Consider the following 138,384-nt stretch of genomic DNA (forward strand, 5'->3'; position numbering starts at 1 on the left):
TCTCTGTCTGTTTGATTTTTCTGATATGGAGACAGAGAAGAGACGGGAAAGTGTGTGTTCATTTGAGATGGGGGAGAGAGAGTGGCAGAGAGTAAAAGAAGTGGGGTTAAGATGGGGAGAGAATGTTCCCCAAAGAATGGAAACAAGAGGAGAACATGCTTTCCCAAGGGAGTGGAATGGAAAGGGTTCCTATGCTACTGTCACCTCTAAAATACTCTCCTCTCAAATGTTTCCAAAATAGAAAATTCCCAGAAGATCTGGGGGAAGGATGGAGACTGGACCATCCATCCCACAGTCACTGCATGGCACATTGGGCCAGCACAGTGCTGAGCCCAGGGCAGAGCATGGGAAGGATGCTCCATGACCTGGGGGAGTGAGGAGTGAGCTTCCTCCACAGCACACACCAGACAGCAAGCCCTCAGCATCTGCACTGCTTCCACTCTGACTTCCAGCCTTATTCCTCATATTCTGGGCTGCAACATCTGGCTAGGACATGTCTGTACAACAGGAGAGGGTTCTCCCCACCAGGTACTGACCCACCCCAGTGCACAAGACAATCTGCCAATGAGGCCAAGGCGAGTTCCATCCCTCCACCCTTGGCCTCTTGACACGGATGTATCCCAGAGGGAAGAAGGTCCTTGTGTACCTTGTCCCATCTGAAGTGTGTTTTGGTTTCTGTGGTCACCAGCATGTCTTTTAGTGGCATGGACAACACTGACCAGGAGCTTCATTCCCCCCTCACCCAGCTAGAGCTCAGAGGCCTTTTTCCCATGACAAAATCGAAACAACACCAACAGGCCACAGAATAAGCAACAGGGAGACGTGGAGAGCATGACCTGCCCTTCCAAAAGGAATCATTCCTTGCAGCCTCTGAACTGTCCTGGCACCCTCTCTCACATAGTCTGGATGCTCCAAAACACCCAGTGATCCTCCAGGATGTTAAAGCATTAAATGCCTGTTTTTTTGCCGTTTTGGCTTTGGTATGGGAAAAACATAGGCAGCCAGGTTTATATGGCCAGAAGCACCACAAGGGTTAATCAGAGGGAAGCAGAGTCGGATACAGATGAGTCTTGATGAGACCAGATTCCCAGGGCACCATGAGGAAAGTCAGCAAACCCCACCAAGCTCTCTATTTATGGATCCCTACTCCTCTGCATGGCCCCTTTCTTCCTCCTCTTTGCTTCCCTCTTTTTACTCCCTGCCCTGAGTTGCAAGGCACAGGACCCCGTCCCATCCCCAAGCCCCCTCCATGCCATCATTTGCATTTTCACCAGCCTTGATTAATGCCAGAGCCTGTTTATAGAGTTACAATCTCCAAATTAGGTTGCCGAAGGCATCCCGGACCAGCCCTGGAAAAATCTCGGTGGCTGAAAGGAGCCATAACTAAGCCTCAAGCAGACGTCTTTATTCAGCTGTAATTGACGTTTAACAGACGTCTGTAACTTCGTCTGGACTTATAAAAAACCCCGAAAAAAAGTTCTCCCCTCTCTTTATGTTCCCCCCTTTTATCCAGCAGTCAAAAGTGTAAGAGCCCACCACACCGGCCCCACTCGGTCAGTGTGCAGCAGGGGCCGTGACAATAGTGGGGCTGAGACAAAGCCACAGCCCACGCTGCACACACTGGCGCCTTGTATGTCTATTTACCTCCTAGAGTGGTTTATGCTAATTTATTGGCGAGCAGCGACCACTCCTGCATACTGATGTGCCGCCACTTCTCTCTGAGCGGGGGCCCTCGTCTGCAGGGAGGCCTGTGGGGGGACCCCCTTCCCCCACAAAAGGATGCTGCAATGCTCAAGGTGTGCTCCCAAACCATCCAAGCTCCCATGCTGATCCCATGGTGGCTCTTTGTTTTGGTTTCCCTTGGACGCAGGGTGCTGATGCTGTCCCTTTGCACAGGCACTGGAACCAAGCAGGCAAACCCAACCCACAGCCACAGGAGCTAAGGGCAGGGGAAGAAATGCTAGAGATAGCTGTGGAGACAAATGGATTTTCATATAAATATATCTCCGTGGTGTTCTGCTGACATGTGTGAGTATGGAAGGGTGCTCACAAGTCAGGAAGACACTAGAAATCAGGATAAAATTATTTTCTTCTTTCCTGAGTGCTTACATTGTGTACTATTCTTTGCTGCACAATGGTTTATTTCATCACTGGGACATGAATTCTCAGATCAGGTTTTACCTGCTAGTTCTTGAAGGCAATTTTTCCTTTCTTCCTCAGGAAGACGTGGTGCTGCTCAGCCCTGGCCATAGAAAAGCCCTTATGGTCTCCTGCAGATGATCAGACCATCAGGAGGACAGTCAAATCTCTCTGCAGACCACATCCTTCCCAAACAAGGCTTTTATAGAGCATTTCCAGTGTAGAGGCTACCCAGAGTTACAAAGTAAATTGGTTTTAGTGGTTCAGGATTCCCCAGAGAAAAGTGAAGCCATATGGGATGCTCCTGCTCTCATTCACAAAGCACCTTCCAGCACCTGCCAAGCACAATCCAAGGCAAAGCCAAGGCTTGGAAGCAAAGCCAGCAGACAAAATGGAGACAAAAGGAATAAAGTCAGGAGCAATTAATTCTGATGCTGTGGATTTGCTGTGTGTAGCATATGGAGCTCCTAAAAACCTGGTCAGTGCCACGACAGTGAGAAATTCGGGGGCAGTCAAAAATGGGTCTTCATGTCCATGGTGTGAGCATTGGGTCATTGTATTGCAGATGGTGAAGTCAATGAGTCAGAGAGCTTATCCAAGAGGAATAGAGGCCATTTGCAGGTTTAACCAAGCAATGGGCCAAGAAGCTCTAAGATATATGTCAAAAGTCATTCAGCCTCCCCCGGAGAGGATGAAGGGAGTTGTGCTCCAGCCCCCACCCAGCTCTCTCACTGCTCATTCACACAGGTGATTCTTGGCTGCAGAGCAAGGCAGGAGACCTGTCTGTGCAGTGGAGAGCATGACTCATGGCTGGCAGAGACACACACAAAGAGTGAGAAATCTGGCCTGAAGTACCAGAGGACTGCTAAGGTCCCAAAGCTGAGAGCTTGCCCATGCCAGAATGGCCAACAGCCAGGAAAAAGGGTAACAGAATTAGGTAGGACTGTGTGAGAGCCTCAAAAGTCAGCAGACCTTGCCTGTGCTTTGCTGGCTCAAGCCTAGAGAGATTTGAGCATATCCTCCAGAAGCTGCTGGCTGGGAGGGATCTATTTGGGATGGGTGCCCTCTGCCAAGAACGGGAAAGAGCCCCTGCCACCCTTGCTGCCCGTGGCAAACACAAACTGATAGAGCACCTGCTCCCATAACTCCATAACTCCACCTTCCTCCAGAATGCCAAACATAGGACCTCTGTCCTGGAATACAGGAGAAAGTCATCATGCCTCTGATGTGACTCAGGACACCCTCCAGGTCCTGGGAAAGCCATCCCATTGCCCATGGCACTGGAGGCGGCCTTGACATCAGCACTGGTGCTGCCCCTTCAGCCATCGAGGGACCTCCACAAACTGGACAAGAGCTCACTGGGCCAGAGAGGCCAATCTGTCAGCTGCTTTGTGCTGCTAAAGATCCAGAAAGGGGCTGTATCACAGCCATGGATCCAGCATTTTGTTTTTTAAACCGGGAGGCTCAGGGTTTCTTTCCTTTTTGTGCTGCTGAAAGCAGCAGTAACTTTTACATCCCCTCTGGCATCTTTCCCTGGGGCTTTCTGCACCAGCTGGGCACAGGGCATGGCCTGAGGAGAGGGAGCAGCTCGTGATGCTGTGCCAGAGCGGTTTATCTTTTCCCTGGAAAAGGAAACAGCCTCTCTTCATGTCTCTTCCACACTCCTGCACGTCAGTGGAATGAACCCTGGTCACCTCTATCAGGATATTGAGGGCTTGCAGGAGTCTGGGGTCAAGCAAGACTTCCTGGGCTGAGGCAGGAGTGAGTGGGTTTCTCCAGGCTTCCTACAGCCGTGGAGAGGGAGATTTCCTGCACAGGGCTGCTCACAAAGAGCCTGAGCTGCCGTGCATCAGTAACACCGGGATGCCTTTGCTCGGGGCTGCTGAGGGAGGCTCGGCAGCAGCACCAGAGAGTCACTGGAGGGGTACACGAAGGGCTGAGAGCCTCCTTCCTCTCCCCACTGTGCCTGAGCGAGGGCAGGCAGGGCGGGCAGGGCTCTGAGAGGTGCCAGCCCCGGCCCTGGCAGCCCGCAGTCCTGCCTGCACCGCTGCCTTGCAGGAGAGGAGAGATGCGAGCACCATGTCTTAGGCGAGGGCACCTCATGCTGGCAGCTTCAGAAATAGCCTGGAAGCCTTTGTCTCAGTGCTTTCCCTTCTTTCTCCCAGGGTCACACGGCTGGTGCTGACAGGATAAGACGGTGCTCCGGAGCAGAGTGACGCTGTAGGGACTAAAAAAGCATCCCAAAACGGGAGATTATCCTCCCATTTCCTCTGTCACAAGTTCCCCTGTAATACCATGCCCAGAGCCACCCCTGCATGAGGCCAAGCCAGGTTTTTCTCAGACACCAGCCCCAAGCATCCTCCACATCCATGTCCCCACGGTCCCACTGTGCCCAAAACCACCAGGACTTGGGGGCTGTGGGGTGGCTGCCCAGATAGGGACAGCCCCACGTGTGGTAGCAAACCCCAGACATTTAGGGCTCTGTGCCTGACCCCAATGCCCCAATCTCCCCTCCAGCAGCTTCTGCATTTTCCCTTTCCTCCCAGGGCAAGCTGCCTCAGCAGGAGCATCCCTGGGCCTCGCTGGCGAGCTGTTATTTGCCAGGCAGAGGTGGGTGAGAAAAGAAACACCCTCCCTAAAAAAACCAAGATGTCTGGTGTGAATATCCTGATCCTGCTAACCCGAGGGCCCGGCTGGAGCCGGCCGCGTGCAAGCAGCAGCCCCGGGTCTCGCTTAGCAACAGGGCACGGAGCAGCCCGCGGCTGGCAGGCAGAAAAAAGGGTCTTTTCTTGTCGCTGAAAGATTCATCGTTGGGCTGAAAGTGGCCCCTCCCCTCTTTCAAATACTTGTCAGCAGGGAGAATACAGCTTAGATACTGGGCTGATCAGATCATGGCTAATCTGTTATTCCTGGCCGGGAAAACTGCCGGAAGACTTTCAAACAACTTCACTGGGAGCGTGTGCGGCGGGAGGGAGCGGGCAGGAGGTGCCGAGCCCCTGGCAGCCCCAGGCCGGCATCCTGAGGGCATCCCCTGCTCCTGAGGTGTGCAGGGAGGGCAGCACTGGTTCCACACCCCGTGCTGACCGATCATCCTCAGTGCCATGCTCAGGGGTGGCAGAGGGGAAGGGGTCAGTGCTGAGCAGTAGAAGATGGGCTGGCCAAAATGTCCCTGTGGTGAGAACAGGCTGTCCTGGTTGCATGGCTTTTTCTCCCAAATGAGGTGGTTTGAAAATGTTTGTCACTGTTGAAGGACTTTGGTCACTCATGTGTGGGAGCCTCATTGCCACAGAGAGTACCAAGGAAAAGATGGCCAGCTCAGAGAAAGGTGCTTTCCTCCCTCTGGGCTTGCAGAAATTTCACATGATAGCCCAGATTCTGCTCCTCTACATGGGGTACATCAAAGAGATGCAATATCCTACAATATCTCTTACGTGTCCTGCTATGGCTAGCACTAGGGCCAGTGTGGGTGGCTAGCCCAGGGAACAGTGGCAATGCACCCTCACTGCCAGAAACCCACTTCTCGCTACAAAATCAGGATAGGTGGACCTACTTTAACCACTGCCACTGCACACACAGGTAAAATCTGATCCCCAGGCCTGGCACATGCTGCTCTGCCTCTCCCCAGATGCTCTGCATGCCCAGACATCTTGGTCATGCACCTTGCCCTGCTCCCTGGCTTTCCTCCTGCTGCCTTGTTCACTGCATTCCACTGTCAGCTTGGCTTTAGCCCTAAATCTTTCTCTTCCAGGCTCAGCAGTAGCCCAGGTTATTGTCCAGCACATACCATGAAGATGGACCTTAGGTGGGACAGCTCTGTGATAGAGAGGAAAACTACCCTGAAGTGGCCCAAACTGATGGCAGCCTGTAGGAGGGGGATGGATGCCCAGTGAGCCTGGGGACTGGCCATCACCTCAGCAAGCTCCTCTTAGTCAGGAATAATTAATTACCTTCTCAAGGATCTTAGCTTCAGCCCTTCCCTGCTCATGCCCCAGCCCAGGAGAGGAGGGAGGAGGAGACGGCAGCGAAGAGGGTAGAGAATTAATTGGACATTGTGTTGGGAATCGCCTCCTGGTTGCTGTCAATCTTGGGAGTGAACAGCCTCTTGTCTCACTCAATAGGAACTTTATATGCTCCTTTAATCCTTCAGTCTGTATTGTCAGAGCTTCCCCCCTCCTCCTGTCTCTCCTTCCCACCACAGGACTTTTGATGACCCCAGCTGTCTGAGGCAATACAAAGAAGCCCCTTAACTAACACCCTGTGATCTATACAGGCAATAAAGAGGGTCCCCTTGACAAGGATTTGCGGGCAGAATATATGCAAATGCTGGGAGGTGAGTGGGTGGGGAGGTGTGCTGGGGAAACCGCAGTGCAGAGGGCAAGGCTCCTGGCCCTGGGGATGCCGTGGCCCAGGAGGGCATGTGGCACAGGTGAGGGGTGGCCAGAGATAGCCAGGGCTGCCTGGGGCTGCTGGGCCATTGCACGCCCTGCCACGGGGTAAAGTAACCAGGAGAGCCCTGTTCATCGGGGCTGCAAGGCCAAGGCATCCATGGGCACATAAATGGGGGGCTCCTGGCCCATGCCCCCCTGTGCTTTGCTCCTTGACGGCCACCTCCCAAAGTCAGGAGGCCGTGCTCCTTCCCACATTAGCACATGAATGGGGTTAGGGGTGGGGGGGAGGTGTGAAGGGGGGCAAGCCCCCACTGTCCACTCAAGCAAACAATTTGGCTAGCAAATTGACATAATTACAAGGGACAGAGAGAAAAGAAAGGCGAGCCCCCTCCCCTGCGCTCCAGAGGGCCCGACCCCTGCCGAGTTACTTAGACCCTTTGTGCGACTCAATGCTAGGTACTGATGAGGGGACGTATGCCCTTTTCAAGGGCCCTAAGCGACCGGCTGCCCTAATCTGATTACAATTTACAGCGCTCCTTCAGAGGGGCTGGAGCGCGGCTTACGAGGCCGGGCCTGGACACGCCGGCCCAAAGGTGGCTGGGTGTGCATGGCACAGGTAACACCACGGCCAACAGTGTGTGAACATCAGCAGCAGCACCTGCAGCGTGGCTTTCAGTGTGCCACCTGTGCAAGGTCAAAAAGGCTGAGGGCATGGCTGTGGGGATGTGTGGCTCTGTACACGTGGGCAGGCCGGGCCTGGACATGCCGCTCGAGCTAGCCCAAAGGTGGCTGGGTGTGTGTGGCACAGGTAGCACCAGGGCCAACAGTGTGTGGGCATCAGCAGCAGCACCTGCAGCGTGGCTTTCGGTGTGCCAGCTCTGCAAGCAAGGTCAAAAAGGCTGAGGGCATGGCTGTGGGGATGTGTGGCTTTGTACACATGGGCAGGCCGGGCCTGGACATGCTGGCCCAAAGGTGGCTGGGTGTGTGTGGCACAGGTGGGACGATGTGCACGGTGGCACCACAGCAAACAGCATGTAAGCATCACCTGCAGCGTGCCTTTCAGTGTGCCACCTGTGCAAGGTGAAGGAGGGCGTGGGGATGTGTGGCTTTGTACATGTGGGCACGCCGCCAGCAGCAGATACGCAGCGGCCAGTGGCTGGGGTGTGCAATGAGCCCATTTCAGCCCAAATCTGAGGTGGACTCCATGTAGGTGCACCCGTGCACACCAGCACACACATGGGCACAGCTGTAGGAAGCAGGCAAACCCCCTTGTCCCAGGCAGATCCACAGATGGGGCCCCTCTCCACCAAGAGTGGGGGACAGCAGAGGTGAGCAAGGCCTTCTGCCAAAATCTCTGCAGCAGCTTGCAGGAGCAGGAGTGCGAGCAAAGCCCACCACCTGCCTATTAAAAGAGGGATTAAACTATGCTGTTCCTTCCCCCACCTCCTCCCTTCTCTCTCTAACATCATCCCCTTGGGGAAACCACCACCTTTACATGAGATTTTCCCTTTTTTTTAACCTCTTTTCTGCTCCATGCCACAGAGATCCCAGGGGATTAGCAGCCAGGCTGGGCCTTCCAGCCTCCTTGAAGGCAGGTTGTTTCAGCCACCCCCCCTCCCCATGGGAACCTGCCCCAGGACAACTTTGGTCAATGGCTCCGGTGCTTCCCAGCCAATTTGTACCACCTAATCCCCGCGAGTATCTCCAGCCCCTTTCTCACATGTTCTCCCGCCTGCTGGAGCAGCCCAATCCTCTGCTCCCCACGCTCCCCCGTTGAGAAACCCTCCGTCCACCGCTGGGGCCGCGGCCGCACTTCAAACACGGCAGCCCGCTCCCGGCATTGTTTGCCAGGGAATTAAAGCTGCACGGCCAGCCCCAGCGAGTGATTTAGGCACTGAGACCAGACTGAGCCCCGCCAGAGCACAGGCAATAAAACGCTTCGCTGCCCAGCAGCCCCGGCAATTTAGGGGTCTTCCCACGAGGAGGAGGCACAGCACAGAGGGCCGGGGAATTGGGTCAGGGCTGCTTCTTCCAGCATGTGCACATGGGACAGGACCATCTCTCAGGGCTCACAGAGCTGTCATCAGAGATGTGGGTTGGCCACCTTGCTGAAGCAATGAGGGTCACCCAGTCTTTGCCATTACATGGACCCTGGTGAGCTGCTGCGAGGAAAGACCAGAGGCCATGAAGGTTGGACACACGGATTATCTGGGACACAGATAATGGTGAACTTAAATGGTGTGGGATGAAGGGACACCAGTCCAGTCACACAGGAGGAAATGCAGTGCCCAAAAGGTCTGCTTCTGCTTTTAGATTTTGCAGACTTGTGGGGAAAAGTTTTGGACTCCCTTTCTGAAATGACGTTGTCTGTGGTGCCTGTCAGTAAACATCCCTGAGGTGGTTTCTGATGCACTCTCTGGATGAAGCTGTGAGCAGAAAATGGCTGTTACATCCCTTTCCCAGTGCAGAGAAGCTGGGACGAGATCTCCCTCCTTCAGCAGATCCCAGCACAGGGAAAACACTTGCCCTACATTTTCCCATCCCTGTCTTAGAGAAAGGATGCAGCTCAATGTACGCTTCAGCCTCTGCAGGGATCATTCTCCAGAGACCATTTCTAACCCCTGTCAGACCTGCCTTTGCCATCATAAAAGAAATATACAATACACCACTTGCTGGCAAGCAGGCTGGAGCTCCAGCTGGCCCAGCTACGATCTTTCTGAATTTCTCCTCAGCCAACCAGCCCTCTCCCTGCATGCCACACTGCTGCCGTGCTGGAAACCAATGCTGTGGAGGATTTTAGGCCTTTTATTACTCTTCTTTTTTCAATGGTGAGGTTGTTTCAGGCCAAATGGAGGCAATGTGTGTACAGGAGAGAGCGTCTCCGTGCCTGGCTGTCCCCGTCCCCGCCATGGCAGGGGAACACAGTGTTTCGGCACCTCCTCCTCTGTCACAATGTTTTTCAGCTCCACCAAGCAAAGTGTCCAATTAGAGCAGAGCCTCTTGCTTCCATCTTTGCCGACATTTAATTAACATGCTGCTGCTGGCAGCCGCTGACAAATTCCAGAAACATGTGTTGTAAAGGGTTTTTGTCTTTACCCAGCATGGAAAATGAGGGTGTCATATCCCAAGGGGATGTGAATAGCTACTTTTGACTCCCCCCCTCAGGTGTAAGAATTACAGCTAGATGCAGTGAAGAGACCTATCAGCCCTCCTACCTCCTTTCCCCCCTCCCTTTTCCTTTCCTACTCCTCATATTATATCACCCTGGAAAACATGCAGGATTTTAGGCCTGGTTTTCATCCCTGTGTCCTCCAACTCTGGCTGAAGCCTGATGGTCCAGCTAAGAGATGGGGGCTGTCTTCTTCCCATCAGAATAGCACCAGACAGTGGAAAGAGCCATCTGATGACACTGAAAGAAATGGATGAAGCCAAAAAGGAGGAAAGGGTGCTGCCAGCCTGTGCTGTACATGCAAACAAGGTTCCCAAGGAACTGATGGAGGCCTCAGTAGGGCAGTTCAAGGGAAGGTGATGGCAGAGGCCATCGTGTAGAAGTGTAGCTGGACTCACAATGGCCCTCACCCCCACGTGGATGGCAGGATGAGTAAAGGCTCAGCTGCATCCCGTCCTCAAAAAGAACCAGCCCAGCCTGTGCTTCCCACCGTGGGTGCTGTCATCTCAGGTGCCAGCTCCCAAACCAAGTATCTCCCCAGACTGCATTATCTAATACATTGTCTAATACACCCCGCGTGTGCTGCCACTGTTCATGCCTCCACTTTGTCCCCAGGGCACCAGGAGTGTCCCAGCGCCTCTGCTTTACCCCGGGCAGCCAAGAGCCCTCCTGGCAGCTGCTGTGCCGCACATCCCACCCCTCTCGGCCGCTGACACACGGCAGCACAGGCCTGGAAAGAAGAACACGACTTTATTATATCCACAGCAGCTCGTTACAAAGGCGGCAGAGCAGGGCAGAGCCCCGCGGTCACGGGGCACGGACGATCCCTCGGCGCGGCAGCGGGGCGCGGTGCTGCGGCGGGGAAGGCGGGCGGGCGGCCGGGCGCGGCTCAGGGCGAGGCGGGCTTGTCGGGGTTGTGCATGTGGTACACGTCGCTCTCCTCGTCCTCCGGCACCTGCGGCAGAGCCCCCTGAGCCCCCCGGGCCGGGCCGCGGGCCGACAGCGCCATCTCGTGCCCCCCGCCCCGCTCCCGCTCCCGGCCCGCTCACCTCCCAGTAAATGCCATCCTCGAAGCAGTTCTCGGCCGCGGCGTCCCCCCAGATGGGCAGCTTCAGGATGCCCCCTGAGAGGAGGAGGGCAGGCCGGTGGGCACGGGGGGATGCGGGATGCTCCACCCAAGGGGGCAAACGCAGCCCTGGCACTGCGCTCGGTGCCGTCCCCCCAGGATGGATCCGGCACATGGATCCGGCCGCTGTTTCAGCATCCTCCCCTCTCCGCGCTGCCCTCCGGCTTACCCACGATGGCTCCCCCAGCGAATGCCATCAGCAGAGACACCACAATGCCGGCTGCCTGGAAGCCTCCCTGGATGCTGGGTGTCCGCGTCTGGTACACGCCCGTGAAGTCAAACGCCTTGATGAACCTGCCGAGGGCAGAAATGGTGATGATTGCCCCTGGCAGGAGGAATTCCCCGGCTCCGGAAGAACCATGGTGCCTTGCTCTTTTTGGAGCTCTTCCCTGGCCCCATCCCTCTTCTGCAGTGGACCAATGACCAAAACACCGCTCACTTCTTTCTCTGACCCCTGGCAAAGCTTTACCAAGGAGGAGCCCAAAATACAAACAACCTCTTTGTAATTCAGACTTTTAGCCTTACCTGACCCCACAAAACAATGCAGGGGAGAGGGAGAAGCACTTCCCTCCCCACTGTGGCCCAGAATAATGCCAAACAGCGGGACTGTGGCTCACTTTATGAGGCCACCAAGAGTCAGCTGCATAAGATGAGGCTACAATTCAGTAAGCCCAACACAGTCAGCACAACCCATGTTTTTGAGGGATAACTCTGGGCAACTCTGAGCTACTAACAAAGGCTGTTATTTGCTCCCTGCTCCCAGCCCACAGAGCTTCAGGTAAAATTTGTTCTCAGGGAAGATTTTCAAGCCATCTTACCCTTCCTTTCCGTACACATCTTCCGTGGCTGCAGCTGCTGTGATGGCCCCCACAATGCCCCCAATAAGGCCTGGCATGGCATGGAGGTTGTGGATGCCACATGTGTCCTGAATGTGCAACCTAGACTCCAAAAAAGGCTGAGGGGGAGGGAAGTAGAGAGAGATCAGGGAACTGAGTGTGGCCCTGGAAAGGATTAGTTTCTTCCATGGAGGATTGGGATAAGCAGAGAAAGAGGAGAGATATTGTGTCCCATTAAAGAGCTAAAGGCTTGTAGACAAAGATGTGAGCCAAGCTCAAGATAAACTAACAACATATCCTCCAAACACGCTCCTGTTGGGAGTCTGAAACTTCCTGAGCATTTTGGGCCAGTAAAAGGAGACAGAAGTGCATCTCACAAGGGATTCTGGAAAGCAGGAACTGTCAAAGGGAAGTGAATCCATTTCTGGTCTCCTCAGCAGGAGCAGGGCTGCAGGCCCCTCGAGCAGCACTCACCGTGAAGTAGACATAGCCCAGCGTGGACACGATGCCAGAGATGGAGCCAACAATGAGGGAGCCATATGGGGTCAGCATCATCTCGGCGCTGGTGCCCACGGCCACGCCGCCGGCCAGCGTGGCGTTCTGGATGTGCACCTGCAGGGGCAACCACTCTGCCTTGGCATCTCAGGGACATTGCTATTGCTCAGGGATGGTGCAAATGGCAAAGCGGGAGAATCAGCTCTGAAAATGTTTCCAGAGGAAATATCAGGGCCCATTTTCCTACTTGGCGGTGAAAAACAAGAAAAGAACAGGCAGCTTCTGTCTGTAGCACAGGTGCACAGAGACTCCCACTCCCCGTACCACACACGTTCTTTGCATCCACAGATATGGGTGGGGAGTTGTGATGAGATGGAAATTGTCTCACCCGTGTGTCATGCAAGCTCTGCTGTCACAGAGACATGTCACCCACACATCCAACACGTACAAATCAGCCCCCTGATTGCTCACGAGCTGCTGCGCAGGCCTTGTTTGATGGGGAGCGCTGCCAAAAAGGGCTCTGCAACGTGTCCAAGAGCAGGTCCAGTCCCTGCTGTGACTTGGGAGGGCATCACCCCACACTTCAAGCCCTGCAGGACCCATTCCCACTTTCTTATTCAATATAGCCTCAGAGTTTCTGCCTGGATGCTGGTTTCACCATCATCCCCAGAAACCCTGTGTCTGTTCAGCAAAACACAAGTGCCAGTAGTTTCCTAGACCCTTGATCAACCTCATTATATGTCCCTGGGGCAGTGCAGGGCTCTGTGCTCCCATCTTACCATGTCAAGCTTGCCCTTCTTTTGCAGCATGCTGGAGAAGGCCATGGTGGTGAGGACACAGGCAGCCAGCGAGCAGTACGTGTTAATGGCAGACCTGTGCTGGGCATCCCCGTGGTCAGAAATGGCTGAGTTAAAACTGGGCCAGTACATCCACAGGTACAGGGTACCTGGTGGGATGGGGCAGATGGGATGAGGAAGAGAAAGGGAAAAGAGAGAATACAGGGATTGAAAACAAAACTCTTCTGCACGGGGGGAAATTACATCCCATAGTCCTGCTTCCTCAGATCCATGCCCCACATGATGAGACCAGCATCAGGAAAGGCTGGCAGAGAAAGGGAACCAAAATGCTTCCTTATTTTCCCAGGCACTGTCTCAGCCCAGCCACTGATGAAGGGAGCTGAGTAACTCTGAAATGTGAAAGATCTCTGGGATACAGAGCTCCTCAACTCCATATCCTGGTTTCATTTTTTCCCAGAGACACAGAAGGAACCAGCCCTGTGCAGCCCAGTGCTCCCCATGCAGCAGCAGCCCAGGATGAGGGCTGGCTCACCGATCATAGCAAAGAGGTCAGAGTGGTACACGGAGCCCTGCTTGTCCTTGCTCTGCTCCAGGTTGGGTCTGTACAGGATCCGTGTCACCGTGAGGCCAAAGTAGGCTCCGAAGGTGTGAATGGTCATGGAGCCACCTGCATCCTTTACCTGCAGCCATGGGAAAACAGAGGTTTGCCTCTGCAATCACCACTTGTTCTGGAGCTGAGGCCTGATCTGCATCATGCCCAGCTTGTCTGTGCACCTGACAGAGGACCCAGTGCTCCTGAATTGTCAGGCTTATGTGTAAAACCCCAGAAGATCTCCCTTGCCAGGGAAGTACAGCCCACTGCCCCTTTCCTTCACAATCTGCCTACTTTTGCTGCCTGGATTCTTGCATTTTTAATGCTCATGAAGGCAGTGGCTTGGTGGGGCCATAGTAAAGGGAGACAGTTTGGAGAGGGGCAGGGAGGGAGGAGCAGAACAAAGCAGATACTACCTAAAGCCTTACATGAAGAAGGTTGAGGAGGATGTACTCATTCACTGAAAAGAGTGTGACTTGAAACAAAGTCATGACAAGGAGCTGTATGGGGCTGGTTTTGCCCAGGATGGCCCCAAAGGCGATGCACACAGAGCCCACGCAGAAATCAGCATTGATCAGGCTGGAAAAAGGGAAGGAAAATTGTGGTTTAATAAGGAAAAACTTCTCTGTAAATCACTCTTACCCACCCCCAGCTCTAGAGATCCCACCTGAGGAAAAAGAAGTGATTAGGAGACATCCCTAGATTTCCCACTGACCTTCCTCCCATCCTCACACCCCCACATTATTCAGGTAATGTGGATGATACGTGTTCCCAGCACTGACATACAGGTGCTGCCAACTGCTTGGCTCTCATTCCAGCTCTTCCACTGGCCAGGCCAGAGGTGCCATCCCAGAGCCCAACTCCTCCTTACTTCTCCACTCCAATGAGGATCTTCCCATCCTTGAAAGAGTGGAACCAGCCTTGCATCAGGAGAGCCCACTGGATCCCAAAGGCAGCAAGGAGGAAATTGAAACCCACAGCTCCGAATCCATAGCGCTTGAGGAAGGTCATGAGGAAGCCAAAGCCCACAAAGATCATCACATGGACATCCTGGAAAGCTGTGCAGAGGGAAGGGAGTGTCAGCTCTGCCAGGACAGCAGGGCTGCAAGTGCCCCGTGCATTTGGTCTTGAAAAGAAACTAATTACATTAGTAGCAGTAGGGGGGAAATTCAAGAGAAAATGTGTGTTTGCCTCATGTCCCCATGTTTCTAAGTCTGAAAATGGCTCAGCTTTTAGAAATTGGCTTTTGGTTAAAAGGCTCGGCCTTTAAAGTAAATGTTTACTAAAAGCTGTGTGCAAAAGAAGACCTGAGAGTAATGGAGTGTACAAAGGAAAACGTTTTTCTATTCAGATTGTTTTTTCTCCTTTTGTGAAAAACTCAAAACCATCACGTGAAATGAACAGTAAAGTTTTGTTAAAACACGTAAATGGCCATTTTGGGTAGGTCCATTCAGTGCAGGGTCCTGGTGATGGCTCAGAGCAAGGAGAGCACAAGAACGAGGAAAGTTTACAAATACATTTTTAAATGCTTTGGAAATCAGCGGCAAAATACCCTTGAGAGCAGAACCCCACCGTGTGAGATTTTTAGTGCTCAAACCAGAGAGACCCAGTTCTTCCCACTAATGGTCAGAGCTGCTCACCTGAGCCCCTCAGATGCCCTTCCCCCGGGGGAAACCAGATCTGTGTGAGCCTCTTGAAAGACCTTCTTGGTGCAGTAAACCTGCTGTACTTTTTAATGCTGCACCTTTCTATCAGATAAGCATTCCTTTGCAATTAAGTGAGCTGAAACGCTTGCATACTTACAAATTGAACCATGCAAACCCTAACACTGCAGGCCACTCAGCCAATGGAAAGAACAGGAGACCCAAGGCTGGGATCCCCCTTGGGAGACTTCTGCCAGCAAAACCATGCTACAGAGCAGATAAATACAGCACTGAGGGAGCTAAACCAGAATATTCTGCATTTTGCAGTGCAGAAATCATTATAGCCACTACATCCAGCAAAGTCTGTGCACTCAGAGAGGGTGTAAGCTCAGGGCAAAGGAAATTCTGGGGCTGCAAGTCTGCTCTACCCTAAAACTGTGCTGAAATCCATCAGCTCCTGGTGCATTTCCACAGGGCTTGTGTCTGCTACTTCCCCTGAAGCCTGGTGAAGAGTTGTGTGAAGTGCAGCTCTGCAGAAGCTGGGAGTTTTGTCCTTTTGTGCTTTAGAAGACCTTGCAACTTAAGGATGAGCAACTTAAGGATGGACAGGCTTACGCCATGTAGTGCCATGCTAATCTGATTGCTTTTAAAAGATGTCCCCCCTATGAAATCACTCTTTAAATAGGAAGGAGACGAGATCTGCAGCTGGCACTGTTCAGCAGAGGTCACTTCCAAAGCACTTCTCCACATGTCCTAAGAACCAATCTTAGTTACTGTGGTTTTACCACACAATCCCATAGACCTTCCCTCTGCAGCTGTATTTGTTTCCTCTCTCTCTTTTCAGTGTAAGCAGCACAATACACAGCTAGATTTATCTGCTGCCATTTGCATCATACATTCATCCTCTCATCCTAAAAGCAGAAATACACAGGTCAGAGTTAAAGCTGTGGACTGCGTGCCTTCCCAAAACCCAGAGGATCCCATTGTGTGTTAGACCCTGTATGAACTCAGGAGGAAGAGCAGATCTTTCTTTAAACCACACCCAATCTAAGACCTTTTTCTAACCCTTGCCTTTGTTTTCTCTTAGTAAGAATAACATTGTTATCATTCAGAGGCAATACAGGCATTGCCATGCCCTACAGATTTTGTAAGCCTGCTTTTGTGGCAGGACAATAGCCATAACTATCAAGAATAAGTGTTTGGGTTTTGGGAATGCTCTTGGGGACAAACAAATCTCATTTCTTTTCCTCTAGAGAGCAGATGAGTCACTGATTACAAAATATCCATGTGCAATCCAAAATGAGAAGGAATTGTCTCACTGACTGGACCTGGCAATGGGCACCATTGACACAACCACATATTGGCTTCCTGAAACCAGGGCAGCTTCCCTCTGCCTGCCTTCCCAATCTTTGCTGGCTTGAAGGACCTGTTCATTTGTCACTCATCCCTCTGCCACTGCAGACATGTGCTGGGGACAGCAGTGGTCACAGATATGTTGGTGCAAATGATCTTCGGGTGATCAACCACCACAGTCTTCTGAGCAGCACTGGATGGACACAAGGATTAAAATTCCAGGGCTTGGCCACCTTGTCATGTTTGTCCATCTTTGCAGAGAGAGAAAATTTCTGATTAGATAAGGGAGAAAGAACAGCTGTGCTTTTGGGCACGTGAGCTCTTCCTCAGGCCTGAAACAGAAACGTAATTCAAAGCTAAACTGAGCAGCTGCCCTTAGCTTGATTTAGTTGTGTTGAATCCATCTTGCCATTTGAGGGGGAATATTTGGCACTGCAGAGCAGGAGTGGGATATGAGGACAGAAGAGATGTCACTTCCTTATCTCCTACACACTCTTTCCTGATGTCCTCCCAGCACACCAGCGACAAGAGCAGCCCTCAGGCACTGCTGCTGCTTCACACCAACCTGTGTGGGGCTGGTCCCAAGGGCAGATGCCCAGGGAGAGCCCAGGGCAGCCACGACCGTACATGAACCTGGAGGCTGACTGAGCAGCGGGTTTCTGTAAGCAAATCCTTCTCTCCACTAGCTAATCCTCAGCAGCCACAGGTTGCTATAGTTCCTTTGATTTAGCAGGTGTTTTTAATGGAAATGTTCTAAATAGATGCATGACTCAGGCCTGTTGCTTCCTTGGAAACAATTGCCTACAGAAGCACCATGTTCTGAAAAGCTCACAAAGATGACCAGCCCTGGAGATCAAAGCCACCCAGAGGCACTGGCTGGCCAGAAGAGCTTTAACCTTCTGAATAATTTCTGTGTCACTGTGATGCAGAACCCAAGAACCCTGAGAACCTGGCAGCTCAGGAGGACTCTGGCACTGAAATACCAGTAGCTAAAGGGTAATTCACAAGTGAGGGGGTGGACAGAGGAAGAGGAGGAAGATGTCACAGGATCTCGACAGCCGTTCCTCTGTGTGCACAGAAAGGCTTGCTCTGATCCAAAGCTGAGGGAGGGGGCAGAGAGCTGAAACTTGCAGAGTGTTGGGAACACGTCAGCCCTATTCCTGGAGAAAAGACGTCACAGTACCCTGCTGACAGAGCCCCAGGGCACCAGAGGGCCATGAGGCTTTTCTCTGGCTCTTTGGTGAACCCCAAGCCAGCCTCGAGGCAAGAGCACAACCTGTTAGCAATTGGTGGAGACAGCACCTCTGACAGGCTCTGCCACAGCACAGGATAGGATGGATGGGACAGAACGGGATGGGTGGGATGGGATGGGATGGGATGGGATGGGATGGGATGGTGGGATGGGATGGGATGGGATGGGATGGGATGGGATGGGATGGGGAGCAGCCAGCACAAGGATTAGGCTCCCAGAATACTCACAGGGGTATCGGAAGTAGAAGTCGTTCTCCATGTCACTGGTCAGGTTCATGCCCTGTTTCTCCTCCTCCCAGTGCGCATCAGCTTCAGCGCCGAAGCGCACGAAGACCCCGAAGAGGACAATCATGGCCAGCTCCCAGAGCAGGCACACCAGCGGCAGCCGCCAGCGCATGTTGGTGTTCTTGGCCATGCCCTGGCGCTCCCTGTCCCTGTGCAGGGGCTCCCGGGGCTGAGCGAGCCGCGGCCCCCGCGCCACCCAGGGCCGGGCACATATATAGGTCAGGGAGGGCGAGGTGGGGCCCAGGGAGGTGCCTCCGGCAGGATCACGTTTCAGAGCACTGGAGCTTCAGCAGGGTTGTTCCTCTAACCCACCTTCCTCCCTGGGAGGAGGGACAGCCTCAGCACCTTTCCTCTGAGCTGCTCCGAGCACCTCTGAGCCCTGCCTCCTCGGGGACCAGCAGAGGTGGAGGCCAGTGTGACTCAGAGTGTCCAGCCCCCTGCTCTGCCCAGTCCCACACCCCTTCCCTGCCCCTGCCAGGAGCACCTTCATCCCACTGTCCCCTCCCTCCCAGCTCTGGGTGCTCCCCTCACCCCCTCCCCAGCTCTGAGATCCCCTTCCCCAGCTGGCACTGTGGGTGAAGGCACTGCCCTTTGCTCCAGCTCTTGGCTTTTGGAAAAGCAGCTGAGGTACAGAACAGGAAGAAGAGGAAGGTGCAGGCTTCAAACCAGGTACTGAGATCCTCCATGAATGCAGAGACACGTGATGGCCCTGCCAAGGCTGTAAGGATGTTCAAGTGACACGTGTTCCATCATTTCCCAAAGTGATTTACCCAGAGCATCCTCCTGGCAAGGCAAACTGAGCTGGGGCTGCAGAACCAGGGCAGTACTGTGAGATGGTGCTGGAGGCCTAAACAGCCCCTCCTCTGGTATGGTTTTCCTTTAATTAACAAACATAAGCACAAAAGTCCATTTTTCCTACTGTTTTGAATTATGTGCTCTTTCCCCAAAGAGCCAGGCACGTCCTTCAAACGGATCCCAGCTCCTTCCTCTGCCTGCAGATCCCTGGTTTGCCTGTCAGTCTTCCAGAGATGAAAGACTGCAGCCCAGGCAAGCTGCCCAAATTTGCTGATGGCATCTAATTGTGGCCCGCAGGCTGAGCAAGCAGCACTGATTTTGGTGTTGATTAGGCAATAATTTGAGTTTATTATTTTTTCTTGTGTGCTTTTCTTCTCAAAATGACAGATGGCAGAAAAATGCTGTGGATGGTCTTGAAGAGACTGACGGCCACACAAAATCATCCTCCAACCTCATTTGAACCCATGCAGGCAGCAGGATAGAGACAGTGCTGAAAAAAGAGAGAAGCCCATCTGCCTTAGCCCTCACCCTGCACGAGCAGAGCTCCATGTGACTGGGGTCACTTTCTGGGGACACCTAAAGCAAAGGGATTTTGCTGTTGTCTGAAGGACGAGCTCCCCCTCGAGCAATGCTGCTCAGGGTGTGGTTTTGGGTCTCCCATTACACAGGGTGTTTGCAGGGCTGTGCACACCAGGATACAAAGGATCTCCAGCTAGAAGGAAGCTGAAATCCCCAGACAATACTCGATCTCTAATTGCTGGAACACTGTTGACAGTTGCCTGTTCTGGTGCCAGCTACGTGGTAGGACTGGTATTGTGCCCTGCCCTAGAGCAGCCTTTAGACACCTCAAAAAGGCAGCACAGAGGAGCATTTTAAAACAAAAGGGAACTTGCTTAGGGATTGTAGCCACCAGCAGCTATACTTTGTGATTGCTCTAGCAAAAGAGTAACTGCAGAGCTTTTCTAATCTATGCCATCACTGAAATGGCAGGGTTTCCAGAAAAGCAGCTTGCAAAGCCCTTGTGCAGACCCCAGAGGCAGTAGTTTTGTCCCACTTGCTGTCCCTAGCCCCTCTTCCCACGTGTGGAGGCCAGGAACAAAGGCTAATGGCTTTTCTGCTGGCCTGATAGTCTCACCTTGCTGCACTGCCCCTCCTTATCAACCTGCAGATCAGCACTTTGTCACTGCAGCCCCATCAGGGCTGGCATGCTCCACTGGCTGTCCGTGTGTTGAGAGCCCATTAAAGGACCAGCTTCTCTCCAGGCTCCTTTCCAGGGCCAGGATAGCACTGGGAAGGCTGAGGGGGTTGTGCCAACACACGTGTCTGCAGCAGTGCTGGCAGGGCACATCCTGTGATGGGTTAGACCACCACTGTACCCACCCTACAAGGCTGGTAGGACACACAGGGCAGGTGTCACCATGCCTCAGTCACAAATATCAGGGTGCTTAAATGTCCTGTAGGAAACTTCAGGCTGGTGTCATCTTGCTCCACCACAGAATTTCACCCATCATGTCCAGCACCCATAAGAGCTGCAAAGCTTCTCCAGAAAATCTCTGGGATGATGCTGGGGGAGAAGGAACATTTGTCTTTCTGCTCAAGAGATGTGGGACCAGGTCTGGCAGTGTCCAGATCTCAGTTACCTTGGGTGAGGGTTGTTCAGTACTGGTCCCAGCTGGGTCTCTCCCAGTTTCTCACTCTTATGAGCACTAAATATGTTTGAAAGATGTAGAGACAAAATCTAAAGCACAGAAATCCCTCCCTCTTGCCTGGAGGCCTTGGGGCAGCTTCACCCTGGATGGGAGGGAATGGGTGCGCCCCAGAATCAGTGCTGAAAGCAGCCACTACCAGTAGCCTTTGGGCACATGAGGTGGAGAAGGCACTGGAAAATGAGGATTTGGGGAGTCCTGGAAGCCTTGATGTAGCACAAGTGAGACTCTGGGCATTGCCCAATATCAAAGGTGACTTGTTGCTTGTGCAGGTTCTTGAGGAGTGACCTGAAAGCAAAGCATCTGAGTCAATACAAAACAAAACTTTTTTCCAGGCTGGCTTAGCAGAAAGGCAAACAAACTTTCCACCAGGGCAGGACAGAGTGGTGCTATGAGGGGAGATCAAACAGTTCACTTAGGTCTGGGCTTTCTCATCATTTTTTTTCAGCCCCCACCATTAAGTATCCCTTGGAGATAAATGTTGGGAACAGGACAAAATAAAGCAAGACTTTTTTAAGCTAAATAAGAAAATTTATCTGGATCAAAGTGACAACCACACATGAGCCAAATTCACAAATTATTTTTCTTGCGCCCTCTCCTTCCTCCCAAGAAACAGCATTTACCAGCAAGTAAATGATTGTCCAGAAAGCACCCAAGGACTGTTTGAGAGGGAAGTCGGTGTCCTTGTGGCGCAGGCAGAGAGGGCAAATGTCTGTGAAAGCAGCACGAACATGGGACAGCACAAGAAGCAGGGGTGTGAGCAACTCTGGCTGTCACACTGGGAAACAGAGTCACCTGGGCTCAGCCAACACCTCTGCTGGCCTATCCACCTCTGCTGGATAGGCTTGCAGAGCAAATCCACTGAGGTGGGCAGGAAAGGAGAAGGGGTTTGAGTAGCTAGCAGCAGTTCCTGTGTTGGAAGCTGTCAGGCTTTCCTGGGAAACTGCCCTTTGCCCTGGGTTTGTTTCGGGTCCAGGGGGACTGTGATAAGGCAGGTTTTGGTCACACTCTGCTAAGTGTCCTCAGCAGACTGCTGGGACAGATGCCAGTGGCTGGACAACAGCAGTGACATGGTGTGGCTGGCTTCTTCTCAGGGCTCAAACAGCAGAGAGATGTCAAGAGATGCCAGCCCTGGCCAGGAGAAGGGAGCCCACATCCCCGAGGCTGCAGGCTGCCCTCTGCACTTTCCCAGGGACACCTGGTGTCCTTCTCTTGCTCTTGGTGGCAGGTTACTCCTGCCCAGCCGAGTGCATCCGCTCCTGGTTCCAGCTCATTAAACCCACTTGTGTTCACAATCACCACAGAGCCAAACGGGCCCTTTCGTGCCCCTTGCCTTTGTTGCTCTCTAAATACCACTGGTTCTGGTGACACTGGTTTGGGCTGGGCTGTTCAGGCTCTGGAGGCGATGGTGGAGCAGACACTGGTTTGGGGATGCTCTGTGGGGATTCCTCTGCTGTTACCCACTGTGACCACTGACACCACGGGGACAGACACGCTTCAAGCCCTGCAGGGAGGGGCTGCTCCTGGGCAAGGCAGCTGATGGCAGCCCAGGGTCTTTGTCCTCCGCCAGCATCCTGTCCAGGTGCCCTGACCCTACAACTTTGCATAGAATCGTCAAGGTTGGAAGAGGCCTTTCCAATCAAGTCTAGCCATCAAAAGAGCATTATCACTGTAACCCCTAAACCACGTCACCCAGCGCCACATTCAGATGCCTCCTGGACACCTCCAGGGATGGTGACTCCACCACTTCCCTGCCCAATCTGTTTCAATGCCTGACCACCCGAACAGTAATTATTTTTTTTTAATATATAATCTGAATTTGAATCTGAATTTTACCCGAACGAGCCCTGGGCTGTCCCAGGGAGGCTCGGGAAGGAGGATGCCGCGTCGGCAGCACCCTCCGGGCAGGCTCTGCCAGCGCTGTCCCCGTCCCTGCTGCCCGTGGGCGGTGGCGGGGATGGGGAGGTGCCGGTCCGCGGGCAGCCGCGGTCCTCTAGCGGCACCGGAGGAGCCTGCCGGGTGCGGGGCGGGCAGGGCCAGGTCGGAGTCGCTGCTCAGCCCCGGGTCCCGCTCGGGGACCCCGCTGTGCCCGGCGAGCACCGCCGCCCTGCCCTGCTGACGTCACACCGCACGCTAAGTGACGTCACACCGCACACTGAGTGACGTCACCGCGACGCGCGCCCCGCCGGCTTTAAATTTTAAACCGGTGGCGGCGCCCAATCGGTTCGGTCTTCGCGCTGGCCACGCCCTCTCCGTCACTGCCTCCCGCCAATGGGATGGCAGCGCTCTCCGCGCGGCTGGCCAATCAGCAGCGGGCAGCCCTCCGGCCGCCCCACTGCTCCGCCCTCCCGCTCCCCGTTCTCCGCCAATGGGAGAGGGAGATGCGGGGAGTGGACGTGGCCGGCGCTCGGCGGCAGCCAATGGGGGCCCGCGCTAGGCGAGGGCGCGAGTGGCCGTACCGGCGGGCGATGGCGGCGGCGGCGTGAGGGGCCCGCGCCATGTCGTGCTCGCACAGCGCCGTGTTCCTGCTGGACACCGCCGGCCCCGCGCGCCGCCAGCGCCTCCAGCGCGGCGCCCTCCGCCTGCTCACCCTCCTGGGCTGCCGCTTCGGCCTCTCCCGCCTCCGCTGGGCCTTCCGCTTCTTCGACTCGCTCGGCGGCCGCGGCGGCGCCTCGCGGGGCGGTGGGTTCCGCCCGCCGGGGCCCCGCGCCTGGCAGCGGTTCGAGGAGGAGCTGGCGGAGCGGCTCGGGGCACGGGCTCCCGCCGCCCTGCCCGGCCCCGCGCCCCGCGCCGCCCTCACGCACAGCGGGATCAAGGAGACGCTGCTCGACTTCCAGTGGGACCGGCCGGAGATCGCGTCCCCCGCCAAGCCGCCCCGCAGGAGCCGCAGGACGGGGCTGGCCGCTCGAGAGCCCCCGGAGGCGCCGCCCGAGGGCTTCGTGAACGCCGTGTTCCTGTTCTCGCCCTGCCCGCACTCGCGGAGGGAGCTCCGGCAGTTCGTGTCGGGGAATGACGCCCCCTCCTCCCCTGGAGAGCCGCCCTCGGCGCAGGAGCTGGCGGAGAAACTCCTGCCCAAGAGTGTGCAGGAGTTGCTCGTGGAACAGAAAATCTCCCTGTTCTGGGTGGACACTGCCGACTGGGCTCAGGTAACGGGGTCAAACGGCGCAGCTTTCAGCCGTGGGCACTAGCGGGACATCTGCCACGCTGCTTTCTGGCATGAGTAATCTTTGGGTGGGAGGGAACCACGCCAAGGTTCGCTCACTGCCACATAATCTTCAGCAAAGGACTGAAATCTGGAGTGGAATCGTCCACGTGGAGACTGAGATACATCTGTAGTGGAGTAGCTGTACAGTGTTTCTTGATGGGATGTCTTGTGCTTTGACTTAGAAGGGTGTTACAGCTATTCAGAATTGCAGATAAGCAGCCTGATAGTTCAGGTGTGTAGATACCAGATTTAAAAAAAATGGCTTGAAAATATTGCTAGCTTTTAATTCACTGGGAATAGTATTTACTTTGTTAGGTTCCAATGAAGGCTGATAAAGTCCATAAAAACACTCAGAAGGCACCGTGTGTAGATGCTGTGGATCATGTTTCAAATGCCAGGTTTTCTGAAAAAGTGCAGTCTCTTTGTTTGCATGAAAGCTCTCTCACTGCCAACCTTAACCTGAGACCTCTCTGTTACTTTTATTTCAGCTGATTGAATGCCCGGATCATGATGGCTACTGGACAATGTGTGAAGTGATTCATCAGATGGGAGGCACCATTTTGCCAGCTGAAACCTTGGTGCACTGTTTGAGTCACCCCAGGACAGATGCTGCTTCTGGCTTCCTTGGAGACTCCAGGTTCCCAGAGCCACAAGCTGTGCCTTGGACCAGGCTTCTGCCCCTGGATGGGACTTTGAACTGTTTGTTCTCCAGGCCATCCCTCTATCGATCAGTGTTTCCCCAGCAAGAAGGAACATTGTTTCTTAGCATGCCTGGTAATAAAAAGAAAAATATAGATGTGCATGGTAGTAACTGATCTCTCATGCAGGGTCCTTGATGAGCATCCCTTGTAAATAATGTGTGTAGAAGTAATTTCACATATTTCAGAGTCTAGGTGTTTTTCTTTTAAAGTTCTGCTTGTGCTCTACTTCTGATATGAGGACTGTGAGCCCATGTTTCTGATTTAGCCTTTCAGTTTGCCATGCTCCTAGATGTTTGGATGAAGAGCTCTTTGCTGGTCCCACCTTGTAGAGGTGTACTCCCTTTTCTCATACAATTATTTGATTTAGCTAAAATAAGAACACAGATTAAAAACCCCTTCCAAAGAAAACAGATCAGCTGTAAAGCAGCATGCAGGATGCATGGGGTCTTTCTTTAGTGGTGCTTCCATGCACTCAGCTCCTTGGGAGCATGGGGAGGAGGTCAGTTCTGCAACACACTTACTCTAGAGTATATTCCCTGTTTAATCTTGGAACTCACTTTTTTTACATTGTCTCTTCACCATGATGGAAAAGGATTGCTTTCAGACTTTTTCTTTATCCTTGCACAGGAGAGAAGAAGCAGGAAAGCTGTGCTGTGATCCTGGAACCTCTTGCCATGAGCCAAAGACGGCTGCAGTGTCCAGTCAGCATTGTTGTGAAAGGAAGCTTGGCAGGCTGGAGCTTGGCACAGGCTGGCCACTTCTTCACAGAGAGCTGGATCCTGCAGAGCTCACAGCCTGAGCAGGGAGAATATAGCAGGTCCTTGTTTCATCAGCTGTTGAAGAGTCTGGTGGCTGAAGGACTGCACGTGGTAAATCTTCCTCTTTGCCTTAAACTGATACCTGCTCTGAAATTAACTGTGACAGGAGGGCTGACAGTATCACTTTGTGAAGACAGTAATAGACACTGCACTGCAAATTACTCATTTGAAGCCAAATTCAGAACACTTTTTTTTAAATCATGTAACTCTATAACCTGCTTGTAAAGTATCTGTGCTCCTTAGGTCTCTGTATTTCAAGATAATGTAAACTCTTTTTCCTTTTTTTTCCATTTAAAATACAGATTGCTGAAGTATCTCTGTCTAAGACTTGGTGCCCCTCCACTGCTGTTCTGTCACCTCTTTCTGGGGATACTGCAGTTCTGACTGTGCTTGGTCCTGAGAAGACTGCTGAAATTCAGGGATGCAGCCTTGAAGGAGCTGTAGTGGAAGACTCTTCCCAGGACTCTGCTACTCACCTGCCAGAGATTGTGAATAGTGTGTTGAGTAAAATTGACATGTCAGTGGAAGATTCTCTGGCCAGTCTGGGTAGGTGTCAGGAAATGCAAAACTCACCATCTTTTGATCATCTCCAGATCTGCAGTAGAAAAAATATAAAGTTAATGATTTTCTCCTTGAGGAGTCTCAGTTTTGGGACTTGTTCATTGTGTCATCTGTAGCTAAGGCCTTGTGATGTGATGCAGAAAGAAATCAGCTTTTCTTATTTTTGGGTATGTGTGTTTGCTTACAGGAGAAGAAGCTCCAGTGGCAGAGTGGGTCCAACGGGAGCTGTCCCATACAGGGGGCTGGCATCCTTCAGTGCTGGAAGCATGGTATCCTGCATCCAATGCTTGTGGAGCAAGCTCAGATCTGATGGAGTCATTCAGGTATTTTTCTGAATGTCTCTGAGCAATAATCAAGGATTTCTGCTTCCTGTTAAGGGAGTATGGCTGTAGCATTGCTTAGAGTTTTAGAATTCTGCTGCTTTTATTTCTGTACTCAGTTTATTGGTGGCTTATCTCATGGTGGGGTATATAGACAAAAGAAACTGGGAACAGGATATTTGGGTATCAATATGCATGGATTAAAATCTTGGTAGTTTAAGGAGTTATAAAGGTCACTTAAAATGACCTTAAGCTACTTGGGAAATGACAAATTTCAGCTTTTATGGGATGCTAAGATCCAGTGCAAGATAGTGAAGATGTGATTGTATTCTCAGAGTTGGTGTTTATTTAGAATGAATACGCTTGCTTTCTTCAAAGAGCTTGCTGAGTGAAACAAAAGAGCCTAATGCAGGGTAGTTTAGAAAGCACAAAGCTGCTCGTTGAATTTTGTGCTACAGGTCAGTGCCATATCCATTGTACAGTCATGTAATGCTTGTTTCCAGCCTTTTCAGAGGGTTTGGGTTTTCTGCATTTCCTATGTGTGTTGGGAAACAGCTGCTGGAAGAATTACTAGTGTGTGCTACTTGCACTATGTTGCTGCAGACTGGAATCTAGAGAACCTTGTTCCTGTGCACAGGAAGGAAGGGATATGCCTCCTACTCCCACCTTCTTTTGATAATTGTATTGTTCTTTCATACAGGCTCCTGCAGGTTCCTTGTGCTAACAGGAAGGATGGTGCAGACCAATCTGATGTGGAGCTCTCAGAAAGTCTGTCTGAGCTGTACCAGAGAAAATTCAGTGAAACCTCTGCTGCAGCTGGACCAGGAAATAACAAAAAAAGACGTATGTATAGTTTGGGGTTATATGTGTGTGTTGTCAATAAAAGATGATGCATGAGCTCCAGAGATCTTAAGTGCTACTCTTAAGTAGTACCATGCTTTAGATATTTTTTTTATTTAGGGACAGTCTCATTTGCTTATTAGTATTAGGTTAGTCCTGTAGTAGAGCCCAAATTATTGTTATTCAGGGCTGTGCAGTGAGTGACAAAGCTGTTAAAAGCAGCATGCAGAGTTCTGCAGTTTAATTAGCTGTTGAAACAAGGATTCCTTCAACTACTAGTAAATATTGCAATTTTGTTCTAATTAGAGAAATAAAACAATTTTTTTTTGTAGAAAAGTTTAATCATTGCATTTCTCTACACTAACGACAGTTGACTTTACCTTAGCCTCATGTATCTGCAAGTCCTGCTGTCAGCTGTTTCTATTTCTGTGACATAAGATTGCTGCCTATATATATAACTTCTGATTAAACCTGTGTAAGTTCTTATGCAGGGCAATATGCGCCTGGGTTTTTATTTGGAGAAGTAGCTGCCTGCTATGCTGCCTATTTCACAAAGAAACACCAGCCTTTTGGGCCATGTTCTCCTCGAGGAGGTTACTAAGGTCACATAATCCAGAATTTAGTGCTGTTCTCTACCTTGGATGGAGCTCCTGCCCCAGTGTGCCTGATGCTAGAACTCTCTCTTGTGGCATTGCAGGTGGGGTTCCCCGAACTCCAGTCAGGCAGAAAATGAAGACCATGCCCAGATCCCTGCAGATGCTCAATGTGGCAAGACTGAATGTAAAAGCTCAGAAGTTTCAACCTGATGCTGTGGCACCAGCAGTGAATGAGAAAGTTCCACAGAAGCATTCAGCAAAAAGATTGGATGAAAAGGTGGAAGGGAAGGCAAAAGCACCTAAAATATCAATTGGTGTGTGTTAAGTCCTGTTATCTTTCTGTCTTGATACATCCCATATGAACTCTTGATATCCTGATATAGGAGTCATAGAGGATTTTTATGGAAGGGAGAACAAACAATAACAATGGAGTACTCAGTACCAAGGAGCAAATCAGTGTTTGAGTTTCTGTATCTTCAGCATGGCAAGAGTAGACATTTTTTCCCACCTTCTGCCATTTAGTTTCTGATTCTTTACAAAGTGATGTTACAGCTGCTTCTGGGATTAGTTTCTTGCCTTGTATCCATCTGAAAAAAGCAATAAGGATTTACTTTTAAAATTTTTTTAACCAAAAGAAATAGAGGGAAGCACTCACCAAGGTATAACTGAAAATGTAGTCCTGTTTATTAATTAGGCAGAAATAAAGGGCATTTCTTCACTGCTTCAGTAGCCTGAAAGTTTGCTGATTTTAAGCAAACTTTGTTGATTATAGGACTAATTTATCTTACAATATGTCATGGGCCTGAAGCTGGGACAGCCTCTGTTAGTGTACTGTGGTCTGGATGCAGTATTACTGGAGGAAATGTTTATTATTACCTCCTCTGTTCCCTGCTTCAGCTGGGGTGAGGATTTTATCAGGAAGGTGTGGTGAACATGCATTTAGCTAATGGAGACCATTTCCTTGCAGATTTCCAAACAGAGGAGGAGCTGCAGTCCCACTTGACTGCAAGCTACCAGAAGGCTGTTGCTGAGGGAATTCCCTCATCTGTGTGTGCCCACAATATGATCATGGCCATTAAAAGCTTCTTGAAAATACAAGATACCAAAGAGAAAGAGGTAGGTGACAGCATGTGGGCAGGGTTGTTACTGATCTGGAAGTTAGAATTTTTACTATTTTGGGCTAACTTTCCTTCATTTTCTTGGAGGTTTTATGTGGAGGTGCGCCACGGTCACTGACTGCTTCTATCTGTGAGGACACAATAGTGAAAAACTGGATGCTTGTAAATTGCGTAGGAAAATCCAGTTCAGTTATCAGTTTAGAACTTTGCTAAATTTTGCAAGATGTCTTTACTTCACATTGACCTTCTTACAAATTCTGATTTCAAAGACAGTATTTAAAAAATACATTCTTGCAAACTGTATTTTAAAGGTGGTGCATCTTTTGTTTTGGCATTACATGGTGAATCTAGGCCTGGCTTTGTCAGGGAAGAGAAACTGTTCACGGTATTTCTTACAATCTTTACCACTATTTATAGGCTTACAGTAATCTTAAACCAAAACTGGTAAATCTGTGATTAATTTAATAAAAACACTGTGAGAGACAAATCCAAAGTGAAGAAGGCCTGGAGCTGTGAGCAAGAGACCTCTGTGATTTCAAGCTTTAAGTTGTTTTATTTTATAACTCTGCTACTTAAAGGAAAAGTAATTCCTTTCCTTGAAAGAAAAGGAAAAAAAAACCTGTACTTCCAAAAGAATACATTAGGGGGGTAACTGGGGGACAAGGGAGGAACCTGCCCTGCAGATAGGAAACAGTTTTGAAGTTCTTGCTGTCATTATGTGTCTGCAGGTGGCCTGTGTGGGAAGAGTCAGAAACCATCTCCTGAAGACCAGCAAAATGCTCAGACAACAGCATGGCTCACAGAAGGAGACCAAAGTCAGAGAGTATGAGACACTGTATTTACTTCAGCCTCTGAGATACTGTGGAGTTGGTTAGCAGTTTTTAATGGTGGCTTTTTTGTACAACTGGAAAGTATTTACCTGGGACAAATATTTCAAGGATAATCTCTGGTTGCAGTAAAACCATTTCATTAAATGCAAATGTACCCGTGCTGTGTGATAAGCACTGCAGCCAATATCTGGAGTGAGGTATCTCCCTTGCCACCCAAATGAAATGCTAACTAAATATTGCTGTCAAAAGGAACCACTTCCCTTCCCATTGCTTTTTTGAGCACACCTTTTGCAGTAAATCTGCTGTTTCCAGTAGAAAAAGAGGTGGTGGATAATTACTTGTTTCCTTAGGTGCCGACTTCAGGTATTTTTGCGCCTTGAGTTGTGCCTCCAGTGCCCTTCGCTGCAAAGCAGCGCTGAGGAAATGGAGCAGCTGTTAGAAGAGGCAAGTAAAGTATAAACCAGGTTGTGTTTCTGCATGGCACTAGAAATGTGGACCTGGAACCTGCTTTTCCTTTGATTTTACACTAACACTTCATATTCCTTACTAAAATACCTGGTGCTGCAGCTGGCACACCTTAATCCATTTTGCTGCTGACATTCTCTTCCAGGTGACAGATATGCTGCGCATCTTATGTCTGACTGAAGACCCAGCCTATCTCACAAAGTTTCTGGAGGAAATATTAGAAGTGTAAGTTATTTGGCATGACTTATGTATTGCTGGGGACTATGGTTTGGGTCAGATGTTGTCTGTGAGTAGAGAGCAATCAGCAGCTTTGATTTACTGCGTCTTTGTAATTCTCAGAAATTTAGACGTGTTCTCTTTATTACGCTTATATTTTGGTTAAAGAAAAAGTAGCTGATAAGCAAGTAAACTAATTAAAAAACTCAGTTGATATTCAGTTTGTTGTTTTTAAATGGACATGTAAGGATAAGGATTTAGTTCACACCTTGGGTCTGAAATACCAAAGTTTTGAGGAAGGGTGTATTTCATGTGTATTCTCTCTGGTGCTCCAGGTATATGAATTCTATACCGAAGACCCTTGGAGATATTTATTATGGTCTGGGTACACAAATACCTCCGAAGCTGGCATCTGTTCTGCCTTCAGACTTCTTCAGTGATGACTCCATGACTCTGGATAGCAAATCTCCAGGCCTTCCTCCCTCTTTATCATCTGTCTTAACTCCCAGTGCTGTTTGCACTGAGGGTGATCAGCTGGAGGAGCTGCGCACCAGATCTGCCAAAAAGAGAAGGTAGTAACTCCAAACAGGAGGCAGCTTTTTGTTGACTATAAAAAATACAGTCTTGATTCTGTATTTTTATCTTATGCAAAAGTAGATTTCAGGAGCATCTTCCATGAGAGGAAAAGCATACTATGCAGTGCAGTAGCTGACCTATATTCTTAAAGTTAAAAGTGATTTACTGGAGATCTCTGTGTTGGGGGTTCTGTGTTCATATCAGCAAATTGTGAGTGATGAATTCCAATACCAGCCTTAGGAATAGCTTTTTATATTGCAAATCATAATCCAGTGTTGTAGTAAGTGAGGTGTCAGTGTAGTTTGCAATTTGAATTTAGGTAAACACTTCCTATCTCTTGAGTCACACCTAAGTTTAATTGTCAGTAGGTTGATAACTGTGCTGTTGATCTTATTTTAACTTAATTTTTATGTGTTTTCTGAAGGAATAATGTGTTAGCCAGACATAGGAGCATGACAGAAGCACCACAGAACTTGCGTCAAATTGAGATTCCCAAGGTAGCCAAGAACCCCATCAGAAAGGTAAAACTCTTCCAGAAGGATTTTCTGTGAGTTGTGATGCTTGACTGCAAAAACTCTTGCTTTGTATTCCCTTAGTAAGTGTGCCTTGTATCACCTGTACAGAGATCAAATTGTTCTGAAGGAAAAATCGAAATAATGTGTTCAGAGCTTGTAGTTAATACTTAAACATAGCATTGCACTGCTGCTGAGGCTGATTTCTCATTTGTTTCAGGAGAACTCGCATTCTCACCTTGCCACTGAGAAGTCCCAGCAGATGCCTTTGCTGCAGAAAGAGGCAGTGCAAGGTATATTGACTTTTGGCTTGTTCATGGAAAGGTGCATCTTCAGCACATGTTGTCCCTGTAAATTTTACTGAGCCATGATGAAATTATGCTGAGGCATGCTGGAAATCTGAAGGAAGTTTTGCTGAGTTGTGCATAAACTTTAAGGGGAAAAAAATATGTGGTATTCTGTGTACTCATACACAGAAAACTTAAATTTTGTGTCCTCAAAAGAAAACCTTGACTCTTGAAATTATTTCCAACTTCTCTGTCCTGAAAATAAAATGGGGGCAAGAATAAACTATATCTAAAAATAGGATATATCCCCACAAATACTTCATAAAAATAAATCTCACGTTAGTTCTCTGAACCAAGATGTGCTTTGGTTGAGATTTTGTAGTGCACCTAATGTTCCACGTGGGACACTGACTATCTGCTTTTTCTGCTATGGCATCTGCTTGTAGCTTATTGCTGGAATAATGCAAATAATAACAAATTCAGAAGAGAAGGCTGGAATGGATTTAGAGGAGGACATGTTCCAGTAGCAGGAAAAACAAGTTTTCAGGGCTTTTTAGCCTCTAAAACGTTGTCTTTCCATGCTGGTATATTGTTCTGTCCCTAGTCACCTAAAAAAATTACCTTTGTATTTTTTTTCCTTTCTTTTTTTTTCTTCTCTTTTCCTAGTAATCTGATCTTTTCTTGCTTTTCTTGTCTCACAGAGGTTACAAAGGTAAGGAGGAATCTCTTCAATGAAGAGATACTTTCACCATCAAAAAGATCTCTGAAAAAGATGCTTAGAAGCCAGTCAGTATCTGCTGTGGAAGGCCTAAAATACAAATGCACCGGTGAGGGCAACAAAGGTAGGATATGACTTGCACGTGTAGGATTGTTGTGAAAGAGCTTTTGCTAAAATTCCTATTTTTGTGTTCTCAATTCTATGAAACAATTATGATCTGGTTTTATTGAATGATAAAAGGAGGTCATTGCTGTGTTGTTTGGAGGGTGAATAATGATGATGTTAAAACTGAAACCTATTTTTACTGAACTCTTTACATCTCATAAAGAAAATTAAAAGTTAAAAATGCTTGGTTAAAAAGGACCTGTGAAATAAAGACAAATAATGAAAGTTATCTCAGTAGGTTAACTATGTCTGACATGGTACAATATTGAGGGAGTGGGAGGGAGGTGTAGACACTGGACTGAAATAATGATAGCTTGTGAGTGCTGGGAGACAGCACAATGGTTCTGTATTGACTTAAGAATAACTATTGTCATTCTTAAGCTGAAGCCTGTACAAAACTGTATTTATTTATTTGTTCCAAGTGCATTATAATAGTGTGATTTTACAGCTCTTGCATAATTTTTAGATCATCGCAAGTTATTGACCAAGAGAGTTGCAGAAACACCACTGCACAAGCAGGTGTCCAGGAGACTCCTGCACAAACAGATCAAAGGCCGGTGAGTTCTTTCTGAATTTCTTCAGTAACTAATTAATGGCTATGAGCAGAATTGCCAGGTATCACTGCAGTCAAAGATGATCTTCACTTGAGGCAGTAAGAGAAACAGTGGAGGCTAAATGCCATTGCTTAAGTGGGGGGAAATACTGCTTGCTTCATCATGTAAGTCAGGCTGCTTTCATTCCTGCGGCTAATGTCTGCTTAGGTTCAGTTGCTGACTCAAGGTCTTATGAAGAAAAGGCTCCTGCTGTATTTTGTGGGCTCCAGGCTGAATTGTAGCATTTTCTTTCATGTAGAGCTGTTACCTGTACATCTAGGGAGCTACCCATACTTAATTACATGCCAATAGGAGGCAGAGTGCTTACTGGTCACTCACTTAGAGTAGCCCACAAAGCAATATATTGGTGTAGAATAAAGCACTGCTTCTCAGTCTCTGTGGCAAGTTCTGTTCCTGTACATGTGCTCAGTATGCTAAGCCCAAAATGTCTGTTGTTTCTCAAGGTCTTCTGATCCAGGTTGTGACACTGGTGTTGTAGAAGAATCTCCAGAGAAGGCCATATATGGTAAGCACTGATTTTTCATTAAAGGTGGCTTTGTTGTAGCTCATAAGATGAGTGTGCTTTGATTTGGCTAATTCATTAGAAGTCAGTCCAAAAGTGTTGTACTGTTCTGTTCTGACAGAACCACTTGCTGCTCACTGCTTTAACAGCTCTGTACAGTTTAAGTAAAGAAAGAGAGGTAGATAGTAAGCCTTTTAAATGAAAAAAACGTGAAGGACTTGAGGGGTGAATAAGATTCTGAGCTGCTATAATTACTGTCAAACCAGCACGTGCTTGTTTTTAATGTAACTTCACCATGTTGTGCTGTGACCCTGCTCTGATTTCTGCTGTAACAGACAGCCACCTGGCTCTGGGGAGTGTCTTTTATTTTGGCTACTGCTGTTCTTTTTCCCCAGAAGGGAAGAAAAAAGCAGCATGTCTGGGCAAGCAGGGATATGAAATTGCTAGCAAGAAGAGACAAGAGCATTAACCCATCTTATAACTTGGATGTAACTTGCATTGAACATGCTTTTTCTAGCATTCCTTTCCATATAATTGCTGAAGAGAAATGAGAGTAATCATGAGGAGGGACATCATACTTTAGGAGATTTGGATGTGTAAATATTCCAAAATCCTCAAGAAAACTGAACCTTTGCTTCACCTGCTTGCCTTCCTGGGTGAGACAGATTATCTATAGAGAAGTTTCTTCTGAGGGTCTGTTCCTTGCAGTTGTGAACTGTTCCTGATGATGTGCCCATTGCTGAGGGGGAAGGAAGGCTCAGTCTCCAATGTCCTTGCCTTTTCAGAAGCAGGTTTGAGAAGAAGCCCACGCATCAAACAGCTGGCTTTGAATAGGACCTGCTCTGGTGCTTTCTATTCCACTACACAGCCCAGCTCAAAAAATTCACAGCACCTCCACCAGGGACAAGAAAAGGAGAGCTGTAAACTGCAGCATGTAGAAGGTACTGAGTGGGATTTGAGCAGACTGATACTGCTGATCTGAAAAGCTGACATGGATAGCTCTGAGTTTGATTTGATTTGGCTCTACAAGAGGCTGTAAGAAGCTAAGAGCTGTCATGTAATATCTTCCCTAGACAGAAATTCATCCTCAGTAATTATTTTTTAATTGGTAATCTGAATTTTGAGGATGGTAAGGCAGCTATTTCTATGATGAATTCACTGCCAACTTAACAAACCAGTCAGGCCCATCTAACAGAATACCACTGATTGTCAGTCTGCATTCCTTAAAAGCAGTGAAATCCTTGTAAAATATGGGACAGAAATCCTATAGCTTACTCTGTAGCAGCATAAAGCAATGACTGATGGGATCTTCTTTGGAGGCTTTCTCAGTAGGATTATCACCTAAAAATGGTGACACATAGTTCTTTATATTCTACTTATTAGAATCCTTAGTCATGAACCAGAACTATCTAAAGCTACAAGCTATAAATAGAATAAGAGGCTGAAGTATTTTATACCTTTTTTTACCATTGGAGCACTCTTTCTAAAGATGGGTATTAATTTCATAATGGGAAATAACAATAATTCTGGTGAAGCTTTAACTCTTGGTTAGAAAAGAACATGCCAGGGATATGAGCTTTTTACACTACTTTTCCACACATCTGACGTGACTCAAACAATTGTGGCACGTTACTTTGTGTTAGTTAAATTGTACTGTTCCATTTTGTAGGCCTTAACCAGCATTCAGAGAGCCCCCCCATCCAGAGTCCCAAGAGGTTTTTCTTTGGTGCAGTCATTGACATGGGTAGTCCTGCAGGGAAGCATTCACCTGGAAGGAAGAGAACAAGAAAAGATTCCTTACACTTAGAGGAGCTCACCTCATGTCAGGTAGAAACAGTTACCTACTTCCCTTTCTCTTTCTTCCCATCCTTGTTTTCTTCTCCAGCATCATCATCCATTCATCAGCATCTTAGATTTAGTGTTTGTTAAGTCTCATCCAATGGGTTTTTTATGTTTCAAATCTTGGGAAGTAAATATGAAGATGGATAGATAATACTCCTGGAGTAGAACAAGCATGATTCTTTAATATATTATTTTTCCCCTGCAGACTCCTAGAAAAACACCTCATAAATTTGCCCAGAAGCCACTGAATTCTGCCAGTAAGCTCCCAAGGAGATCGCCTCGCATTGTCCACAGGACGCCTCAGAAGCTGGAAAAGACACCTGGCAGAAGTCCAGCAGCTAAACAGAATGTAGCTAAATGTTTGGGGAAGTGCTTTTCTCTTCCTGCACAAAGGGTCAAGTCTCCATCTGTGCTAACTGACAGCAAGAGGGTTCACTCAGTGCAAGTAACTGCTGAGGACTGCTGTGTAGCTCTAACACTTACCCCTCCTTGCAAAGAGCCTGGCTGGCAAACACCAAAACGTGAAGGGTTCACAGCCTCTGTATTACCTCCAACAGATCCAAATCCTGCTGCTTCTTCTTCTTCCCCCTCTGCCACCCAAGAAAGGTGTTTAACAGAACTTCAAACTCCAAGACGTTCCTTGAGATACCTCTCAAAATTAGCATCTCCAGTTAGTGCTCGGAGGCAAATCCTCACAAAGGAAATTCAGGAGCAGTCAGATCAGTTATCTCGAGCACCTAAAAGGACACCCAGGAAACTTGAAGATCCAGGTTCAAAGTTATGTACCAGCTCACTGAGTACAGAAATACCTCAACTTGCTGTGAGGCCAGAGCCTCTCTGCAGTTCTCCACTCCATGAAAGTTCCACAAACACTGTGACAAGCTGCTCTGCTTCCCACGTGCAGCCTGGGGAGTCTGACTGGGAATCTGCTGCATCTAAACCATCTTCTCAAAAGACTCCTGGTATTACTGGCACGCCACTAAGGTCCCTGCTTCACACACCCAAGCAGGCCAAACGTGAACCAGGTTCTAGAGGAGAGAGCCTCACATGTGCAACACCTAGAGAAAATGAGGACAGTCGTCATGATAGTGGTGGTAACTGTTCTGTGGAAAGCCTTCAGCTTCATCAGTCCCAAGTTGCTGAAAATACTTCTGTATTGGAGAAAAATAAACAGATGGATAGAGTGTCTCAAAAGTCTCCTTCAAGGGGGGACTTGGAAAACTTGGAAAACCATTTGTCTCCAAAGCCTTTTGCTGGAGGGCAGGAACATGCACAGAATGCTGAGAGAGACTGTGAGCCATCAGTTAAGGGGGAGAACTGCCGTGCAAACACCTGTGAGTCCTTCCTAAGCTATTTGCCAACAGTTAGTGATGACTTGGAAGCAAGAACTGTGCTGAGGGAAGAATGCGTGGGAGTGAAGGCTCCAAGTCTCAAGAGACGCTCCAGATTTGCCCTGACCCCTTCCCCTCCTGTGCAGAAGTCTCCTCCTGCCTACTCCTTACGCTGCACTGCAGACAGGAGGCAGCGGGAGGCTGCAGCACGCATGGGGGAGCCTCAGCTTGCAGGCAGGTTCTCCACTCCTGAAAGTCGTGGCAAACTTCCTTCTGCCAGCCCACCCACCTACGAGGTGGAAATTGAAATGCAAGCTTCAGGCCTGCCCAAGCTTCGCATTAAGAGAATTGGCTCTTGCTCATCCTTGGAAGTTCAACCTGAAGCAAGTGCCAGCAAAGCCAAGGGAGGAGAAAGCCCCTTCAGTGATTTTGCTATGACCTGGTGCAGCAAGCACCCAGGAAAACTAGCGGCTGCCTGTGTCTCCCCATCCTGCTGCCGTTCTTTCCATAGTACGCCTGGGAAAGGTGCAGGACAAACCTACATATGCCAGTCATACACCCCAACAAGCTGTGCCTCTACTGTCACCTCCCCATTCCCACTGGAAGCAGTTCTCCAGACACCTTCTCCAAAGCAGAAGGGGAAGACTACTCCTGATGCCATCAATGACTGGCCCCGGAGGAAGAGAGCAGCAGGCAGCACTGCTGGTGTGAGCTGTGGTCAGAGTGAGAGGAGTGCTGATGATTGGGCACGGGCCTCAGCAGGCAGAGAGAGAACAATGAGGACCTCAGAACACTGCAGCAGCAAAGTGACAAATCCTCTTGGGGAATTTGAACTGGAAGGGATTTGCAGGCTCCAGGATCAGGCATCTCCTAGTGACTCTGAACTGAAGGCTGATGAGGATTCTGCCACGGGAACTTTTGGCTTGAAATCTCGGAAGCGGGTCTTTACTTACCTGTCACCAGAAAAGGAGGAGAACCACAGTGCCAAGAGATCATGTCCTGATAGGGGCAGCTTGGATCTCACTGGCTTTTCCACAGATGAGGGCAACAGAAGTAAATCAAGGACAGACTCTGTACTTCCTGAGAAAGCAGGAGCATGTGCCCTCAAAACACTGGAGCAGCACAGTTGTCTAGGGGATGATGATGTCTTCCTTTTGTCAGGTAATTAAATGGCATGAAAGACACTCCACTGAAATTCAGATGTGGTTAAAAATAGGGGTTAGACTAAAACAAGAGCACAGTTGTTTCCCATGTAATTATCTGAGGGAGAGTGAGGTGAAAGGGGAATGACTTGTAGATGACATAGAAGATAATTATGTGGAGAGGCAGACTGGATATGAGGAGTATTAACGATGGAAGAGAGATCAGAGAAATATGAAAGAGCAGAAAGCTGGAGGAACTGAAAGGCAAGTTTGAGAACTTGAGGAGAGGATCCCAGTTGCATCCAGCTGGTGATTTGTTCAGGTTTGTGTTGATGCCACTGCCTGTTTCTGCCCAGCATTTGGCTCTGAAGCCAACGAGCCAACAATCTTAAGTATAAAGCTTGGCTGTTTCAGTGCTTCAGACTGGAGTCTTGGTGGGGTTAGTCCTGTGGATGTTGGTGTTTATTGCTGCTCCAGGTGTCTGTGCCCGTGGAGATGGGCCACTTGAAAGTGCTACCAGAAATTATTCCCTTGCTAGCAATAATGTATCAGGAGGTGTATAGGTTTAAGCTGCCTCTCTGCTTTTGCTGTTGGTACAGATGATACTAACCTTGGTGAAACAGGCTGTTCAGCTCTGTAAACAAGGCCTTGTGAATTTCAAATACTTAATCCAGTGTTGTTGTAGAAATTACAGGGGGCTGTGGCAGGTGTTGTTCTGTAGTCATTGCACTAAGCTTTGGTGTGTGTTTTCTCTTGCAAGGAAAGATTTGTGTACAGAGGCAGTGTCTTACTCAACATTATCACAGAAAAAAGGTCAGACCTTGAAGCAACATTAATCCATATTCAGGACATGAAATAATAGACTTAAGATTGTCCTGTGAGAGACTTTCTGTGCCTACAGACTTGTGTTTGTATTTCTATATCATTGTGGCTGTAATAGTTTTCTTCCAGGAAATGTGAATTACCTGTGTTTAATACAAGTGAAGTGATTTTCTGCTAAACCAGCTAAGAAAATTAAATGTGCTGGTTCCAGACTGCCATTTACCTTTCTCAAATGCTAAAACACCACTGTGACAGCCTAGAGTTTATTTCAGATAAACTCAAAGTATCACTTATACTGATACCAGTTTTGAGGTAGCATAGAGGCTGTGGTGAGACTTAACATTTGAGTTGTTGAGTATTTTTACTGCAGCATCTCACTGTGGTTCTCCAGGCTCCACCCCACCCTTGAAGAGTGGACTTTGTGCCAGCAGCCTTCGAGCCCTGACCCAGTCACCCCTGCTGTCCCCACCGCCAGCTCAGAGGAAGCGTGTTCAAGGTAAGCACAGGAGAGCAAAGGCTGGGCTCAGGCACACTGCCTGTGCTCTCTGCTTCCAGCTAAGAACAAAATCATGCTGTGCTGGGGCTTGGGCTTTTGGCAGAAAACCTCTGTCTGCCACTGCTGTGTGTTCAGTGTCTCAATCTGACATGCTTACAAGAAACTTGGCATGAACTGGGAAGTTTGGAAGGAGAGAAAAGTTGCTGAAGAATGATGAGAGAGTAGCTACATGGGAAGTGCAACTTCCACTTGGTATTTGGCCTCTTGGAATCACCAGTGAATTCTGGTAAACTGTGTCTTAAATGTATTCTTTTTGTTTTTGTAGAAGAGGAATCTGATGCTGTCCAAATTACTGCCAACCAGGAGCTGTCTCCATTCCACATCATGATTTCCAGGAGGCCTCGCCTCAGCAGGACATACTCACGGAAAAAGCTGCTCAGCTGAAGTTTGGAGCCAGGCCAGCATGGGAAATTTTGTATTATCCCAGCTGTACAACACACCTTTTAACAAAGACTGGTATTTGGTGCTAGACTGGAGCTGCCTTGTGTTGGTAGGACATTGGATGCAAGCACATGGCAATAGAAATAAGGACCACTCTAAAAATTTATGGTTTCTTCCATCCATTCAAAGCCTAGCTTGGTCTTTCTGCTAGTGGAACCTTAGAGTGAGTTCTGCAGTGAAGGGCCAATTCTTCCAGGTTAAGAGGGAGAATTGTCACTTTTCTCCAGCTCTTGTAAAATAAACTGATGAATTTTCATTGTGTCCTTTAATCCAAAATCTGTGTTTGGCTTGAAGGATGTGGGCTGCAGGAAGGAGGATGCTGGAGGCGAACGGGTACAGAACAAGCTGTGTGCTCCTGCTGTGTCTTGTCCTGATACTAAATAGATCCCTCTGTTAATTGCTTCCAGTTTGCCACAGCTTAGTGGGAAAATAACAAGCAGATTAATTAATTAGCCAAGTGCCAAGAATACAGAAAAGGGGAAAGATAATTTATCTGGGAACATCTTTGTAGATCATGAATGGTTTGGTGTATCCGCTCCTGGCTACTGCTGGATAAGCAGATGCTGATGGAGTGACTTCATTGTCCTTTTCTGCAAACTTGCAGTAAGCCAGAAAGAATTGGCTGGGGAGGTGTCCTTGAGAAGTAAAACTTGGATGGAACTGGATATGACAGTTTCAAGACTACTCTTTACCAAACTGAGTCATGGATTAAATAGTGATTTAGTTGCCTGTGACACATTTGTGTTCTAACCCCATGAAGAGAGCAGGAGCTGTGCTTCAGTGCCTGAGATTTAGCCTACAAGGGGCTAAAATTGTGCATAATATTGGAAGGGCTGAACTTTTTCCCTTGGGATAGTGATCTTGGGGAACTCAGACCACTGTGTTTACTGACTGACTGCATAGGAGGTGGAGAGCTATGGAGATGGTGTAAGGTGATCCTAAAACAAGACATGGGAAACCAGAGGATTGTTAGGTGGCTTTAAGGCTTTGAGGGACTAGATGGGATAGAGTGGAGCTTGTTTCCTGGACACACTCTTTGTTGCAGGAAAGCTGCACCTGCTTCAAAGATGTGGAGCGACACAAGCTTGGAGCTCCAAATCTAGTACTGATTTCCAAGGAGGGTGGATTGTTATTTTTCCTATTGAAGGTCTGTTTTCAACAGCCAGAAATAAAAGTGTCTGAACTTAATCTTGTATAGCTCAGCCACATACAGAGCCCTCAATAATATCCCCCCCTTACTGTCACACCACTACAGGCAAGGTCAAGGATGTAGGAGATCAGAAGGTGGTTCTTATATCAAATGCTTTTAACTTGGTGTGCAACTCCTTCCATAGTGGTTGTGGTAGCTGTTCTCATTTCAGGCTGAAGCAGTGGCTTGGTTTTTAGGATCAAGTGGTCAAGCACCCCTTTGCCCCAGCCCCTTGCCCTTCTTAAAGCAGATATCTGGGCTTTCACTTCTTGCTCTGCTAGAGTTAAACTTAGTCCCCCTTCCTGAGCTGTCAGTGTTAAGCTGCAGGATTGCATTTAGTCTTTCTTAAATCCAGACTGGAATTTCTCTCAAGAATATGAAAACCCTGCTTAAAGCAGCTTAGAGAAAAGAGAAAAGCAGAACCACAGTTCCTTTTATCATGGACATTTCAGACAATTCTGCTGCTGCCTGGAGATGTTCTTGTGTCAATTTAATGTAGAGGCCTTCTAGATGTGGCTGGGACTATTTAAAACAGATATTTAAACATTAGGCCAAAAGTGTGACAGCAGCTGACTTCCCATGCAGTAAGATTTAAACAACTCCTTTCCTACATACCCACAGTAAATGGTCCTTCTGACAAGTCACCATTTCATAAAACTCAGTCTGCTTTATTAGAAAAGTTATAGTAGAAATGTAAAAAACCCAAAGTTACTACAAAAATCTATGTACAAATTCTGCAGGACTGCAGAGCATCTCCCTCCGAGGCTGCCAGGGCTGAGCAAGCTCTTCAGCTGAGAATTCCACATTGTAAACAAGTTTTTAGTGTTAAGAGGCCTGGAAGCAAAGTGTCTCCTGCTTCACAGTGTTCAAGCTGCTGAGGGAGCAGAGCTTCCTGTCAGTGCTGCCTCAACTGGCAGCAACATGGAGAATGTAGGCTGGTGCTTCCACACCTTACACACTCATGGCAACAAATCACATCTTTCTCTTCCTCAGACCTCTGAAACGTAACAGGGTTGCAGCCAGGCTACCTTGTGGGGCAGGAGGGCTCTCAAGCTCAGCTCAGCAATACTGCTCCCTGCCCTGAGTCAGGTGAGCCTTAAGCCTGGCTCTAGAGTGGGTTTTTCCTCACATCTATCATGGCTGGGTGATAAGGCACTGAGTGGGTTTTTCCTCACATCTATCAATCACGGCTGGGTGATGAGGCACTGGGCTGATGTTGAGCCTGGCTCTAGAGCGGGTTTTTCCTCACTGGGCTGATGTTGAGGCTGGCTCTGGAGCAGGTTTTTCCTCATGTCTGTCATGGCTGGGTGATGAGGCACTGGGCTGATGCTGAGGCTGGCTCTAGAGTGGGTTTTTCCTCACATCTATCAATCATGGCTGGGTGATGAGGCACTGGGCTGACATTAAGCCTGGCTCTAGAGCGGGTTTTTCCTCACGTCTATCATGGCTGGGTGATGAGGCACTGGGCTGATGTTGAGGCTGGCTCTAGAGCGGGTTTTTCCTCACGTCTATCATGGCTGGGTGATGAGGCACTGGGCTGACGTTGAGGCTGGCTCTAGAGTGGGTTTTTCCTCACTGGGCTGACATTAGGCCTGGCTCTAGAGCGGGTTTTTCCTCACGTCTATCATGGCTGGGTGATGAGGCACTGGGCTGACGTTGAGGCTGGCCCTGCGCAGCTCCCGGCGGGCTTTGGGAGCAGCAGCAGCAGCAGCAGCCAGGCTCCGTGGGGGCAGCAGCTCGTGGGGCTGCCCTGCTCTCAGCAGGGAGTGCTCCGTGTCCCTCTGCCGGGGGTCGCCGGGGCTGTCGCTGGGCAGCGAGGAACGCCTCCATGTCGAGGGCAAAGGGGCGTGCACCAGGTCCCTGCTCTCATCCCTGGCCCGAGGGCTCTCTTCAGAGGCAGCTGGAGGCACGGGCTGCTCCCTGAGGCTGAATTCCTCACAGGGGCCAAGCTCAGGGGCAGCTCTGTCCCCAGCCCCATAAATGCTTCTCTCCATCCCTGCTGGGAAAAATTGAGGGTACAGTGAGGAGAGTATCAGGACTTTCATCATCAAAATTAGTGCCTGTACAGCAGTTGCTGAAGGACCTGCACATGCACTGCTCTGGACTGCTCCCAGCTGTCACTGCCAGTTGTGGGAATTGAGCCTCCCTTTTGACTTGTCAGGAACAGCAAAGCCCGTGCCTGGGTCTCCTCTCACCTTTGGTCTGTCCAGGATGGAGGTTCATGTTACTCAGTCTCTGGTTCAGCTCCTGGTTTGCCCACATGTAACGGCTCAGCTCCTTTTCCAGCGCTTGAATCCTCGCCTCATACTGCAGCTTGCTGCTGGCCAGCCCCTCATCCATGTGCTCTACAAACAAAAACAAGGCTATTTCAGCCTGGGAGCTCTGAGAAAGACAAAAGCAGTAGCACTGCTGCCCATCTGGAGAGCTGGGGGTTACCACGGCTCTGCTGCAGCAGTAACTGCATGTTCTGCTCGTGCTCCTTCTGCTGCAGGGTGAGCTGGCGGTCCATCTCCAGCCGCTGCCGCTCCACGGCCGCCTCCAGCCAGTACACCAGCTGCTGCTGCTCCTCCAGCTGCATCTCCAGCTCTGAGAAGGCAATGTGCTGCCTGTGCTGGTCCTCTCGCAGTGTCACCACCTGGCCAGGGCCCAAGAGCAAGGAACTCTTCAGCTCCTTCATGCCTGGGAAGATTTCCAGCTCCACCGAGCCCCAGTCATGTTAGTTTGGTGGTACAGCCTACAAAGGTTAGTAGTGCTGGGATTGTCAGAGCTGCCTTGTGGAGGGAAGAGCAAGGTGTGGCTGCACTGATGTGGCAGAGCCACTGCAGGGATCCATGCATCCTATAACTACTTAGCCCCTCTCCCAGCTAGGGTCACGGTGCTGTGGCTCTGTGGCCTTACTTTACAGGAATATGATGCAAAGAGAAAGCTTGAAACTGAGGAAAACAGGAGTGTGGTCAGGTCATCATTTCTGTTAACAAGTACATTCAAGCTGTGTTATGTTTATTATGTGTTCTGGGTGGCTAATAATGCAATCACTAACAGCCAGTAAGTGAAATACAACTGCCACCAGCACAGAGGGCAGTTGTGTCCCACCTTGTCAAAGTACTTGCAGAGCAGAGCTCGTGTCTCAGAGGAGGAGAGGTAGCTGAGCTTGGCCATGAGGTTCATCTCACACTGCGACAGCAAGCTGGCCGAGGCCCGCAGGACTCGCTGCCTGCACGTGATGGACTCATTCTTGTACTCAATGGCTGCATCCAGAGCCTCAATTGCCTCATCCAGCTGGAACAAGATCCGTTCTTCCTGCCAGGGCAGAGCTGTAGTTACCAGGGAGCAAAGGGTTGGCTCTGTCTCACCCTGCCCTAGCCTTGCTTGTCATGTCAACAGTGCCGGTGAGAGCTGGGACATGCACGGTTTGGGGTGTGGGGGAGCATCTGCCAACAACCTCATGCTCAATCTTTACTTCTCTCCTACAGCCTCCTGCTCCCCAGCCCCAGCAGAGGTACCTCTGGGGACAGCAGCGTGCCCTGACGCAGCTTGTTGTCCAGCTCCAGCCTCTGTTTGAGCAGCTGGTCCTTCTCCTGGCGCAGGCTGTTGATCTCCTGGCGGATCTGCTGCTGGTCCTGGGCGCTGCCGTGGCGCAGCTGCCCGTTCTTCTCGCTCAGCTCCTTCTCCAGGTGCTCCAGGCGGCTGGACACGCGCACTATGTCATCTGTCAGGGCCTGCAGCAGAGCATGCTCGAGGGGATCTGCTCCCAAGGCAAGTCAGGCCCTCGGCCCTGTTCTACTCCCTCTCTAGGTCAAGCGACCCCCCAAGCAGACCAAGGGCTACCAAACCAATAAGCTCAGACTCTTTCAGAGAGACAAGATTTCCTACCCACTTCCCAACACCTGCTCATCCTGGCCTGCAGCCAGACCCAGGATGGCACCCAGGTCTTCCAGCCTCCACCTCTGCTGGAAATCAAGCAAAGGGTTGAGGTGTCACACTCTTGTCTTACCTGGCTGGAGCGCAGCCTTTTGCTCTCCAGGCCATTCTTCTCCTGCAGCAGGGCTTCCTTTTTGGCCACAATAGCTTCCCGCTTCCTCAGTTCATCTTCCAGCTCATCCAGGGCCTGGCGCTGCTCGAGAACTTTATCCATCTCCATGTCCAGCCACTTCTTCTGTTCTTCAATTTTCTGATGGAGGGAGAAGCAAAAGGTGTGTGTGCAGACAGCAGCAGCAGTGCCCAGGACTGCTGGACTAAAGAGGAGAAGGGTTGAGATCTGAACAAGGGTCCTTATTCCATCTCTGCTAACCCCCACAGCCCAGACTTTGCTGGTTTTATCCTTCCAGCTCCTCCAAGAGGCAGAGCTAAACTAAATTCCCAGCTGTCAGGGAGTTCTTAGAGGGCACATCTCTCACCACCCTTCTGCAAACAGACAAAACTTCTTTACCAATGCTGGGATTTAGATCAGATCCTGTTTCTGGGGTAAGAAAAGATCTTAAGCCCTCTGCTACTAGATGCAAATGACATTATGGATTGTCCTTCTCAAGGGCAGGATGGGCTCAGGTCTCTGTTTTCAGATGTCTCCCTCAGCTTGCAGTCTGCCAAGCATCCCCACTGAAAGGGAAGCAGAGGCAGCTTGCTGTCTGTACCTGCTGCTGCTCCAGGCTGATCACAGAACCGTTGCTGCCACTCCGCCGCTTCCTCTGGAAAGCTGCAATTTCCTCTGTTTTGATGCGCAGGATTTTCTGGTGCTGCTCATGCTTCAGTTCCAGTTCCTGCGTGTGAAAGAGCAGCCCTGAGCATGGAAGGAGTGGGATGTGTTTGCCCAGGGGCTGAGGAAGAGATTATGTTCTCCTCTAGCTCTTTGGATAGAGCTGTCTCCATGCTCTCCAAGACAACCACAGACCACATCAGAGCCCAGCCAGCGTCACCCTCACAAACCCCACAGCAGCACAGCTGCTCCTGCCCTCTCCTACCTTGACTCGGTGCTGTCCCTTGTTCACCTCTGTCTCCAGCCGCCGTTTCTGCTCGCTCTCCTCGCGCAGCCGCCGCTGCAGCTGCCCCTGCTGCCGCCGCATCAGCTGGATGTTCCTCTCCAGCTCCTGCACGCGCTTCTCGCTCTGCGCCGACAGCGACACCAGCCTCTCTGTCGCCTGCTTCTTCTTGCACAGAACCTGCCACGGGGTGAAACCCACCCTTGGCATCTCCTCTCTTTGCAGAGATGCCCCCAGCTCTGCCCTGCTCAGCCTGTCCCCCTCACCTGTGCCTTGCTCCGCACGGCCGCCAGGCGTGTGCGGTACTCCTGCAGCTTGCGCTTCTCCCCAGGGTCCCACGGCTCTTTGGCCTCCAGCTCCTGGAGCTGCTTCTGGCTGTCGCTCAGCTCTGCCCGCACCTGCTCTGCTTCCTGCTCCAGCTCACTGATCTTCTGGCTGTACTGCTTGTTCAGAGCCTGGGCATCCTTGCCTGCAACACAACCCCCTCTCTCACAGCCAGGATCCTGACCCTTCCTCCCTCTCCCCAAGTATTTTTGGCCACAGAGACTGAATGTTCCCTTTCCCTCAGCCACTGTAGGGAAGGAACAAACCAGTGGGTTGGGTTTCTGTCAGCTGGAGGGATGGAGAAACAAGGCCCTGCTGCTTTTAGGAGAAGAGACTGAGCACAAGCAACACAGGCAGAGAAGATGAGGATGGAAGGAGAGACTAAGCACCACAACTAGGAGGAGGTTTCATGGGAAATGGGTGCATATTCCTGCCAGTAGCTCTGTACCTGTCTTAATGAGCTCCGTGATCAGCTCCTCCTTCATGCGGATGTTGATCGCCAGCTCTCGGATCTTCTGCTGTGCTTGCACCAGCCTCCACTCAGAGCCCTTCCCTGGCAGGCGCTCCCGGCAGCCAAGCAGTGCCTCCCGCTTCCCATAGACCTCTGGAACACAGATTCTCAGGTCAGGAAAGTCTTATCTTAGCAGATGGGTGACAGAAGGACAATCTGATCTTGGATCTGTAGGCAGAGTCTGGCACAGCATTGCCCAGAGTCACCTGAAGGTTCTACCATAACATACACCCTTGCCAGACCCTAAGAGTTCAAGTTTCTCCCTAACAAAAGCAGCTGGCTTCCATTTTTGCTCCATTTTTGTCCTCTGGGCACATCCAGGTGGGACACCAAGATCTCCCAGTGAAGCACCACCAGCCCATGGAAGATTGTCCAACCTATGGTTGCTACTTGCCTTTTGACAGCTCCAGCTGCTCCTCCTGAATTGAGTGGGCATTGCCTCCACTTGGCTCCTCACTCAACTTGAAAATCTCTTTCTTGCTCCAATTTTGGATCCCATTTCTAGAAGAAGAAGAAAATTAATTAGTTTGGTCTGGGTACTCCTAAAGCTGTTCCCAGTAAGGACCCTCATGATCCACAGGCTTCAGAAGGAGATGGAAACAACAGCTGTGGTCAGGAATGATGGTAATGAGCTCCCCAGGGAGCAGTAAGGTGTATCAGCAGCATCACTGACCCCACAGGCAGCATTTGCCCTACATCAGACACGAGAGCTGAGCTGCAGAGGTGGGGCAGCCAGGTGACAGCCAGGGACAGGGACACGGCACAGGGACAGCTGGCTGGGACAGCCCCAACTCACCGGCACTGGGACAGGGACCGTTTCTGTTCCCATTCCTCCATCTCCTCTCCTGAGGACAGTTCTGATGGCTTCTCTGAGTCCTGGCTGAGCTCCCTCCTCAGCACCACCTCTCTGACCTCAGGATCACCAGTTGGGTGCTGTGCATGGTTCGGGTGCCAGCCTGCCAGTTCCTCTTTCTGCAAGGAGGAGCTGCTGCTGAGCATCTGGGCACAGAACTGGAAAGAGAGGAAACAAGCTGTGTGAGAGCCAGTGTTGGAAAAAGCAGCTCCCAGCTGAACATCACTGCTAGACATAAAAGCAACAAAGTGGATTGAGTGTATTTTCAGGAGAACCAGTGTATTGCCAGACCCAGCTGTCTGTGCTTCTTCTGCTCAAACACTGAACACTTCTGGGACTCACCCACAACATGAAAGCAAAAGCCTCAGTTTTGAAGCTGGGCTGTTCTTGCCAGAGTTGTAAAACTCTGGATTTGAACACTGAGCACAGTCCTCTGAGCTACACCTCTGATAAGATCACATTGAACAGCAGGGCAGAAGCTCTCCTACACTGGAGAGCAGCCAAGTGAAGAGGCAGCAGTTCTTCAGTGGCACAGCCTTATGCCCTCACCTTCTTGCCAAGAGCTCTTCCACTCTGCTCAGGAAGCAGCCCTGAGGGAACCCCACCAAAGCCATGGGATGGGGCAGCATCCAGTGGGGCTGTGTGAGGTCTCTGGCTGGCAGTGACCAGGTGAAGATTTTCCAGCAGTCCTGGCACACACAGGTTTGGCATTGCCATCTCCAAGCGCACGTGCAGCTCTGAGATCTTATCCTGCTGCTCCTGCAGTTTGTCACTCTAGGAAACAATGAGAAAAATGTGGTTACATACATGTTGATCTGAGACCCACTGCAGAAGAACCTGAAAGTTAGGCTGAGCACCCCTGGGCAGGAAGGAGAGGAGTGGGACAGGTCCCGACAAAGAGAGCAGAGCCCAGAAATACCTGCAGCTTATACTGTTCCATAGCATCCTCCAGGGCAGCCAGGAAATCACGGTTCTCCTCCTCCAGGCGTTCCACTTGCCTCTGTAGCTTGGCCACCTGCTCATCTTTGATGGACTCACACTTCTCAGTGCTCACCTGCCCTCCAAAATAAAAGAGAGGCAGCCTCAGCATTTGTCTGTTTCTTCCTTTCTCTGCAAGGACTCAACAGCTCTGCAGACCCAGATTCTTCCTATGTAATAAATCTCTCAGCTGCAGCTGAGAGTCCTAGTCCTAGTTTTTCCCTGCCTGCTGTGAGGACCATGTCCTTCTGCCTCCCTAGAGCCTCTTGGACAGGTTACTTCTCCTCCTCTCCCTCTCCTGACCCTTCCATCATGCTATGCGGGGCTGCTGTGGCCACGAGATGAACCCCACCTCAGAGAGCTGTAACACCCCACTATTACCTGGCCTTTTGCCACTTTTGACCCTTGTGCCTCCTGTCCCTGGTCCTCCATGGAGGTGCTCTCAATGCCGCTGTCCAGGCCGGCCGAGGTCAGCTCGCTCCTCTGGCTCTCCACGGCGCACAGCCACTCCTTGATGCGCAGGATCTGCTCCAGGCTGAGGTTGCTGTCCTCCTGGAGCTCGGAGAGCAGGCGGTGTGCGGCGTCGGTGCAGGTGCGGTAATGGGCGCACTCGGCCTGCAGCCGGGCCGTGGCGTCGGGCGCGCCGCGCTTGGCGCTGCCCGAGCGGTGGATGGTGCGCGTCTCCGAGCGCTGCCGCTGCTCCAGCGCCTTCTGCAGGCTCTTGATCTGCAGGTGCAGCTCCTCGATGTGCTCCGTCTCCCTGCGGCAGTTCACCACCGCCTTGTTCTGGATGTTCTGAGCCCGGCTGGCGTAGTTCAGCGTGTTGAGGCTCTCGTCGAAGTCAGAGGATGAGGGGCTGACGCAGGCTATCATCACGGTCTGGGCGTTCCCCCCCAGGGAGTCTTTCAGGATCCTAAGGAAGAGCACAGGGATTAAAATGGCAGAAGTACAAAGGAAACAGAAGGTTTTCAACCCTTTTCAGAGGTTGAGCCCAAGGAAAATAATGTCCTTGCTCTGTAGCTGGTTTGGCATCAGTGAGGTGAACGGAATCATTAAGCAGAGGATTAACAGTTTGCACCATGGCAAGTCTCCATCCAAATAACTCCTGAGGTTGGGAGCTCCCTGACTCTGTGATCACTGCTACATATGTGCTGCCAGGGGTGCTGCTGGAGATTGCAAAGGCCACGTGCTCAAGCTAAGAACTAACTGTGGACCATTAAACAAGCCTACTGGGAGTACTTTTTATTCCCTGACTGGCAAGAAGAGCAGGGTAACCCACAGCAACACCTCATCTCAGCTTTAGCAGCATAACTCATGCAAGCCTCACTGTCTGTAACACTGCAACGACCTAGGCCTGCATTCCTATCCTGGCCTCATTGCTCCTTGAGATTCCCTACATGATGACCTGCAGAGAGGTCAGACCTGGAAGCTGAGCCCGTGAGACGTGGGGGGTCCTGCTCCCAGTGGTACCTGGTGATTTTGGAGTCCCTGTATGGGATGTGGGTGGTCTTTCTCCGAGGATCTCCCAAGGCACTGATGACGTTGCCCAAGGCCAGGAGGCCGCAGTTGATCTGGATACTCTCCTTCAGCCTCTCCCCTGTGTTTCCCGTCTTCACAATCCGCTCTGAGCCCGCCAGGTCCACGAAGTGGAACTTGGAGACCAGGACCTGTCCGGGGGCGGGCACGGCGGGGGGCTGGCGGTGCAGGGGCAGGCGGCCGGCGCCGCGCCGCTGCTCCATGGTCACCGTGAAGATGGTGTGCGAGCGGCTCGACTGCCTGTTGATGTGCGTGGCTCCCGTGTGCTTGGCTGTGTTCCCCATCTCCAGCAGGCTCAGCACCTCGTCCAGCCCTTCCACTTCTGACTCCTTCACCCCGCAGAGCACTGCAAAGCAAAGGCAGCTGTGGGTGGGTATTGTAAAAGCAGGTGACCCCCGTCGAAGGGAAGAATGATGCATCTGACTCCACTGATATCAGAAGGCTAATTAATTACTTTATTATACTCTATTATTCTATTACACTATATTACACTACATCTAAACTGAAACTGCACAAGCACTCAACTCAACTGAACAAAGTCTTGTGACTGTCCTGACCGACAGTCAGGACACATGCTTGGCCCTGACAGGCCAAGGAAACAAAACACCATCACTCTGGGTAAACAATCTCCACACTGCATTCTACTTTGGCACAACACAGGAGCAGCCAATGAGATAAGAATTGTTTTGATCATTCTTTTCTCTGCTCCTCTCACTGCTCCTCTCAGATTCAGAGAATGTGGGGAGGGATGGGCTGCCTGAGGATGCAGCTCCTCTGCAGAGCCTGGTGCTGTCACCCTGCCTGTACTGGGCTTTGCCCAGACCAGCTTTCCAGATTAAGCACAGCAAACTGCTGCAGGAGACAAGGGGATGGAGGGGGAAGACCTGGCTCTGCCTTCATAGACAGATAGCCCAGCTCTGGCCTACAACATGAGGAGAAAAAGAGCCTGTGCACAGGCACACATACCAACGTTGCCCTTGTCATCCTCCCGGATCTGGATGTCTTTGCTGGCTGTATCCACCTGCAGCAAGTCCCGGAACTCCTCCTTGTACACTTCCAGGTAGGACACTCGGACCGTGTAGTCGATCAGGTCATTCTCGTCGATGAGCCTGAAGGTCTCAGCCATGGCTCGTGGGATGATGCCCTGCTCATCCTCATTGATGGAAGCTAGCAAAGAGAGGCACACACCCATGGAGCATCCAGGGAGCCCACGCTGGCTGGGGACAGAGCTGAGGTCAGAAGCCTGCCTGCAACACACGTCAGCTGGAAAGGAGCAGCCTCACAACTGTCCCACAGCTCAGCCCTCGCAGCCTGGGTTAAACATGCCACGAGACCTCTGGGCAAATCCTACCCCACTGCTGTGCTGGATTCCAGCCCTTCCTCAAGAAGGAAAAAGCACCTCAGCATTTCAGTGAGTATCAAACACCATGCCTGCAGCTGCAGTGTGGTGTCCTTTGAAGCCAGCATGACTCCACAACTTTTCCCAACTGCGAGAAGCTTTTCTTTTTCTTTTTTTTTTTTTTTTTTGTGCTTGTAGCTTGCTTGTATCTGGCCACAGCACTCTACTGAATTTTAAATGTTTTTCCTTTTGTCTCCAACAGCCATGTAAAATGGCCATTCTCAAATTTGGTGCAATGATAGCCTGAACTGGGAGACTGAAAACAGATGTACATTAAAAGTATGAAACAATTTAGTGTTTACAAATGATGCAATTAACTAAAGATGACTGAAATGTTTACAGCACATCCTCTGTTAGAAATCACAATGCCATTAAGCCAGAATGAAAAAGTTGTCTTTTTCTTCATTTCCTCCATATAAAGAAACAAACAGGATTAACACTTGCAAACCTCCCTGTCCTTCAGGTTTATTTCAGGACCTAGGACTATCACCACCACCTCCAGAGCTGGTGGAGGACCAGATCCTGCCACTTGTCCTGCAGTGAAAGAGGAGAAACCTAGACACTGTGATCTCAAGGGTGTGGAGACACACCTCTGGGGGGTGGCTACAGCAACATAGGTAGGGGGAAAGGAAAGGCTGCTGAGGGTGGGATGGTGGGGGGAGGCTGGCTTGAGCTGGAGGGGCTGGCAGGGTGGAAGGGCTGTTTGGGAGTGAAACTGGAAGTGATGGAGACGATGATGATGCAGTTGGGTTTGGGTAAAGCAAGGATGCTGGCAGAGAAGGGATGCTGGCAGGACAGGGATGCTGGAGGAGCAGGGATGCTGGAGGAGCAGGGATGGTGGTGGGACAAGGATGCTGGTGGAGCAAGGATGCTGGTGGAGCAAGGGTGCTGGCGGGACAGGGATGCTGGTGGAGTAAGGATGCTGTCGGAGCAGGGATGCTGGTGGAGCAGGGATGCTGTCGGAGCAGGGATGCTGGCGGGCACGGAGCCGCCGGTCCCGGCGAGACTCACCGACGCTGGCCTCCCCGATGGTGTAGGTCTTGCCGGAGCCGGTCTGTCCGTAGGCGAAGACGGTGGCGTTGAAGCCGCGGAAGAAGGCGCGCAGCAGCGGCTGGACGCAGGCCCGGTACACGGCCGCCTGCCCCGCCGCCTCGGGCAGCACGGCGGCGAAGCGGAACCGGCGGCGGCCCAGCTCCACCTCGCCGGTGGCGGCATCGCTCCGCAGGCAGGGCCGGTGTCCCCGCAGCGCCTCCCGGGGCAGCAGCGGCCGCACCCGCACCGCCACCCGCACCACCGCCGCCTCCGCCGCCATGGCCGCGCCCGGCGCGCCGCGATGGCGTCAGCGGCTCCTCCCGGCGGGCCGGGCAGGGCAGGGAGGAGGATGCGGGCCCGGGAAGGGATGCGGTCGGTCGGGAGGATGCGGAGGGTCGGGGAGGGAGGACGATGCGGTCGGTCGGGAAGGGAGGATGCGGCCGGTCCTCGCCGCAGCCCGGGGAGAGCAGCCGGGGGGAGCGGGAGACGCCCGCGGCTGCAGGAGTTGCGCGGCGGCTCCCCGGTACTCCAGAGAAGCTCCATCACTCTTGGGATGTTTCATCACTCACTCACTCGCAGGGGATTCCGTCCCTCGTGAGATGCTTCGTCACATGCGAGGCAGCGCTCCGTTAATCGTGAAGTGTTCCATCGCTGGTGAAATAAAGTTCGGCCACCCATGAGATGCTCCGCCAGCCGCACGGGACTCTCATCAGCCGCTTCATCCCTGACGAGACAGCCCAGCAGCGGTGACACTCCCGAGTGACATTCCCACGATCACCTTGGGGAAGGGACAAGGGGCTGCGTGGCCCTGCCGAGGCACAAAGTGCTTTGGGGTGGGGCCGTGGGTCCCTCCTGGGATGCGGTTTGGGAGCAGCTGGTGCCGACAGCTGGTGCTTCCCGGCCGCCCGCCGCGCTGGGGGCTGGCAGGGCCGGCTCAGCCACTGACGTATGTTCAGGACACTCTGAACGATGACAAAGTTTTTCATCCGGCTGCCTGCAGTTCCCTGTGCACCGCCCCTGCGGCTGCGGGGAGGGGTATGGGCCTCGTGGGTCCCCCGGGTGCCGTGGGAAGCGCTGGGCTGTCGGCTGTGCCGAGCCGGGCTGTACACACGGCTGGGACCGTGCGAGGGCTCGGCCACGCTCGGCATGGGGCTCCGGCTCCCGCTGCGCCGCAGCACCAGCTTCACCCCCGACCACCCTGCCCTCATGGAGGTGCCTGGCCCCGCTGCCCTGAAGATGGAAGCAAACGTCCTTGTCATGGGAGCAGACAACGTAGGGAAATCAGGTGAGAACTGACCGTGAACTGTGGCAGGCTGAAAACTGCAGCAGTGTTTGGAGGAACAGTAGCAGGGAGCAGCCCTTGGTGAGATGGGGCTGAGCCCTGGGGTGCAGCTGTGATTCAAGGTGGGGAAGCTGAGCACAACCTCGTAGCCAGCCGGGGAATGGCAAGGGAAGGTATTTTCCACTGAGCTGCAGTTTGCTGATGCTCTGGATCGTGCAGATGCTTTGGTTCCTGCTGTGCCTCTGCTGCACTCACAGACCTGCTGGTGGCTGGGGAGACTCAGAGGTCGTTGCTGCTGGTAGGAGTTTACAAGGGTGCCTGACTCTGCTCTGGATTTAGAAAGGAGAATCCTCCAGGTTTGGGGTTATTCTGATGATTCCTGTCCTTCCGCCTGCAGCTCTGACCGTGCGTTTCCTGACCCGGCGCTTTATTGGAGAGTACGGAGACATGGGTGAGTGCCAGGCCAGGCCAGGCCAGTTCTCAGCAGGGACTGGGATCCAGAGACAACCCTGCTTCTGCCTGTGGGATTTCATTGCAGCCCATCCTCTCCTGCCTTTCTCCAGAGCATCTGCCTGCTCCCAGGGGCTCAGTGTTGTATTTGTTCAGTGATCTCTTTGCTCCAGAGCTGCTTCTCTGGGGTGTGAAAGGTCCAGGGTGGCAGCTGGTGACACCATGAAGATGACGATTTTTCTTTCTTTTTGGGGGCACAGAATTCATCTACAGCCACAACCTGACTGTGGATGGCCGAGAGATTCTCTTACACATCTGGGACGTCCCCAATTCCCAGGTGAGAGAGCTCCACTCCTAGCACCCCTTTCTACCCCAGGGACAAAAACCCCTTTACTGGACGTTACCTATGGGGAACCACAGGCTGAGAGGTCCAGTTGAGCAAGAGTTTCAAATCAGAGGGTTCATAAGTGACTGAACTCTTTTCAGCTGCCAAGCACAGGACAGCAATGCTGCTGACAGGGTAGCAATAGTTACCATTCCCCATGGCCCTCTGGCTGAGAACACTGGAGCTGAAGCACTGATGGGAGTACAGGACTGTGGTAAAGAAAGAGAGGTGCTGCTCTGAGGTCCCCACAGTGTTATCACCTACAGCTTGCAGTGCTTGGCAGCTGGGTGAGGGTTAGGATTAGGGTGTGATGCTGAAAGCTGAATCGTCCCCCCTTGGTTAGTTCTCCCAGGTGCTGCTCTGCCCTCCTTGGTATTCCTCTTTCTCTCTGCCCTTTTGCTGTTCTCTAGCTGTCCCTGTCCTGACAGGCTCAGGATTGCCCTCTTCCATCAGGCAGGCCTGGAGGGAGGGAGCCCAAAAAAACAACCCTTCCTTTTCTCTTTCCCCACAGGAGCAGGCAGAGGATGGCTCCTCAGAGGAGAAGCGAATCCAGTGGGCAGACAGCTTTGTCCTGGTCTACAGTATCTGTGACCGTGCCAGCTTCAACATCCTGCCCCTCAAAGTGCAGTTCATCAAGGCTGCCAAGGAGGGGCAGAGCCAGGAGAAGGTGCCCATTGTCATTGTGGGCAACAAGCGGGACCTGCACCACCAGCGGGTGGTGTCCAGCGAGGAGGGCCGGCTCCTGGCCCTCTCTTTAGACTGCGGTTTCTATGAGGTCTCTGCCGCTGAGGCTTATCACGGGGCCCTCATGGTCTTCCATGGACTGGCCAAACTCATCCCAGACACCAAGCTGGCCATGAAGAAGGGCACAGGGATCCGGGGCATCGTCAAGACCATGTCGGCTGTGTTTGCCCGAAAGCGAACAGACTCCCTCTGAGTCCTGCACGGCTGTTGCTGCTCTCTGTGCTGCCCAGCTGGGCCAGGCCTCCTCGCTGGGTGCCCATGGACATGGTGTGTGGCTTTCCATAAGTATGACAGTTCCTTGCTGTCCTCCTCGTGTCAGGGTCTGCGTGTCCTGCCTCGCACAGCCAGTGCAGCTGAGGACTGTAGTGGGCTCCTCTTGGCTCTGCCGTGGGACAGTCTCATCTCTTTGCTCTACCAGCTCTTTAGGTGCCTCCTGCTTTCTCCTTCCATCCTCCAACACTGGAAACCACGGGGGGGATTTTGCCAAAGCTCCAGGCAGCAGCATCCCTGGCTCCTGCAGCAGGAGCTGCCCAGGCTGTCAGCAATTAGGGAGAACATCCTGCTCTTGTACAGCACACGACTCTCTGTCTCTCCACTCCTACTCTGGGATCCTTATTCCTGTTTAACTCTCATCAGGATCCTCTTCAGTAACCCTGGAGCACCCATGAGCTGGAGAGGTGGGGCTTTCTGCACTGGGGAGGCACTGGCAGTTCCCGCGTGTGTATCAGAGCCCAGGGCACCGGCGATCCTGGAGAATTTGGTGAGGGCTGGTGCCTCCCATCCCCCGTGCCGTGCTTTTGAACAGCCGTGCTCACAGCCCTCTCCCCCACAGCCTTTCAGCCATCCCAGCCGTTTGTTTCTCTTGTGCGGGCGGGCGCTGTACAGGCTGTGCCTGGGAAAAGCCAAGCGCGGGGCTCGTTCCCAGGATGGGAATTGCACCACGAGCCTTCCCAAGCCACTCCTTCTGTAGGGCTGCCTGTCCCCAGGGAGGAAAGGAGCTGGGGAAAGGGGCTCGCTGACCCCTCTGCTGCTGGGAGGCTTTTCCCTGCCTCTCCCAAACCCTTCTCTTTGTGCCCTGGGAAAGCAGTGTATTGGGAGAGGGTTTGTGCGTGCTGTAGGGACACTGATTTCTCTGCTGTGTTCTTCTGGAAATGCAATAAATTGTCTTTGGCAGGAAGCCCCGGCTCCTTGGAGCTGTGAATTTGTACTTGGGGCATGGGAAGAGACACGTACTGTGCTGGGCACGAGCACCCACTCTCACAGTGGCAGCTACCCACAGGGAATGTAACAGGATGTTTCCTGCACCCATTCCCTTGGCCCTGAGTTGGGGGTCTCACCCCACCGTGTTCCCTTGGTTTGGTGTCTCACTGCCACAAAGGAGCTGAGCAGATGGGGTGAGTGGCAGGTGGTTTATTATTGCAGGTTTATTATTGCAGCAGATACAACAAGGTGTTGTGGGAAGCCAGGTGATCCTGTGGGAGAGGGGCTCCAGGAGCTCCACCTGTTCTTTTTCCTGACCCCACCATCCATCCCACTACCAGCTGGGAGAGAAGTGCCCAGGGCTTCCCACTCATGAATCCTGCTGGTTGGTGGGGATCTTCAGCCCCTCCATGGAGGAGCAATCTGTGCATAGGGATGTGCCCTGCAAGGGGGGATGGAGGGAAGAAGGATGGGGAAGCAGGCTTGCTATGGTGATATTTGACAGCTTTGCCATCCTCCCCTCTCTCTCTCTCAATGTGTAGCCCATCTAAGTTCACCCTGTCTGCTGAGCAGGGTCCAAGGTAGCCCAGTGCCAGTCCTGGGTGATCCCTTCTTCTGGTCTCACCGCTCTTTCCACATCTCCTTCACCTTCCTAGTCCCACCTTCCCCTACCTTCTCCTTCTGGCAGCAGGGCTTTTGTTTGCCTTTATTCCCCCATCCTGGCCTTGATGCACTCCAGAATAAACTATCCCATGGCCTGTCTACCACTTGAAGCTCCTGTCCTGGAACAGGGGTGTGTGTGGGAAGCTGGCAGGGGCCCAGGCAAAGCGTGCTGAGGGGATTGGAGAGGGGCTGGGATGCTTGTCCTGCCTGCTAGCTCAGTCCTTCTTGTAGACAGGGCTGTAGAGGCTGCCATAGTAGGCCCGGCTGTACACGGACTCGGGGCTGAAGCGGTAGGAGCCCTCGCTCACCCTCCTGTTGTAGGGGGAGAAGGCGGATTTCCGCGGGAACGGGTACTCGGCCTCCAGGGCAGGGCTGCGGTAGTAACCGTGCCGCAGGAACAGGGGGTCCTCGAGCCCCAGGAAGGACAGGGGGTGATGGCCACGGTACAGCCGCCAGTCACTCCTCAGCTGGGATTTCTCCTCGGTGGAGGGGGCAGCAGACTTGGTCTCCTCCTCGTCCTCCTTCTCCTTCTTCTCTTTCTTCTCCGCGTTGGTCTTGCTGGCCCTGGATGCTTCTTCTTCCTTCACCGACTGCCTGCGGAGCTGAGAGGTGGGGTGAGCACCCAGCCAGGTGGAGCCACCTGCCAGCCCTGCTCCACCTGTGCTACACAGCCCCCCCCTTAAACTGGGAGAACCTCAGGAGAAGCCAGTTTTCCCCCAGAGTGGAGAGGAGTGGGTGGCTTGCAGTCCTTGAGCAGCTGTGGTGGAGAAATGCTCCCAGGGGAACAAGAGGCTGAGGTAAAGGAGAGAGAACAGGGTCTCAGCCTGAACTTTCCCCTTCCCGGGAATGTGGTCACACCTTGGCTTGGGCATGAACTGTGTGAAGGCATCACCACTGTGTGACCCATTTGTTCTGTTGGGGGACTCACTGTCATGGCTATGGGGGTGCTCAAGAGGAGGGTGGCACTGAGGTGTCTTCATGGCATCTCCCCAGTCTGACATTGCCTGCAGCTGTGGGGTGCTCATGGCAGGAGATTGAGCAGAATGGGCTCTGCTGGAGATGGACAGGGCCTGGCTGGGGGCAAACTCACCGGCACATAGCTGTACAGGGTGCCCAGCAGATGCTTAGGGGCACTGACGAGGGTCCCCCCGAGAGCATCCACAGTCTCCATGGCCCTGGACAGCCTGCGGGGGGTGAAGAGGATCAAGCCCTCTGCCGCATCCCAGGCCACGGCTGGCACCTTCTTCACGCTGGAGATGCCCGAGGCGCAGGCGCTTTGCAGGTTGTGAGCCACGCTGCCCACGAGCCCGGGCTCCTGTCCCGCCTGCCCAGAGAAACCAGCTCAGCTCCTGGACCTGCCCCACCTCCAGGCAGGACAGGACAGGGGTGGCCCTGGTTTCCCCATCCCCTTTGCAGCTCTAAGCCTGAGAGATTTCAGCTGGCTGCTCTGCAAAAGCCACCGCAGCTCTTTGCAGCAGGGTCTCTCCCTGTCCCTGCCAGCTCCCCCACTCGGGGTCCCGGGGGACCCTCTGCTCGAGGCTGTGCTTCCGCTGCAGGCAGAGGCAAAGGGCACTGACCCCAACCTGCTGCTTCCCGTCCCCAGCTCCCAGTGGAGCCGATGCAGGAGCCTGTTCCCAGCCCCACCGGCTCAGACCGCCCCTCCCTGCTGGGACCACGGCAGGGGATTTCTCAGGGGTGTCAGAGGTTCAGCAGGGAGTTCAGTGCTGGCATCCCACAGCTCCAAAGGAGTTTTGAACATACAAGCCAGGGTGATTTTGCCTGGCACAGAGGCAGCCCACAGTTCCCAGCTTTGGGGAAAGGGAAGGGGTCTCCTGGGACTGCCCCACTGCCACCCCCCTCTTGCATCCTCCAAGCTGCATTTCAGGATTGAGCAGGGATAGGGGTCTGTCCCCAAAGGTATGGGGGAACAGCCTCCATGGTCCATGGGTAGGAGGATGCTTTGGAGCATTCCCAGCTCACTGCTCTGCTTTTCTCCATACCTTGCCGTGGTTGGTGTCTTTCTTGCCTGCCTTCTCCTGCTTCTGCTCGGGTGCCTTGCTGTGGCGCCGGGTCTGCCAGCCCGCGCTGCCCTGCCCGTCACTGCGGGCCTGGGGGGCTGCAGGGGCACTCGGCTTGGCCAGGCTTCCCTGCCAGGGGAGCAAAAAGGCACCACTCAGAGGGAGCTGGCTGGTCCCACTCCGTCCTTTTAGCCTGAGGTACACAGGGGTGCACAGGGAGTTCATTTGTGCATCTGGGGAGAAATCCTGAGGGCAGATGGGAGCTCTGGGATTTTGGCACAGGCCAGGGAAGTTGTTCCCACTGAAGCACATGGTAGGAAAAACACCTCCTTCTCCCCATCCCCTCTGGGTCTCTGCAAGGGCTTTTTGCTTTAGGAAGGATGTTATGGCAAGGCCATAAATCAACAATTACATGCTGGGAACCTGCTAAAAATAACTTGTCCCGCTAATGTGTTGCATGGTTATGTGTGAACATCACGCAGGAACCGCCAGCCCCAGCTTGTCCTGCTGAGCAGGGGAAGCGAACTCTGCTCAGATTTGCTCCAAAGAGCCTGAAACATCCTGTCTGAAAGCAAAATCAGCTCAAAAGAGGATATGGGGGAGCAGGAACCCAGCAGGTGGGTCCTGGCACTCACCAGGATGGGGATCCAGGAGGCCAGCTCCTGCCCTTTGGTTTTGGCACGCTGGAGGCTTTGGGTGGTTTGCTGGTAAGCGCGGTGGGACACAGTGCTGACCAAAGCACCAATCCGGCCCAGGGTGCTGGGAGCACTGGGAGCACTGGGAGTGCTGGAAGTGCTGGGAGTGCTGGGTGTGCTGCATGCACTGTATGCCCTGGGAGCACTGGGAGCACTGGGAGCCCTGGTAGCACTGGGAGTGCTGGGAGTGGTGGTGGTAGTGCTGGGCTGCTGCTGGGACACCTTTGGTGTTGACAGACATTTCTTTTTGGGCTTCTTATCTAAAGGTAGAAGAGTACAGGCAGAAGAATGGTGGGAAGGTTACATTCTGGTGGGACAACCCTCCTAGGCAGCCTTCTGCCAAAATCCAGGGGCCGCCTCCTGCCCCATGCACCCCACAAACTGAGGAGCCACCCAGCCAGCTGTCACCAGCCTCCCTCAGAGGGGATTTGGGCATCAGGACTACCTGCTTCTTCATCCTCCTCTGGCAGCAGGTATTCCATCAGCTTCTCCAGCCCTCCCAGGGCTGTGTCGACCCCTGCAGCTGCCATCTGGGTCACTGAGTTCTTCCTTGTGTACTTGGCTGTCGTTTCCACTGTGCTCTTGGTGGCCTCATAGCCCTCTGCCGCCAGCTCGATGATCTTATCCATGGAGCTGCCAATGGTGCTTTTGGCACTTTGGAGGGGGCAGGAGATGGTGTCCTTCAGTTCAGATGCAAGCTGTGGGCAGAGAGACGGAGAACAGCCCCTCTGGTGTGCTTGGGGTGGCATAGGGCAGCCAGAGGGACTGCAGGGACCATGTCCATGCCAGCAAGAGGGGCACAACAGCTCTCTCCAAACTGGGCTGGAGGTAGTTGGCTGGAGGTAGTTGGCAACAGGACATTGCTGACTTGTATTTGGGAGCCCCAGCCATCGTTTAGGCTGCAGAGGCCCTTGGAGGAGCCCTCACTTGGAGATGCTGCCTTGTTTCCCAGCCAGCAGCCTGTCACCATCAGAAGCAAGACTAGAGGAGATGTACTGTGGGCTTTTCAGAGGGGCTGGGGGGTCCCAGATTATCCTGTGTGGATGCCATGGGACAGAGAGAGAGAAACAGCAGGTGGCTTATGAGAACTTTTAGGGAGTTGTAAGGATGTGATAACTTTTTAAGCATAAACAATCTGCAGGTGGTGTTTTTCTACTTCATCTTTCTGTTCTTCTCAAGGACGGTGTATGAGGAAAGTGTTTTTGTTAGTTAGCCAATCAAATAGAATGTATGGTATCACTCTATAAAAACTGCATGGTTCTCTTGAATAAAGCCTTCTTTGCTCTTTCTACAATACTGCCTCCTGTACTGCCTCCTGCCTGTTCCTGTGTCATTCTCAGTGCAAGAGTGGCTGTCCTGCCTGTGACTTACCTTGTCAACAGGGTACTGCAGAGCAGGGATCTTCTCCTCCAGGTGGTCCAAGCCCCGGCAAGCCAGGTCGTTGGCCACAGCGACTGCCATGGGCAAAAGTATGGTGAGAAAATCCCCCGGGCTGTGCCAGGCCCGTGCTTGTGCCAGCGCTGTCCCAGCAGGGGAAGCCCTGCTGGGCCCCCCTGCCACGTCCCCCCCAGCAGACGGACTCACACTGGGGCTCCAGGCGGCGCACCACGGGCTCCATGCCCCACATGGCCAGGGCGCCGGCGCCCTGCACGCCCCGCTCGTACACCTCGCACACCGAGGCCATCAGCGGGTGTGACTCCTTGGTGCTGCTGTACTTGCGCTGCAGCGTCTGGCACGTCGAGCTCACCACGGGCAGCTGCAGCACCCTCTGCAGAACGTTCTCCTGTGCATGGCGGGGGGACACGGGTGAGCCAACAGCAATTCCCTGAGGAGCGCCCCGTTCCCCGCACAGCGCTGGCTCTCGGTGGGTGGAGTGAGCAGAGATCACTGCTTTGTAGAGGATCAATGCTTTGTAGAGGAACAAATGCCCTCCTTGACCAGCCAGCAGTGCCCTCACTAGAATGCTGCTCTTCCGTGGCCTCAATGCACAGGAGGCACACTGAGGACTCACACTTTGGCTTGCATGGGAAGAGATGGAGAGTATTTCTCTAGCCCCACTGAGGATCTCCCAGGTATGCTGAGTAAGGACAAGCAGGCTGGCTGCTGCCACTGAGGGAGCAGGGACACTGCAGGCAGTATCTGAGGGAGTTGGTCTTCACTCCTCCAAGATCCCAAGCCCAGCTGTTTAGATGCTCCCTCTGGCTTTCCACCCTGTAGAAACCTCCATGCTGGAGATCTGGGGACTAAATGGGGCACAGATGAAGGACAGGCACAGTTGGCAGCTATCACTTAGTGCTTACATCAACTCAAGGTTAACTTTTTTGAATCTGAACTATTTAATTTCAAGCAAGCAAAAAAAGTTTGCCCTTTGCCTTTGATGATGCTCCATACTACTGCAGGTAAAGATCCATATGAAGAGAACATGGGACATGTGAGACAGCATGAGGTGTGCCTGGTATTCATCCAGCACAGTCAGCACACACTACCTGGCCCCCTTGGCACATCTCTGCCCTTTTCTCTTTCCCTTTCCCTGCACCCACCTTGGCATTTCCATCCTGCAGAGCCTGAGTCTTCTTCACCGTCATTGTGGCACACCCACCTGCAAAGCAAAGTTGGGAACCGCAGACTCTGCCTGAAAGCAGGGCTGGGCTTGGGCTCCCCCTCACTCCTGCACCCCCAAGCACAGCAGCTGGGCTGACACACACCTCCCGTGGGTGCCATGGATGTGGCATTACCCAACATTTGACTTTTTACCAGTTACATGTAAAACCAAAGCCTCCATGCAGCCCTGCCCTGCTCGTGTGCCTTAACACCCAAAGATCCAAAAAAATTAGTTGAAAGGCATGTAGCTTAGAGAAGTTATGGTAAGAGCAGGATGAAGTATGCTGGAAAAGCAAACTCAGAGCAACTAGGATGCTAACAGATGTGCATGAGAGTAGACTCTGGCTGAGAAGGGATAGGAAGGCAGGACAGGAGCAGATAGAAAAGCAGTGGGTAGGGATATGGTGAGATGTCCAGCTGAGGTCAGCATCCCCCTTGCACATATCTGCTGTTCAAAATGCCAGCACTCATCCTTGTGAAAACACAGCTCCAGCCCCAGCACAGACCCCTTTTTCTTAGCAGCAGATGAAATTCTGGAAATCTAGAGAGAATGGGTGATCCCTGCTCTCACTCCCTGGAACCACTGAAGTTGTCCTGGAGCACCCCAGGCACAGACTACTCACCGAGGGCCAGCCTGTCCCCAGCAGAGCAGGAGCAGAGAGTGGTGTCTGCACTGTCCCCTCAGCCTGGTCCTGTGAGGGTGAGGCACTGTGCTCTGGCCACTACCACCACCACCAGGCCCCACCTCCCTGTTGCGTGGGCTCGGGAGCTGAGGGATTGTGGTGGAAACAGGCCAAGGAGCTCCCTGAAACCACCGTAACTGGGAACAGATGACGGCAGAAAATCCCCTTTGCTGCCTTCCCTGCAGAGTGCAGGAGCTGCAGCACAGCTGAACGTTCCAGGGTTTAACACCACTCCTTCCACAGAAGAGGAGGAGATGCCCTGGGACCTCACCACCTCGAAAGCAACAGATCATGAGCAGGCAGGGAGAAGGTGAAGAGTCAGGGTTTCCTAAGAGATTAAAACCTTCCTGTGTTTCTGTAAGCCCTGCTATGCCTCCTGATGGACCAGGGCATGATCCTGCTGGGAAACCTAACAGAGATCAAGAAAGTGGCTTCTCCCCAGGAGAGTTTACTGAGCACAAGGAGCAGAAGGCAGATGTGGGGGACATATTCTGCTTGAAGCAATCTGGTTTGGGCAGGTCTGCAATTTCTAAGATGATTCATGAGGCTTTTGGTGAGGAGGCTCTAGCTGTGGGTCAGAGCAGACACTGCATTAGTAAAGCTTTAGGCATTTGGGCTAGATGGAGAAAAGATCAGTTTGGAAGTGATCTCTGAAGATCACTTCATTCAACTCTTGCTCAAAGCAGGGCTACCCTCAAAGTCAGATCAGGCTGCTCTTGGTCTTGTCCAGTTTTAAAAACTTTCAGTGAGAGGATTCCCCTCTCTCTGGGGCCCAGTTCCTGTGCTAACCATACTAATGGTTAAACTAATTTTTCCTAATGTCCAGCTGGAATTTTCTTTGTTGTACCTGACATCTCCTATCATTGCTTTGTGCACCTCTGAGCAGAGTTTGTGCCCCATTCAGTGCTGGTGCAGCCTGTGTTCCATGCCCCTGAATGCCTTGCCCTCTCATGAAAGACTATTCAAGATGTCTCCTGTGATGGTGGGACCAAAACAAGACATGGTTCCACAAATGTGGATTCACAAATGCTTTGTAGAGGAACAACTGCCCTCCTTGACCAGCCAGCAGTGCCCTCACTAGAATGTTGCTCTTCCATGGCCTCAGTGCACAGGAGGCACACTGAGGACTCACACCACTGTTAACAAATCCATTTGTGGTACTGATTGAAAAGAAGACCACACCACCTGTATGGGACCATGGCAAGTTTTGGTTATTGACTACAGATGTGCCACAGTGATGAGACGAAGACAGTGTGGTGGAAAGAGGACAAATGCCTGAGGACAAGGCAATAATCAGGGAGATCAGTGCAGATGAGAGGTCCAGGGCTGCTGTGTGTCCCTTGGCATGTGGCTCACAATGCCCACAGCTGCCCAGCACTCCCATTCAGCACATGGAAGTGAGCACCCAGCACGGCTCCATGGCTCCCTGCTTGTGGCTGCACAGCTCCTGCATGGGGGTGGGAGGCTTCCCTGGGGCATGGGAAAGCCACAGATGGAAAGAAAATGCCCCCTTTGCTTCCCAAAGAGCCCAGAGTTTGCTCCCAGCCCAGGGCTGTGCCTGCCTTGCTGGCTGGGTACAGAGGCACATGAGTATGCTGGGCTGCCTCCAGCTGGTGCTGGGGTCAGCCACTGCCCTTCAGACAGAGGGACAAAGGGCACCAGCCTGCTTCAAAGTTTGCTCTCTTGGCACTCAGACTTTTTCCAGCCCTGCTGGCATGGCTGAAAGTGCAGAGGGCACAGCAACCTCCTCCCTGCCTTGGCTGGAGTCAGGAGCCAACACAGCCCTCGCCCTACTAATGCCTGTGCTCATCCCCTCCCCTTCCTCTGGGCCAAAGGCTGTGCCAGCCCTGGCTCTGCAGGGCAAAGGCACCACAGCCTCCCTGCCCCACCACTCCAGCACCAGAAACACTCCCTGTGCTCCTGCAGGCAATGTTGAGAGCTCACAGACCCACAGGGTGCAGGGAAGCAGTTTCACACCCCTGTCCCTGCAGTCTGCTCCACACTCAGTAATACACCACGGTGAGGGGATGAGCCCCATCCCCAAAACCCTGCAAGGCACCTTTATCCTTTGGTCTGGGAAGGGGCTGGAGAAGTATCTGATTCATTTCCATGCAGGATCAGCAACCCCATAACCACTGCTGATATATATCTGCCCAGTTTCTTTTTAAGGATGGCCTCCTAGGCAAGCTATTTAGATTTTTTATTTTACTTTCAGTTCAAAAAAAGGTGAGATTTAATTCTTTGTGGCAATATAAAAGTATTATCTCCTGGATCTGGAGACTGATTCATTGCCTTGCTCTTGGCAGAAAAGCTTTTAGACACTTGGAAGACTACTCACACCCTCCCCTAGTGACACTTCCTCTACAGAACTGGTTTATTTGGTATCTCCTTGGAGATGTTGGTTTTTAACCTTTGCCTGCTCTTAATGCTCACCTGGGAATCCCCATTGGCTCACATATTCCTTGAAATGTCAGGCCCAGCAGAGTGTTAATGTTAGGAAGGCCCTGTCTGTAAGCAGAAGAGAAGATGACCACTCTCCTACTGTTTCCATTACAAAATGTGTCTGAGGCCACTAATCTAAAAGGAAACTCTTGCTAAAGCACTCCTGAATGCCATGCTTTATACATTGTTCTGGAGCTGACATTTGGGAGCTTCCAAGTTTGCAAGGCTCTCACTGCAGGGGATAGGAGCTGACAGTGAGCTCAGTTTAATGGTTATCCTGGCTCCATCCCTTGCCACCTCTGCCAGAGATGTCAGCCTTTGTTCCCTCCCTGACCTGGCATTTGTCATTAAACCATGACCATCCAAATGAAAAGCTGATTATAAGATACTGAAATGCAGGTGCCCTTGGCTCTTTCACCAAAGCTGTGCCTACACTGGCCACAAGGCTCCAGCCCTCACTGCTGGTACTCAAAGGCAGCTGATGGCAATTCCCAAAACACCTCCTTGTTTCGGGGCACTCTAAGGATGCAGTTTCACCTGATACTCACACATCTCTTAATGGTTTTGCAGCTGAAATTGTGATTTAAATTAGCTAGATGAATCTAGCTGCCAATTGGCTACTGCAAAAGGAAAGCTCTAGAACCCACTCATAATGTCTCTTTAAAAGTGTCATCTTTCATAAAATTCAGAGATGGGAGAAATTCTCCCTCTTTACACCACCTTCCAAGTGATCCACAGACACAGTGTCACACTCATCACAGTTTATTGCTTATGTTCAAACATCTTGTTCTTACTTCAACTGCTGTATTAGAAACAGATACAAAAAAAGGCACTAAAAGGATTTTCTCCATGTGATCACAATCATATAGCTTCAGTCACATTATTTTAAGGTACCTTAAATCACCAGCCTCCAGCTGGGGAGCAGAAGGCAAATATTAGTGCTTAATATCCAGTAAACAGAGGTACTCCTGTGTGTTCCAGCCTACATCATGGAGAATGGCAGGGCTGAGACAGGCTGAAAACTCACCCCCATTTCCCTCAATAAGGCTGCACAAGCTAATCCACACCAGGCCCTATGGGAGAAACATCAAAGCCTGGCTCAGGGCTTTGCACAGTGTTTGCCTGCAGGGCACAGGGAGGGAGACTGGGCTCTATCAATGGGTTTCCCTGAAAAGTGTAAGAGAGAAAGAGAAAGCAATTGGCAAACCAGTGAAAGTATTTTGTGAAGTATTTTGCATCTGAGAGCTCCCCTGAGTGGGACTGAAAGCACATTTTTAGCAATAAGATGGAATTCTGTAGACAAAAGCTGGTCAAATCTCCACTGTCAGATGATCAAGACTCCTCTTCCTTTCTTCCAGGGGTTGCTACACACTGGGGTAATGGTCAACTCTGACTAAGGGAGAGATGGCTTCCACATTGCCAGGAGATGAAACACAAATGGAGAAAGAAACAAACAAAAAAAATCCATTTTTATAAAAGAGAGGAAGCCTAGAATATAGCCTATAATATATATCCCACACACATTGCTCCATTTTGGCCTGAACTACCAGTATGCTTCTACTTTTAGTGCTACTCATTTCCATATTGAAAAGAAGAGCTCCTGAAGGCCACATCTGGTCTTCAAACACACTTAACTCTCCTGCCCAGCAACCTTTTTCTTTTCAAACACTTCATTGGCAAGCTATCACTTCATATGCAAACTGGAAGTAATTCCAAGCCCAACCACAACTTCAGGTAAACTGGAGCACAGCCTCACCTGCTTACTTAATTCCACATCCTTTGCCTTTTAATAAAGGAGACCCACACCTTTTAATTTTCTGGTTTTAGATAGCATCAGAAATAATAAGAGAGAACTTTGGTCCAGGTTAGTCTGTTCACATCTCCTTGACAGATTAAACAAGGACTTCTTACACCAGGAAGCAGCAGAACACACAGGCCTAACTCTGATGAAGAAAAATGTTACATTTATCTCCTGTATAATGTGCAATTTTGTCTCAGATGGAGTCAGACTGGTACTCTGCAAAGTCAGGAGCAGCAAAAACTGCATGCCCTGCTAGAGAGCTGGACACAGCATTTCTCTTTTAACCCAGTTACACTGCCAGCCATCACTGCCAGTGAGGCAGTGCCAGTGATAACACAGCTGCAGGGCAACAAAACGAGGCATTTTCAATTGGCTGAACCCATTCAGCCAGCGAGGGAACACACAGGCAATCATGGTCATGAGCAGGGAGGAGAGGGAGCACCAGACAGGAAAGTCTAAACCATGAATGCCCAAATCCAGTAAAAAGCTTTTTTCCACACGGGATTCTGATGTTATCATGACAAACTCCATTCTCTCCCCTCCTGGGGCTTACACAACTAGAAACATGTCCTTGCAGCTTTTGTGACTCAACGAGCTCTGAGCCAGGCTTCTCTCCTTAACTGCATGTTCCAAACTCCTTATTACACTGGAATTTTTCATGTAAATTTAAAGAGAAAAACAAGCTCCTTATCACAATATCATTAATGGGAAATAATTGTGCTTGCAGTTACAGGGGTTTGGGAGTTAATATGCTGTCCTGCACCAAAGCCCTCAGCTGTGGCCTGCTGGAGCAGTCAGAGTCACTGGCCAACAGTCCCTGGCTCACAGTATCAAGGAAACAAAGAAAGTGCAGATTTTTTGGGACAGGAGTTGGCACTCACTAGACTGCAGCTCCAGCACCACCAGGGCACACACCACAGAGACCATTTACAGGTACCACCATAGTGTGCTCAGTGCCTGCAGGGCACAGGATCCACCACCCAAACCCATCAGAATACTCATCCCCGACTTCAGCCTGCTCTAACTGCAGCTCCTAACCCACCTTAGCCCACTCTAGACAATCTGACTGCAGGGACCTTGGATTAGTGAATTGAAACTTTCCAGTGTAAACATGGTTAGTGTAGTCATGAATCATGTACCTATTACAGTTGCCTATGCAGTTATTTCACAACCCTGTATTAAAATAAAGGAATATTTTCTTATCTAGCAGCCAAGTTCCAAGTCCTCTTTCAGTTTGTGAAATATTACTTGGCCTTTTCTTCTCTCCACCCCATCAGTGAGTGTGTCATGGCACTAAACTCATCTGCAAAGGCACAGGGAAGGAAAAGTGGCAGAATCCACTTCTTCAGAGGACAAAATTAATCTTGAGATTATTTTAAGATATGTTCATTTGAAAGTGCTGTATGAAGATAAAAATCTGTCAGAGGATCAAAGCTGCAGCCTCATACTATGCAGCTCCTTTTATGTCACTGTTTCAGCTTCAGATGTGGGCTTGCTAATGTGAGAATCCCCACCAGGGAGGAGAGCACACCACAGAAACCAATCACTCCTGGGTTGGTCTTGTAGATTCCCAGCGTATCCAAAGGGCCTGAGAGATCACAGAGGTTCTTCACCAAGTCCAGCAGCAAAGGAGGATTCCTTTTCAGTATCTGAAAGAGCTGGCAGAGAAAACCGTGCAAACCATCGCTCTTCACGCCGTTTAGCTCCTTGCCGTCTTCCTGCCAGACAGAATTCTCCTTGGCCTTTTCTTCCAGCGCAGCTTGTTCCAGCCTCCAGGAGATCTCATACCAGTCCCTGGCCAGGTTCATCAGCAGGGAGCAGTAGTAGCACTTGGTGGCCCAGGTGTGCCACTTGGGTTTGTCGAGGTTTGGCTGGAGGCCGACGCTGCGGAGCCAGAGCGCAGCGTCGCACACAAAGTACAGGGCCCGGCTCAGGTGGGAGCCCGTGAGGCACAGGCGAGGCACCACCTCTGGCAGCTCTGCAGCTCTCCTGGCTGCCACCAAGGCGTGCACCACATTGCCCAGCCTGAACACTGCAAGAGAGCCCACACAGGTTAGCACGGCCCGGCCTCGCCCAGAGCTCAGCCTGTCATGGTCTGCGTGTGTTTGTACAAAACTTGGAGGGCTTTGGGCATTTGTGTGCTTGAGAACTTGCTAGAATTAGTGAGGAAAGGGGTGTAAACATCTCAGTGCTGTGTAAGCATCACCAGCCCAGGACATACACACGTCTGGTCAACAGCCAGGACTTGCAGCCTCTCTTGCCACTCCGTTCTTGCACCCCTCTGGACCAATATCACCCTCGGCTCTGCAGGAGTCAGTGCCAGCAAATAAAGAACACAAACAGAGTCTCTAATTTCAGCTGTACATTGCACTGCATTTTGCCTCACTTTGTGGACAGAAGATGTGTCTGCATTAATCCTGTTGCAGCCATGAGATACTGGTGGCCTCTGTGCCTGTGAAAGCTGGTGATTCACGTGCTGAGCACAGGGACCAAAGTCCCTCCTCAGCCATGAATCTGCCACAGGCACACGTAGCTCTCTGGAAACTGTGTGGAACACTGTATTCCATTTCAAACTACAACATATGGCAAACCTGATTTCACCTGCTGCACCGTTTGGGTTTTGGCCCCTGCATGTTAATACAATATTATTGAAAACACGTTTTACACCCTGCTGCCTTGTCACAGTGACAGATGTTGACAGCACCCAAGCCTGGTGGAACTACAAGAGCCCTGAATTTAGGCCTGGTATCTATTAGTGATTTATTTAGCAGAAGCAGAATTATGGCTATGCTGATAAACCAGTAGGCCTCCCCACCAGAAATTACCTCTGAAGCTAATGGAATAATAAACAAATCCAGGGCAATATGATAGACTAGAATATTTGTCTCATGTTGCAGTTGTTCCAGGATTGAGCAATTGACAAGTGGGTGCAAGATCAAGCTGAAAACAAGTGATACACACATAGTAACAGTGTAATCATCGTGGATGCAACCATGACACAGAAGGGAGTGATGCAAATGGTCAGGCTGTAAGCATGGAAGGGTATGTCAATTAGTAGGGTAGAAATGCTAAAGAGATTAATATGTTAAGTAGGATATAAAAGCCAGATTGAAGGATGTCCTTCAGAGGTGATCTTGTGGGATGATGATCTTTCAGCACTGGGCTGTCTCAACCCATCAGCTGGAAGGACTAATGTGCATATAGTGAGCCAGCCTTGCCTCATAACCCTGGTCTGTCCTTGAACAGAGGTGACAGTTCGGCCTCTACAGCAGCAACAGCTGACTCTTAACTTGTTTGTTAACTTATTCCTCTCATCCATCCAGCAGTAATTCCAATTGTCTAACTGAAGAGGAGGCTGAGGAAGTTAAAAAAAAAATCTATTTAGCCTTACCTAGTCTGGCAAGCCATGGCAGGGATAAGGTCTATTGACAGTTCTATAAAAACACTAAAAGAGGTTTTGTGGCTCAAGGTAGGTTAACTACAGGAAACACAAGGCCAGGAGCTGTTTTACTGGAAGGAGCAAGTGAAGAAGTTCTTATCCCTCTAGATACCGGGTACTTACTTTTCCGGCCAGAGCTCATGCTAGATTCCAACTGCTTGAGTTTCATTACCAGCTTCTTTTTATCGGCTTTATTCTCTATTAAATAGCTGAGCAACATGCATGTGTACTGAGTGGCTCTGGAAGGGAAAAGACGAGGAGAGGGCGAGACACAGGTGAGACACGGACAATCACAGGATGGCAGCAGCAGGACAGGTTTATTCCACAGACTCAGAACTGTCAGGCTCGGAAGGAGACTACGCAGTACAAACCCCACTGTCAAGGCAGGATCCCCTGGAGCAGGTGACACAGTGACAAGGGAGGTTTGGGATGTCCCCAGACAGGGACGCTCCAGGCTCTCCCAGGGCAGCTGCTCAGCGCTCCGCCACCCGCAATGTATAAAAGTTCCTCCTCACGCTGAGGAGGAGGAAAAAAAAAAAAAACAAACTTGTGTTTTAGTTTAGGGCCACTGCTCCTCGTCCTGTCGCTGGGCACGGCGGAGGAGGCTCGGTACCATCCTCGGGCAGGGCAGGAGGTGCCCGGGGCCCGCGGCGGGGCCGGGCTGCCTGAGGGGCCGGGCGGGACGGGCACGGCCGCGAGGCGGCTGACGGTCCCTGGCTCTGTGCCGGGGCTCCCGGGGAGCACGCCTGTCCCCAGACTCACCGGAAGAGCTGGTCGCGGCCCTGACAGCGGTTGGTGAAGCTCACGAAGCCCTCCATGGCTCGGCGGCACGGCGGGAGCAGCGCGGGGGCCGCGGCCGCTCCGCCCCGCCGCGGCCGGGCCCCGCCCCGCCGCGGAATGCTCCGCTGCGCGCCGCGTTCCCGGCCGGGCTGCGGCACCGAGGGGCCGTTACCATGGCAAGGTCAACGACGGAGCAGCGGCGGTGTCACCGCTAAAGGCTTCCCCCGCCCCGGAGCCGCCGGCTGACCTGCGGCGGATCCTCCCGGGAAAGCCAGAGGAACCCGGCACGGCCCCTCGGCCCCCGGCACGGCCCCTCGGCCCCCGGCCCCGCTCCGAGGTCAGGTGCGCCCGTGTGCGTATGGCCCCGCTGCAGAGGTGAAGCTCGAAAGCACCCGGTGTCTTGGAAATGAAGTGTATAAAACTCCCAGTGAGAGCACCTGCTCTCAGAGTTAATCGTTGGGATTTTACCCAGGCCGAATAAATCCTGAGTAATTAATGAAGAATAAGATAATATTTTTGGATATTTCTGAATGCTTTGCCATAATTCTTATACATGCTTGTGACAAAGTTTTTGGGCTCTCTTTACCTGCAAATTCCTGTGTGGCTGAGATGCCCAGAGCAGGACAAAACCCCCGGGAAACAGAGGTGATACAAGGAGAATTGAGCTGTGCAGAGCAGGGTTGCTCTGGCTATCAATACTGAAGGGAAACCCCTTTAGACATCATTAATAAAAATTTCCCCCATTACCTCATGCAAGAAAGTATTGAAGGTCTCTTTGTTCTTCTGCATCCAGGGTGGTTCTTGCATCCGTGGTGCGTTTTGCATCTGCAAAAGGAGAACCATGGCAGTGAATAGCCGGCAGCATCCCCTGGAGATTCCCCCACCATCTGGAAAGGACTGGCCAAAGGAAGAGGAGGAAAATTTCTTCCTGCTGGATCCCGATCGAAAGCGTGATGTGCTGCCACAGCCCTTCAGGATGATCCACAAACTAGTGATGCAGGTTTTTGAGAGTGCTGTGGAAATCATTGAAGAAAGGGAGATGCTCCGAGAAGCACAAAAACGAAAGGTCCAGCCCATAAAATGCTTTCCTACAGCTGAATTCCAGGTACAGAGCCAGCATTAACCACCACAGCAGATCTTGTCATTCTTCTGCTCATGACCTTCCCCAGAATGAGCCACCATCTCACTGGCTCAGTTTAAAAGCCTGCAGCTTCCCAGCTTGTCTGGCAGGTTCTGCTTCCCACCCAATCATCACACCTCTCTAGGTATTAAACACTAAATTCACCTTCTGCTTCCCGGGCTGGCTCCACCCTTGTTTGCTGGGGAGAAGGTGATTAGTCAGTGGCACACAAGTGGGCAAGCTCAGCTCTGTGAGCTCTGCTGAATGCTCCAGTGGGAGCAGAATGACAGTGCTGCCTTCCCCATGAGGATGTGGGGGTGTCCAGGAGGACACTCTGGTGTCTGTGATTGCCTGGGGGAGTTCAGCATCCATCACAGCTCTGCCCTGGAATGGAAGGGCTCAATGCTCCTGAGTTCTTGGCCTTTAGAGCCCCTTCTGTTTGTGGAAAGGGGAAAGATGGGACAAAACTTTCTCATTCCTAACACAGACCAATCTCTGTGATAGAGATGAGAGACCCTCCCTTGCTCTTGTGGGGGAAGAATGTGTCAAAAGCTTTCCCTTGTGGAATAGATCAGCATTTTCTGGTGAAAAGGCTGAAAAGGAATACATCATTAACATAGCTGGTGAGAATGCAGTTGGGTACACTCATCTTTTCCCTTTTTTGCTAGGTAACTGAAAGAGCCAATTGCCTTGCAGTGTCTGGAAAATACATCTTTGTGGGTCTGTCCGTGGGTCTGGCTGCCTTCAGCAGGTGTGACTTGAAGGATGTCTGTGCTTGGGATGCAGCCCAGACAGAGATCTGTGCCATCCATGCCTCGGCTCTGGGCAGTGAGTGCCACGTCCTGCTTGCTGTGGATGAAATGGGTCAGTGTGCCCTGGGGTTCCCTGCCCTGGCTGGGGATGAGCTGTGCTCTGGGGCTGAACTGGCAGTGCCACAGAGCACTGCTGGCTCAGGAGCAGCATTAGGGAGGCTGAGAATGTTCCTAGAAAGCCCTGCAGAGAGGGCGTTGGACAGCTAGCAGATTGCAGGGTGGCAGAGTGGCCCTGGGGCCTTGTGATTAGCAGGGCTGTAGGTTTGGTGGCCTTTGGGGCACAGCAGGGGCAGGTGCAGAGCTGAGGGTGAAGCACAGTGAAGTTTAGGAGCATCTTGGGCTGGGCAGAAAGAACTCTTGCTCAGTATGGCCTGCACCTGAACGAGTTTGTTGGTCAATCTGAAAGTTGTCGGCTCTGGTGGAGACACTTCAGACTGGCTTATCCATCTCTGTGCACAACCAAAGGTTTACTGGTGCTTGCATAAGGAAACCAGCAAAAGTTTAGTGCTGGAAAGAGTGGGATGCTGTTCCTTGGGCCCAGGGAGTAATGTAATCCTGCTCACTCTCCTGCACATGTTGTAACAGCCATCTCCCAAGAGCATGGCTAACATTCATTCACTTTCCTCTCCCTCCTCCTGCTGCTTCTGTATTTCTATTTCAGGGCTTGCCTGGCTCTTCTGCTTTCACAAGGAAAGCTTCCTGCTCATTAAAACCCTGAATGAAGTGGTAAGTGCTGAACTAATTCCATGCACAGGCTGGGAAGTAATCAATCATGAGGAGCACCAGTTGCCCTCAGAAATTTATTCATAGGCAGTAGTGCTCCAAGACTGCTGCCCAATATTTACTTTCGTTCTTCCAGCAGTCTAGCTGGCCTTCAGCCTGTTGAGAATGGTGTGAGAGCTCTCTGAATCAGTGACCTGGCTTTGATCAGCCTGTTTTTCCTTGGCAGGAGGACATCAGCCAGCGAAGCCCTTGTGTGGAGGTGGTGCTGTCCCGAGGAGGTGATTATGCAGGAATCCTGCTGCAAGGCAAGTGCAGCAACACGCTGTGTTTGGAGACTCTTGTGTTCCAACACAGGGGCAGCAGCAATGTTTTTAGAATGCTGCAAGTGGTCTGGGTAGCCAGGGATCCTGTTTTAATCCTCCCAGTTCCTCCTCTGGCTTAAGGAGCAGCCCCTGCCACTCCCTGTCCCTTCCAAAACGCTCGGTGTGCACAGGGCTGGTCCCAAAAGTGAGCTGTCTGGAGCTGGTCACTGCAGTCCCCAGCTCTCAGTGAAAGCAGTTTTCCTCTCTCCAGAAGTACCAAACTCAGTTCTTCCTCTGCTTTGCTATGGCTCTCTTTTACATGGGAAGAATTTTCTCTGTAGATACAGGCCAGAGAGCAAAGAGAACCTCTAAAAACACTCCAAGAAACTCCTTGTTACCATGTTCTTCTGTTTCATGGCAGCTGAATCCGTGGCAGGCAGGTTTTCTGGACCTGTGTTTGAGGGGATCTGCCTGGGCACATGCTGAGAATGAGACATGTAGCAGAGAATTAATGTGAGACGATGCCTCACTTTCTACTTTCTACTCCATTACTCAGAGGCTACAAGTCAGGTTCTTGACTGAGTAGCTTAATGGAATTTCTTTGATGGGTGTGGGACCTTGAGGATTGAGCTGGAGGCTGAGATGTCAGTCTCAATCAAGCATGTCAAGCCTTAAGTGAGAGGAGAGGAGGGCTGCATGCAGTTCACAGAGATTTTATATTTCAAAAAATACACTGATCTTTTTATAAAGGATAAAAGATAACAGAGGCTGCTTGCCTGAAAGACCTTTCCTCCTCATTTCCAATTGCTTAACATGGTTTCCCCATGCAGACAGCACAGAAGCTTGGCTGGAGATCTACCAATTGCCTAAGGACTCCTGGCTGACAGAGATGGAAGAGAACTCAGGAGCTGCAGAAGAGCTGGCTTGGAGTGAGAGGAGGTTGAGCTCCTCATCTGTGGTATAAAACAGTTCCATCTTCCTCTGTGATGTTTTTTTAAGACCTTTTTGCCCACAGCTTTTCCCCTAAGCCTTGCTGCTGCAGACAGAGACAGCCTGACCCAGCCTGAACCCTCGTGCTGGCCCAAGGGGATGGTGTGTATGTGTGTGTCTGCAGCTGCTGCAGCTGCCCATCCCACATTTCATAAGCCTTTGTGCCATTGGGAGGTGTTTACTCTCCCAAGACAGGCTTTCCAAAGAGATTCCCTTGGTCCCAGGGCTCGTGTGGTGTGTGTGGTGTTCCTGCTGCCCCTCCCTGAAACTGGCAGCTCATTTCTCAGCAGCATTGCTCCATCTGAGGGGGCCCTGGGTAAGGGCATTCCCACAGGGCTTCTCCCTTGTGTTACTGGGGGAAGGAGGAGTGGGAACCAGGCAGGATGCCTCTGTTTGGGAGTCTGAAGCAAGGTTTGTGTTTTAGATTCCATACAAGAAGAGCCTGGTGGGGTCCCAGCCTCACCCACCTGAGCAGGGCAGAGTCTCTGCCTGTGTGCACTAATCACAGTCAGCTCTGTTCTTTGGCAGAAAACTGAGGAGCTGCATGGACACAGCTCTGCAGAGATGGTCACTGGCCTCAGGGACTGTCCTGAGCTGCCATGGGAATTTTAAGTGCTGGGTCAGTGCTTAACCCTCCCCCTTATCACTTTCACCCTGCAGGATTTCACCTCTCAGCACACAGACATCTCCTTCCCAGCACCCTGAGCTAACCCTCTGTCATAGCAGCCTCCCAACTCTTTCCTCTTTCCTCTTCCTTCAGCAAAGACTTTCCTGGACATTTAAGAGGGAACTGTTCCTCAGCCTTGTCCTCAGGGCAAACACCCTGCTTAACTTAGTGAAGCCAAAACCAAACACTCAAGCATTCTCTCTTTGCTGATTCTGTGCAAAGTGTCCAAGTTCCTGCCCCTTCCTGCTCAGACTGGCTGATTATTAAGCCAGACCTTTTCTGTTTAGCCCAGTGTGAATGTGTGTGGAATGATGTGATGGGAACACACTGGTGTTGTCCCCCTGTTACAATTTTCTGTTCCCAGCCAAGCATATATGTGACCTCCTCGAGTCTTGGGCTCTGTGAAGTAAAATCTGGTTCTTGCTTTCAGGAAACACCCTTCAACCTTTAGTCCTGCTTCTTTTTCTTTTTTTTTTTTTTTAAATTTTTATTTTTTCCCCTTTATTTTCTGAGCATTGCTGTGACTCACACAGGCCTGTGCTGCAACAGGAATAATTGAGAATGGCACAAAGACAGGAGTCTGGGCAGGACATCCTTGCAATGTAGTTGAGAAAGTAGTGATGCCCTGAAGCTTCTGTGTCTTGGCCTGAAGAATGAGCCCAAACCCAGTATCTCCCAGACAGTGCCAGCCATCCTTTGCATACACAAAAGAGTTTTCCCTAAATTCTTTAGGGAGCACTTGATTCCCATGAACAGGTGAAAACTCATCAGTGTAGCACACACCACAGTTCTCAGGTGGGCACTTTTCTGTTGCAGGAGCTTCCTGTGCCTGCAATCCATGATGATATAAAGCTGGATCCCCCAGAGCTGCTGCTGACAGTGAGGCCACCCAAACCCATTACAGGTCAGGACTGAGTCTGTGTGTGCAGCCTGGTTCAGGGGGCAAAGGCAGCATGGCCTCTGTAAACACAGAACAGGTCAGAAAGTCTCAGTAACACAATCCCTGGTCCTTTCCTGACCTGTCTAGTTACATGTGATCCTGTAGTGGGAGCTGCTTCCTCCCAGACCATCTCACCTGTCACCTTTGCCAGCACAAAGTGCTTTGGAGTGTCTCAGATGGGTGTCACTGGAGAGGGAGGAGGCTGCTTCCTAGATCTAGCAGCACTCCTGTTCATCACTCTGAGCCCTGGAGTTATAGAGAAATGCCAAGGATGAGGAGGGGGCAGGCTTTATGTTGGAAAATGCCGCAGAGAGGCAAGGTGAGTGGGGTCCTCAGAAGTCTTGCCCTAATCCCTGCATTCAAATACTGGAAAATGAACTTGTGATAGGGAAAGTCCCATACATGATAAAGTGTTTTCTGCCTCAAGACCGTGCCACCCCCAAGTGCCTTCATGCTGTTTGCTTCATGGTTTCTGCTTCTCCAGGACTGTGCTTTTTCCCTTTGTATTCCCAACCCAGGCACTAGTTTTAAAGGCCCTTTGGATGCCTTGAAGGAAGTGGGTGATGGCAGCACGCTTGGCTTGGGGTACAACCACCTAATCAAGGATTCCCAGTGGGAGCTGCAGGAAGCAATCTTCTGTAGCACTTACCAGGAGTATCTGGAGGCTGAGGGTGTGACCAAGGAGGAGATCCCCAGGTGAGTGGCATCACCAGCCAGGATTCAGTCCATGAGTCACCACACAGGGCACTGGGCTGTATAGATGGAGGCCTCTGTCTTTGCTTTGCTTCCTTCATCCCAAGGCTTCAGGGCAGGGGGCTGGAGCCGTTCCAGGTCTTGTCATAGTGCTGTCTACTTATCAAAGCCTTTCTTTTACATATATCTCTTCCTTTTTTCAGATATGCTACCTTTCATTTCCTCCTTCCTAGCCGGATCCTGATGGGACCAGAAATGGAAGTAGAGCCAGGTAATCCAAATGGACAAAAAGCTGTTAATCTGTGGAGCACAGTCATTGCATGACATTGAGCTCCAGTGAGAGCTCAGTGGGCCTGGCTTGCATCCACTCTAAGTTCCATCTCCAAGGATGTAAATCTGGGTAAAACTGTCAGCTCTAGGACTTATAAGTCAGTTACAGGCATGGAGTAAAAAAAACCTTATCTTTATATTTTAAATGAATTCCACAACCTTCTCCCTGAAAAAAAACCCAAAAACCCAAATCAAAACAATCCCCCCAAAAAATGAAAAAGGAGACATATAGTCAAGATTAAAAAAAACCCAACCAAACAAACCAAAAACCAACAAAGGGAGAGTTTGTTCTGGTTTAGTTTCTGTGTGAGCAGAATTTCTATCAGGAGTAGCATGAAAGCTCTAATGAAAGCTTTCTAATGGTGTTTTGGTGTCCTGGATTGTTCCTTTCTTTGTCCCCAGTCTTCTTCTCTTTTTGCCATCCCCTTCTCTGTACCAGATATTCCAGTTGGCATCGGTGTGCATTGGTATGGAAACCACAATTTCTGCTTGTACTTACTCAACCCTTCACTCAAGGACAAAGCAGGTAAGAAAGTTTTGCTTTCTCTAGCAGAGCACTCTGTGGGGAGTGGGAGTGTTCTGTGACCAGGGGCTCTCACTCTGCCAGGTCTTCATGATTCAGGGAAATGAGGAATTGGCAGGAAAGCTGACTCGTATCTTGTGGGTTAGGCTGGTATTTGGGTTGTGGGGCTCTGTGTTGCACAGACTGGCAGTGTTTTTATGAAGCCACTCTGGCAGGAGGCAGCAGAATGGTGCATGTTTGATGAGAAAAATGGATGCTAGTACTATGTGAGAGAATGTTCTGCACCTTCTTACAGTTGTCTCTCTTCATGCCATTCTGTTTAGGCTCTGATCTGAAACCTGATGTTGTATGGCCATGTGCAGCTCCAATTGCATGCTCAGCTGTCAGTTCCTGCTCCAGGTACCTGGCACTGGCAGGTGAAGATGCAACAATAACTATTTGGGATAAGCACCTAGGTGAGGCTGCCCTTTGGGATTGTGTATTGGGATCACTGTGGGTATATCGCACCTTTGCCTAGGAGTTTGAAGTTCAGACTTAGTGTGAATAAAGGGCTGGTGGTGAGTTTACAAGGAAATCTGAAAATAGTTTTGATTCAGTCATCTATTGGATGCTTGGCCAGCACAACTGCCCTGGCCCCTGCAGAACCATCCCCATGCAGGGCAATGCAGGGGCTGGAACTGCTGCAGCAAGGACTGATCAGTCCTGCCCTGAGGCTTGAGACAGTGCCAGTCACTGCTTTGCCACTGCACTCTAAGGTCACTTTTGAGACTGTTGTGGCACCACAGTTCAGGCTGCCATCAGTGCTAGTGTCATCCTGCCATGATGCAGGCACTGTCCTGGCACAAGAATCCTCTTCTGCCATCTGCTTGTTCTCCCTCTGAGTGGGCCACACTCCAAACTAAGCTTTGCTTGGATAAATGACCAGTTCCTTTTTTCTCCCTCCCTTCCTCAGGATACCCACTGTCTGTGACTGCCATTCTAGAGGAACGTTTCATCCGTAGCATCCACTTTCTGTATGGTTCTGCCAGTGATGAGACACGTGGTGCAGATCCTGTCTATTGTGCTGCAGATCCTGTCTGTGCCATCATACAGCTCCTAGTGCTGTGTACAGACAGCTCTTTCTATTTGGTGAGAGCACCCAAGGCTGGCAAGTCCAGCATCACACTCCTGGCAGACAGGTGAGGTGCTCTCATGGTTTTAGTGGTCCAGTCTGACAGGGAACCCCAGATTTCTGTGGAGTAGAGAACTTCCTGCTGTTTTCACCCAGATGGCTCTGCCATGCTGCTGTCAGCAGCAAGTGTGGTTTTGGTAGTGCTAAAATTCAGTGGTTTGCCAGAATTTGGGGTGTTTCTGGGTTCTTCTGTGCACCAGAACACAAATACTTCTAGCACAACTCCAGGGCTGATGCTGAACTATTTGTGTCTCTGCTGGATACCCAGGGGAATTTTTTCTTCCCTCTTCTGCCCTTAACAGAACACCATCCCCTAGAAGCCAGAGTAAACATTTATTGCCATCTTTCTATCATTTTTGTGTTCACTTATCCCCCTGCTCTGATGACTCTGGGTTCATGCCTCCCTGGCAGGCAGGGATTTGTATGTCCAATGTAGTTCCCAGGCAGGTTTGCACAGGGATGGGCCCCAGGGGTTCCTGCCCAGGAGGAGACAGGCTTTGTCTCCTGGCAGGGACTATTTGCCAGTCAGTGTGCCACAAATTGCCACTGTCATTATCACAGCCTCTCAGTACGTGCCAGGTACATGCAACAGCAGCATAAACCTGTCTCTCTCACAGGCCTGAAAATCCAAATCTTACTGTCAGTGCAGTGATGCCTGTCCTGGCCTTCCCCAGTGCAGTGAGTATTACTGCCAGCTCTCTTCACTCTGGGTGGGAACTCATGTCCAGCTGTGCTGGGACCTTGTTTCCAGCAAGGGCAGTAACTGGGTACCTAGAGATAATGAGCAGGGCAATCAGATCCTCACATCCTTTCCAGCTTCCAAATATTTTTGGTGTGAAGACTTCCTGCTCCAGGTCTGTGTGTAGCTGGTAATGCTCAAAGGACTTCTCTTCCATGATCTTACTCTGTACCCCTGGCACTTGTGCCCTCTAACTGGCCACTGAGGTGCACACGGACAGGTGAAGGTGGGAGGGTTCAGCCATGAAGCCTCAGGCATCAGGGTCAAATATGAGGGGGCATCCTGGGGAGGAAGGTACAAACACAACCTGACAAGTGGCCTCAGAAAATTTGCAGGCATGGGGAGGAAAGGACTGATAGCCACTCACCATAGCAGTTGTGCAGAAGGCTGGATCCACCTCATTTCTAATGTGCCCTGTTGCCCTTTTCCAATCCAAACCTCCAGCAGTTTTGGTCCAAGTTCCCTGCAAGGGCTGTTCTTCATCTCTGTCACCCTATGACCATTGGGCAGGCAAAGAAAACAGCATCATAGTTGGGGATGTGAAGTCTTGGATGTCACCTCAAGTCCTTTATACTGAAAATGTTTTTCACTTGTTTTACACCTACTTGTCAATATTGCTGCTTCAGGTGCTGATCTTCTGCTGGGATGGCACAGTGTCCCTGATGAACACTGACACATCACAGACTGTTTACTGCTTCTGCACCCCACCTTCTCATGCTGTAGCACCTGCCTGGCAGCCAGTGTTCACAGTGGATAGTGCCAACTGCTGCTTGCTGCTCCGAGGTGGGTGACACCTTGGGGTGGTCATAGGTACACCATCACTGGGTGCTTTCAGCTGTGCACTGGTCCATGATTGTTCTTGTTGGGAGATTCCTGAACAGTAGCTCACTGTTCTTGTCTCTGTCTAGGAGATGAGCACCAGCATGTGGATGAATTTTTCCAGACCAAAGCAACTCAAAGCACCATCTTCCTTTTTGACTTCAACTCCTACCCACTGAAGGAGGCTTTCCCAAAGAAACCAGATTTGCATCTCAAACCCATGCAGGAACTGCAGTGGATTGAGAGATGTAACATTTTCTTACGTGATAGGTTTCGCTTTCTGCCTGAGAGGTAAGTGCACCTTACCTGCATTATTGTCAGCTGTGGTGCTGCTGAGTTCATGCAAGGGCTCACCCTGGAGCTTCTGGGTTGTTCTGTGTGCTGTGAGACATTTGTGTCTGAGAAAGGTTGGTGTTCAGGCAGCTGGATTCCTGACAGCCACCCAGAACCCTTCCTCCTCTCCCTTCTGTCCTTGCTAGAACAGGTTCAGCTGTAAGTCAGGATGCAAGTTCTGATGTGATTTTGTGCAGCACAGTTTGTACAGGCTTGCCAGGGAGTATGATCCTCACGTGTTTGTGTCCTCCTTTAGACCCCACAGCCAGGCAGAGCTGGGATCTCTTTGTGCCTCTCTCACCCCCGCATTCCGGGGTCCATGTGATGTTTAAGTGGTTGGTGTTGGGGGTTCCTCGGTTGGAGGAGGTCCCCGCAGCCTCGGGGCTGGAGCATCGCGCCGCTGCCGTCATTAGATGGCACTGTGACATCTCTTTTTGGGCTCCTTTGCCTTGAATTCTGCTGGGAACCTGGAGCTAGACCCGTGTCAGTATTTTGTATCTTTTCTCTATGCTTTAATTTTCCAATTCGAAACGAAACAGATGCGACATTACAGCACATATTTATTACCTGGTAGCCTTCCCTAATTCCTTGTCTCCAGGGTGAATGCTGGAGTTGTCTGGCTAGTTAAGTGCTAGTTAAGTGCAGAAAAGTTCCAACCTATGCTACCAGCCACAAGTTGTGTCCCTCCTTCTCAAAGTCCTGGAGAGGAGACTCTTGTCTGCCTTACACCACAGAACTGGGGAGTCCCCACCTCCAGGGATATCTTGCTCCCTGGGAACTGAGAGCTGAAGCCAGAGCTGTGCAAATACAACTGCAGTGGGACCTGTGTCCACAGAGATCTAGAGACAGCAGAAATTCAGAGGTCCTTGCTGTCAGGAGCAGTGAACTTGACTATTGATTGGCATGAGGGAATCACTGAGATTTTTGGGCACAGGGAGTAGAACTGCTTAACCAGTAGTGAGCCCCAGTGGCTCTTGGGGATGTTGTCTGAGCACTGGGGGAATGTCAGGGACTGTTTTTGTTTTAACCACCCTTTCCACACCTTTGTAGGCAGGAGGTACTGCTGGAAATGGAGAACCAGGAATACTGGGATTGTCTGCAGGCACGGGCAGCTGCCATGGACAAGGAGAGAGAGAAAGTGAAGGGAGAGAAGAAGCAGTAGCCAGCCTTGGATCCTGAGGGCCAGGCTCATGATCCAGCACTGACATTTTGATAGACACTCCATTGCAATCATCTCTCTCCCAGAGATGTGGAGCATCAGAGCAATCTGGTATGTCACAATAATAGGGTGCACCTTAATAAAGCCTTTCCTCCATTAAAATTCTCTTGCTTTTCACAGGATTAGCATTTTGTCAGACTCTGATTTTCTGTCCTTGTGTTGCTGGAGCTCACCAGTGGGTGTCATCTTCTGTTCCTACCCACATGGACAGCCATCAACATCCTTGTGCTTAACCAGAAACCTTGTCCTATCAAAGGAGGCAGCAAATTGCTGTGGAGGTGTCTTCCCTCAAAGCATGGCAGTGCTAAGCAGCAGTGACACTGCAGAGTGTGACAGGCCTGGCAGAGGATGTTCTGCAGTTGTTTCTCTTGACTTCAAAGCAGGCAGTTTTGGGATAAGACTACTTAGGAATTGCAGCCTGGGAGGCCCATGAAAAAGCTTCAGTCTTTTTACAACTGATCATGCTTCTGGATGACTGCCTAACCCACAAAGAATCTGACAAATCTCCCAGGAACAGCTCCAGTCTGTGTGCAGAGGGAACATCTTTTTGTCCTCCCAGGTCTCCCTCTAGTGCCCCCCACAAAGGTTCAGGAGAGCATCAATTCAAGGTTGCCAGGAATTCAGCACAGACTGTGCTGTGTAGATGCTCTCATGCCAAGGTCCCATTTCAGTTTTTCATAGCAAGTTGTCTTGTTTTGGGCTGAGTTTTGATGAGATGTTTCAGCTCATCCTCTGGAAATGAATCAATCAGCCAAGCTGTTGGGGAGGTAGGAAAAGGGAGAAGCATTCCATTTGTTTCACAGCCTCAGATGCCTGGCTTTGCTCTGGAGGAGGACAAGCTATTTGAATTAAACCTTCCTGTTTGCTACCTTTGTGAAGGCTCTGAGGCCTGTAGTAAAAGCTTTTGTGCTGTCATTTTCCATCTGCCACAGATTACAGCTTCACAGCTCATCTGATTGTCACGGATATTGGGCCTGGGCTGTGTGAGCTCTTGCCATCTGCCTCAGTGCAAAGCTGGGAGGGTGAGCCCACACCACCCTCAGTGCCTGTTTAAACCCAGCCACCTGGGTCAGCACTGAGTGAACAAGGAGCACTCCTTGATCCTTCCTTCTGTTCTTGCTGTGGTGGCCATAGAGCTTAATTATTTTGTTTCTATGGTACTTTCAGAAACAACAGACCTTCTGCCATAGCCAGGCATTGGGGATTACTCAGGGCAGGAATTCCTATTCCTACATTGCTTCCCATGCTGCAGAAAGCCAGCACAACAAATACATGGCCCCTTGAGCAGCACTGTGGGTCTAGTTCTTGCTATTTGTGCAAATATAAAGGGCCTGGGGATCTGTGCCATTAATCCTGCCCCATCTGCTTTTCATCCAGAAGAGGAGCAGGGCTTACCTGGCATCAGAAGAGGCAGGACAGGATCAGCTGAACAGTTAGATGTGTACTGTGCATCCACCAGTTTGTGTGTATTCCTCTCAAGAAGTACTTGTTTGTTTGCAGTTAGAATTTGCTCTAAGATTCTAATCATGTGCTTGGCCAAGATAACTAGGAGCTGGCAGGCTCCACAGAGAAAGGAAAACAACAAGCAGCTGCAGGAGGCTGATGAAGAGCCTTTGTTTTAACTCATGATTTCAGCAGGGGACCATTTGTTTCCTGCTTCTTTGAGGGATACAGAAAAATTGACATGCTCAGTGTGTTGACATGTGTGTGTTAGTGATGGAGCTCTGTGCTGAGCTCCACAGCATGTTCTGGAGACAAGCACAGGCACCTGATTGCTCCTTCAAACAAAATGCCCTTGGCAGCCATGCTTCTATTCCTGGTCACTATGAGCCCTAGGCAGCTGTGGGTCTGCTCCAATTTCAGCTGTTCTGCTGCTGGAAACTACAGAAAGGCCTTGAGTAGTATCATATATGTGTATCTCACCATCAAAAGATGAAATTGTGAATTCTGGCTGGGCCAGCTCCTAGCTCAGTGCCAAGTTCAGTGAACTCAGAGGTGCTCACGGTATAATAGGAACAATTTGGCTCTGTATTTTGAAAAAGCAAAGGACAGTTAAAAGATCAGTTGGTGGCTGGAGAAGGCTGTAAGGGAGGAAGAGGAGCTCAGATCCACAGGGAGGCGCTCGAGCAGCATCATTCAGCAGGGACAGGTCGGAGATGGTTTCGCTACGCGAGAAGGGAGACGAGGCTGTCGTTTAATCTCGCCAAATTATCTGCTGCTCTCTGCAAGAAGCCAAATGTCATCTTACTTCTTTGCATACTTGTGCTGTGAAGGCAGGGGAAATCAGAGGTTGATCTGATCTGATTCCCCTGCTCCTGGGGCCAGCAAAAGTTTGGGCTGTTTGGGTAAGGCACATCTGTGTCTGTTGGAAGGAGTGTGGCCCTCGGAAGAGCTGAAGTGCTGTGTGCTCTGGGATCTGCCCTCCTTCTTGCCTGTGTTGCCCATTTTAGTGCAACAATCCACGTATCCTGTAGTGTCTCAGCACACAAACCTGAAGCCATTCTGAGGAAGAAGATGAAAAGACCTCTGTGTCCTACCTGGGGGAAATAAAGTCCCTGCAGGGATATGGGATATGCAGTGATGCCTGGGGCAGGACAGTCCCAGCAAGTGCTTGCTTGGTTTGCTCTGGAAGTAGCAAGGGAAGGTCAAGCTGCCTCCCCTGCTCTATTAATTTGTGTCTAGATATAGGTAGACTATGTACTGCATCCCATTCCCAATTTCTGAAATAGCTCTCATTGTCCAAACTAGTGTCGCCTCATTACCTCTAATGCCAGTTCTCTGTACCAGGGTGCAGTTTCTCATCATCCTCTGAGCCCAGGCTGTTGCTGTTGGATTGTGCTCTTCAGCCAAGCCATGCAGATCCACTCTTTTAATCTTCCCTAATGCATTGTGCCAGGCACCTCAGTCTGGTTTAATTCTGGGCTTCTGCAAACCCTCCCAGTTTGTCCCTGTTTCTGTTCCAGTTTGATGGTGTACAGTGCCTCTTGTGCTGGTCTGTCTAGGACCTTGTGCATATTCACATGTGGTCTCACGTGGGGAGCCAGGTTCTGCTGGCCTTGATAGCAGATTTTGCAAGAGCAGGACAATTGGCTGGGATGAGAAACGAGCCATGTTTTTGAGGCCAAGATACAGGATGAGGTTGGCTGAGCTTAGCTGAGGGTGCTGCAGAGATAAGAGGTTTGCACGGTGACGGGGGCGATGCTGTGTTCTGGCTCTTGGCCCGTGGGTTTACAAGCACTCCATGCAGCTCAAGGCAGACAGTGCTCTGAGGAGCTCACACCCTGCACAAGCCAAATTCTGGGCCTGGGGTGAGGAGGAGCAGACTGGTTGTGCTGTAGGGGGGACTTGTCCTGGCAGGAGCCGGGTGCTCACGTGGCACACCTCTGTGCAGGGCCCAGGAAAGTCCATGGTCTAAGAGAAGGGGAAGGAGAATGACTCATGTCACTGCAGGGCTGCAGATCAGACAGGAGGGAAATGTACAGTGTCTGAGTAGTGAATTGGCTGTGCTGCCAAGTTTGAAACACTTCCACTGCCTCAAGCCTGTCAGACTAAACAGCTTGTTTTGTTAAAAGCTTCAGATCACCCTGCTTGGGCAAACTGCAGCTCTTCTGCATGTGAAGGCCCAGATTGTCAGAGGGAGAGGGGATAAATTTGTGTTGTTGAGAGGATGTTCATAGAAAAAGCAGATGTGTAGGGGGAAAACAAGTCCTGCACTGAGCAATGAGGAACATACGCTAATTAGGCAAGGAAGAGGAACCTGCTAGGTTGCAATCCTGACCTAACAACCAATTATGGGATAATATAGCACAGCAATACAGGGTAAACACTAAATGAAGGATGCTTCTGCATTAATTCCTTCTTGAAACACAGCCATCATTTAAAAACATCCGGCATCCTAATTTTGATGCCAGCACAGCCTGTGGTCAGTTGTCACAGCTGTTAAACTACCTGTGCTGTTTTAATTTGCAACCTGTTTCTGGTCTGAATAGGTCACACTCCAGCCTCCAGCTTGCTGGGTCTCTGGGAGATGGAAGAGCCCACCAGGAAAAAGTGTGGGATTTGTGGAGGGACTTAGAAGCCATGTGTGGGTGTGTGTAAAGCAGATGTAGGGGACTAAACAGCTCCAGTGTCCATGGAGGACCTTAGCAGTGGGTTCAGGTTAGAGGTGAGGGGAAATTTGCACTGGCTGTGGAGGCAACATAAGTGCAGATTTCTGGAGAGTCATGCAGCATCTATCAGTGGAGGGATTCTCCTGGCCTGGGAGATTCAGTAGGACAGAGGGTACTCTTGAATTCTTTCTTGCCCAGGTTCTCTGTGATTCTCAGTTTCTAGAAATGTAATGGACTGTGTTCCTGAAGTGTTTCCCACACATTCTGCATTTGGGTCCTTTCTCTCTTTGAAGGCTATAACATAGAGAAGGAAATGAGAAAAGCATTTCACACAATTCCTGGGACAGTGCAGAGAGGCACCAGGAGCAGGGCTGCAAACCAGGAAAAAATATTTGCAATTGTCCAAATGGGGATGGAATGTTCAGTTCCATCACTAGTAGCTTTTGCTCTTTATGGATCTCCCCCAAGACAGAGTCCTGGCAGAGACTGGGGCAGCGATGGTGAATGAGACAGGACTAAACAGATCTGCCAGGCTGTACTTCCCTCCTGGTTCAGTAACTTGTATCCTTCATGCTTCCCAGTGAGCAGGCAGTGCCTATCATGGTTTTGTCATTTTTTTTTTCCTCCCGGTCCTGTCTCTGTGGAAGTTCATGTTTTAGCAATTCATTTTGTTAAAATTATTTCTGCTAAAAGCATTGCCAGAAGGTCCCTTGGCACTGGCAAATGTTTGGAAAGGCTGAATTGTGTTGATCAGCATTGCAGACAAGCCCCCTTCCAGCAGATTAAATCAGAGTCAGTGCTGCTGAGTGGAGTAACAAGGGGTAAGGCAGGTATGAGTGATAAAAGGAGGAAGCCGAGAGTTATTTGGCTTTGCTATGATCACTTTAATCAGTGGTTTTCAGAAACAAGTTGTATTTTTCTTCAGTGCACATTACCAGTTGTAAATCATCATTCCTCAGGGATCAGAGAGGCTGAAGTTATTTACTTGTTGGAACCAGAATGAACAGATAGAGACCTACACATTTCCTTTACAAAATGAATCTGAATCAGAAGCTTTCCTCTCTATATTCTCCACCTCTTGAGGCAAAACCTGAAATCCTGATCTGGATTTTACACTTGCATCTATCACATCATTTTACACTTGCTATGATCACACTAATCCTAATCTTCCAGACTGGGGAAGAAACTATAAAGCCTAGCTGCCATTTAGGCTACCTGTTCTGCTTTTGTACTTCCATTTAGTCAGCCTTAACAGCAGTTTTTCTTTCGGAACACATTAAGACAGTCTCATTACAGCATAATTATTTTGTGGAAAGACATGCATCTTGTTGCCTCATACCAGAGCTTCTGGAGGAAAAAATACTAATGCAGCCTGCAGTTTGATTATCATTGTGGTGACAGTTGTTTTCCCATTTAATTTTGACTTTGCTTTCATTCTCTGGGAACAGAGTGATGGCTGGAGCCCCTCTCCCTCTTTTCAAAGATGCCATGCTGCAGCTAGGAAACATTCAGCAAGGCACTGGGGCAACACAACAGGAACATAAAAGGCACGTAATGAAATACAATGAATTGTTGGTGAAAAGATCAGCCAATTAATGCTTTCAGCTGTTGCAGCACAAAACCCCCCATATTCCCTCCCCCAAAGGTAGATCAAGTGCTGCTATGAATTCCTAAAGCCTCTTTAGAGAATTTAAATGCATCCTCCAGCTCTAAGCTGTGGACTCACGTAGCATTCTAGCAATATTGTTTTCCCAAGGATGAACTGTTCCTGAGCAGAATGGCCACTGAAGTGCATTTCAGATGTAAGGGATTTCAAGTTAGCAGGAGCTTATGGTTCTATAAGTAAGGTTTGTATCATCTATCAGAAAGTTAAACATTTCCCCAAGAAGTTTGTGAAGAACCCTGTGGGTTTCAAATTTTGAATCCAACTCCTGTGTTTTTTTACTTGTCTTTATTATCTAATTACACACACAGGGTGAAAAAGGAATAAGAACTGTAAGGAAGAAGGTTTATTTTTTTTATTTTTCTCAAAGGAGAAAACACTGCTGCATTTTGTTTCATTAGTTTAAAAAATGACAATCCTTTTCACTGAAATGGTCTTTTGAGCAAAACTTCTTTCAGTGTTTTCATACACACCCTCAGTACTGTAGGAAAGAAGAGATGTGGTTTGCAAAAGAAATTAATGATTTTGGATACCTTTACCTCACTTACTCAACTAGAGTTTCCTCAAATGGACTGTTTTCACTGTCCCCCAAAGACCTCCTTCAAATAAAATCAGAATGTCTTGAGACTTTCAGATGAACCTAAGATATCTCTCTAGAAAATGCACTGAAGATTTGGCTGTCATGCATGTGAAGAAACAATTAAATTTTCCACTGGCCCTTAAAATAGCACTGGGCTGAAGCTGCAAGGGCCATTGGGCAGTGTCATTGGCCACCTGAGTCTGTGGCATGAACTGCCCTGGGTCAAATTCACTCCTTCTGTGCCTTCCTTGAATGTGCTGACTTCAGTGCATTTACACCATGGAAAAAAAAATATTATTTCCTATGCAGATCAACAGGAGGGAACTTGAGTTAATTGCAGCCATGCTGAGGGTTTGTAGGTGAGCAGAAGGCAGGTGCCCCCACACATCCCTCAGGCATTGCATCAGGGGGGTGTTTGCAGAGCCATTTGGCTTCACTGCTTCAGAGCAAGGATGATAACCTGCCATGTGTGATCACCTGCCATCCTCTCTGCACCCCCAGCCCAACGAGAGCCTCATGTCCTTCCACCAAATCCCCTTTCTGCAGTGCCACAGCCACCCCAGCTCTGAATTGCAGCAAAGCAGAGGTTCTGTCTGTCAGCCTGCCCAAACATCAGAGTTCTCTGAGCTGAGCCCTGCGTCTGCTGCAGCCCCTTGGGCAGAGCCCAGGGCCTGGACCAGAAGAGCTGAATGGGGCTGAAATTGTGGGCACATCTGCAGTGACTGAGCCCAGAGCCCTCCCTGCAGCTCTGGGCTGGTGTGAGTGAGACTGGCAGAGACAGTGCAGCCAGAGCCCAGGCAGGGGCAGGAGCCTGGCAATGGCCTCCCACTGGCAGCAGGTTGCTGAGATGGTATGGGGGGGTTGAACTAAATCTGCTGGAAATTCAGGGGCCTTCTGGGAAGGATGCTGATGAGGGCAGGGAGCTGCAGGGTGTCTCTTTTTCACGAGGAAATGCGTTTTATGCAATCATTTTAGACCCCCCTCTTGGCTTCAGTGCCCTCCCCACAACAGTGAGCTGATTATTTGTGCTAATGTCCTCATCTCTGGTGAACAATATTGCTGCTATATTTAATATGAGAGAGGGTTATTACAGTATTATCTAGAATGAGCCATAACCATTATAGGTTGCTCTGTGTCTCAAAGCTAGTTTTAATTAAAACTGCCAATAACTTTTGAGGTGTTTGACACTTCTGGAGTTGAGACAAAGGAAGATGCTCAGGTGGTTTCATTTGGTTGTGAATGAATTATTAGAAGGGTGGAATCAGGTTCACTGGCAGCTGAGCCCTGCACTTTCCGTGATGTCTGTGAGAGTCCACAGAGCCTGACTGGCCTTTCCCAACATGTGTATATGTTTGGGAGCAGGTTACCATTTCCTACAAGCCCATGGAAGGAGATATTATCCTCCCTCACACCACTCAACTTGATTTTATTGTGAGACAAACCATCAAGGGGGACTTCATGTTGCCTGGGATGCCATTTGAACAAACTCCCTGCTAGCCAGAAATAAAGAAGTGGGTCCTCAGAAGTTGCTTGGTTTGAAGCAAATTCAAGAGATTTTTCCAGCTCCCTCCCAAGCATCAGCAAGTATGGACATCCCATCTGCTCCATCAGCAGGTGTGATGGAATACGAGGTCATGTCTCCCTTTACCTGCAGCAAGTAGAAAATCACTCACAAGTGTGCTATTAAAAGACTGAAATGAACATGCAATTAGAGATCAGAGGAGCCTTCTGCAGGAAAGTGCTAATTACTCCAATCAGAGATTTCTGTGTCTCTCTTTACCTGTGCACATCAGAGTTCAAGATTTGATAGTCACAGCGAACTTAGAAAATCCATTTATATCCACAGCTGATGGCTGGTGTAAGTGACAGAATCGATCTGCTTTGCTGAGACCTTTGCCCATGTCCTGCACAACACCAATATGCAAACACAGCAGAGGTGAGCTCGGGGCTGAATTCAGGCAGTTTGCAGTTGGATGCATTCTGTGGTTTGGAACAATTCCCCCTTTACCATGGGCCTCCACCACCCTCTCACCCTGTGAGACTGTGGCTGTGCCTGATAAGTTACAGGGCACATGCCTAGGAGGAAAAGGGAAAAGGATCTGGGATTTTGTGCACTTCAATGTAATTTTGTGAGGAGGGGACCTCTTCAATCCTAGAATCAAAAGAAATAATGAAGAATCGAATAACCTTTCCCTCCCACTTCCTCTGCCTGTGCTTTTTCTCCTCTCTATCACATGGTATGTGACAAGTTTTCTTCCCTGATGGGGAATTTCCTACCTCAAGTACTGATGGGTGCCCTTCCATGCACTAATACTGTAATCACTACCTCCAGGACAAAAATCATCTCAGGTTTACCCTTACAGGAGTTTTACCCTCAGGTTTACAGCCTGTCCCTTTCCTTGGAGTGCAGAGACAATACTCCACCATTACACAGTTTGAATAATCTAGAATCCTACCAATTCATCTATCTCATTGCTGAAAAAATATCATTAGAGGCCTTTGTAAGAAAGAGTAGGAACTTTGGCTTTATTTTGGTATCTAATCAACACACATTGAATCAGAATTAGCACCATAATATGAGGAAAAAGAGCATATTTGTTTGGGAAAAATGCAGGCAGGCAATGGTGGTAGGTGTGAGGGATATTCTTTCTTAGCTGTGCCATGAAACCATTATTTCTGAGCCTGAAACTTCAGTCTCGATTTCCTTAATAGCCAATTCTTTCATTTTGTTCTCCTTGTTCAGCCTTAAAAGTTATTTACAAGGTACTTCTAAAAGCATGTGATTTAGGCTGCTCTAATGCTTCGTTTGTTTTTGTCTCATCAAATTGCCTGCTGACCTGCAAGTAGTGGCCAAATCAGACTGAAATTAAAAAGGTGGTGGAATATGCCCCAGTCTCTCCTCAATCAATACCAGCCTAAATTACTGCAAACCTGGAGCCATGGTGCATGTAATACATCATTTTGTAACCCCATAAATTGCTTTTAGCCAGTCTCTTCTGATTCCTCTGTAATGGCCTTTCAGCTGAGATCAAGTGTAGCATCAGTTCTGCATCAGCTGTGCACCCTACCCTGGGACTGGCTCACACTGGCACAGGGATGAGCTCAGCCAAATGGTGAGAACCCCTCCAGTGTTGGTCATTTGGAAGCTGCTCTGAGATGCCTCCCCTCTGACAATCAGAGAGCCCATACATGCCTGACACTGACTGTGAAATCCTGCCCAGGGCTGGGTTCTTATCTCATCTTTTTTCTAAGAAAGTGAGGCAGAGAGGTGGAGAGATAATACTGGAATTTGTTGTTTAACCCCTGGATTACATGGCCCCACAGCACTAGCCCTTGCCATGATTTCTTCTGAGTAAATGGAGCAGTTTCAAGTCCCAGTGGGGCCCTCCAAAAGCCATGGCCCTGTAGAGCTCTTGCCATGGCCCCAGCATCCACAGCTGCAGGAAGCACCCTGGGCAGTGCTTGTGGATCATCCCTTGGCTTGCACAGAGCCATGTGTGACTGGGAGAGCAGGTGTCCAGCCTCCCCTCCTCCTGAGAGAGCCCTGCAGCTTCTGCTGGGATGGAAGATCCTCACCATCTGCCAGTGCTGCCGGCCTGGCCATGCCACTCCCTTCCCAGCAGGATTGTGCCTGTGTCACCAATCCCTCTGCAAGAGAGGCCCTGCCCTGCCTGCAGAGCAGCCACCTCTGCAGCTGAGCTGAGAGGGTGATGGGCTCTGAGACAGCAGCTTGGTCCCTCCAACAGGCTGTGTCCACAGAGTCGTTTTCAAATAACTTCAGAGAGAGAGGGCTTAAGCCCAAAGGTTGAAGCAGGACCACCACTGCATCTCTTCAGGCAAGACTCTTGCTTTGGATGCTTTTCCCATCCTTGGCCCCTTTTCTGTGGTTGCTTGCACGATGGTCCTTGTTCAGGGGAGTTTCCAGGTTCAGGGGAGGAGACACTTTCTCATTTCCCATGGGATGTGTTAGAGAGAGACATCTGGTCCTGCACCTACCCATGCGCCCTCCCTGGGACACCCACAAGCTCCCACTCACTTTGATCAGGATCAGGCCTAGAGGGATTGTTTTGTCTGACCAAAATGTGAAGATGGTTAACTAACACTCTATATGAAGTTTAGAGTTATACCCTAAAGGAGTACAGAATTTGAAAAATATAAAAGCTAAAATCCTAAGGCATCAGCTTCTAGGGTGACCCACTGGGGACTTGCAGGTTCCTTATTCCAGAAAATACAGTATAAGTATATATAATACTTATAATATAGTGTATATTTATAATATATATAGATATAATATAGTATATATATATGTTATATATATACTTATAGTGTGTGTATATATATATATGTATATATTTATATAATATATAATATACCGTATTGGACAGATTTTACAGAGTTCCACTGAAAATAAATATTCTTACAAGAAAACTTCAAGAAGAAAAAGTTTAACTTTTGGCAAAGAAAAACGTGTCTGTGTGTTCCTGCTGAACTGCCAAATATGCTTGGCACAGAGAGCAGCTCCTCTTCTCGTGGCTCTTCTGTTCCACTTTTCCCTGGCAATTGTCTTAAAGAACTCTTGGAAGAACTGTGGAAGATGCTGTAACTAAAGTACAGCCTTGGTCTGTGTTGGTGCAATGTGCAAGTGAAGTGATTCCCTGGGCTGGGAGAGATTCTATGAACTGAATTACTCATCAGATGCCTGAAATGTGTTGACTTGATCTGTGCAACTTCCAACACTCTGAAATGTCAATGTAGGCTGCAAAGAGCTCAAAACACTTTCAGATGTTCAGAGATGGTCAGAGATCAGCTTTCCCTATCAGAAGTATCAAACACCCCCTCCTTCTACCAAAACACAATCTTTTTATAAACATCTTAATAGGAACAACATGCCTGCTATTGGAGGGTAAAAATAAAAATGTCCAATTTCAAGCTGGCGTTTTAAAATTAAATGAAAATTTCCATTTTGGTTTGTTTTCAGTTTTCCCAAGAGGAACACCATCATTTTCCCACTGGAACAGCAGCCTTCCTTTCAAATGATTTTTACTCTGGAAGAAAACTAATTTTTCTCTTGGGACGGTAGCTACAGGGTCAGTCTCAAAGAAAACAAAACACTTCTGCAACTGGGAGGAAATGCCACGTTCCCCTCTGTGTTCCAATGCCCCTTTTGCTGCATAAACCACATGTGCATAAAGAAAGACACAAAGGGCAGTGCTTGTGTTGGGGCAAGATTCATGCAAGCAGTGCCAGAGCAGGCCATGAGTAACTGGCCTTTATTTTTTTAGGAACTTAAAACCAGATGCAACCCAAATCAAGTCAGGGTGGGATTTCCCAGCTCTGGCTGCTGAGGAAGAGAGCAGTGTAAACACTTAGAGGCTGCTTTGAGGCTTGCTGTGCTCCTTCTGCCTTTCATCAGGAGTCGATGGAGGCTTCAAGGTGACACAGAGAGGCCATTCTTGTGGCCTTTTTCTCTTGATGGACTTCAAGTGGATTAAAAGCTGCCCAGAAGTCACTGCACTTTGCAAGCAACACAGTCCTGGATGCAGGGATGTTGCTGGTGGCTTCAGGGGAGGGTGCTACTTGTCGCTGTTAGTCACTGCAGGGAGTCCAAAAGCTCCTCAGATCTCCTGTAACTGAATAAAATACACTTACAGCTACAAAACCAATTCGTTTTCCTTTCTCTCTGCATTTCAGGAGCAGCATGCTATAAGGTGGGTAAGGCCCAATGCTTTTTTATGTATCTTTATTTGAAACTGCAGAATTTAAAACTTTCTGTTAATAAGAATAAAGAGGCCTCTTAATTAATAGAGCTTGTAATAGCCACAGCAGCATACAGAGCAAAATTTGACAAGAGAAATTATTTCTGCAGAAACATTATAATGAACTTGTGTGCAGATCACAGTACTGATAGACATAATGTAGTGCATCTGGTTTCAATTTGCAGCTCTGACCTTTCACCGAAAATGAATTTTAATAGGCAATTGACTTAAATAATTCGTCTGTGCTCAAATCAATACTGGAATGTGATGGTTAAGTGGTTAAAATAATTGAGGTGTATGAAAGGGGGTTTTTAAAGGGTTTCAGGCTCTGATCAGAAGGCTGGTGTTTGTGGAGGTCAGAGCTCAGGTCTGTGGCTGTGCCATCGCTAACGCGCTGTGTGCGGCTGTGGCTCCAGCAAAACTGCTGTGGTACCTCTGGAGCCCTCCCAGCCCCACTCTGCTCCCTCCTCCTGCTCTTGAACAAGCAGGAGGGAGGAGCTGAGGAGGATGCTGTGCTCCCTGGGTTGCCATGGGAGGGAGAATCCAGGTGCACATCTGTGACCGTGTTCACAGGGGTCTGAGGATGAGGGAAGAGATGAGGATCTGACTCCATGTTTCAGAAGGCTTGATTTATTATTTTATGATATATATTATATTAAAACTATACTAAAAGAATAGAAGAAAGGATTTCATTAGAAGGCTAGCTAAGAATAGAAAAAGAAAGAATGAATAACAAAGATTTGTGTCTCTGAGCCAGCTGACTGTGATTGGCCATTAATTAGAAACAACTTTTTGAGGCCAGTCACAGATCCACTGTTGCATTCCACAGCAGCAGATAATCAATGTTTACATTTTGTTCCTGAGATCTCTCAGCTCCTCAGGAGATAAACTCCTAAGGAAAGGATTTTTCATAGAAGATGTCTGTGACATACATCCACGCTGAGCACACATCCCATCCCACCCTGCTGCCCCGAGCTGGCCACACGCCGGGGTTTCGAGGCTCTGAGTGAGCTCATCTTCTGCATGTGCAAAGAAAAAACATGTTTTGCAGAGAATCATGTCTGCAGTGGTCCACAAGAAGGTTCCCTTTGGCTGTACAGCCCAGCTGTTACTCTCAATTTCATTCATGATATGTGGATAAGAGTAGGGGATGTCACGTTGTACCCAGCAGCAAGTGCTCTCAGCTGTGTCGTGCTGGGGACCTGCTCTTGCTTCTGAAGCCAGTGCAAAGAATTTAATCCTGTGTACTGAAAACTGGCTGAAAAGTGAAGGGCAAGACAGCACACCATTGTCTGAGGCCTCATTCTCACAGGTTGTGGCTGCAAACCTGCCCTGCTGGCCCCTGCACTGAGTGGCAGCACCAAGCCCTGCCCTTCCTGCCACCCCAAGCCTGGCTGCAGTGACAGTGTTTAGCACAGGACAATTGTGCCAGTGATTTTTGAGGCAAGAGGAGTCCAGGGGTTTTCCACTGCTGAGAGCAGAGCAAGACTCTGATGCTTTTATTATATCTGTACAAACATATTTTTTTTAGTGCAAGATGTGAGCTTTGCTGCTGATTTGACCTCTAACACTTTCATACTTCTGCATAGAAAAGGGTTTTTTATCCATAAAGAGGAAAAAAAAAACCAAAACAAAAACCAAACTAACAAACTTTTCCATTTGTGCCATCCCTTTCCTCTAGGCTGACCTCTCTTCTGTCCCCTGTGAAGGAACACAAACGTTTTGTCACAAAACTCACACATTTCCTCCCAGGGCAATCCAGGAGAGTGGGGTAAAAGATTTCAGGTGGGGAAGATGAGGTTTTTTGGTGCATTGAATCCAGACCACCTGAGAAATCATTAAGGGCCATGAGTATAAAAGACTTTCCCAGCTCAGGGTGGAAGCTTGCAGGATGAAGTTCCTTTGGAAAGGAAGAGCATGGCTGTGGGAAATGGAGCTGCTTGGGAGCTTGGATGGTAAGTTAAAGTGGCGTCTGCTCTGTTTTTTCTTGGGTTTGGAAAAGCTGCTTTTGTTTGAGGCTCAATTGCTTGTTGAGGGGTGCTGAGGAGCAGCAGAGGGCTTGTATTCAGGCAGAGCAAGTGAGAAATTAAACCTCCTTGTATATGGTGAGCTTCTCTGGTACCTCAGGGAGCAAGTTTAGGTGGAGGGGGTAGTTCAAGCAGCTTTCAGTAGAGCTGCTTTGCTTGATGCTGGGAGGGTCAAATGTTGACTTGAATTTGAAGTGAGTGCTCAGGAGAATTTTTTTCTGGTGTAAAGTGCAGTCCTGACTCTGGTAGGTGGCAAATATGTTCTGGATCCTGGCACAATTTCCCTTCTGCTGTACATTTCTGTCAGGAAGAGGAGGCTGAGTGGCAGAGCTGGTTAATGTGCTTGACTCAGGTTGAGGGAGAGAAGGGAAGGGGCTGTGGGCTCTGGCTTTTGCATTTATAACAAACTTTACCTTTTCTGTGTTTTACCTGTCTGGTTCTTTTTGGCAACAGAGAGATGGAATATATGCATGCATGTTTCAGCTTGTAAAAAATTACAAACCCCCAAATCTTTACTGTTGCCTAAGGATTTGTAGTAATGCTGCCTGGTACCTCAAGTACCTGGCCTTGCAATGCTTCTTTTCTGTCTGGTGAGGCTGTGCCTGGTGGGGACTGCCCAGGGAGGGCACCACAGGCTGTGCATCATGCTGGTGGGTCCCAGGGCAGCACAGAGAAACCCCAGCACATCTCGGGGAGGAGCTGAGTGTGCTGGGTGGGGCACCCGTGCCAGGAGGCATCTCACTCCCAGCACACCAGCCTCAATCAAGGAGAGTTGTGCTGCAGACTCTGAAGCTAAATTTAAGAGTTCATTTGCAAGGAGTTGCCTCTTTTTTTAGCCCAGATCAGTTCCTCAGTCTGCTTTTGCTGTGCCAGCTGCATGTACAGCTGTAGTTGGGTGATGGAGGGAACAGCACAGGGCTGAGGACAGGGAGGGATCAGCAGGGCTGTGTGTTGGCTGTGCTCAGTTCATGTGGGGGCACTGAGCTCCCCTTGCATTTGAAATGGAAGGGTAATGATGCTGGTTTGCTGCTGCAGCTCATGGCCCTGGGGGTCTTCTGCTGTCCCTGTAGCTGGCACCAGTATCTGCTCACCCCAAACTGGGCAAGGCTCAGCCACACCTGGGAAACCAGTAAGTGCAAGGTGACTGAGTGCTGGAGTGAGAACTTGGCTGGACATGCAGCAAGCTGGGGCTGAGCATCAGCTGACTCCAAATGAGATTTCTCTCCTCTTTCAACTGTTCTTGATCTCAGAGCTGGATTAATAGGTAGACTAAATAGTGACAGCAACATCATTGTCTCCATTTTAGCAAATGCTCCATACTTAGCGGACCCTTCATCAGAAGGGGTGGGCAGGAGCTGGATGACAGTGAGGAGAGATGTGTTTTGCACTTTTTTAAGGGTGGGAAATTCTGCAAAATGGAAAATCTTTTTAGCTATATTCGCTGTCACAATAGAACAGCTGCCAGCTCAAATATTTTTGTGGTGCCTCTGTAAATAAGGTTTGCAGGTATGACTGATCCAGCAGTCTGTCATTGTGCCAAGGAGCTGTTCCTCTCTGCAACTGCAATTTGATCCCTATGCAGAAGAACCCCTTTAATGTATAGGGGAATAATCACAGATTGTTTTCCCAGGATATCCCTTCTCTGGGAAGATAAAGAAATGAAATCTTTCCATCAAACTATGTTTCATCCTACTTAATACAGGTGCAGACCCTTTAGTGGAGTTGTTGTTCCCAGGAGTAACAAAGGTGAACCCAGCAGTGGAAGGCAGATGGGTCTGACACAGAAAAGGAGCAGGGGGAGAAATTTTCCCTTTTCTTTCTGAGTAAGTGGGCATCTTCAGCAGTGCATCTGTCATAATGCTGCCCAGATGATCTATCTGCTGCAGCCTGAAATCTGATAGGATTTGAGACTGACAGTCTGGCAAATAGAAACTGTCTTGGCACTGGGCAGGCTGGCAGGGGAACCTCTTCCTGGGGGTGGGATTGACAGTGTGGCAAAACCAATTACCCTGGGCTGGGCTCACTGGGGCTGTGCCTGTGCAGACAACACCTGATTGTGATGGCTCTGCTGGTGCTCAGGTGAGCAGCTGCCATATGCTGAGGGCTGCAGCTTTCAGGGGCTCTGTGGTCCTGAACTGCTCTGTGGAACTCGTGCTTAAAAACTGCTTTTTGCAGCTCTGCATTATGTACTCCAACTGTGCTCCAGTGTTAGAGGAATGCCTGGAGGAACACTGCCTTCTGGAAACATCACTTCACTCCTATATCTTCTGGAAAGTTCATTGCTGCCTTGGCAAAATCCAGTTTTTATTTAAAATGATGAATGTCTATGAATTTAATCAAGGCGTGCTCACTCAGCGGTGGCTCTGCTATAATGGCTGGGTTTTTAACAGCTTGTGTCCTGATGCGTGAGGTGTGTGATATTATTTGACAGCAGTGACATTTATATTTGTAATTACTAAATGGTGACAATCCATTGGAAAGCCTGCCCCACTTGAGGGAAGGAAATGGATGGAAATGCAGGGCACTGAAAAGCACAGTGTGTCACAATACATCAGTGCATCCCCAGATTAAAAAAGCCATGGATGACGTTCTCCTACTAACAAAAGCACATATGTGTTCCCAAATAAATTGCTGAGTTTTAATTATTTCTCTTGTATTCTTGAAATATTCTCTTCCTGCTTATTGCCTGGCACAGTTACCTCTTTATTTCATAGCACAGGAGCATCTTGAAAAGCAGAAGATGTCATGCCCAAGAGTCATGGGCCTCTCGGGGTTTGATTACAGAATGCTGAAATATTGGGCAAGTCAAGCTGGAGCAGAGAACCCAAATCTGATATAAATCTTGATAAATTGGTCAGGGGAAAGTGTTTGGAGCTGCTGTTTGTGAAGTGCTGAGATATAGGATAAACTTATCAGCTGGTAGAAGCTACTTTGAAAGTGGCTTTAGACCATTAACACTTTGCAGATAGGATCCCTCCCCCTGCAAGAGGAAACTCGGTATTTATCAAAGCACTTGAGAGTGGGCTGGCAGTGAAAGGAGATATCCTCGGGCCTGCAGGTAATTAATGGTACTTATCTCCTCGTTAAGAGACGCTCTTGGACAGACCAGTATCTGGGTTTTGCAGGTGTAGTAAGAACAAGGAGCTCTAAATGAAATTCATAACTTGGATGGTTTATGTGACCTGCTGGGGTGCCTGGTGACACTGGGCTGTGCTTGTCCTTGACACCAATTTCCTTCTCTCATCTGCTTGGTCTAGTAAAACTTTTCCTGCCCACTCCTGGCTGCACAGCAATGCATGGGGAAAATGGACTCTGTTGTTCCTACAGAACAGCTTTGGTTTTGTTTTGTTTTTTCTTTGTAAAACTCCAGTTGCTGAAGAGGTCTAGCTGTAAATAACAACCTTGTGACTTCCTCAAGTTCATGTTGCAGCTGGAATTTTTCTGATAGTCATAATAGATATTTTCTTTCCTTGTGCATTGGATTTATCCTTTGCAGGTGCCAATTTATACTGATTGCAGCTCATCAGTCTTGCATCTTATCTGCCACGGGGTTTCTTAGGCTTCCTGATTTCCTGAAGGAAATGTGTATTGACAGCTCTCAGTGAATCCCACAGCACAAGGGGGTGCACGTGGTGCCAAAGCCTTGCAGAGTCTGAGCCCCAGATACTCTCTGACAATGCCTCATGGTTTTAGACTCAAGCAAAGGTTTAATAATATTAATCCAACAATGGCTAAATAGCACAAGACTTCTGATAGTCTTTTTTTTTTTTGCCAGAATAAAAACTCTATCAAAAATAAGTGACCTATCATCTTAGAGGCTCTTCAGTAGGTGGCAAAAACTGTCCTTCAAATAAGACTGAAGTCCTCTTCCTCAAGTGGTTTTCTAGTTTTTTAATCAAACTTTCCTTTTGAGAATGATCTATAAACTCTATCAGTACTTATGAAAAAGATGTTCATAATTCAAAATGAAGAAATGAAATATTTAGGCAAGATTAATCCTGAAAACATCACTGCTTTAGCTGCATAGTCATTCATCTTATGACATGGACATATTTGCTTGGCTACAAACTTTTCCTTTGAAAAAAATCTAATTCCATTGCAGCTTAAAATATTAAAGTGGGGAGAAAGGACAAGTTTTGGAAAGGAACAATATGGGAATAGAAGCTGATGGCATTTAAACTGAAGGTAAAATGCCATATGTCTGGCACAGGAGCAAGAATAATTAAAGCTGCTGTGTTTTGAAGGTGGTCCCTGACCATATGTACCACTCAGTACAGCTCTACAGGTTGCTGTCTGAGATATCCTTGCAGAGGACAGAGTAGCTGAGTTGTTTTTCTCAGCCTGGGGAAGATGCCCCAATGGTATTTTTCATCCTGGGATGGGTTAGGAGCTGTAAGAGCTGCCTGAAGGGAATCCTTGCAGCAAAGAAATTGCTGATGTCTCCAGGGTACCCTTTGGTGCCTTCCTCCCCTGTGTTCCTGTGTCCTTTTGGGATGAGGCCGCTGCAGAGCTCCCCCAGGTCCCATCCCCACCTCCAGTGCATCTCAGCTCTGTGAGATGGAGTTGGATCTCCAGCATCTTGAGGCTGGGAGCTTTTTTTGCTCACTTGTTTATAGCAGTGCCTGAACTAAAGCCTGATTGCTGTTGTGGCAACCTTGAACTTTTGCAGTTTCTCGTCTTCCAGCTAAAATGATTCAGTCTGGCAGGAGTCTGCTGAGGCTCCGAGCTGCTTATGAATGCACAGCTTGTACCAATAAGGGAAATTAATAATTCCTCAAAACCATGCAACAGTTTAGTCAGCTGTTCATTTTCTTGTTGGCTTTTTAAAGTTGAAACTGTCTTAAAAGGCACTGTGGCAATTTTCCCCTGCCTGTTTTGGGGGGATTGGTGCCCAGCCTGAGCTTGGGCAGGGGCTGGCAGGGGTCACTGCTCCTTCAAGTGCAAGGTCCTGTGAAACAGATATGGAGTAGGAAGGTGTCACTGAGCAACTTTGTGAAATCAAAATCCACCCAGGTCTCAGGCAGGTGTAGCCACACAGATCCTCCAGAACTTGCTGAGTTCCCATCTTGGGACAATCGGCTCAAAACAGGGCTTCAAATGAGCGCGGGGGCAAGGGCTAATGTGGAGCAGCTGGCACATTCAGCTCAGGCAACTGTGCAATACATCTTTAGCCCAGAAGATGCACAAAATCTCTGTCACAGCTCCCTGTAGGCCTGAGGACTAGAGTACAGCATGTTTTGCAGGCTATGCAAGCAGCAGCACTATCTGCTCTGTCTGCTGGGGTCAGCTGTGGCAACTGCTGGGTACACAGCCCTGCCTTTTTACAAATTATTTGGGGCTGATCTGAGGAAGCTGCCTAAATCCTGAGGATGGATCCTGGCTTTGGAGAGAGGAAAGCTGTTCTCCTGTCCTCTTGATAAGCAGCAACCACAGAAGCTCTGAATTATCCTTGTGGTGGAGGCCAAGCCCAGCTGAGACTCTCCCATCCTTGTTTTGCACAGTTTTATGGCCACTTTTGAGAGTGAAGCAGTTGTGCAGAACATGAAAGCGAGAGAGCTCTCAGGTGCTGTGCTTGTCTCTGATTTATCCTTAGAAAAGAGCATCCTGGTGCCACTCCCATGGGGGAAGCAGCTGAAGGCAGTTGCTGTATTTACAGCTTGTGGTGCTCCTCAGCCTGACCTCTGCTCTGTGGCAAAACCCTTTCATGATGCAGGATGGTGCTGGAGGGGAGGTAAATTAAAGGTCTGAGAGTTTTTTATTAGACCAAGTATGAATGACAAAATTGCACTGGCATCCCTGCAGTGGTATAATTTAACACAGGATTCAATTAGTTTTATCCTGCCCCTAAATTTTTAATTTTTCAGTATATTAAACTTGCTTCTCTCCATCCCTCTTCTGAAAAACCTCATTCATGGAAATATTCAGTGGTGAGGAGACTGAAAAACATGACCAGCTCTGGAGATGCTGCTGGGGCTGTTGGTATCCTCTCAAATTGCTCTGTGGGGTCAGGCAGGAAGGGAAGTGGCTGGAAGTTTAATTCAGTGCCTTGGGCTCAGGGAAGGGATCAGAGAACCTGCAAGCAGGTGGGATCCTTTTAGTAAGGGGTGCTTATTTCTTCCTCTCCTATGGGAAAGCTTTTCCAGCTATGCCCTCATCTAGCACTTGGACATTTAACTAGCCCAGTGTATTTGTGCTGGAAATTAAACGTAGAAATTCCTCTTGTGCCCCTACTGCTTTTTGTTTTGCACATTGTTGGTGGAGCCAAGGGTCACTCCAGCTCTCAGTGTAAAAATAGGCAGGGTCTGATGCTGGTAATCTCCCTGATCTATTCAAAGACTGCAATTGTGCCACTAGACTTTCATTTGCAAACTGAAATGAGTTATTTTTAATCTTCTCTTGTGAGATTAACTAAACATGTATGTCTCTTTGTACCTGTTTCAGTCTGAATGAGATCTTTCCTAAATTGGGATTCCTGGGCCTGAGAAATCTTCAGCTTCTCCTGAGCAGACCTTCTGTAATAACTGCAGAAACTCATTAGCCTCTCTTGTGGCCCAGTCACACCATCAGCTTGTTCTATCAACAAACACACAAAGGTTGTCATCTTCCCAGGCCATCTATTATAGTCAAACAGAAACTATTTTTTCCTCAGCGTTATTTTTTTTTCCCCTATTCTTGTTTCAACACTTTCCCTGAAATGAATAGCTGGTTGTTTCAGGATTTTATGGGTGTGTGGGAGATTGGCAGCCACCAGCTTGGTGTGCCTGAGCAGCAGCTCAGGGTGAAATACATGGGGCCAGCTTTGTCAGTGCTGCTCAGCAATCCTGGCAGCAAAGCAGAGCAGCTGTGAAGGGCAGGGCCCTGCCTGGGGAGGGATGGAAGCACAGCTCTGGGATGCTGGAAGGATGCCTCTGTGGAGCTGCTTTGCCCTCCCTGGGGGGGTATTTCTGCAGATCCTGCATGTGGCTGGAGAGAAGACTGGTGTGGGCTTGCCAGCCTTCTCCCTGCCTGGTTTAGGAGGTGGTGGAAGGGGGAATTTGGATGTGTGGAGGTGACAGGATGAGAGGAAATGGCCTCAGGCTGTGCTGGGGAGGTTTACAGGATAGATGGCAGGGAAGATTTCTGCACTGGAAGGGTGGCCAGGCAGTGGAACTGCTGCCCAGGGAAGTGGTGGAATCACTGCTCCTGGAAGAGCTCAAAATCAAGTGAATGTGGCACTTGAGGAATGTGACTTAGTGGTGAACATGGTGGTGTTGGAGTCAAAAGATCTGTGAGGTTTTTTCCAGCCTTAGTGGATTCTGTGATTTTAAAGTGATTTTATTTCTGATCTCTGACTACCCAGAGTCTGTGGTGTTGTCTTTTTGGGTAAAGAAATCAAGTGTTTGTCTCTCCTCCCAAGGAGGCTTTAGAGCAGGCGTTGTTGTGACCCCAGTGGCACTGCTTGCATTGTCATGGTCCTGCTGCATTTCAAGCTGTCCCAATTTTAAGCTATTTAAATAATAACTATGGCAACTCTCCTGCAGAGCCAAATGCAGAGCAAGTGTGTTGTGCAGTCATTCCTAGACAGCAGTGGGTACTGAGTGATGCTTAAGGTCAGGTGGCCTCAAGTACCCAAAATTGGCCACTTGTAGCAAGGTACAGTTGATTTTTCTTCTTGCACTGGCTGAAGTAACACACAAAATATTGTCTCTACCCATCAGGTTAATTCTTGTGAAAGAAAGTCTGATCAAACCCTTAATTTACCTTCAATGGATTAGATAGCACTGACAGGTTGAGAAGAAACTTATAAAGACTACTTCAACCTTAATGAATTCCAAAGGAAAAGACAGTTTTTAATTTTCCAATTGGCTACATAGAATTTGTTGAAGCCATGTTCTGTGAAAATTGGCTCACCCTAGAGAGCTTCAGGTCTATCCCATTGTGCCTCCACAAAGGGCCTCAGTAAAGCAGCAGATGAGTATCAAAGACTGGAATGACTGAGTGTGGTGGGTGGTTTAAAATTACATATTAAAGGAGTTGTCATTGCCCTTGTGAGTGGTACAGCTTTTAGAACTTTTGGTGATCTCAGAAAGGAGACCTTGGCATCAGGAGGAGGAAATACAAATTGATTCAGCCAGGATTGGTGATTTTTGAATCTGGAAATTACTTTAACCCAGGTCAACTTATTCCTTTTGCTTTTCCTCTTGGAACCCAGACACCCAAAAATGCAATGGGGGCTGTGCAAAGGGCCTGGTGCTCCTCAAGGCTGTGAGGACCCGCAGAACTGGCTCCCAATTTCCAGGGAGTCAGTCCCTGTGAGATGGACAAGGCTGTAATTTATGAATGAGACCCTTTGCACTGACTGGGTGCTCTCAGTCCCTGAAGGAGCAGCTGCCTCACCAGCAGTGGGGATGTGTGTGCTCCTCAGGAGCTCCTTTGGTGCACGTCTTGCAATAAATGTTCTTTATTTTGCTATTGACAAAGCTGATACCCACAGAGGGGACTGTTAGGGCATAGCAAGGGTGCTGAGGAAGTGTTGAGCTCCTCCTGTCTGGGGGTGATGCATCCCCCTTCCAGCACTGCTCTGGGCAGGGTTCTGCTGTTTGTAGAGCAAGCCTTTCAATATTTGGTAAAGCTATCTACAGTATTGGGTAGGGCTTCCTTTTTTGTTGGAATAGAGTTCCTGAATGTATGCAGAGAAATGTTTTCAGTAGGATTATTTTATAAAGCAGAAAATAAAACACAGCATTCTCCAGCTTGAGAGATATGCTGGGCTTTTTTCTTGAATTCTACTGAATGTACAAATTGAAGCTGTTCTTAAAGAAAAAAGAAGGTTTTTAGTTTTCTTTTGCAAGGCCAAGTCTGATCTTGGTGCCATTTTGGTTCCTAATTTGTAACCACAAACTTTCTGCTATGTGAGTTAGAAGTAATTAAAAATCTAAATGGGTTGTTTCTGGCTGAGGTCTAAGGACTTCAAATATTGTGGCTGCAGAATAGAACATCTTTTAATCAATTGATCTTTGCTCCTCTTTACGGACTTGGGGAAAGAGAATTCAGTAAAGAAAAAAATTTAAAAAATCTTATTTTTGAGGGTAGATATTATAATTTTTTACCCCCTTTTTTTGCTATCAGTGCTGCTCTTGGTGAATGAAGGCTGTTTGTGAGGAATGGGGTGGACCCACAAAAGTGGATTAGGAAACTGAATCTGTGATTTACTTTTCAATTCACCTGTGATGGCTTGAAAATGAATCCAAGTAGAAAACTCAAGGTAAACTAAGCTCCTCTTGATCTAGTAGTTTAAAATCAGTGATGGGGAGGGCAGGTGAACACCAAAGGAGATCACTGCCTTGATGTGGAATGTGGCACTTCTGTCTCAGATAATTTTCTCCCATATGCATTTGGGAGATGAGCTCTGGCCAGATCCTAGATTTCCATCCTTCCCCACCTTGAGCAATACATTCTCAAGGACAAGTTGGAAGCACTGGAGCATTTTGCCTGTACTGCAAGTATCACAGTAATGAAAACTTCACTTCAAATCACTGCATAACTCCAGGACAATTGGAGAGGGTTTTTTTCCATTTAGAGCAAGTAAATTTCTATCTCTTGTGGAGAGAAACCTTGAGCTAAGTATAGCCTAGAGCCTTTAAACAGACGGCAGATGAAAATAATGCAATGGTTGCAGCTTTTTTAATAATGACTCTTAGGGCTTAATTCATGACTTTAAAGCTCTTGGGGTTGGAAGTCTGAGGGCTCCTGAGGTCTGAGGCACATCAATAACAGTAATAGCCTGTCCCTGGATTGATGAGCTGAGCAGTGAAGGGAACCAGCTGTGTTCAGGAATGGTGGCAGATCCATCACAACCTCCTCTCTGCACACACCTGGGGTGCTTTACCTGTGAAACACAGGCCTGGACACATCACCTGGGGGCCTGACCTGATGGATGCAGTCCTCAATCCTCAGCTGAGTCAGATTTCCTCTCCACTGTGTGCCTATTCCTAAGGAAAACAGGCCTCAGGGGTGGTTTCTTCCCAGTGCCCCCCACTCCCATGGTGGCCATTTGTGTAAATGGAAACTCTGGTCTTGGTCTGTGCCCTGGAACCTCCCCACATCAGAGCCATCACCTGGGGCTTGGCACAGCTCCTGCAGATCAAAGGGCTCTGCTGGGGGTGCACAAAAGCAAAATCTCTGCACCTGGGTGATTAATGGTGGGGGTTTAGCTGCAAAGCCCTGGATTTTGTTCTTAACAAGAGTGGTGAGGCAATATATCCTGGCTGTCAGGGTGCTGGTTCGGGCAGGGCTGCCACTGCTGGAGTGGAAAGCTGATCCTCTCCAGCAAATAGCTGTGTGAGATTCCAACTCCCTCCTCATCTGAATGGAGGAAAAACCCCAACCCACCCTGTTTAGCAGGCAGGTCAGCTCTCCTGCAGCCTGATAAATCCTCCAGGCTTGATGGCCTTGCTTCCCCCAGAGCAGTGCTGGGAGCCATTTGCCAGCTGCTTGCTCTGGCCTCCAGTCACCAGTGGCTGTCCACACACTGAATTTCAGAGGTGGCAGTGTGAGATCTAGCAGCAATCAAGTAATCTGCACTGTTGTCTGAAGATCTATTGGGCAAAGCAAATGAGGCAAGAGCCAGAGCTGGAAATTTTCTTATGCTTCCAGTCTTAACAGCAAGAGGTTTAAAAAACAAGGGAAAAAAAGACATTCAAGTTGTATAAAACCACACTCATAATCCAGGCTGCCTATGAACAGCTTATATGAGAGCATCTATTTGTCCTAATGCTGATTTGATATAAATTAAAGTACAGGAGGGAAACAGCTCTTGAATGGGCTGTTTGTGCTTTGTGCACAGGGGCAGGATGACTGTGTGCTCCTCTGGCTAAACTGAATTTCAGGTTCTTTTCCCAGGTGAAATTAGTTTGGTTGCCAGGAGCTCAAGAGCATGGATGAGTGCTCTGCAGCTCCTAGCTGCTCCTGGTCCCGTGCAGAGGGGTGGGTTGGTGCAGCAGATGTGTGTGTTTGAACCCCTGAGAGGTAACTCCTCTGTCCTGACAAAACTTCTGGGTAAAGACCTGTCTGTGGAAAGAAGCTGGAGCTGTGCTGAGTGTGTAGATTTTTATCACATCCCATAAATATTCTGCAGCAAATAGCAGTGGCTATAAAACAAAAATGTATATGATTTTGTTATCAGCAAAACACTTGCTCTGTCACTTGAATTCTCAATCAGAAACTTTGCCAAACCAGCAATTTTTTTTCATTGTTTCAGCCGAGAAAGTTTCTTGGAAACAAAATCGCACTCCAGAATTAATAAATGCTGATCTAAAAGTTCCCTTTCAAGAGGATGGTTTGCTGGGCAGGAATTCAAGTTCTCCCGTTTGAATGAGGCAGCTTGTTCTCTTCTGGAGCGCTGTGAGGCAGCACCTGTGCCACCAAGGGTGGCTCCCTCTGGGCTCTGGGACAGCAGCTGCCACCAGGGCTGGGATGGCAGCACAAGGCTCAGGGTCCAGCTCTGCAAAGCACAGCTTGGTCTGGCTGCTGGGCACAGCTTGCTGTTCACTCAGCATCTCCTGCAAGAAGGACACTCAGGTTCTCCCTGTCTTTGCCAACAGCTCTATACAGCCTAGGAGAGTGGATTTTTCTCTGCCTTCTTGCAATGTTTTTCTCTTTAGGTGGTTGGTTGGTATTGAAAGGTCTCTCTGTAAGGACAGAGCAGGAAGGCAGCACAAACTGCACATGTGTTGGTGCAAAGTGTGCTGCTGCAACCCTGCTGGCCTGGCTCTTGGTTGGAATTTTTTCCCAGCTGCTTAGTGTGAAGAAGGTAGTAGAAGCCCAGTGTGCTCTTGGAGCCCAAAGGCTCTGTGAACATTTTCTTGCTGCCCCTCTGAGCTCCTTGCACTGTCCCCTTAACCCATCAGGTTGAGTGGCTTCTTAGGGCTGAAAAAGCCATTTTCTGTCTGAGTGTGCAGCTGGTGGCACGAGGCTGTCACAAGAAGCCAGAGCTGCTGCATGAGGAGAGGCATCTCCCAGCAAAGCTGGGACAGAGGTTTGTGACTGTGAACTCCCTGCTGTGTGTGCCTTGGCTCATCTCCTGCCTTTCCCTGCTCTCCCTGTGCTGTCCTTTCCTATATGAGCTCACAGGAAAATGCTCCTGCTTGCTTCCCACTCCCAGCTGTGCCCCAGCAGCCCTGTTGGGATCCTGACATGCAAAATAAACTGGTGATGCACCTGAAGAGCTAAATTCCTCCACTCCATTTAGTACTGACACTTGAGATCACTGGCTGTCTTGTGTTAGACCTTAATGAACTTAAAGTTCATTTACCTCTGTTAAACCATCCAGGTGTCTCTGTCTGTAATTACATGATCTGCATCTCTAACACACTCACTCTCCTTGCTCATTTTCTCAGGCTGTTTTGAGCCTTCTGGAGCAGTGGTCCCTGTAAAACACAACAGTTTGCTGTGAGCTTGTGCCAGGTCTTAGGCTGGCTGTCACTCTCTTGTCCCCAGCCTGTGGCTCTAATTAGAGGTGCCTCATTGAAATGCCAAATCTGCCTGCCTTGGAGTCATCTTTTAACCCTTTCTATCAGCCAATAGCCTACCTGGTGCTTTTGCAGCAGATCCTGGCCAGCAAAACCCAAGCTGAGCAGCCATTGCCAGTTAATTCTTGGCTGACGAATCATAGACCATCCTGAGCTGGAAGGAGCTCACAAAGATCATTGAAATCGAACTGGTCCTGCCCAGGACCACCCCAAGAATCACACCAAGTGCCTGAATGTTGACCAGGCAGTTCTTTAAACTCTGGCAGGCTTGGTGAATGAGCCAGCAGTTTCCTTGAAAGCAAATGCAGGTTTATTTTCTTTGGGTTATCCTCATTTATTTTTGTTGTATTGTTTCTACACCCATAGCCTACAGCAGTAGGTTAAGGAAACAACTCTGTGAGATGCAGCAGAGCCTCTGGAAAGCAGCCTACCCACCTCCATGCAGGGCAGTGTCTGTGCTGTGCAGAATAATCTGCACCCAGAGCCCTGGGGTGTGCTTGGCACTGGCTGTTTGTGTTAATTGGGCATCCCTGCTGGAGCCTTGAAGTGCCTCAAAGACACAATCCAGGCTCAGAGCTTCCCACTGCTCCCTTTTTGTCTCCCTGGATTAAACAGCAGAGCTCTGAAATGGAGATTTTCCAGGTCTGTATTCCCAAGAATATCACTGAGAGCCTTTAACCCTGCAGGGCAGCTGAACAGGGGCTGGTCCTTGGGGTGCCAGAGGGGCTCTGCTCCACCTCTCCACCCAGGCAAACACTGGTCAAAGATGGGTATGGGGGCCTGGAACATGGTGTGGTTAGGAGCCTTCCCAAAGCTTCAATTGCTGCTTGAGGCCACATCTCCTGCTGTTAGAGATCCCTCCCTCAGCAGAGCACAGATAAACCAAAGTCACTGTTAATCTGTGTCTCATCAGTGCTTCTCTGCCTTTTGCTAGTCCTCTCCAGTGGCACCTTCTAGGACATGATCCCCTCACCCTAAGATCTGACCAGGTTGATGATGTCCCTCCTTGGCTCCTCCCTGCCCAGCTTTGGCTTGGGGAAGTTCTGCCAGGACAAAGCTTCACAGGAGCTTTCTGTGAGAGAACATTTCTGACAGAGTTTGCTGCCCTTTGCTGTGCACTGCTGCTGCCTCCAAAAGAAGTCAGTGTGCAAAAGATGCTGCTTAAGAGTTGAGCACTGGGATGCTTTTGAGTGCCTGTACACATCAGGATACAGGCTGTGGCTGAGCCCACCCAACCAGTGACAGCATGGGGTGCACAGGTTGGGGGCAGATTTGGCAAAAAGACCCTGATTTGGTCAGTTTGTGGCCATTCAGAGCCCCCTGTGGTGATGGGAGGTGAAGCTGGACCTGTCTGTGCTCAGCAGCCATCCCTGGTGTGTGGGGCTGGGAGGGCAGCAAGAGGGTGAACTCTGCAGCTGTGACTCCTTTTGCATCCTTTAAAGGCTCTTTGGAGCAGTAAGGCTGTTCAAGAAATGCCCCCTCAGTTGTTGCCATTAATCTGAAGGAAATGTTAGATTACATCTCCCACCAGCAGGTTTTGATTTGAAGGCACACTGCATTTCAACAATCAGAAGTGTTGTTTGGATATAAACCAAAAATTAATTCCTGTGAAATTTACTGAATAAGCATTAAATATTTTGAGTTCATTAAATGTGATTTTAGGTTGTTTTCAAGAAAGCCTTAACTTAAAAAGGAAATGGAGATTTTTAACTGCTTATCTTCCAGTCTTGGCCAATTATACTCTGTAGCCAGAATTAAAAAGCATTAGATAAAATATCTTTCCATTAGAACAGAATGAACATGCAGAAAAGGAAGAGCCTTGGAATATCCTTGCCTTGAATTTCAAATAAGCTTCTTATCTGATAAAGCTGGAGATACTCATCCCAAGGCTCTGAAGCCAGGAGGGCTGGGGTGGGCAGGGGGAGCATCCCTGAAATGCTCCCCTGGCCTGGCTCGTGTTAAGCTTTTTCCTGAGCACTGCAATTAGCATTTGAGCAAGGGGGAGTTTTGTCATCCTGCCTGTGCAGGGCCCTGTGTCAGCCCTAACCAGGCCTTGTACCTTGTGAGGCATTTTCTGCTCCTGGGCTGAGCCTGGGGAATTGTTTGGACTCGAGGACATTCAATAACACCTTTTTCCAACTTAATTCCCAAGACTTTTGGAAAGACTTCCCAAATCCCTGAAACCCTTTCTGAAAACTGCCCCTTTAATTTTTTTTTTTTTGCCCCTTTTAAACTGCTGTGAAACATTTTAAGGACAAAAATATTTTCCTTTCAAATACTACAGGGGTTTAAATCCTCCTCCCACTCATTCCTTGGGCTGTGTTTTCTGCAAAGCAATTATCAGCCTTTGCTAATTTGTATCAGCATTCTTAAATGCTTGTGTTCTTAAGTCGACCTTACATTCACCTGATTAGTGAATACTCAATATTTAAACCCTCTCACAGTTTTGAACTCTGATCCTGTTGTACTTCTAATAGGTCTGCGTTTGATGGCAGGTTTGCACCAGGCACGATGTGCTGGTAGCTCTGTAGCCCTTTTAGCTGAACTATTTTGTAGTGCCAAGGAGACCCAGCCCTCCTGGGTGGTGCCACAGCTTTCCTGAGGACTCAGCATGGCTCTCCAGGGCTCAAGATGAGGCCCAAGTGGCCCCTCCTGCTGAAAAATGTGTCTGGCTCCTGCCCTCCAGACTGATTCTGTTGCAAGTGTTTTGTGAGGCTTCTCATCAGCCTGGTGTGCTGAGTCAGAAAAATGTAATTCACCACGTATTAGGAAGAATAAGCAATTATCCCTTGTGAATTATGCCTTCAATCAGTGCATATAAACAGCTGGTGATGCAGAACAGTCTTCACTTAAAATCAGAGAACCTTCTAGGAGAGTTGGTTCATTTCCATATATTTACCAAGTTTTCTTCCTATAAAAATATCATGTCTTTAGAGAAAAAAAGTGACTTAATCCTCTTGGTCTCTGGGGCAAATGGTGTATTTTTAGGTATGACTAATTAGCAAACGTAGAGGGGGAATTTTAAAGCTGCTCTGAGAAGGGCTCTGTCACTTGAAACGTTCAGGAGGTTGTTGCTGGTTGTTGTGCCTCTCCAGCTGTGTCTAGCTCAGATGGATGAGGTTGGCTTTCCTGATCCACAAGTGTCCAACTCTTGCCCACCAACTTTTCTGGGAGCCTGATCCATGGGAACTCCCCACAGGCAATCCCAGGGGGAGCAGCATTGGTGCTGAGTGTGGGGTGATGCTCCTTGGTGAGCATCACTAATGAGCCATTAAAAGGGGAGGCATGGCAGTTAATTTTGACTTTCATTTTATTTAATAGTTCATAACACTTAATTTCAATATTTAACACTCTAAACAGAATGAACAACTTGTGTGCTTTTTATGTTAATTGGCAATATTTTGCTGCTGACTGCTCCTGTGCTCTTAACCCTCCAAGTTCTTTCCCTTGACCTTAATTAATGTTCTCCAGGATTTCTGCTGTGGCACAGCTGAAATGGGTTATTTCTTCTGGTTGTTACCACTTTTGAGTGGAGAATATTCCCCAAGCTGAGGGGGAATGACAGCTGAGCCTTTGGCAATGCCTCCTGAGATGGCTGCGAGGCCTGGAGGGGTGTGTGGTCAGCCAGGTTCTGCAGAACCTTTGGGCAGAATGTTTGCACTTCAATAGCAATACACAATTTTCATGGCAGACAAGCAGGATTTCTAAACATAAATGCTTTGAACCACCTGAGGCCAAGTACAGTTCCAGCTGCAGGCAGAGGGAGGGAAACTGCACATCTTCTCCATGACTGACACACTGCATCCACCAAAAGAAGCTGGATCCATTTTGCTTCGCTAAATTGTTGCTGTTTTAGGCCAAAATAGACTTTACCAAGGAGTGGAACAAGTGACACCATTTTGTGGGTGTGTGCAGTGGATGGTTTGGGACATGATTGGTTTTGGGAAGAGGCAAAAAGGAATGAACAGCTCTGGGTGTGGTTTTGTGGAGAAAAGGCCCTCAACCCTCAGCCCAAGTGTGGCATTGATTTTCCTCTGCCACCAAAGCTAAGTAAGGATTGTTTTTCTCCTCTTGAGGGATGATGGGTAAAACAGCAGCAAAAACCCTGCTGTGCACTGTCTCCTGCCTGATTAAATTTTAGTCAGAGCATTTCTTTCTGTCCATGGCCTCTCTGCCTATCACTTAGAAAGTAACAGAGTGCAGTGATTTGTCCAGCCTGTGTTCCTCTTAATAGGCTACATCATATTAGAGTGTCTAATGGGTACTTGGAGCACTTCTACAAAACTCATCAATATGCTTATGGAGTGCACCTTCCCTCACCTTTCTCCAGGGTGTCTATAAAAGTATGGATATGCAGTCTGTGCTCATCATTAAACCAGAGGTAGTAAGTATTATTTCTTCTCATGAGATTGTGAAAGTATGGGCTGTGTAAACTCATTTGCACCAGCCAGAGGTTAGAGGCCTGTATCTAAACTTCATCTTAACACTATCTTACCACTGGAGTTAATGTATGGTGATAGGTGCAGATAGCAGAATGACTGGTTGAGTGAAGTTAATTTGTGTGCTGACTGAGAGGTTTGGTAGGGAAGGGAGACATCCATCACAGCAATGTGTTCTATAATATATGTATGTGTGTGTATTAGGATCAACTGCTGCTGCTCATGTTCTCAGGAGGAGTAGAAAATTGAAGCTGTGTCAAACAAAACTAAAATTATTTGTGTCTCTGTTAGTGCTGCTCCTCGTCTTGGCTGGATCAGCCTGTACTGAGTTTGAGACTGGCATGTGTTGGGATGTAGAGGGAGTGTTCCTGGAGGGTTCTGTGGGTGGGACATGTCTCATCTAGGGTTTGTAGAGCTGCTCTGTGCTGCTCGAGGTGCAGGGGCTCACAGGGTCTCACCTGGTCTGCCCTTGCATCAGGCAAGGATCACTCTCCAATGCCCCAATCTGGCTTCCATGTGTGGAGAAGCACTGATTCCTTCACTGCAAAATGAGAGCTCCTGCCAGTGAGGTCTGCAGCACATGAACAAGTAATTCCCAAACTGAGGCTGCAGGGATGCTGATGCTGAGCAAGTGTGTGCATTTTGCTGGGCTGTGACCTCCAGACAGGGACACTGGGCAAACTCTCATTATCCTTCCAGCTGGGATGGCCCTGGCAGCAGGGGGGTGCTGGTTGTATCTCTTCCTTTTGCTCTTTCCAAGAATTCCCAGCTTGTGCACAGAAATGTTTAAAGCCACATCCTGCAGAGAAGAACAATTCACTGCTCCCACTCACTGTGGGTGAGTGCTACAGGAGTGACTGATGCCATCAGCCTCCACCCTGGTGTGCTGCTGGAGGGCTTGGCAGGGCTGGTTCTCTGCTTGGGGCACCTCTGCAGCTCAGCTCTGGGCAGGGGAACAGAGCAGCTCCTGGGAGGGAGAAGCATGGACCATGCCAGGCACGGCTGCTTGCTCTCTGTGGGAAGCAGTGTTAGCAGAAATTGGAATTTACAAGGCCTTGCTGCACAATTATTTAAGTGTATATTGGTCTCTCCCCTGTCTCACCTCCTCTATGGGTTGGTGCAGTCCCTGCTCTGTTAGGATCCAGAGGAGCCAGGTGACCACTGGCAGCTGCAATAACTCTGTGAGCAATAACAGGAGCTGCTGCAGTTTAGCAATTGTTAACTATGCTCTTCATTGAATTTTGTTATAGCTGTGCAATTAAGCTCACTGTAGTATGTTACACCTAATGTGTTTATTAAGAAATCTACTGAACCAAAACAAACATATCCATACCATCTGACAAACTTGTTTTCCACCAAAGTTAATTAAAGAGGAGGATTCCTCCTGACTTGAATATTTTCTTGCCTTGCACCTTAAAACCAGCTAATTTTAAGCTAATTGGATTGTTAGCCATTCTCAACAGAGAGCAATTCTGACTGCAGGGGTTTCCCAAATGCTTGGGGATGTGGTGGGCACCATTCAGGTTAAGCAGGACTGAGCCTGGTGCAGGGCAGCAGGGCAGGGAATATTTTGGTGCACAGGTCAGCAGTGAGGGGAGGTTGGTTATCCCAAGCCAGGAGCTGAGATACCTGCAAAAACCCTGGGGGATTTTGGCTTGGGTGAACTCACTGCTCACCTGGAGGGCATTGCCTTCCCATGAGCTGTTTTGTCTTCATCTTGGGAGGATTCTGCAGTCTCTGCAGGACTGCTCAATTTAGCAGCACGCTGGGTTTGATGGCAATGTCTCTTTCAGGTGATGTTATTGCAGGTGCTAAGGGAGCTGTTGTGTCAAGGTGGAGCCAGGTCAGCAAATCCTTTGTGTTCATATGTCTAGAGAAGGAGGTTTGCAATATCTATATTAAGGTAAAGGAGGCAGTGAGGAAAGCTTCCAGGCAAGTATGTTCCTTCCTATTTAGCTTTTTATTCTTTTTTTTTTTTTTTTTTTTTAACTACATCACTGTTCTAATAAAAGATAAAGCTTCCAGGAAGAAGCACTGTCTCTTACATTCATAGACCAGAGGATATTGATTTCCTTAAATCTTCCAGAGGGAAGATGTGCCCAAAAAGGTGATGGGTGGAGGCAGGGCTGAAGAGCAGCACCTGAGCTGTGCTGCAGGACAGGCTCTGGAGAGCTGAGGGCTGTGCTGGGAGCGAGCTCAGCCCAGAATTGTGGGTCTGACCATTTCCTTGGAGAGCCAAGTTTCCCAGAGAGCTCCTGAGACAGTGACTCCAGAGTCTGCAAGCAAACTTTGCTTTCTAAAGGCCACTGAAGAGACACTGTCAGCTCTGTCACTCTTGTTCAGCTTAATACTGCAATCTCCTTAAAAGCCATCATTACATCTGCCACCTGCTAAGCAGGAGTGATTTTTTTTTTTAATAGTGAGAAAGCTGTTTACTGGTATTTGAATGTCATCTAAGATTAAAAACTTTATTCAATTACCTTCTGAATGCTACCTCAGTATGATCTGATGATAGACAGGTAGTAAAGTGAATTGATTTGATTTTGTCTGAGAGATTCATCACAGGAGGTGAAAACCCAAAATATTCTTCAGCAGTAAATTAATATTCTTTTCCTGCTCATAAAGGATCAAATACTTGTGGTATTAATGTATTTTAATCTTGTTAAGATTTGAATTGTGGATGTTCTTGTAAAGTTTTCTATTGCCCTTTGTGAGGAGTGGCTGTTTATTCATTATTTCTATAATGAAAAGGGAGCTCTGGCTCATGACAATGATTTCCATTCCACAATGTCTGAGCCTCTGGTTTCAGGGAGGGCACAGCTGTGAGTTGTTTCATGGCTAAATCTCTTTAAAACAGTTACACCTTGAATTGCATCAGTACTGCACCTTCTTCTGTCTCCCTATAGAAAGCCAACTCCTGGTTTTACACGCTGTTGCTCTTTCCAGAGGCTTTCCAGGCTGGTTCAGCACCTTCCCACCCTGTTCCCAGTGTCTCTCCCACTTTCCTCACTGTACCCAAAGGCTGAAAGACAAGCCCCAGTGCAATTAACCCAAATTAGCTTCAGCATCTTTGAATGAGTGACACCCTGGACAGTCTGGTTTGGCCATACTGCTCACACCTTGACTGTGCTCTTCCTTTCTGGTTCCTGCAGCACTAAAGCACAAAGATATGTGTTTGGAGAGGGTAGGAGACCCTGCTAAGGCTTCTTGGTACAGAACTCATCTCCTCTGTAATATCTCTGATCATTTGTGTGCTGCTGGTTGTTCCTGCAAATAGCTACGGAACCTGAGATCAGGATGCTTTTGATTAAGACGTGCTGGGATGGAGACAGAATGTGCCTGCCTGATGTTTCCAAAATAGGAAACCTTCTAGCACTGCCACATTATGGCTTGGAGATGGGAAAATTATGCACTGGCTTCTCAGGAATTTTCATATTGTTTTTTTTTTTTCCTCTGTAGCACTCGAGTCACATTCATTTAATAACCTTACATGGGGTGGGTTTGGGGGGAAGTTTGTGCAATGCAATGCAGCTTAATTTGAATTTTATGGCAGTTTAGTACCACTTGGTGTGTGCAGCCTTTCTGGCTTTGATTTCTTTAATAGCCATACAGACATTTTCCTGCTGACGAAGTATCTGCCACTTTGCCCATATAGGGAAGATTGTGCTTGCAATCTTGGAGCTGAAGCATCTCTGTGCCTGGGGAAAACTCGGGTTGGGAGTGTGCTCCTGCAAGGTGCCTTTGTAGAACGCCTGCCAAAGGGCAGCACAGACAGCTGAGGCCCAAACCAGTGTCATTCTTGTTTGGTACTGGGCTTTCCTGGCCCAAACCAGTGTCATTCTTGTTTGGTACTGGGCTTTCCTGGCCCAAACCAGTGTCATTCTTGTTTGGTACTGGGCTTTCCTGGCCCAAACCAGTGTCATTCTTGTTTGTACTGGGCTTTCCTGCCCCAGGGAAAGGCTTCTTTGGGTTTTTCCATGGCAGGTTGGTTTGACTGGTGCTAGACTGTGCTGATGAGCAGCCACAACCACAGTGTTTCCTGTCTGGTGGCAGGAGAATGGTCCCAGTCCTTTCCTTTGCCACTGTTGTGTTTTTCTAAACCAGCCCTCAGTGCTGCTGGTCCTTGTGGGCCAGGGGATTTGGCACATGCCTGATGTCCGTCCTTGGTGCCTCAGGAAATCCACTATTCCCACTATCCACAGTGTAAAACTGGAGTGTCTGAGCCTCCTCTGTGTCAGCATGAAGCAAACTTCACACCAGATCATTGGCAAGGCTGGGACTGAGTTTGCAGAGGAGAGAGGATGGACTGAAACTCTGTGAGGAAACAAAGCTGTGCTGCAGCTGTGGAGAGGGATACAGGCTTGGGGAGCATTAGAAACTGGATGGTTTAGGACATAGAACTTCTGCAGAACTTTCCTGAAGGAAAGGACATGAAGGTAAGGACATACACCACTGTCCTTGTCTACTTCAAAGGACCAGAAGTTGTTACATTCCCTAAAAAAAACACCCCAAAAACGCACTTATTTTATGTGTGGGCTTATTAAGTACCTAAGATGTGAGAATTGAATTTCATCAACCATAGAAACTCAGACTAACCTTAATTTTTTAAGCCACTGCTAAGATAAAAGATGGGAGGACAAGAACACAGCATGTGTGTATTCTGGTCAGCTCCTTGAAGAGTTTCTCACTGCTAATAATTTTTGTAGCACCCTTTTTTTTTTTCCTAGCTCCAACCAGCACTTTCCTATGCAGTTTTATTTCCAAGTTCCTTACAGATGTCCAAATAGATTAGACTTGCCACATTTTTCCTGTGGAAAACGAGTTATCTTTTTAAAGAAAGATATTGGAATCAGTCTGGCATGAGCTTCTCTTTGTACACCCATGCTACATTTTATACTGCTTTCCATTAGCCACCATATCTTTTAATTATTGTTCCCTTCATAACTTGTTCAGGAAATCTTGCACACTAGTGCAGTTGGATTAATGGGCTTCTCTTAAACACAGTTTTATATTTGCTGTTTCCTAGCACACACTGCCATTTATGCCTTGATAGATTTTTTTTTTTTAATTATCATTATCCTCAGGAATTATCCAGTCCCCAGAACTTAAGTGCCTTAAGCTCTGGCTCTTACTTTCACTTCAGATGGGAGTGATTTCCATTTCTATTAACTCATTCATATTAGTCATCCTATTTGTGTCCCAGCACTCAAAATCCACATTTTTGAGTGCAAATTGAAGTTAAATTTTCATTTAGGTTTGGGATTGTACAGAGTTATATTTATTTTCTCCTCCATTCCTGTCATGCAAGAGCCCCCTCTGTGGTAGAAGCTGCACCTTGCTCTGTGCTGGTGGCCCTGCAGGAGGAGCAGGGCATGATGTGGTGACTCTTTCCTGCTATAACCCTCCAGCCCTCAGTGATATGAGCCACAAGGATTCCTGTGCCCTTCTGCCATCTGTTTTACCTGCTGAACAGCATCCCTGGTTGGTCTGGGCAGCAGAGCCCCCAGTGCCCTGTGGCTGGCTCTGTCCCTGCCAAGGTCACCTGCACGCTGCAGGCTCTGGGTTGTGCTGTCACACTCACTGTGCTGGCTTCTCACCTGCCATCCTCAATTCCCTCAGTCAGGTTAGCTCCACCACCACTTGAACATGCTCCTTGCAATGTCCCTGGGCTGTTTCTTCACTTCCCCTGCCTGCTCAGGGATCTTAGCCCTGATTTGGGCAGGGGAAAGGAGCGCTCTGGGCATCTTCTCAGGGCTCACCTTGTTTGAGATGCAAGAAATTCCCAGGTCTGTTTTGACACTGGTGTCACCTTACATTTTGCATTTATTTTCTTCTTTGTAGTTAGATGTCTGGCCTTGTTATCAATGCAGAGCACTTTGAACCTTGGCAGGAAGTGCTCTCCACCCATTTCCACTGGCTGGACCAAGTGGACAAAGGACATGGCATAGTAAAACAAAAACAAACATTCTTATGATGAACAGTTCCCCACACACAATGTGCTTGCATACTCATTCCTACATCCATGGCTTGGAGATGCCCAATGGGAGTGAAAGTTCAGAGGAGGAGGAGGATGGAATTGTCCCCAAGGAAGGCTGGTAAATGGGATGTGCTCAGGGAAGGGGACCTGTGAATGAGATGGAGCAGAGGGAGGAATGACTGGAACTGGGGAAAATGAGTCCTTCTGCCAGGACTTTGTGTATATTGCTGTCATGGGGAGTAAAGAAGTTGAGAAAAGCCTGGCACCCTCTGGAATACTGAGACCAGAACACTTTCAGCTAAGCCAGAGTCTCCCAGTCCCCATGCTTGGCCAGAAAACAAGTTTTTGTTGGAAGAGGCGCTGGCACTGTGCCTCAGAGCAGAATGAGAAATGCCTTGGGGTTTCACCAGGGAGAAGAGGAGGAAGAAAAAAGCCATTCCTTCCTAATTTGATATTCAGTGCAGCTTGTCCTGTATTTCTTAACACTGCCTTAACACACTCCAGAAGATGCCATTCCCTCCATGCAGCTGTTATTTGCTTTATAGTTATCATTTATTTCTATTTATGCTATCTAAACTGCTCCTGCCCTGGGCACAAGTACAAGGCACGTTTTAGAAAGGGAGGAGGATAATCTAAACTGTCTGAGCCTTTCCTGGGCAGGGAATGGCCTTCAGATGACAGTGGAGGTTTGCTGGGTCAGGAGTGGGATGGATCCGGAGGAAGGAGCTGAGCCCTGGGGCTGCAGCCCCATGTTCTCCCTGCTCTGAGGACCAGGGGAATCTGGGCCTCAGGGAAATGGAAAGACCTTCAGGGGGTCCCCTTTCTGCTGGGGTTTGCTCCTGTGCATGTTTGACTTGCACATCTCTCTCCTTATGACCCTGGTGCTCCGAAGGCTCTCTCCCTGGTGCCAGGGAGGGAACTTGTGCTGGTGAGGGACAGGGATGCAGCCTCTACAGATCCAAATATTGACCAAGGTGTCAGGTCTTGGAACAACTCTCCTGAGCCCACTGAGAGAGAGGACAAAATATCTCATATGAGCTGAACCCCCTGAGAAAGAATTGGGGCTGAGGTTGTGGAGGTGCTTTAGCTCCAGGAAAAGCCTTTTCTTGCATGGAGGAGAATATGCTGTTTCTACATGTTTCTTGTTGGATGATTTTAGTAGATTCCTTTCAGGCTCTGTCTAGACATGGGATTGTGTTTACTAGAAAAACCTATTTTTCTTAACAGCAGTTTAAAAAAAATTCTTGGCTAATATAGTTTGCCCCTCACAATGGCAAAGGGGGTGGTGTTATTTAAGACAAAGATTTCAATTTTATATAAGGCTGAAATCTGCCCTGAAAGAAACGTGCTTGCAATTTTATTTTTTGTTTTCATCCAGGAAAGCATGAGAATGCAGCCTGAAAAAGACCAAAGTCTTATTGTGCTTCCAGGCTTTTTCTATGATCAAAACTAAGTCCTTTCAGTTCAGACAGGGATCTGCTTTATATCTCAGTCCAACTTACACTGAGGTGGTTGTACAATGGCCCAAAACACGTCTGTATTGGTATTTTTAAATAATTAATGGAGGAGTTTGTCGATGCTGTTGCATATGTTAAAATCAGGTTAAGGGAGAGCAACCAGATTCACAACAGTGTTAATTAGGAGAAGAGGAAAGAAAATTGCAACAAGTAGAAAATCATGTTAGCAGCCTCTAGGGGATGGATCTGTTCTCAGTCACAGCAGTACCTGAGGGGCACTCAGAGGGCTGAAGAGCCAAAATAACCATGACTGTAGGTCCTTCTGTGCTTAACAGAATAATAGTAGAACAGATGATTGCAAAACACTAGCTTGGAACTGCTTGTAGTTATTTGTGCACAACAATTTGTCTGCATGTGGGGTGTTTTCCTGTAACAGCTGGGGAGGCTATGATGAAAGGCCACTTTTTATTTTAAATAAAAAATAGTTGCCTTAGTCTAGCTGGGAACTTTTTTTTGTACAGAGAAAAAAAATTCTGCTTGCTGGACCTGCTGAAATGAGGGTTCTGTGCCTGAGGAGGGTGGGGATACAAATTGCCTTGATGAGGTTGGGTAGAATAACTCAGGAAAAAGTCCCTGAGCAAAATATTGCATAAAAGCATGCAAGCAAACTGCAGAGGGTTGCAAACTGGCAGCTACTGTGTGATGTTGGCTGAAATAGTGCTCTGGGCTCTAAAGCTTCCTGAGCACTCCCTCCTGGACCTGCCTGCCTGGAAACACCACTATCTCCTTACTGCTCTAAGTGAAGGGGTAATTCATCTCTGTGTTTTTCTTCCTTTTTTTTTTTTTTTCCTCTTCTTAAACATCACTAACCTTGCAAATTAAAAATGGACCCATGAGTAATTAGGCTTTTCTTTTTCCTTTGTTAAGTGAGTAAATGATGGTGACAGCTGAAAAATGCATGTGGTCTTTCTATCTGAGTCTACAGACCTTGAAGGTCCCCAAGTACAGGAGAAAATGTTCTGAGATACAGATTTTCTTGGATTCCCCATAGAATATTTTTCTTGGGATTTTTCAATTGTCTCTGTCTACACAGGTTATAAATCTAGTTCAGTAGAAGCAAGACAAATTTTAATGGAATTTTTTGTTAAAACTAATTAAACATCTGGCTCCCTCACCACCACAAACAGACAGAAGATTAACTAGAAAATAATAGCCAACTTCAAATTTGAACAGGGGTTTTGGAAACTTGCATTCACCTTTTGCCTTATCAGTTACTGTTTTTTCTGGCTGTTACAGGAAGCTACTGGTACCATAGGTGTTCTTGGTCACTTGCAAATGGCCTGCAGAACAGACTTTACACTGGCAAGCATTCCAGGAATGGAAACTAATTGATTAAGACCACTGTCTCTGGGAGTGATTCCTATTTCCTTAATCACATCTTCATCATCTGCAGCTTGCAGATCAATCTCGACTTCACGTGTCATAGTTCTGTCAAAAACCACAGCATCTGGTACAGGAATGCTGGGAGGCACTTGACAAATTTGGATCACACACCTTTATTTCCCTTTGACATTTTGATGTAGGCAAGGCCTAATTGGATTTTGAGAGCAACCACAGTTCCTGTGGATAATATCTTCCCACCAGAGGTGCTCAGAGCCCTTTGGCTTGTTCAGCTCTTACTATGGAGAACAAGAATCTCTTGTGTTTCACTGCACCTTCTTGGCTGTCCCTGCTGTTCCCTCCAAAACCTTCTTGTCTTTGATGTTCTTCTTGTTTCTCACTCTTGATGCTCTTGTTGTTTCCTGCTCTTGATGTTTCTTCTCTTTGATGCTCTTGACCCAAAAACTGGTGTTGAGTTGCCTTCAAAGCAGGCTGAGCTGGAAATGAGGAGCCTGATCCAACAGATGGTCCAGATCCAGTGCTGGCCCTGTCCACACCTTTCTGCTTTTGTACTTTTCATCCCCTCCTGCTCCTCGGTTAGGGGTTGCTGATGGTCTCCTGAGCCCAAATCTGAACTCATCTACGTTTTTTTGTTTTAATTCCCAGCTATCACCACCCTTGTTCCTTTCCCTGCTCTGAGACCTCTGCAGAAGGTGCTGTTTCACTAGAGCCTGGGGTTATGATTTGAGGTGGTAAATGCTGAGAGTCATGTCCCAAACAGGACCCTGTCCTGGTGCTGGCAGGGAAGGAAGGGTAACTCCAGGTCCTGAGAAGAGCTGGGGTTCTCATGGGTGATGGAAATGCCTTGGGATCGCAGTTAAGTTTCTTCAGTCAGATCTTCTGTTCACCTTTTTTTTTTAATTGTTCAGCATGTTCTTTTAGGATTTTCAGTTCTTTTATTCTGTCCCAATTTCAGCTGTGAAAGTCTTTCAAGTGATTTTGGCAAGAAATCCATGAGAGCATTGACTTGATATTCTCCCACGTTAAATATTTTGATGTAGTTTTTTCATTTCCATTTTCTTCTTTCTTTTTTTCTTTTAGCTTTTCAACCTTCATTTGTTATAGAAACCTTTAAAACCAGAGAGTATTTCTCATCTATAATGGCATGAATAAATGAATGTGAGCTCTGTGATTAATGTGCCTTTATGTAGTTTTATATAGTGTGTCATCCTAGAAGGGCAAAAGTGCTTTGTACTTGTTTTTTGGAGAGCATGTAGGGGGCTTGAGACAGCGTCCAGTATTTAGGGAGAAGGCAACAGAAACAAAAGAATGAGGGTGCTCTGAAGGCAAAAGGTAGTTATTAAAAAAGAAAAATCATTCAGTGAGCCCAGGACTGGGGCAGAGGGATTTTCCCTCTCTCATTTGGCAGAGCTGCCATCTTCCAAACTGAGGTTGTGATTTCAAGTTGGGAAATGCTGCTGCTGCTGCACCACCAGCATTGCTTGCTCCCCTTGTGCTGGTATGGGATGGCAGTGATGTCTGTAATAATTCTGGGACAGAAGGGAGGCAGTGAATTACTCTGGGAATAATTTTCCCATCCCACTGGTACATTCATGTCCCCTGGAAGCACCAGAGGATGCTGTGGGGACATGAGGAGAGTCTCCTCCCGTGACAGTTTAATTACCCAGACTGTTTAGGCTGGCACTTGCCCTCCAAAGGGCTGAGGTCTGTGAACAAGCAAAAACCAAACAGAAAGTGGCACTTTGACACTGATAGATACCAATATCAGTGGTGCCAAATCAGACCAGATCCAAATCCTGTAAAAAAAAAAAGCTGGAGCCAAGATCAATGTCTCTGACATTCAGCTGCTTTTAGCACAGAAATCTCATAAGATATTTACTTAGTAGGAGGAAGGAAGGTTAAAATGGTTAGATGAGAGAACAATTAGGCAATCTCCCCTTTTTTTTTTTTTTTGTATTAAACCAAAGTAAATTCAACTTTCTGGCTGTGCAGGCTCTTTTCCATTGTTTGAATGGAAAAGAGCCTGAGTGAGAATGTGGGATCAAATGTCTCAGGAGATTTGGAGATTTGTCTCCCTGTGCCCAGGGCAGGCAGCAGGGGATGGGGCACTGAGGTGCTCCTGGCAGGGAGGCTCAGGCAGGAAGGGCAGGGGGAGCTGCAGAGCACAGGGGCTGCTTTGTCTCCAGGTGCAGCTGGCTTTTGTCCATAGAGAATATTGAATATTTCCAGCTGCTGGGCCGGGGGGGAGCTGAGCCTCTTCCTACAACAAGCACTTTGTTTAGAGAAGGAGATGGAAGTGTAATCTCTTAATTGGTTTGTTCCTCTGTTTTAGAGATGCCTCCCACTTTTCAGGGTTGGAATTTGTACTGTAGATGTGAGCACCAAACCACAATTCACTGAGCTCTGGCTGTAGACCCTCCTGAATCTGGATGGATTCCCCCCACCTCTGCACCTCCCCCTATTAAATCTAAGCTGTTATGACATTTCAAAAGACTCTTAAATAAGGCATGGTGAGGGATATTTGCATCACTTGTTATCCTGAAGGATGGTGTAGCTTTTGTACTCATTTCCTCAGCATTGTCTGTGATGGATAGAACTGCCTTCGTCTCACTGAGGTCTTTGAATCCAGCAAGCCTTGACATCTAATGCAATCTGAATAATCAACAGAAGCAAATAATGAGATGCCAGTGCTGAGAGGAAAATTCCTGCAGCTTAATGTCCCAGTGCAGAGCATGGTGTACCAGCTTTGTAACCTGCTAATTTAATAATGGAGCCAACTGAGCTGTACACATAAAGCATCTTCCAATGTTCCTAGAAATTAACCTTTAAAGCCAGTTGACTTGGTCTCTCAAAGTCTGTGATTTTAGGCCTGTGGGTTTTCTGTAAGATTTAAAGGGTTTGGGTTAATTAGGTGAAGGGGAGCTGGCAGAACCTGGTTTGCTGCTGGAAACTCAGGTGGGGTGTTTGGGGTTTTTTGGTTGGTTTGTTTGTTTTCAAGGGCTATTGAGCTCAGTGCCCAGCAACATGGATCTGATCCCTGATAAACCTCCTGTAGCCTCAGTACCTGCATCTGTGAGCATCCAGAAAGGCACACAGTGATGTATGGCAGCAGGCACATCTCTGCTTTAATAAAATCCTGCTGTTTTGCCTAACAGCACTTGAGAGCTTCAAGTGGAAGTTTACTCAGCTACACAGATCCTTAGCTTTCTTTAGTTTTTCTTTTTTTTTCATGAAAACCAAACTTGCAAAAGAGCTGCCAAGTATTTCCAGTCCCTTTCCAGTGCAGTGTTGAAACACAGCAGCTGGATAAATATTTTGGCATTTTCTGGGGAGAAAATAAACATGGGGAACAGTAAGGAGTAAGCACAGCCTTTCAGCCTCTCTCTTTCTGGGCATTTGGTGAAAGGCAGGCCAAATTTTGTGGTGGTTTCTTTACTGAATGTCCCAGCAGCTCCCTTGCTTTATCTCCATCCTGCTGTGAGTGGGCACCATGTAACAGGATTTGCATTTGCTGTTTGTAGTCATGGAGCAAATCCAACTTGATCTGAACAATTTTCTGGGTTTTCCATCTGAAATTCTGATGCAAACTCACATGTCACTTGTACAAGAGGCTGCAGATGCTGGATAGGAGAAAACTCCTCTGAGTTGGTTGGATACAGGTGAATGATTTCATTATGCTCATGTGGGTTCCCTTAGTTCATTTGGGCTTCTAATATTTAAGTTAATGATGACAACATTAACTCTAATATTGATTGCTGACTAGTGTGATAACTACTAGTACAATCTCCAGTTGTTTTTCAATATTTTCTTCTGCTGTGCTCCTCTATTGGCATCTAATCTCTTTTAAGCTACATATAAAAAACATCCTTCTTCAAAAGGACATGTTTGCTTTGGAGGTATTTCAGACACATTCAAGAACAAACTTGCTCCAGTGACTTATTGCAAGCCCAGAGGAGTTCTCTAACATTGCAGCATCTTTTCTCTCTCTTTAGCAGCTGTTTTCTCCTTTTTTGTTCTGCCTGTGAAAGGCAGCTTTTGTGAGACAGGCCCTCATGGGAGCTGTTGTGTGATTAACCCTCCCACCCCCATGGACAGCTTGTGCCCAGCACAATTTTTAAGCTCTCCCACACCCAAGGCTGCCTTTTGCAGCCCCCCAGCAGCTCCCCTCACTCACATTTCCTCACCTGCTCCCAGGCATCACCTGGGTGCCCTCCCCACATGGTTCAGCTCTAGAGTTGGTCCATCAGAGCCAGGGATTGGTTCCTTTGGGCAGCTAAACCCTGGTGCCAGGCCAACCATAGAATGTGAAACACTGGCTGTGCATAAGGGGCTTTAGCACTGCCTCCTCGTCTCCTGGGCTGTGTTGTGCCAAATCCTCCCGAAAGATGGGAATGTTTTGCAAAATTTTGAGTGCTGGATGCTGGAATCCCTTCCAGAAGAGCCTGGGAGGTTAAAAAGCTCAAAGTTCACTAAGAATTGTCCACGTCTCTGCTGATTTTGGAAATGGGGCGCAAGGTTCATCACTGCTATTAAACATCACCCTGTAAGCGCCTGTTCAGAGTCCAGGGTTTGCTGGAGAAATAATTGCTTTGGCTTTGTTAACAAATGCTGCCAGCACCATTCCTGTTTGTGGGAGAGTCCCCCTGCGGAAAGTGGTGATTTTTGGATGCTGGGTGCCCCTGTGCTCCATGGTGTCCCACTGAAATGAGGAGAGCATGGAAATCACCCAGTGGGCCCAGGGATGCTGCTGGCTGCAGCAAAGGTGGGTCTGTGAAGAGAGCTGAGCTTCTGCTGATCATGTTAGCTGAAAATAGGTGAGATTGCAATAAAGACAAGTTTAATCACATTGAGAAAAGTGGTAATAACCTAGTTTTGGGCTGGCTCTGGGATCCTTTTCAGTTTTTTTTCTGCTGTTACTGCCTTATGAGAGAGAGAGGATGGGGAAGAGAAAAACAGATGTCCCAGATACAGCAGGCATTTCTGATAACTTGACTCCTAAAATAATCTTGCTTTATAGAAATTGATTTTGTTCTTTTTCTTTTACAAAGAACAACAGAGAGAAGGAGTTCATGTTTCCACAAATCTTCTCTAAAGGAACAGTACTATATAAATCAAACTCTGGTTCAGGAGTTTTGGGTTTTTTTTTTTTTAATCTTTAATATTTAATTTAAGCCATCGGTTTGGACTGACATCTATTAATCTCAAAAGGGCATAGGTTTTTTACCTTCTATGAGAGAGTGGTATTTTCCCTTTTAATAGACCCTTTATATCATGCTAGGGAAAGAGCAAGAAGCTACACTATTCCCCCAAGCAGTATCACACTCCTGACACCTTGTTTTCTCTGTAATGGATTCAGACTAAAATAAGGTCCTTCAAGTTTTTTTCTTCTCCTAAAGCCCTGGCATGTTAGGAGGATTCAGAGCCCACCAAAATGAAAGCAAGGGCGGGGATGGGTGCAGCTGGCTTTGCTGCCACATTTCCCAGCTCCTGGTGGTCACTGCATCATTTAGAGCCATCACTGATCCCATGCCCCATTTGGGGTTTCTGAGCTGATGTTTGGACAAGGGAGGAAGGAAGAATGTGGGTCCTGAGCTCCTGGGACCCCCTGTGCCTTGTCATGCAGCTTCCATCAGTTTCAGAGAGAAAGTTCCCAGATTCAGAAGAGCTTCAGAGCAAATAGTCTATTTTTTTTTTTCTGAAGGTTTTCTTTATGGAAAAGAAAACATGCTCTAAGATCCAGCAGTAGGTATTAAAATGAATGTGTTTCTCTTCCAGGAGTTTGTTCAGTGTGCAAATAAAATCAACCTTTGGGCACAAAAGATCTGGAAGCTTTTGATTTAAAATTCATTGGGTTTTCTAGAGAAGAGTGTGGGGGTTTTTCTGCAGGTGTAGTAGTGTATTGAGAAAGATCCTCATCTGCATAAAACATCAGAGAGCAAATGCCAATTATGGATTCATAGACTAGCAAAAAATGTTATTCTTGATTTATCCTTGTGATAAGATTTATAAAGCACAGTGATAGTCTATGCTAAAAAGAATTACTCCAGTTGGTATAAATAAAACCAATAAACTTGATAGCAAAAGTGATAAAATCAGCCCAAAACATGATCTGAACAATATGAGGCAACACAAAAATTGGTAGTTGATGTCCAGAGGAGAGGACTGCATTTCCTATTTGCACTTGAGGGATAGATGAGCTCGTTTGGGTCTGCAGGAGAGTTTTCATGTGTGACTCAGAGGAAGAGCAATGAGAATTATTGCCCCACTCTTTGAAATGCCAGTTCATACTGAAGTCTCCACTTCTGAGTTTTCCTCCTTCATTGCAAGATGGGTTGGCACTTTCCAGTGTGATATGGGAGGACTCAAAATGCACATCTCAGGAGCCCTCCATCTAATTTCATTGCAAAGTCCCACATTAGTGGTGTGTCATCAGAGCAGCTCTGCTGTGATAATGTAAAAACACTCCAGAAGATGATGTGTTTGCCCTGAGAAAAAGCTGCTTGGAGGAGATGATAAATGCATTACCTGGTGGAGGAGGGCCATCCAAGCAGTGAGGGTGAACGTGCTGCACTGCAAGCTTCAGGCTGAGAAATGCCATCCTGGGGTGCTGTGCCTCTGCACAGGGAGGGGGCCATGGCCAGGGCTTGAGCAAGGTGCCACAGAGCTGGGAAAAGCAATCCTGCTGTCTTTGGAGATCTCCTGCCACTGACAATCATGATTTTGCACCTCTTGTAAGGCTAGAGCAGGATAATTTAGCTGGAATCAGTGATCAAAGTATTGTTGAGTTGTGACATTGACTTTCTGTGCCTCAGTTTCCCACATGACTGTTTAGTTTCATGGTATGTGATGATTAGGGGTGGTATTTCATGAGTCTGTTAGTAATGTTACTGTGTCAGTATGGATAATGGTTATTTTCTGTGATTTAAAAGCCTGCTTTGCCACCAGCAAAAGCCCTGAGTCCAACCACGATGGTTTCTGATCCCCATTACTGTTAAAAATCCCATTATTTGGAGCTCTCCTTTGTATGAGCCCTTCCTGCTGCCCATCAGCAGAGGCACAGGCAGCAGTCAGCAGGCTGCTCCTGTTTGTGTGCACCTCAACAGGTGCATCTGCATTTATTTGCATCTGTGCCACTTCCCTGCCAGGCCACAGGGCAGGAGCTCCATGGTCCCCCTGGCCACTGGACCAGGAAAACACAGCTGAGGGGAAAACTCCACCACCACTTATAAAACTGGAAGTTTTATAAAACTCTTGGAAGCTCTGGATGGTATGGGCTGAGTGGGGAGATCTGGGGTGTCAGAGACACCCACGAGCAGGTCTGGTGTCTGCTCAGTGTGAGGACCTAGACTCAGGGGATGGGCTGGGAGCAGTGTGCTGTCATCCCGCCCAGATGGGCCACACAAACCTACCCAGCACAGAGAAAGGGGGAGGGAGAGAGGGAGAGCTTACTCTCCCTGCCTCTGTGGCTATTCCAACAACTCATGTTTCTGAAGAAGTTTTTTTAGCCCGTCAATTTACATCCATTTGTTCTTGTGCCAATACTCTTCCTCAGCTGAAATAGCTCTTCTCTCTCCCCTGTGTTTACCCCGTTGATGTATTTATAGAAAATAATCACAGCCCCTCTCAGGCTTCATTTTGCAGAGCTAAATGGAGCAGCTTGTCCACTTTGCTCTTACAGCACTGGCTCATCCCTGCTGCTTTTTGCTCTGGGTTGGGCGTTGCTGAGCACAGGGATGGGGCAGGGTGTTCCCAGCGAGATGCTCCTCCTTCCCAGTGATCTGTGCCCTGTAAATGTGTCAGCACCTCCCCAGGAGCTGTGTGCAGAGCCACTCATCCCGTTCCCTTTGATTTTGTATGGCCACAGCCTGACAAATGCTCATAAGCATCCTGTGCTAGACCAATGCTTTGCTTTTCCCCTCCCTCCCCACTGATAAGCTCCCAGGTGCTCACAGATATTCTTGCTGCTCCTTCAGTACAGAATCACAGATGTTTTTTTATGTTTGACCCATCTCTCAGCCTCTCATCCTGTGCAATTTCTCTAAGAATGGTTCCCAGCTCTCTGTCTGATGCCACTGGAGGCATTAGTGCCTTTCTCTTCTGTCTACAGATAATTAATGAAAATAGCAACAGAAGTGGGTCCCAGACACAGAGGAATTCCTCTAATAATCTCCCCCAGCCTGCTCCTCCTCCTTTCAAAATGGCATGTCAGCATCTCTCCTACTGGCTGGGTGGGGAGGTAGTTAGTAGTTGTGAATTAATCCAAATAATTTCCAGTGAACTTAATTTTCCATGTCAGCTGCTTTGCTGAGGTCCTGATAGGTTATATGTGCTGCTTTAAAAAAATGAGGATTTTTATCAGAGAAACATAATGGTGTCCCTGGGTGTGATTTATCTTGGTGCATTTTCTCCTGCCACCATTTGCTTCCAGAGCCCTTTTCTTCATCATGTATTAAACAGCCTCACCTGCTTGTGAAATCAGACTGGAGAACCTGAAGCTGCCCAGATTGCTTGTCTGCACTTCTAAAAAATTGGAATATCATATTTTCTCATTCTATCTGATTGCACAGATTTATTAAATAAATCCTTGCCTTGCAGCTATCTTACATCCAGATTTTCAAACCTGTGCAGGGAGGATGATGGTTCTTTCTTTGATGAAATCTATTGAAAACAGTCCAGTAAATGAATCCCAGTCACCATGCATTTAATAACAAATGGAGACAAATAAAACATCCTTAGGGACTCTCATTTTTCAAGCTCTGTGCAGGTAGCATGGCTTCAGGCTGCAGCACTGTGCCTCAGTGCATTTAAACACCCTGTCACCTGCAAGGAGCAGTAGTTCAGATACACAAAGAATTTGGCAAAGAATGGCTGCAGAAAGGTTTGCAATGAGCGCTGCTATCACTAACAGGTTTGTCATTAAAGTGGAATATCCTGTCTGGACACTTCAAATTTTATCATTCCTCAGAAACAGCAAGCTAACATGGTATTAACAGAACTGCTATGATAGATGGCTGTGTTATAATTGAATTAGTTGGGAAGCATTGACCTTTTTGATGTATAATGTCTCTGAATGTGAACAACAAATACAAACTAATGCTTTTATGACTTTGCTGGGTGAGTTTAGTCATCAATTGGCTTGTGATAAATAAGACATTGTATGCTCCAGTCAATGGAAAACATGTTTGCAGCTCCTGTGCTTGTGTTTCTGTACTCTGTGAAATCAGCTCTGCCAGCACATGCTACTCAAGTATGACTTTTGTATTATGAGCTGGACCCAAATGTGAATTCAAGTCCTCAGAGGACCTTATACTGCTGGATAATGATAAGCCCAGCAGCCAGTGCTTGGTGTTAATTGTTTTCTCCCTTACTGTGTGGCCAGATTAGCTGACAACGACCTGAGGAGATTTCTGCTGTTTCTGCAGCACCTCTCCTTGTCAAAATAGTTGTAGATCAATAGCTGTTACCTCCACAAGCCATAGCAAAAGTGGAGTTAGATGGGAAATGCAATTAGAAGAGAGGAAGCTATTTGCAAAGAATTCATGGGGTTTGTTCTGTTTCTACACCTTGGTCCTTTCAGTTTCAGAGCAGAAAATGAAATTTTTCTGCTTTTTATTCAGTTTGGGCTTGACAGAAAAATCACTATTGCTCTAACCTGGGACATTTTATTAGTGTTTATCTGACTGTGATGAATTCACATATTGCTGCTTGCCACTGGAGCCAAAATAAATGATCTCCAGTGGACAGAGCGCGTGGGGTACTGATGAATGTCTGATCTGTCTCTTCCAGTGCAGCCTAGGTCAGGAAACCTTGTCTTGAAAAGCACTTGTCCACTGTGTCATGCAAAGTGAGCTGATGGTCTCAGCCTTTTGACACCTCCAAAATGGCACGACCTTGGTGCAGGGAGCTGCCCCCTACCCCTCTCTGTGCCTGTAAGTGTGGTTAATTCCTGGTGGCTTTGGTTTTCCTCACCTCGCTCCCAGTTTTGTGCAGTTCTCAGGTACTTTCTTGCAGACAAGGATTTCCAAACCCCTCTCCAGGTCTGAGACTCAGCCAGAGCCCAAGAGCCTGCAGCTATAGCAGCTTTCTCATAGTTACTATTGATTTAGGTAGAAGTATGAATGTAGCATTCTTCCAGTTTGTGTGTCTGTCTCTCGCCTCAGGCTCTTCCTTTTCCTCTGTGGGATCAATTACCTTTTTATCCTTGGATGCAGTCTGGCATGCCCTGCTGGAGCACAGAAGCAGGGCCACTGCTAGGACAGTTTGGATCAGAAGAGCCCCTCCAGTGCAAGACTTTGTCACCAGCAGGAGGGCCAGCAGCAGGCATTTTGGGGGGCACTGCAGAAATGCATAGTCATGGCTTAATTTTCACTGAAGAAAACAAAATATATTACTGCCTTCACAGTCAGGTCAGAGTAAGCCATGGAAGAGCAAAACCAGACCAACCAGCTTCCAGAAGAAGTTAAATTTGTCTTATCACTGTTTTTGTGCATCTGTGCCCCATTCTCTATTTTTGGACATCCCCTAAAACTCATGTAGGGTTCTGATGCTTATAACCCCAAGTCTAGATAGTATCATTGTCTATAAGAGACTTTATAAAGCTTTTTAGCTCTTAATCTTTGGTAATGCTTGGTGGTGGTGAAGTTTTACAGTACTGATACTTAAAGGAAAAGGTTTCCAACACCACCTTCTCTGGCTCTCTGCACCAGTGTTGGATACAATGAAGATATTTTAAAATAATTTTGTCTTGCAAATTCAGGAGCAGGTTCTTGCTGGGCTCGGTGCAAATGTTCAATTGTGGCAAAGGGAGAAACCACCTCAAGAAGCATTTGAAGGGCAGCTCAGGGGTGAAGGTGCAAAGCAGGGTGAGCTCTGTTCCTTCCCTATGCATGGAGGTGAATGTGAATGCCACAGGTGGGAGGCAACAGCTGCATTTCCATCCTTCCCATTTCCATCCTTCATCTGGGAGCTGAGAACAGGGGGCATGGCATCACTGCCTGTGAGTGCAGCTCACAGGGCATGTGCATCCCTGACCTTGGCACTTACTGCCCAGAAGCTGGCACCAGCAGTCAGGCTGGACTGCTCTTGGTACCCTCTTGCACTGAGCAGACCTGCTCAGCCTCAGCCCAGCTGGGAACAGATGCAGCTTCTTGGCATGAGGCATTCCCTGGGATGCTGCTACTCCTTGGACTTGTCTGTGAACCTCCAGGCAAGACTTTGCTGGGTCCTCGTGGATTTGATGCGCACAGGCAGGTCAGGTATGACACACCTCATGGATCCTCTCTGGTACAGAGCAGAAGAGCAATTCCTTTAAGTATCCTGTCTCTCCCATGAGCAAAACAAATTATGGCAGAAGTGCCACGTAAAATGTGGTTTTACATGGTCCCCACTGATAAAGCAATTCTGGAAGAGCTGGGCTGCAGTGTGAGTATAATCCCCTGGACATCACAGGGGAAGAGTAAGGTCTTAGAGTAACTCACACAGGGAGCAAACCTTGCAAACCTAATAAAATGCAATACAGACACAGAAGGAAGAGAGATTCTTTTTCTGTACGACCTGCCCATGGTCAATGGGAGAAAAGATTAAATGCTAGAGAGGTTTCAATCTATTTGTTGTGGCTCAAGAGGCTTGTACAGGATGTGCCACAAACAGTTCACTGTCTCCATAATGTAATTGAAGTTACTGTGATCCATGTGGGTCATTCATCTGCTGTTTTTCCCAGCATGGAGAAGCATGACTTTTTGGCTTATAAAGACATCTTGTTATGATGCATCTTCTTATATCATGCAGTCCCTCCTGTGAGCGAGCCAGTGCCACAGGGGAGGAACACAAGAGAATGGGAATACATAGGGACACTTGTTCCCTTGCTCTCCAGTGGCAGTCAGAGGGTGTCACACTGCCTGCTCTGGTCTTAGCAGCTACTGGAGAAATCCTGGGGCTGCTGAGATCAATAAGATTTTGCTGACAATTTCAACTGAAAGGAGTGATTTAACCCTACCAAGCCTGAAGACACAACATGATGTGTGCTGCCGTGTGGATCTTTGGATGGCAGCCAGTGGGTTTTGCACCACATTGAGGTACAAAGTGGTCTGGAGAAACCAGCAAGGAATGACTTTTCCATAGATACACTCTGAGCTATTCTTCACTCTGGGAGCACAAAAACAATCATAGTTTCATAGGATTTTAAGGCACACAAACTCAGGTGAGGGGTATGGATACTAGGAGCAGGGAACAATTTAGAGATTTGAGCTGAAACATGTGAAACAGCTCCTTTAGAGCTTCTGCAGATCCTCTCCCACAGGCCTTCCCTATATCCCCTCCCAGGGAAGCTGACCTTGGCCCCCACACAGCAGCTGCTGTTGTTGTTGTTGTTGCTGTTGCAAAAGTTCACTTTTGACTCTCCACTTTGCATGGGCTCAGCCAGAACATATTGCTCCATCCCTTGAAAGCCTTGGAGCATCTGGTTAATACATGATCCTTATTCCCCCAGTGAAGATCCAGGAAATGGTTATAAATAAAAGCAGGGCCAAAGAAGCCAAGGTTAAGTGGAGGTGCATCCCTGCCCACCATCACACATGAACAAACTGCACCTGTTCCCACAATGTGATGTTCTTTCCTGCAGCAAAACTGACAGAGGAGATGGAAAACTGGGGCTTAGAACAAGCAAGACAGAAATACTGAGGGAGAAAAAGGCAAAGCAGTGCAACTTGTGATTCAGCTGGAGGAGGAGTCAGAATTAAACCACTCCATCACAGAGATGGTTGCTTTCCTCCAACCCACCTGGAAGAAATGAGAACTTGTCCTTTTCCTCAACAATAACTTGCAAAGATTCTTCCTTCATTTTCCAGACTACAAGGCTGGAATTAGGATGAATAGCTCAATCCCCTACGACAATTCCAGGTATTTCTCTACAAGACACACTGTGTCACACTGCTGTGGGGGATACAAACCTGTGAGGATGCTGGGCTGGAAATGTTGGTGCTCCCCAGCCAAGTGTCCAGAGGTGTTCAAAGGTGGGGGGATATTCTGTATTAAATACATTTTACTTTTAAACCCAAGAGGAGATGAAGCACCGGATAAACCACTGAAAGCAATGGTAGTTTCTTAATTTCTTTATTTCTTCAGTGGAGACTGCAGGCTTTTCTGGAAGATGCTTTTTAATCAAATGCTAACTGCTGAGCTAAACACAGTGGTGGTTATTGAGTGAAATGCTATGGGATATGTTATTTTGCAGACTGATGAGCTAATAGTCTCTACTGGCCTTAAAACCTGGATGGACATTTTAAGGAGATTCTATAAAAAGGCCATCCCAATAAATAATTACTCAGGGCAGTAAAAGCTAAGGCATTTGTGAATTCCTTGGTGACCACAAGCAATCTGAAGACTGTTTGGTGTATTACTGAGTGCCAGCGAGCACCATCAGACATCCATCGATACGACTGGAAAGTCTCCTCTGCCTTCAGTGGACATTTGGTCAGGTCACCCAAAAGAAATGGAAATTGTGGAAATTGTGTGAGGGCTGAAGCCAGCAGGGAGGCAGAGCTGTGCCACCCTCCCTCACAGAGCATCCCTGCACGACAGAGATCTTCCTTCAGGTTTTGACCCTCCTGGGAAGGTTATTTTGGTTTTCCTTTAGAAAACCTGGATGGGCTTGGGGATGAGCCAGTAACCAACAGAGAGACAGATTGCACAGAAAATTCACCTGAACGTGCAAGGAACCTGCAGGCAGTTTGCACAGTTTGGAAGCACCTTCACCTCTCTGGCCCTCGCTATGGAGGGTAACACCTTCCCAAGAGCTCACATGGAACAAACACCTCTCCAGCCCTGACCTGAGATCCCACTCAGCCTGCAGTGGGGCTGTGCTGCAGGGAGCCCTGCAGAGCAGCAGGTCACACCTGTCACACTTGCTGCTGCCTTCACCTGTGAGATGGAGAGGGAGCAGTGCCCAGAGAGCAGGAGCGATGGCAGGGCACGGATAAACGTGAGCCACAGTGGCTCCATCTGCCCAGCCTGCAGCACTCGCTCCCTCCCGGGGGCTGCACTTCAAAAGCAACCCCTTGATTATCTTTTCCTTCACTTTTGACCTAAAATCTGTTGCACCTGTGCTTTTGTGCATGTTCACTCCAGAAAGGGGCTTGTCTGTGCTGTGACATGAGAAATGTCTGATTCTTACCCTTTTTGCTCATGGTTAGCAATGCATTCACAAAGACCAGAACTGAGAAGTGAAGGCTCATTTGAAGAAGTATTGGTCATGAATGTAAATAATGAAATTGTTCTGGTTTTGAGTTCAAGTTGGTTATACAAACCTAAATCTAGCATTTCTTCTCTCTGATGGATTATCCCATGGCCACTTTAATCATCAGTGTTTTTCTATATGGTTTTAAAAGTGCACTTTTCAAATGCTCAAACATTCACTATGGCGGGGGTGTGTGTGTATATTTTTCACAGGTGTTTGTGCCAGCAAAAGGCAGTTGTTGCCATGCCCACTGAAAAGAAATTCAATTTAGCAGAGGGAAACTCATTTAAAAATTTAGACCAATATTCACAAAAATATTTTATCCATCCTACCCTACAGTTACTGTTCTTTTTGTTTGTAAATACATTGGGGGAAAAATATCACTTCTGCCTAGAACTGCTGTCAAGTTGTACTGCTTTGAGGAATTTGGCATATTCTCCAGTCAGCACATCTGGTATGGGTGGTATGGGTGGATGCTCTTCAACAGACTGATTTTTTTTTTTTTTTTTTTTTTCTGGTTGTTGTTATATTTCAAGTGATCCTGTGCCAAAGCCCGTTTAGCTGAACAAGAAGTTTGCCCATTATCAATCACTCACTGATAACTGCTGCCAGCTCCAAGATGCATTTTTCCAGGCACAGCCTGTGTGCATGCTGGCTGCAGGAGTCAGCTTCAGCAATATTGAGACCCTGCTGAGATTTCAGAGGAAGTGCAAATTCGGAGTACTTGATAAAAATAGCAATCTGCAGGCTCCGTATTGCTAAGTGCTATTTAACGATGCAGAAAGTTTTAGTATTTGTCTTTAAGCTAGGAAGGATTCAGTGTTTCACCCAGACCATGACAGAGAGGAAGAAAGCAGTGCCCTGGGTTGTCTGGCTCTTCCCCCAGAGGTTGCCTTGCTCTCCCAAATCCTGGTTAAAGACTTCAGGGAGCACAGCAGGCTCAGAGAGTCTCGTCTGCTTGGAGTGTAACTAACTGTGCTCCCAGCACAGGCTTATGCTTTGGGCTTTAGAAATTCTCTTTCTCTTAAAAGCAAACCCAGAAGAGATTAAGGATTTGCTACTGGAACACTGGAAAATATAAACTAGTCTCTGCACTAAAGGTGATATTGGCAAAGGAG

The 138,384-nt window shown here is 48.9% G+C and overlaps 7 protein-coding genes across 9 annotated transcripts; 3 read left to right on the top strand and 4 right to left on the bottom strand.

Moving 5' to 3' along the window:
* Nucleotides 1-10,429: 10,429 nt before the first annotated feature.
* Nucleotides 10,430-18,486, bottom strand: RHCG (Rh family C glycoprotein). The gene is made up of 10 exons (XM_071441321.1): nt 18,018-18,486; nt 14,414-14,600; nt 13,971-14,121; nt 13,483-13,630; nt 12,933-13,099; nt 12,133-12,270; nt 11,641-11,777; nt 10,992-11,116; nt 10,746-10,819; nt 10,430-10,651 (listed from the first exon to the last, which is right to left on the bottom strand). Exons 1-10 carry the CDS (start codon nt 18,202-18,204, stop codon nt 10,586-10,588), a joined length of 1,380 nt encoding a protein of 459 aa, XP_071297422.1. The 5' UTR covers nt 18,205-18,486; the 3' UTR covers nt 10,430-10,585.
* Nucleotides 18,487-23,007: 4,521 nt separating this feature from the next.
* Nucleotides 23,008-40,009, top strand: TICRR (TOPBP1 interacting checkpoint and replication regulator). Its single transcript, XM_071441322.1, has 22 exons — nt 23,008-23,721; nt 24,269-24,554; nt 25,109-25,350; nt 25,602-25,845; nt 26,048-26,183; nt 26,881-27,023; nt 27,718-27,930; nt 28,584-28,732; nt 29,463-29,557; nt 29,915-30,008; nt 30,175-30,254; nt 30,581-30,817; nt 31,246-31,342; nt 31,554-31,626; nt 32,322-32,462; nt 32,970-33,060; nt 33,561-33,622; nt 34,405-34,560; nt 35,289-35,446; nt 35,667-37,953; nt 39,148-39,252; nt 39,578-40,009. The coding sequence occupies exons 1-22, from the start codon at nt 23,074-23,076 to the stop codon at nt 39,694-39,696; spliced, it is 5,856 nt and encodes a 1,951-aa protein (XP_071297423.1). The 5' UTR covers nt 23,008-23,073; the 3' UTR covers nt 39,697-40,009.
* A 1,580-nt stretch (nt 40,010-41,589) lies between these two features.
* On the bottom strand, nt 41,590-53,094 carry KIF7 (kinesin family member 7). Its single transcript, XM_071441323.1, is given in 19 exon segments — nt 41,590-42,938; nt 43,138-43,287; nt 43,379-43,577; nt 44,036-44,242; nt 44,446-44,661; nt 44,937-45,113; nt 45,574-45,699; nt 45,901-46,098; nt 46,185-46,387; nt 46,691-46,846; nt 47,148-47,254; nt 47,550-47,752; nt 48,156-48,380; nt 48,526-48,660; nt 48,966-49,497; nt 50,055-50,466; nt 51,087-51,287; nt 52,531-52,836; nt 52,839-53,094. Coding segments are annotated over 19 exon segments (4,407 nt in total). The 3' UTR covers nt 41,590-42,540.
* Nucleotides 53,095-53,519: 425 nt separating this feature from the next.
* LOC139596798 (ras-related and estrogen-regulated growth inhibitor-like protein) lies at nt 53,520-61,282 on the top strand. Its single transcript, XM_071441326.1, has 4 exons — nt 53,520-53,836; nt 54,231-54,284; nt 54,544-54,620; nt 55,180-61,282. The coding sequence occupies exons 1-4, from the start codon at nt 53,521-53,523 to the stop codon at nt 55,603-55,605; spliced, it is 873 nt and encodes a 290-aa protein (XP_071297427.1). The 5' UTR covers nt 53,520; the 3' UTR covers nt 55,606-61,282.
* On the bottom strand, nt 56,808-59,518 carry LOC139597079 (perilipin-1-like). The gene is made up of 3 exons (XM_071442059.1): nt 59,276-59,518; nt 58,366-58,599; nt 56,808-57,877 (listed from the first exon to the last, which is right to left on the bottom strand). The coding sequence occupies exons 1-3, from the start codon at nt 59,516-59,518 to the stop codon at nt 57,491-57,493; spliced, it is 864 nt and encodes a 287-aa protein (XP_071298160.1). The 3' UTR covers nt 56,808-57,490.
* Nucleotides 60,390-71,881, bottom strand: PEX11A (peroxisomal biogenesis factor 11 alpha). Of its 2 annotated transcripts, XM_071441328.1 has the most exons (6): nt 71,717-71,881; nt 71,078-71,193; nt 62,529-62,587; nt 61,573-61,771; nt 61,360-61,442; nt 60,390-60,686 (listed from the first exon to the last, which is right to left on the bottom strand). In XM_071441328.1, the coding sequence occupies exons 1-6, from the start codon at nt 71,770-71,772 to the stop codon at nt 60,393-60,395; spliced, it is 807 nt and encodes a 268-aa protein (XP_071297429.1). In that variant the 5' UTR covers nt 71,773-71,881; the 3' UTR covers nt 60,390-60,392. The 2 variants fall into 2 exon arrangements, with proteins under 2 accessions (XP_071297429.1, XP_071297430.1); XM_071441329.1 differs by lacking the exons at nt 60,390-60,686; nt 61,360-61,442; nt 61,573-61,771; nt 62,529-62,587 and adding an exon at nt 66,461-69,547 and having other exon boundaries at nt 71,717-71,860.
* Nucleotides 71,806-83,219, top strand: WDR93 (WD repeat domain 93). 2 transcript variants are annotated; one of them, XM_071441325.1, is made up of 16 exons: nt 71,806-72,076; nt 72,528-72,839; nt 73,523-73,718; nt 74,328-74,392; nt 74,616-74,698; nt 75,526-75,649; nt 77,165-77,252; nt 77,807-77,984; nt 78,185-78,252; nt 78,751-78,837; nt 79,158-79,289; nt 79,787-80,012; nt 80,623-80,683; nt 81,371-81,527; nt 81,653-81,854; nt 82,947-83,219. In XM_071441325.1, the coding sequence occupies exons 2-16, from the start codon at nt 72,576-72,578 to the stop codon at nt 83,056-83,058; spliced, it is 2,043 nt and encodes a 680-aa protein (XP_071297426.1). In that variant the 5' UTR covers nt 71,806-72,076; nt 72,528-72,575; the 3' UTR covers nt 83,059-83,219. The 2 variants fall into 2 exon arrangements, with proteins under 2 accessions (XP_071297426.1, XP_071297425.1); XM_071441324.1 differs by having other exon boundaries at nt 71,806-72,071.
* Nucleotides 83,220-138,384: the final 55,165 nt, after the last annotated feature.

This window comes from Agelaius tricolor, unplaced genomic scaffold (genome assembly GCF_023055355.1).
Source record: "Agelaius tricolor isolate 1412-34295 unplaced genomic scaffold, bAgeTri1.0.p SCAF_16, whole genome shotgun sequence".
NCBI lineage: Eukaryota > Metazoa > Chordata > Aves > Passeriformes > Icteridae > Agelaius > Agelaius tricolor.

Bases quoted from the DNA above. Each gene is read 5' to 3' on its own strand.
- RHCG (XM_071441321.1), bottom strand. From the start codon at position 18,204: ATGGCCAAGAACACCAACATGCGCTGGCGGCTGCCGCTGGTGTGCCTG. The intron at 12,271-12,932 runs GTAAGATGGGAG...TTGCCCCTGCAG, and splicing joins AGAAGGGCAAGCTTGACATG to GTGCACATCCAGAACGCCAC. The intron at 10,652-10,745 runs GTGAGCGGGCCG...GCTCTGCCGCAG, and splicing joins AGGATGGCATTTACTGGGAG to GTGCCGGAGGACGAGGAGAG.
- TICRR (XM_071441322.1), top strand. From the start codon at position 23,074: ATGTCGTGCTCGCACAGCGCCGTGTTCCTGCTGGACACCGCCGGCCCC. The intron at 30,009-30,174 runs GCAAGTAAAGTA...ATTCTCTTCCAG, and splicing joins TGGAGCAGCTGTTAGAAGAG to GTGACAGATATGCTGCGCAT. The intron at 32,463-32,969 runs GTAGGATATGAC...CATAATTTTTAG, and splicing joins CACCGGTGAGGGCAACAAAG to ATCATCGCAAGTTATTGACC.
- LOC139596798 (XM_071441326.1), top strand. From the start codon at position 53,521: ATGACAAAGTTTTTCATCCGGCTGCCTGCAGTTCCCTGTGCACCGCCC. The intron at 54,285-54,543 runs GTGAGTGCCAGG...TTGGGGGCACAG, and splicing joins TGGAGAGTACGGAGACATGG to AATTCATCTACAGCCACAAC. The intron at 54,621-55,179 runs GTGAGAGAGCTC...CTTTCCCCACAG, and splicing joins GGGACGTCCCCAATTCCCAG to GAGCAGGCAGAGGATGGCTC.
- LOC139597079 (XM_071442059.1), bottom strand. From the start codon at position 59,518: ATGAACTCCCTGTGCACCCCTGTGTACCTCAGGCTAAAAGGACGGAGT. The intron at 58,600-59,275 runs GTATGGAGAAAA...TTCTCTGGGCAG, and splicing joins AAGACACCAACCACGGCAAG to GCGGGACAGGAGCCCGGGCT. The intron at 57,878-58,365 runs GTGAGTTTGCCC...CCCACCTCTCAG, and splicing joins CCCTGTACAGCTATGTGCCG to CTCCGCAGGCAGTCGGTGAA.
- PEX11A (XM_071441328.1), bottom strand. From the start codon at position 71,772: ATGGAGGGCTTCGTGAGCTTCACCAACCGCTGTCAGGGCCGCGACCAG. The intron at 71,194-71,716 runs GTGAGTCTGGGG...TTTCCCTTCCAG, and splicing joins GGCCGCGACCAGCTCTTCCG to AGCCACTCAGTACACATGCA. The intron at 61,772-62,528 runs GTGGGTGCAGGG...CGCCATGCACAG, and splicing joins TGCAGGATGGAAATGCCAAG to GAGAACGTTCTGCAGAGGGT.
- WDR93 (XM_071441325.1), top strand. From the start codon at position 72,576: ATGGCAGTGAATAGCCGGCAGCATCCCCTGGAGATTCCCCCACCATCT. The intron at 73,719-74,327 runs GTCAGTGTGCCC...TTTCTATTTCAG, and splicing joins GCTTGCTGTGGATGAAATGG to GGCTTGCCTGGCTCTTCTGC. The intron at 80,684-81,370 runs GTGAGTATTACT...TTGCTGCTTCAG, and splicing joins TCCTGGCCTTCCCCAGTGCA to GTGCTGATCTTCTGCTGGGA.